Genomic DNA, 140,481 nt, shown 5'->3' on the forward strand with positions numbered 1-140,481 from the left:
TTTATAACTGATCATACGCAGATACGTTATACTCCTGCCAACCATTGTTGACTGGTTTTATGATAAAAATACTTCGTCATTTTGTGTTGGAGCAAGGAGCTCCTCTAGTGGGAAGACAAGGTACCCTCCCTTGAGAGTTTGACCAGCGTGTAGGTTCCGAGCTCATGCATGAGTGGAAAAAAAAGATGGAGACATGGGAAAGCCATGGGAAGCATGCACGGGCCACATCCTCCACATCACCTGTGATCTCGAGTCCTAGCGCTATCCTTAGGGCCCTAGCCCACCTGCAGTGGTTGTCAGGGCCCAGAGGTGATGAAGGCTTGTCCCCGAGCTATTGCTGCCCTCAGGTCGCCTTTGTTAGCTCAGGGCAATACTTGGGACCTTGTGCTAGCTCCCACTTTCGCCATGGTGGGTCCCGCTGTGCCCCGAGCATCCAATGAAGTGGGAACACTTGTTCTCGCTTTTCCGATAGTTTGATAACCCAACTGCTAATAACGAAATACCTAGTGTTTGAGACGGTCGTGTTTGTTGGATGAACATATCTTATTACTAATACCTCCGATCGTCGCTAGAATACGCCATGGGTGAACTTTCCAACATTATTTTTTGGCGAATTCGTCCTAGATTGATGATGGATTCCCTGTTCGTCATAGAAAACCTATCAAGTAAGCCCAGATTTATTATAGTGATATTGTCAAAATTTTCTTTTCCTAATAGGGCTGCCTATATACATTTTTTAAGGAAATTACACCTTTACCATAGTCAAAATTTTCCATCTGTCCGATCAAGATTTAGCGGTCCAGATCGATTAACCCATTCAACACACATACCAAACATTGACCTCCTATTCTTCTACCGCCAGCCACCACCACCATCCCCGCCTTCTGTTTCAAAGTGCATCGCCTTCAACGACATATATCAGTGTGCTCATTGGTGACCACCGTCTGCTATGGCTTTTTCCTAACCTTTGGCGTGGTGCTCCCACCCTGCTCTCCTCCTCCTGCTATATCCGCCACCACCACATGTCACCTCCTTACCACTGGGCTAAGAAGATTCTCCCACCATCACCACCGCCCACAACCCTCCTCCGTCCCCGTGGCTCCAACATCACCACCGTTGCTTCACCGCCTTCCCATCGTCCTAAATGTTTTTAATATTTACGAGAATATGAATGGTTAGGTTAATGCCTACGTAAGTGGGATATCATGTATGTAGAAAACTCTATTAATAGTTTGGTACGAGTACTATAGTACAGCACCGGTATGACGAGAGGGCACCACTAACTGAGATCGTGCATGGACTCTGGAGTCCATGGAATGGCCCGAATCTGTGGGTTGATCACTTGATCGGCCGGTCAATTCGTGAAACCGTCGTTTTCTCTATTTCTTTGGATGCCAGAAGAGTAAACTTCTAGAGCACCATTTTTACCAAGTAAAATGTCGATGACCAAATTTACAAGAAAAACAGCGGAAATTTGTGGCATTGACTGACATTTTGCATGACCTGCAGGTCGTCGTTTTGGTGTATGCATGTGATCACTACCTTCCCTTTCTTTCAATTAGAATATACGCATACTTAGAGTGGCTAACCAGCATATACAAACATGGCCAGCTACAGTCGGTACAGTTTTCCTCTCCCATCCCAAAATATAAGGCATATTGACTTTTAATTTCTTATATTATGATGTTTGTAGCAATAAAATCATAACATGGATCAATGATATTAATTATTTATCAAAAAACAATAATTTAAGTTAGATTAATTGTATGTTAATTATTACAAGAATGCGCGTCTTATAACTTGGGACAAATTAAGTGAGTTGTATGTTTTACATGTTACTTTCAATGGGAACATAACTCTATTTGCGGTGTTGGAATTACATGTGTATGACACTATTATCTGCTGAAGTCTAAATCCTGATGTCACACGTGTGAGTGTACCTCAGTAGGATTTACAATATTCAAGAATTTATCCTTAGCCAGTGCTAAAAACTACACTAATTGATTTGTTGTCGCTAGAAATATTTTCGTAATAATTTAGTGTAAGCCATGAAAAATAATGGTCAAAATGACATTGATAAGACTAATTGAAAAACAAAACATATATCAAGTAAAAAGGACTGGATATATAGATCCCATTAGTTTATGATGTTAACTTTGTAGCCATACTTTTGCTATATGTTGCTAAGGAGGTTTGATCAACTTAGCTTAATTTTGGTTTACTATCACATATTTGGCTTTAAAACCTTTATATATCTAGCATAATATTTTATCAAATTATGTTTAAGTCATAACAATATTTTTTTACTCATTCCATCCCTAAATATAAAACGCAATTACCACTGACGCAAAGACCAAGAAAGATTAATATCGCATTCTCGTTTGGACCAACCCAATAAATATAATGCATGCACCAAATGGAAATAGAGATATTGAGGGTGGATGCTTTTAAAATAATGAATTTAGGAAGGGAGTGCTAGTTAATTATTTGCATGCATGCAAGCCTTGTATTATGAGAAAACATAAAAAAAAAGTTGCACCTTATATTTCAGGATAGAGGAAGTAGCTACGGACTAAATTCATCACATAATATAGTTATTTATAGCACAGTGTATTGTCTCAAAATTAAGCTATTTTTTCACTTACCTCATTTCTCAACCAATCATAACATTCTCTATTTAATTTTTTCACCTATTTTCTCTTCTCAACCAATCACAATATTATTTCGATCATTTTCACTTACTTTCTTCATATTAGTGCCTAACTCAAAACTGCTTAGAGCCCCTTTGAATCGCAGGATTGAAAAAAACGTAGGAATAAGAAAAATGTAGGATTTTGATATGAAAAGTAAGTGTAGGATTACAAAACGTAGGAAAAACACGGGAATGACCGTTTGATTGAACCGCAGGAAAAACGCAGAAATTGGATGAGAGAGATAGACTCAGAGGAAAGTTACCAAGAGGTTGAAGCTCTTGCTAAATTTCCTCCAATATCTCTATAGGAATGCCCATTACATAGGAATTTCAAACAATTGGATATGATTCAATCCTTTGTTTCAAAGGGCTTCATAGGAATTTTTCTATAGGATTAAAATCCTCCAAAATTCCTATATTTTTCCTCCAATTCAAAGGGGCCCTATTAGATTTTGAGACGGAGGAAGTGCACAAATGTGGGCTTGTGGCATGCTGCACTTTGACATAAAAGTTTGACAAATGAGGTATCAACCAAACCGCCCCTTAATTTGCAACCAATCGCATTCAAAAATATATTGTCACTTCCCTTTGGCATTTAGCCATAAGGAGAACATGTTAGCACATAAAAAGTCGACGCTAATTTGTGTCCATGGAAATTACTGTGGTTGTGAGCATTCACTGATGAATAGGGACTGAGTTTGTTTACTCCCTCCGTCCAAAATCTAGGATTGGATGTATCCTAGGTTGAGTTTTCTCCTTTTTACGGAGGAAGTACGTATCTATGCAGAAGAAAATTAGTCATGAGTGTAAATGTGCACGTCCACACAATCTCCAAAAGGCGTGTGTGAACAAGATTAGTGACGAGTCATGAATTCTCGACGACTGTAGCTTGTCGTTAGAATTGTCGACGACTGTAACCGCTCCTAGAGTGACTGAAGAAATCCCCTTTCCCCTGGAAAAAAAGTATAAACAATTTATCTCTTGTTAAAAAAATTGTATATACTATGTCCCAAAATAAATGGATCTCATATATTAAACAAAAACTTTAGTACTTACTGAGGAAAAATATTAAAGTGTCCGAGAAAGTACTCCCTCCGTCCCACATCCCACAAATATCTCTTATATTTAGGGATAGAGAGAGTAGTGAAGTAAGAGGTATCTAAGAGATAAAACAATTTGGTTTGTGAACCGAGATTAGATAAATAGCTAGAAGTTAACTTATTTTGAAACATACTTTAAATCTAGAAATTAACTTATTTCAAAAGGGTAGGGTGGACATCCACACATGATCTCCCTATGAAACATTGGTCACAAATTTGCAGTAAAACTATACCAACGCCCAATAAAAATGTTATCCTAAAAGTAGTTTTCAAGACAAATACATGTATAAGGTTTTCTTGTATAAAATAATCGATCATATAACTACGGTATTATTATCGCATCTGCATGATAAATCTTATCTTCTCTTTTTTTTTTGTTTTTTTGTCTTATTTTAAGGTTTTCACCGCTAAAGCATGGATGTATTGTGTAGGGTATAAATTATTTTTAGTTGATTTATTTATTTTTGTGTGATAACTTATGAGGAGTGGATTCCATTAAAAACAAATTATGAGTAGTGGAGTAGATTAAGGCTCCCATCAGATGGCCTAATCAGTCAAAGAAAAAGTCAAAATTTAAATTTTTAAACTTAATTTTGAGATTGATTTTAAGATATTTTCAACGTAGTTTTCTTTTTCAGCATTGTCTTTCAAGTCACCAAGAATACATATATAAAAGTTTTATCTACAAATTTATTTTTATTACCTAATAAACTGTTTTGACTTATTAGGGAAAAACCAAACGATGGGGCCCTAAACAATCAGAAACACCAGAGCCTCAACCGTGCACGCGTACGCCGTCCGTCAGCATCGGTGACTGCCGACTCCCACGAAATTTCGCAGCTCAAATAAAATCCCCATTATTCCCTCTTCATCAGTCAAAAGTCATCGCCAGCGTAACGTACGTCTCTTTCTCTGACTAATCATCGATCTCTCGCCAGCGTTCTCTCTCTCTCTATCAGAATCTCTTCCAACTTCCGTGGACGTACGCCAAAACAAGAACCACACAAAAACAAGAACCCTAACTTTGTTAAACTCTACAAGTCAACAAACCAAACCTGCTTGATCCCAATAATGCACACTAATACACTATGATATATGCACGCGCAGATGCATCCGCGGCCGGATAAGCGCGCCACCGTTTCTCTCGTCTCCACGTGTTGAATCGGAAAGTCTCTAATTTAGCTACAAGAGTTAAGTCTAAAATAAAGTTGTATAGCTACCTAAAACCAGCTTCACCTCTATAGTTCAGAGTCTGGAATAAAGTTGTGGAGTTAGCTAAATCCAGCTCCACCTCTTATTTATAAAAGCGCAAGCTCCACCCAGTTCCGCTCTTATTTTATATGGAGCTGAAACTGTTTGGCTCCAGCTATGCCAAACAGACCTGTATGGACATGCAAAGCTTTTGCGTGTTTGATAAAAAAAAACAGCGAGCCAGCAGCCAATGGCGATGGTCCATGGCGCGGGCCGCGGCAACGACAGGGAAGCAGAAAAAAATGAGTGGTCGATTGATAATCCGGGGGAGAATTTCTGAGTTTTGACTAATCTGATGCCGAGCCACGCATGCGTTTAACTCATTGATTCCTTAATCTAGAATGTAGGTTGATTAATTGTTGGAACGGATGGACGAGTGATACAGCTGCTGCCGTCTAGACGAAGCTGCTTAGTGATTACTGGAAGCATGATCAGGGCGTTGCGTTGCGTGGTCAGGATGCAACAGAGATTATCAGCTCGTAGTTTAACCTAGTAGTATAAGTGCAATTATTTCAGTCAAGATCGAGATATATCCGGACTTGATTTTCAGCTGCAACGACTGGAAAGGATTTTTCGGCGGTAACCAGAAGGAATTTGTCTGCAGCAAGCCAGCAACTAGGTTGTAGTTTCAGGCTTTACAGATCACATAACTTGGCCTTGACATAACTTCGGAAATTCAGCCAAACACAAAGGAGTTTCAGCAAAATACAGCCAAGTACCACATAGCAGTAACTTCCTTCTCCAGACTACCAGACTAGACAGACAGGAAGGTACCTAGTAGAGTGCAGATACGAGTTTTTACTAAACACAATATGCTAAGTAAAACCCATCATCCCAGACTGTTTGGGGAGGGGTTTTTCGCACTTGCACAACCACTAGAGACATCTAACACCCGCAAAAGTTACAGACAGTTCTTGCAAAAGACCCAACACTTGAGTTGTAGAACATGAGCTTCTATTCAACAGGATCAAACTTAACCCCTTCAGCAGTAGAACATGAACCGCTTAACATTCTCATTGATTTCAGGAAGCGGCTTCGTCGATCGATCCGTTCGCGTCGTTACGGAGGAAGAAGAGCCCTGATCAGAATGCTCGTCCTCCATGTAGTAGCGTGCTCGGAAGGCTCCCAGATGCGCATAGTATGCTGGAGGAACTGTTCAGATAGGAGAGTAACAAAATTCAGTAAAAAAAAAAAAAGAGGACCACAGAAAGAAAGATTACTGGTAAGAAAATCAGCTCTGATAGCTGAATAAATGAAAAACCCGACAAGATAACGCATACCTATGGAGACTGCTCGGGTGCATCGGGCATAGCTGCAGGCAAGGGATCATCCAAGGAAAAAAGGGTTACACCATGCCAGGATGGTAAAGAGTGGGATGATGCATGCACTGTTCACCGTAAGGTAAAACGGCAGAGCAAACTTACGTGTAGCAAAGATTGTAGGTTAAGGTTTGCAGCGTATCAGCCTTGAACCCATTTTCATCTAAAAGAACATGATAATGTGTTGGACGGCTCGTCCCCTGTCTAAATACAAAAGAAGAAACTATTAACACTGGAGGTAAAATTATTTCAATTTCATTGCAAAGTGAAATTGTGATTTGTTCTACCAATCATTACCTTGATACCAGAATGGCTACAGAGGTAAAAGTCAAACTCACTCGGATGGCAGATCATTGTGTCAACAACAGTTCCTAAGAGAAAAAATGCACTTGATGATTTAATATTTCTTTTTTTAAAAAAACTTCATACTTAATACAATGTGAATATTAATATTGCATAACAAAGTTACTTACCAGGAAGGATATTTCCGCTTCTATCCATCATATCTCGACGATTTTCTGGAAATAGGCGGGTGTGATGCCTTTTCTGGACAACAACAAATGTAACTGGAGGAAGGTAGCCCTCCTGCAAACTAGCACATGCCTACGAATACAAGCAAAAACAACATTGTATTATCGGCAGCATGAGATGGAGAAACAACTATATAGGGACAAATAGGTAAGCGGAACAAAAAGGACTTTGCCTGAGATACCTTGCGAATTGCATCCATTTCATAAAGCAACACTTGGCTGAACTGTCCCTCGCTGACACCATCTCTGCATATTGAAGAAATCAGAATTAAGCACAGGCAAAAAAATGCTTTTTTTTAAAAATAAACTCTTCACGGACCGATAAAATATAATCCGGCTAGGTTTCTGTCCAGTTTCTTGGTAGAAAGACCTGAGCAACTCCCTGCAATATATACATGTTAATTCAGCGAAAAGAGAGAAATTCAGACATTTATTTCTCTAGAATAACAATTACCTAATCATTCCACCTCTAATAATTCCCTTCAATGGATCTTTCACTTCTGTGTAAAGATTAGATATGATTTCTTCCCTATGACTTTGTGTAGATACCAAGCATTTGTACTTTGTAACTTCTGGCCAATCCATGGATGCAACAACCTACAATCATTGAGAATAGAAACTTTCATTCAAGACCACACATACAAGGTGCTAAAAAGGATAATTTTTTTTCTAATAACAAGTCACACAAAAGTAGAAGTGTAGAATGGAAATGTTTGCACCCTAAAGGCCTAAACACAAGCCAGGCTTGTTGTAGAACTAACGCACAGTAACTACTTTAGTTTATCCATTCTTCGTTTAATATGCAAAAGTTAGCACAATGCTAAAAGTCCACTATCCACCAAAAAAAAGACTGAAACAGAAAAAAAAAACAAATATAAAAAATAATCATCATAATTCTGTAGGGCTAAATAAGTTCCAGAATCATCATAATTCTGTAGGCTCAAACAGAAAAAAAAATACTATAGGGCTAAATAAGTTCCAGAATCATCATAATTCTGTTAGACATTGATCTACCTTAATCAGAAAAATCAAACAACACAGGTTGAGCAAAATGTAAAACTGTGATATGGTGAGTTGGGGAGAGTACACAGACCGCTGCAATGGATGGAGAAGCACCCTCCCCAGGAGATGGATGTGTAACATCCGCTCCAAACACTATCGTAGGACGATCTGTCAGAATTGGTATTTTCTTGTGCAACGCATCTTCAAGTACTGTATTTCGCCCCCCGACCTAATTGCAAAATAAAAATGATATTAATGTCTTTTGAACTGCTTGTAGAGTGGTTAGTCATACCATACAATTAAACTTCATCCTACCTTAACATTCATTTTTAGGGCCAGATTTTCAAGATACTGTTTCCCACCTTTCTGAAGACTCTTGGGTGCACAGCATTGAGTTATCACACCAACCTCTGTTTCACAAATTCGTTTTATCCTTCCTACATATGTAATGAGTATCAGAAACTTAAATTCAAATTGAATCACCTGCATGAGAATGCATCAAGAGCTTACCATAAGAACCACTAATTTCAGGCAATATTACAATTAATAACTGAAGTTGCTGCCCTGTCAGGCCTTGCTGGTCAAGCTTTTCTGAAGATTGCCTATGGATATTTCTGATTGCACCCTCGATGTTGCGTTGCTGTCCTTGTATGATATCCACACATGGTCTCGTATTCATTTGCTACAAACAGAAATGGATAAAGTCAACCAGTGAATATTTTAGTGACAAAAGTATACTTACAAAAATAAATTTACGGATTTCTTTAAGGAGTAATTTACCATGCCAATATTATTGCACATGCCAACCAGGTCTTCACAAAACATCCTAATGTCATTTACATGCATCCGAGAAGCAAAAGATAGGCAGGTCCAATGGTTGATACATCCTCCATTTACCATCCTCTGAAAAATCTCAGGAAAAATGTCAAGACGGTTCGCCACAAAGAGAAGATATCAAACCATCAATACAAATAACCTGAAAAATGTGCTTTTCATTTCAATGTGTAATAGCTTTTACACATTTGCTTCATTTATAAACAATGTAGTCAAACATTATTATAGGCTTATAGCTACCACAAAAAATGAGTGTGCCCTAACAACATAAGCATCGCTCATTCACATGCAACTGTCAAAACAGCAGACGATATGACGGGGTGTTGAGAAATACAATAAGAAAAACCTTGTGTAATAATGGTATTTTCTGAGTTAAGTATGCAATAGTACATTGCAAATAAAATGGTGCAGACGGTGAGACAGAGCATACCTTGTTAATCATGTTCCATTGTCCAACGGAAGGATTACATACTTTTTCTCTTCCAGAGTCATGATATTTAAGCTAATTATAAGAGGAAAATTAAGGGGTTAACTGAACATACGAGACTGAAATGAAGCACACAATTTTAATAAAAAAATAAGTACATAATTAAATAAAACAATAAATAAAAGATGGTTATATACCCTAGGGGTAGGCAGTACACGGGCATCAACCACGGCAAGTTGGTTAGCGACTTTGATGCCAAATTCTTTTGCACAATCATCATTGCCATAAGAGTTCGTATTAACAATCTGAGAATACAAGTAAAATGTTTTTATCTTCAAATCAAACAAAAAAAATAAACATGAAAGAACATAAAACAAAACTATACGAGGAGACTACACCTACACCAAAGTAAACATGGAGCAAAATTCACCTCTATGATACTGCTCTCCCTTTGTGCGGGTCGTTCACATGTCATCCTTAGAATGTTTGTAACTTGATGCTCATTTAGCTTCTTCGAATACCGTTGTCCTTCAAGTATACTGCAGACCTGAAGAAAAAACATGCTAATAGATTTATATCTACTCTGTAGCAACTCTGTGAAGATGAACAACGAAAGGAAAAGGAAACCTCCATAGGCAAATATTTTGGTCTGCTATCACTGCCAGCTTGAAGGCATGGCCAATTAACATGTTTTAAGGAGTAATTGTACTGCTTCTTAAAGTATTGGACGACTGATATCCTGTTTCCATCTAGATCAAACCTGTCAAATAAGAAAATCAGAAAATTACTTGTAACATATTGTACTGCAATTACTGTCTTAATGGCATGGTGTGATTCAAGTTTATAAAATGTAATGCTGACAGAAAATCAGAAATGGGTCACAAAAGAAAAAAGGTACATCAATTCATTCATTGGAGCTGAGGGTATTCCAGTGATCTTGTAACGTATGGATTTCTCTTTCCAGTGAGTTGCCACAATTTGGACTCCTTTTAGGGCCTTTTTCAGCTATGATGCAGAAGAACAAAACAAAAGACAGCAATAACTAATTCAGGAAACATAGAATGAAAAAAATAGAGATGAGATGAAATATGACAATAAGATTCAAACTTTAATACGATCTTGATCAGACAAGCGCCTTGAAACATCTCGGATGTTCAAATACTGAACTGCAAAGTCCATCACTGGCTGGGCCTTGTAAAATGCTGTTGCAGAAATATCTAAAAGGAAAATTCACATCAATATCCAACACAGAACGTAACTGACTCTGTATTGTGAAATAAAATTAACCGACTCCTGTATCAATTGATGGATTGACCGTTCCATCAAATGTTGAGTATCTCGACACAAACATTTCTATACTACTAAAATACTTTGAGGTAAATCCATACCGATATTTAGCGACAGTCCCATCTGCGTGGGGCGCAGACTTTGGTAATACCCCCTCCAACACTCTGTACCACTACCAATCTCGCCACCATGCCCAAATGATTGGGAGAAAAATGACCTTGAGATAGATACATACCTGTCACAAGTAAAATTTACCTAGTTAAAAATATTCATGTCGATCAAGATTCTGGATTAACAGGACGCATGCACATATGGAATCATAAGGCATAGAAGTTGATGTAATGAACTAATTGTACTTCATATCATGGAAACATCAAATATCAAAGAATTACTTTGAGGTAGGGCATTCCCTAAGAGCAATGTCAAGAGCTTGAATAGTGTCCTGTGGCAACTCCCTCTGCCTTCCAACCAAAAACTGCTTAAGGCTGTACAGATCTGTTTTGGAGGCTTGCTTTATGGTCACCTTGTTTTCCTCCTCCCTAAAACACAATAACAAATATTTTATAAAGTCGTCATATTAATAAAAAAACAGTTATGAGAAAAGGAGAAGGCTTCAAGTGTTTAACCATACCGTTGGTTACCCCTCAAAGGATTAATGTGCTTGACAACAAAGTCTTTGGTTTTGAAAGGTAGTGGACCTGCAGTATATATGCTCTTTCTTCCATCATAGACAGGTAACCTACCATCCAAGAATTGTTTGTGCAACGCAACAAGTTTGTTGATTATTGATCTATTTCTCTCACGAGAAGTTGATTCTGGAGTGATCACCACCTGTACCAACAAAACATGTTGCACTTAATCTTAAGATCTTTATGATGGAAATAGTTAAACAAATTCACTTGAATGATACTAAATCCAACCACATCACGAGTGGCGAGGGAAAGAAATGAAGCTGAAAGGAGCATTCGCTGATGATTGATTAACCAAAGAATATATATCATCATTATGTATTTTTTTCTCACGGTGTTCCTAGTTTGGAAAGTCCATTGCACATCTATATATGGTTGATCATTTATTTTACACCATTTCAAAAGCATGGCTAAATGCATGCATGCCACTAGCAACTCAATGGTAACAAATATAGAAGTTCAAATTAAATCGTTAAGAGATAATGTTTAACTTTTAATAACATATTTAACTGGCCATGTACATCCATGTGGGATGTAGAGACCGGATTGATATCCATTATCTGAAAAACAACATATAGTGCTAAATTTGTGGAATTTACACTTTTCCTCTTTCAGCAAGAAGACCAAAGCAGTCATACAAATTTTTCATTAAACCGAGGGGTGTTTACATTGTAAATGAGCATTTTAAATAAATTTATCCAATTCAACAATTTCTCTAGTGAAATGTCATATTTGACATGAGAGTATTATTACTCAGGAAAGTGCTAGAATACATTTATTAATGGTCCTTAAAACATATCTTATTCAGCTATTAGAAATTTGAGATGTAAAATTAATGTGCTATATCTATTTTTAATACATTCCAGATTTTACACATATATTTTGATTTTTCTTTTTTGGGAAACTTTCAAACTTGACTTGAATTTCAGGACGAAGTTGATGTGACATGTAGACTCGTTATAATGTGCTATAGAAGCCTATACCGCTTCCACTTTACCAGTATATATAAACCCCTAATATCTTGGATGCATTTAAGGTTAGCAAGTTAAATGCATAGGTGTTTTCCCTTTCTTAAGAGGGGAAAGCACTTGAGTGGGGTTAGAGCAAGATCTTGTGCATTCCTGTTCAAATAACTTTGGTACTAGGGTGCAAATGTCGGTTGATTAGAACGAACTTCTTTTTAATTGGAAACTCAAATTTCTAGCCATTGGATTTAGATCCAATCTCTTTTTCTCTCTGCTCCCAATCCATAACTCTCCATGCTCCCCTTCCCCAAACCCATCTATAGTTAAACTCTCCATGCGCCACTTTCCCAAACGCTAGTTGCTAAACCTCTCCATTCCACGGCCGCAAAATTTTAAGGGACTATCTATAGATCTATTGACAGAAAATCCCACATCCCATCTTTCAAATTTTGGACCATTGGATGTGCTTTAAGATTCGTGCAAAGGCATTAACCCTAGCTCTCCTCCCGTTCCCCTCCCATCGCGCGTCCGCACCCCCCCCCCATCGCTACTCCTCCGCTCGATCCCCGCTGCAACCGCCCCACCACGTCGCCGCCCGCCTCACCGGCTGGCCGGAGGGCGTCAACGGCGCCGGCGAGACCCCCTCCCCCTCCCCCCAATGATGCATGCCCACCGCCCTCCTCCAGCCCCGCGGCTTCCGGCGCCGCCGCCGACGCCTCGCCACCCACTCCACCGCCCACCGCCGGGCTGCCGCCTCCCCCGGCCAACCCTCTAAGCTGGCGAACTCCTCTTCCCTCTCCCTCTCCCACCCCACCTCGGGACCCTAACCCGTAGGGTCCTCTATCGGAGTCTAGGGTGTCGCCGGCGCCGAAGAAGAAGAGAAGGTCGCCGGAGTTGGAGAAGAAGGCCTGGAGCACGAATCTCGAAGCTCATCCGGTAGCGCAAAATCTGCAAGATTTGGGGATACAATTTCTATCAGCAGGAGGTTAGCAATTCCGAAATTTTAACCCGGTGGGGCTGCCTCCTCGCCGTCACCCCCTCGCCGGAGAAGAATAGGCTCGCCGGAGCACGACGATCCTCCGAGAAAATCCCAACAGCGAGTACAAAAAATGAGTACTAGGAGAATGGAATTAGTTTTCGAGTACTAGTAGACTAGTGCTAGATTAGCGATCACAAATTCACAATAGATTACGAAACGAGCTAGCATGCAGAGAGAGATGAGATTGGATGAGAAAACGTACGTCGTAGTGGTAGATGTCCTTGTCCGCGACTTGCACCAGGAAATGGTTGGCGCGGACGCGGCACCGCCTCCCGATCGTGCCGACGTCCGGACGCGCCGGGAAGGTCATCGCCTTGCTCGACGACGGCGGCAGCGTCGCGGGCGGGGGCGCGGGCGCCGGTGCGGCGACCTGAGATGGCTCTCTCTTGACATTGTCCGTGCCCTGCGCCGCCGCCAACGACGAACCCTGGCCTGCTGGCGGCGCTCCACCCGACACAACCATCTTCCCCTTCATCTCGCCGCACAGAGCCCCCACCGCAACCGCCGGCGCAGGCGCCGGCACTCCGACGCCGCCGCGCCCGCCGCCTACGGGTCGACGCGCCGCCGCATCGGGCTGCACCTGCACGCCGCCTCGTCCGCCGCCGCCAGATGGCGGGGCCGGGGCGTGGAATGGCTGCTGCTGCTGCCGCACAGCCCCGGCGCCCACAGCGACGCCGCCACGGCCGCGCGGCGCGTCGTGACGGCCTCCGCGCTCACCCGCCCCTCGACCACCGCCTTGCCGCTCGCAGACGACGCCGAGATCGCCCCTACCCTGGCCACCCCTCCCGCCACCTCCACCTCCGCCTCCTTCCCGCCCGCCGCCGCGGCGGCCTCCGCCGCCGCCGCCGCGCGAAGACATGATGATTGAGGAGGAGTAAAGGCGAAGCGGAGACGAGGGAGACGTGGGGGGAGGGGTTAGCGGAGGAGGCGGCGTTTATATAGAAGAAGAAGAAGCGAATGGATCGTGTGGGATACAAAGCGTCTCTCGAATCTCGATGTACTCCAAACCAAACCAACCCCACGAGGCACGTGGATCGGGTGGTGTGGCCGTGTGGGTGGGGTGACAAGTGGAGTGGGGCCCTCACGTCAGCAGCGGGCGGGGCGCGGCGCGGCGCAGGGGAGGATGCGATTGCGAGCGCAGCAGCGATCTTAGCAAAGAGATCTCCTCCTCCTACTCTGTCGCTGCGTGTGACTTGGCGACGCGACGATCCGTGTCTTGCTCCTCCTGGGAACTTGCTGGGAATGCGGATGGTGACGGGCGATGGACGTGGGAGAGACCCGCATTCATCATGGTACATTGGTATACTCAGTAAGTTTAATAGTATAGCCCACTATTGACTCCAATTTATCTATAGCTAATCTAATAGCTCATTCATACAATAGTTACATACTACACTATTAATATCTGGTCCTACCTGTCATGTACACACTGCGTCTTGGAGTCCGTGCTACAGCTGGCTACAAATCTGTAGCCCGCTGCCCTTCTCTCTCCTTATTTATCTGCTTAAAATATGTTTGCAGCTAGCTTATAGCCTGCTATTGTACCTACTCTTAGGGTGTGTTCGCAGCGTGCACAGTTAAACACGAAAAACAAAGCGGTACATTAGCACGTGATTAATTAAGTATTTACTAATTTTTTTTAAAAAATAGATTAATTTGTTCTTTTTAAATAACTTTCGTATATAATTTTTTTTAAAAAAAACATAGGCTCTGTTCGTTTGTCCGGTTGTCCGGGTTGGGAATCTTTCAAATCCTGCACTCGAGTATACTACTAGTACACTCGATACCCTACAACTGTAACAGCGCTGGCAGGGGGAGAAGATTTTTGATATTGGATGGATATCCCTCGTTTTTTACTTACGGTATTAAAAAGGTCATTATTTTTTAAAAAAATTGTAATATACTTCATCATTTTTCAATATATAACACCGTTAACTTGTTAAGATACGTTGGACTATTCGTTTTATTAAAAAAAATTGTGTAATTATCATTTATTTTAGTGTGACTTGATTTATCATCAAATATTCTTTAAGCATGACTTAAACTTTTTTATATTTAAAAAAAATGAGTAAGACGAATGGTCAAATGTTTGTTAAAAGTTAACAACGTTATATATTAAAAACACAGAGGTAGTAGATCATTACAAGTTTATTATTAGCAATGCAAGTTTAAATTCGCGTATATCGCAATCAAATTTATTATTTTATTTCTTCTTATATAAGTTAGAATTTGAATACCCATGTTTATAGAGTGCCATATTACTTAATTATTATATTACTAATTTATTTTTTAAACAATAATCATTTTTAAGTAGCAGGTAAAAACACCCTTTCAAGAGATGAATAGACTTTCCTACATCATACCGCTACTATGGCATGCGGGCGGGCATGCCCATCTCTCGTATCTCATGCCGCGTTTTTAATTTCTAGAGACGAGAGATGGGGAATTAAATTTGAAAATATATTGTTCATCCAATTTTTTCTCAGAAATATTCGGATGCAAAAAATTTTATGAAAATATACTGTCGATCTCGCACAATCGTTGCGCGAGGGTATGACATTGTGGGCGGTATCGTATGGTGAAAGTACAAGACCATGTGGGACCACACGGTCTCACAGAATGGAAGAGCGAGATCGAAGGGTCTCGCGGAATCAAACAGCGACGCTGTCCAACGGCTCCATTTGATTAGTGATTAATTACTCGATTAACAATTAACTACTAATAATTAGTGATTAATTATCATGATTAATGATTAATTAATATCACTAATCATGATAATTAATCGCTAATTAAATCGACATGACATCGGTATCGCTGGTTGCTTCAGTGAGAATGAACGATCTCGCTCTTCAATTCCGTGCGGCGCGAGACTGCACAATTTCGCTCTTTCACCGTGCGATACCATCCGCGACATCATTTTCGCGCAACGGTCGTGCGAGACCAACAGTATATTTCTGCAAAAAATTTTGCATCCTGAATATTCCTGAGAAAAATTGAATTTTCAAATTTAATTCGAGAGATGGGCATGCCCGCCCGCATATGCAGGGTTTTCAATTTCGAATTTGGATTTTATGCCTAGAGTGACCGATATTATCGAAATTTCTGGCTGAAATTATTTGAAAATTTGAATGATTTTGAATCAAATTTGACCAAATTCACAAAAAATTGCAAAAAACCAAAAATTTCGGGCGAGATTTGAGCATGCCGGTGGGGAACGAAATTACCAAAATTTCGGAAATTTCAATCCCTTCATATAGGAAGATCGCAGCAGATCGATATACGCTGGTAACTGACCCCGCCCCACCGGCCAGCCGCCGCCGACCCGTGTGTGGATGGTTGCACCGATTAATTAGCCACGGCGATGGCACCTCGATTTCCCACGGCGTGGCAAAAACCTATGCGGCGGAGAGCTCAGTTACTCTGGTTGATGGTGCATGTGGCAAGAACCTACGCGGCGGAGAGCTTAGTTACTCTGGTCGATGGTGCTCTGACTTAGAGTGTGATCGGTTGAGCTGTGGCTTTTTGAAAAGTAGTTGTGGAATATGGGCTGTGGCTTTTGAAAAAGCTCATTTGGTTCAACAGCTGTGGCTTTTTGACATAACTAGTCCCAATGACAAGCGGGCCCCACATGTCATACACATGTTGAAAAAAAGAGAGGGAGAGATGGTGATGGCCGGCGGCGGGGAGGCAGCTCGGCGAGGAGGAGTGGCGGCTACGGTTCGGCAAGGAGGACACGCGGCGGGGAGGAGCGGCGGCGGTGGGGAGGCAGACGCGCGGCGGCGGCGGGGAGGCATATCGGCGAGGAGGAGCGGTTTGGCGAGTAGGAGGAGGCACAGTGGGGAGGAACGGCGGCGAGGAGGTGCGCCGCCGTCGGCCACCTCACCTCCTTTGTCTCCCGCCTCCACGGCCGACGGGCGAAGGGGCGCCGGCGCCGGGAGGAGGAGGAGCGGTAGCGGCGGTGGCTCCGTGAAGGAGCGGTGGCGGCGGCGGCTCGGCGAGGAGGAGGAGGAGCGGCGCGCGGTGGGAAGGGATGGGAGAAAAAAAAGAACGAACTGATATGCATCATAACCAATAGCAGGTGGGTAAATATTTGACCGAAAGCAACTGAAAGCAAGGGGTGGAGGTGCTTTCAGTTTGTACTGAGCAAAAGCAGCTTTTGGGTAGAAGCAGCTATGACTTTTGAGCCCTTTGGTTAGCTTTTGGCTTTTGCAACGCAGGGTCAAAAGCCCAACCAAAGATACCCTTAGTTCATGTGTTCGTTGAAATGTGTCTTAGAGGAGAGTTACATTTGTAGTACTCCTATTTCAAATGCTCAGGGGTGTTCATTTACGGTTTATCAAGGTGACGACGATTTTCGCTTCGATCTAAAGCCATTTCCAGTGGCAAAAGTTCCAAAGCTAACTTTAATTTGGCCTGTATTGTGTAATTAATACACACTCGTATCAAAATTAGATCATCTTTGTCTCCTTCCGTTTATCCCCAAATAACCATTACATTGGAGCTTGTGAAAGCGGAAAAGAAAAACATTGATTGGAAGTAAGTAAACTGAAAAACAATTTCAGTGAGAGATGAGATTTTTATAAGATAGAGGTATTCTAGTCTTTTCTTATTTTGAAAAAAAGTGAGTAGATCGCACAAACAATATATGTGAAGCCGGCATAACAACAGCAGCCGGTTAACTTCAGATTGTGTCCAACATGATTCCCATATTCTAGTACTATGAAGTACTACTACTTAGCTTAGCCCAGACTGTTGTGACTTTAACATATTCACAACACACAAGTCGATCTGCAAGACACCGAGTCTGATTTCACAACCACACAAAAGCACGGACAGACGCTTAACTTGGTTCTTGGCAAAAGATGATCCACCTAGCAAGCTAGCTTCTTCCTCCATTTCATATTATAAGATTTTCTAGCATTGTCTATATTCACATAAATATTAATGAATTTAGACATATATGTCTAGATTTTACATATGTTTAGATTTATTAACATCTATATGAATATAGACAATGGTAGAAAGTCTTATAACCTGAAACGAAGGGAGTAGTTACTTCAGCAGTAAAACATGAACTGCTTCACATTCTCCTTAATCTCTGGCAGCGGCTTCACCGGCACACCACGGTCGTTCCGCCGAGAACCGCCGGCTGCAGAAGCAGAAGACGATCCGTGGTCGGGGAGTGATCCCTCCTCCAGGTAGTGCCGCGCTCTGGAAGCCGCCAGGTGCGCATAGTACACCGGAGGAACTGCTCGATTTAATTTCACAGACAGATCAAGCAAACAATCAACCAACTATAGCAATTATCTGAAAAATAATGGAATGGGATCACGCAGAATACAGCTAACAGTGATGATCGATAAGATATGGAACTTCTTCTTCAGAGTTCAGGCTGTAGTGTACTAAAAGAAGTTATGAACTTATTAGGCTTACCTATGGAGACTGATCGCGTGCAGCGTGCATATCTGCAAGCCAGAAGTTCAGGATGTTAATTAGTACTCGCTCCGTATTTTAATATATGACGCCATTGACTTTTCGACCAACGATTAACCATTTGTTTTATTCAATTTTTTTATACAGATATGAAAATATTTATATCATGCTTAAAGAACATTTGATGATGAATCAAGTCACGATAAAATGAATGATAATTACATAAATTTTTTGAATAAGACGAATGATCAAACATTAGATAAAAAGTCAACAGTGTCATATATTAAAATATGGAGGTAGTACTCTACTACAGAATTTCATGGAGCTGATGAAAAAGGGGTTAGAAGTGGTAAAACAGTAACAAGGGTATAGTACTGTAGTAGCAGGAAAAACACGGAGAAATGCTTACGTGTAGCACAAATGGTAAGTCAATGTTTGCAATGCATCGGCGCTGAAATTGTTCTCGTCGAATAGAACATGGTAATGCGTGGGGTGGCATGTTCCCTGTTAGAAATGAAAAATTATTCCATTACAAGTTAGAAGAGGGCAGATCACAATGCAGGAACTAGACCAAGATGATGTTCTCAATCTCCTTAACACGTTTCTGTAGATTTTTTTTTTGCCGGGTCGGCCAAAGGTTAGCCGATCAATTTCATTAAGATTTGGGGGGGGAGGGGGAATACAGTAAAATGTTACAAAGACATTACAATATCGCGGTAGCCAGGGAAAGACCCAGCCAACCAAGAACGAGAAAAGAAAGCAGGGCTAAACCCCCCGTAGACAGTCATGGCGATTACTCGCGAAATTGGGAGAAAATTCCAGCCACCCTCCATGTTTCTGTAGATGTATTCCTGAGTTCCTAACCTATCCCACATATATGGACCTGGAATTTAGTTCAATTTCCAGGACCATCCCCAGGGATTGGCTGGGATTTGGGCCTTGCTAATTAAAGCCTAACTAAATAAGAAAATGACATGCTACTTCACTGAGTAACTGCTTACCTGAATGCCAGAATGGCTACAAAGGTAAAAGTCAAATTCACTGGGATGGCATATCTTAGTGTCAACAACAGTTCCTAAGAAAAAAAAAGTTATTACTATTTGAGATAATACAAAATTTTGCATCAGGCTAATTGCTGCCTGGAAAGTTAATTCTTACCAGGTAAGATGTTTCTGCTTCGATCCATCTGATCCCTCGCGTGATGATCTTCAGGAAAAAGACGGGTGTGATGCCTCTTTTGCACCACAACAAAGGTAACTGGAGGGAGGTAGCCCTCCTCTATGCTAGCACAAGCCTGCAGGCAGAAGCATACATAGACTAAGAAGATCACAAAACAACACAAATGCAAACTGCAAGCACACAAAACATAGAAACATGAGAGATAATGAGGCTGAAAAGGACCTTCCGAATTGCATCCATTTCACTAAGCAGAACTTGGCTAAACTGGCCTTCACTAACACCGTCTCTGCATGCCAAGAAAATTGAGTTCTCGTAGCAGATAAAAAAGGAGAATTAGAATAACATAGCACATATTATTTGCTTCACAAACCGATAAAATATTATCCTTCCAGGTTTGCAGCTGCCATTTGCTTTACGGAAAGACTCTATCAACTCTCTGAAACAACAAAGTTTTTTAATGAAAACATGCGCGAGCAAGGTTATTGCAGCAAAAGAATAATTAAATTAGGCACTGTCCATGCCAAAAGTACCTGATCATTCCACCATAAACAAGTCTGTTCTGTGAATCTTTCACCTCTGTGAAGAGATCAGCTATGATCTCTTCCCTATGGCTTTGCGAAGAAACCGAGCATTTGTATTTTGACACTTCTGGCCAATCCATCGATGCAACAACCTGCTGACAGTATTAACATAACTTGAAACATGAAGCATATTATGATAAGGAATCGTACGAGCAAGATAACTAGTAAGAGAGTACAGATTTCTCGTAAAGGAGTGAAATCACTCATTGCTAGTATCTGTGAATTTTAAAAGAGGACAATACTGAAAGCAAGATATAGTAGCTACACCAACACAAAGGAAGCATTCAATTTAAATCGAGATCTTTTACGGTGTTTGCATTCCAAAATAGGGAAAAATCCAATGCTCCTCAATGCCAGATACCATGTAAAAAGTATTTGAGTATTTGTTAGGTAAGTATCAAGGGTAAAATAATAAATTTGCTAGTAGAGAGAAAAAGTATAATTGTCTCTAAATTTAAATTGGTACCGTGTAGGTTCCAATTAAGTCGTTTGCCTATTAATGGCCTATAGGTTCTCGTTTGCGTGGTTTTCTCTAGATTTACATTGTGTTCTTCAATGTTCTTGTTTGCGTGCACGTGCTTTCTTCTAGATTTATATTTTGTTCCAAATAACACGTTTAACGTTTATTGGCACAAAAGTTCTGGTTTGTGCGGTTTTATCTTTTTATGTTTTGTTCTCCTCAACCATGTTGGCGCTTCTCCCTCTGTTTAATTCTGATGAACAGATGGGTTCATCAGAATTCCAAGTAACAAGCATCATAACAACGAGGGAAAATCCTAGAGCCAGAAATATCTGTACTCTTACGTGGGACGCGCCAGACTTTCGGTTGCCAAAGCATTGAGCAATAACAGATGTGTTTGAGGTCTGCAGGGCCGGTGTACTGTCCAATGAAGCAATGGGAGAATTTTTCCAACTCTGGGAGGAGGTCTACGATATGTCTCCACCCACTACTGGAAAAACCATCTTTCGTCGGTTACCCGTCGACCGATGAAATCAGATGGAAACTAACAGGCGATGGAAAGTTCTCGACTACATATCAGCCTATGACATGTTTCTTCATGGCAATGGAGAACTGTCCCTATGGGCTATGGCGAGTTGCTGTGGCGCTCCAGGGCCCCCTCGCGCATTCGTTTCCTCATGTGGGTAGCGCTGAAGGGCCGGTGTCTCACCGCCGACAACCTGGCTAAGCGGAACTGGCAGCATGACGTTCTCTGTCCGTTGTACCAGCGAGAGAACAAAGACTGTCACCTCATGTTTGTGACTTTGTGACTATACGACGGTTTGTGTGGCGAAAGATTAGGAGGTGGTGATGCCAACTTCGCAATTCCGGCGGATGATGATAACACTTTGGCTGACTGGTGGCTCGCGACAAGACGGCGTTTTTAGACGAGCTACAGGACGAATTTTGACAGTACCTTCGTGCTAATTTGGAAATAGCACAGTGCCAGAATTTTTCAGCATGTTTCCAAGACGCCAGAGCAACTAGCAGATGATATAAAGGAAGAAATTGTTGTTTGGAGGGTAGCCGGGATTTTCTCCCAAATTAGCGAGTGATCACGGTTACTGTGTATCGGGATCACTCGCCAATTTACGGTTAAAATTTTTTGCCCCTGCTCTTTTTCTTTCTCTCTCTTTTGTTCCTCGCAGGACCTGGGATCAATCCTAGACTGGCGCTATATCTTCACGTCGTTGTAACTATTTACTGTTTTTCTTCCAAATCTTAATGAAATTGGTCGGCCTGGTTGGCCCGACAAAAAAAATAAAATAAAATGCAGTCTTCTTGATTCAGAAGCAATTTAACTTGTGTTGAGACAGGTATTCTCTATGGGTGAACACATTATTGTTTTAAAACCAAGGATCAAATTGTGTCATGCTTTAATTTATTTAGAGGGCAACTCATAGTTGCATTCTGAATAACATATAAATACTACTGCCATGGGTACAGTAAAGAACTAGAGTATGAATGCTTGATTTAAGGTAAAGAATTAGGGACGATACCAATATTAAGAGACAATCCCATCTGCGAGGGGCGTAGACTCTGGTAATACCCTCTCCACCATTCAACGCCACAACCAATGTCCTTATGTCCAAATGCTTGTGAGGAAAACGATCTTGAGATGGATGTGTACCTGTCACAAGTTAATAATTAGCAAGAAACATGTGCTTATGTAGCATACCATTATATACGAATAACCAATATTATTAGACGGGAACATATCCTATACACACAAACTTTCCGTGCACACTCCGTGCACACAAATTAGCAAATACCACAGAAAATTCGAGAAAAAATTGGACACATATTTCTAATAGTATTACACCTACGTATGAAAATCTTATTTTTAAATTCATTATATTTTAATTAGCCGTAACAAAAAAAGACAAAATCCTGGCAGATTTTTACCCTTAAAACTGTCAGATTTTTCTTTTTCTTTTGTTACGGTTAAAATATAATGAATTTGAATATGAGAGTTTGTAGATAATACTGATACTATTAGGAGTAGATGTCTATTTTTTTTATAGAATTTTTGTGACATTTGCTAGTTGGTGTGCACGGAAAGCTTGTGTGCATAGGAATTAGACAACGTCAAATGATAGAAACTGGTAGGTAATGGCCAAGAAACCTGTGCTGCCACTCTATATTCTATAGAAGGGAAAATATGCAAGATGCATTACCTTGAACTGGGACATTCCCTAAGAGCGATATCAAGAGCCTGGATAGTGTCTTGCGGCAGCTCTCTCTGCCTACCAGCCAAGAATTGCTTAAGGCTGTGCATATATAAATTTGCAGCACCAGCACACTTTATGGTCACTTTGAACTCTTTCTCCCTGGAGAAAAAAAAAATCAATGCAATGCACAATGACAATAGCTAGGTACAAAAGGAACACATGGACAGGAAGACATTACCCCTGGTTTCCTCTCTCAGGGTCGTTTGCAATTTTGACAACGAACTCTCTGTCTGTAAAAGGCAATGCACCAGCCGTAAACATGCCTTTTCTTCCATCATAAGCAGGCGAACGCCGCCCATCCAAGTATTTTTTGTGTGATCTAAAAAGTTCATTGATTATATTCCTGTTCCTTTCTCGAGATCTCAATTCAGGGGCGATGGCAACCTGTACCAATAAATAAATAAACACGTAGCAACTGCACTTACAATGTGAAAATATATGTTGAAGTGATGCAGTGCACAGAGAGAACAAAAAAAACAAAAGCATGCATCCACCATGTATATAACCACATGGACAGGGGTTTCACATCTCAAGTGCTTCTGTGCTTGTATTTCACAAGGTTTAAGAAGACATTAACTATTCGGTAGAGCTTTGGAAAATTCTATGTGCCACATATTTCGTCCGTTTGAGTTTATTTTTTATGGTTGGTTCTTGTGAGTTCCTAAGTGTGAAAAAAAATATAAAAAAAATAAAAATAAAAAAGTTGCACATCTCTCTCCTCTGCACTAGAGAGGAGAGGAGAGGAAAAAATTCTACTTCCTCTGTTTCACAATGTAAGTCATTCTAGCATTTTCCACATTTATATTGATATTAATGAATCTAGATACACATTCATATTGATATATATATTTATCTAGATTCATTAATATCAATATGAATGTGGGAAATGCTAGAATGACTTACATTATGAAACAGAGGGAGTACATATCACATATTTCGTCCATTTGAGTTTATTTTTTCTATGGTTGGTTCCTGTGTGTTCCTAAGTGTGAAAAAAAAATCAAAAAAAAAGGAAAATAAAAAATTTCGGGGGGGGGGGGGGGGGGGGGCGCCAGCCACTCTGGTGCGCTCCTCTTGCCACCTCAGCATCGCCCCGCCACGTCGGCAGGAGGACAGTGTCAGAGAGGCTGGTGGGATAAGTTTTTTCAGTGGTCTATTTGCAAAATAAATTTTTCAAAAGGATCAAAATGTGAAAAATCCAGCATATGGATGTTGGGGAGGGATGAGTGATTATGTATACGAGGGAGGTGGGAGGTGGAAGGGGTTTGTGTTTTGAAGGATTGATCTAATAGTTGGAGATAATGGGTCAACCAATATAAGTTAGAACAGATAGCTAAGTATTTTTTATTTTTCTTATAATTTTTATATGGTTTTTTTCTAATTTATTAAAGTTCCATGTAGCGGCTTAGGAGTGTTCATAGGATGTCATATGGCAGTGATAAATATGGGGTAGTAAACAGGAAAATGATTCTCAACTCTCGTGGAAATGTCTCGTTGCTCTTTGCATATCATCTAAAAAAAGTTTTGAAAAATTTGGACCAGATGGATTAATATATGATATATCATGCCAAAGCCATGCAAATTCAAATTTGACACCTACTACAAATCACAGAAAAAGAACAAAATAAGATCTACAGTATCTACCAAGTGTAGTCAATTATTTTTTTTAACTTATAGAAGTTAAATTTAAGCTTGTATGGTCGTGGAATGATCTATTACTACATATTAATCTATGGGTGTGTTTAGTTCACGCTAAAATTGAAAGTTTGGTTGAAATTGAAATGATGTGACGGAAAAGTTAGAAGTTTGTGTAGGAAAGTTTTTATACGATGAAAAAGTTAAAAGTTTGAAGAAAAAGTTTGAAACTAAACTCGGCCTATCTTGAATTTTTTTTATAATCGTTTCGACGACATGAAAGAAATTGTATGTGACATGCAGAGTTTAAAATCCATTCTTGTACTAGAAGTCAACTTAATAAAAAAAGTTACTAAAATACAAAGCGAAACCGGGATGGAGTACATCGTAATGGTAGATCTCCTTGTCGGCAAGCTGCACGACGAAATGGTTGGCGCGGACGCGGCAGCTCGTCCCGACCGTCCCGAACCCCGGCCTCGCCTGGAGCACCACCGCCTTGCTCGACGTCGGCGGCAGCGCACCGACCGCCCGCGACGGCGGCTCGACCTCCCCCACCGCCGGCGCCGAAGCAGACGACGACGACGACGCCCCCTCGCGCGCCTCCATCCCGGCCGCCATCTCCGTCTCCACCTCGCCGCTGAGCACATCCGCCTCCGCCGGTTGCAGCGCCGGCACCGGCGCCGCGGCTCCGTCCCGGCCAGCCCCAGGGCCGGATCCCGTGCCCCGTGGAAGCGGGACGCGGGGCTCCACGGCGTCCAAAGCACCTCGACCGCGTTTGCGTCCGCGCTCGCCGCCACGGACACTGCTGGCGCCGCCGGGGCCACCGCGCCGGCCGCCTACCCCGCCGCCGCGGGAAGACATGGCCGGTAGACAAGCAAGCGGAGCTAGAAGCACGCAAACCCACGGAGGAAATTAATGGAAGCTGAAGGCCTGAAGCGAGACGAGGCGGAGTGGAAGAGCGACATATTAGGTCGATCCACTCACGGGCCCTCTCCCTCTCACTGACATGGAGGGCCCACGTGTCAGAGGCAGCGGAGGAGCGCATGGAGATGCGTGCAGGGGGAAGGGAGGGAGGCATATGGACGGTTGATTGCTCTCTCTCGCGGGCATCGACGCTGCGTCACGTACTCACATCACGCAGCGTCGGGTTTGTCTCATGTCTAGTCGTTACTCGTTAACTAGAAGGGGATGTGAGCTGTCGCCGCTCACGCAGAAAGGTACTCCCTCCATTTTAAAATATTTGACTCTGTTGACTTTTAGCACATATTTGACCGTTCGTCTTATTAAAAAAATTCGTGAAATATATAAAACTATGTGTTGTTGAGTTGTGATCTAAATTCATTTGCACTTAATAAAGGCCAAGCTACATTAAGAAGGTTCTTCAGCGTTTTAACATACATGATGCAAAGCCTATTAGCACTCCTATTGCACCTCATTTTAAATTATCAGCTTTACAATGTGCTAGTACTGATGAGGATGTAGAATATATGTCTAGAGTTCCATATTCTAGTGCTGTTGGTTCTTTGATGTATGCCATGGTTTGCTCCCGGCCAGATTTATCTCATGCTATGAGTTTGGTTAGTAGATACATGGCTAATCTTGGTAAAGAACACTGGAAAGCTGTTCAGTGGATTTTCAGGTACCTCAGAGACACAGCTGATGCTTGCTTGAAGTTTGACAGGACTGATAAGGGGCTTGTTGGATATGTGGATTCTGATTTTGCTGTAGATTTGGATAAGAGAAGGTCACTCACAGGTTATGTGTTTACCATTGGTAGTTGTGCTGTGAGTTGGAAGGCAACATTGCAGCCTGTTGTTGCCTAGTCTACCACTGAAGCAGAATACATGGCTATTGCTGAAGCATGTAAAGAATCAGTTTGGCTGAAAGGATTGTTTGCTGAGCTTTGTGGAGTTGATTCTTGCATTAACTTGTTTTGTGACAGTCAAAGTGCTATATGCCTCACCAAAGATCAGATGTTTCATGAGAGGACAAAGCACATTGATATCAAGTACCATTATGTTCGCGATGTAGTCGCGCAAGGTAAGCTAAAGGTATGCAAGATAAGTACTCATGATAATCCTGCTGATATGATGACAAAGCCTGTTCCTGTTGCTAAGTTTGAGCTTTGCTCAAGCTTAGTTGGTATAGTGGTTTAGCCCGAGAGGCTATTTGCGCCGAAAGTGTTTTTTGTCTTTGTTGTGTTCAGGGTGAAGGATTGATTCATGCTACAAGAAGGAATTTGTCTCAAGGTGGAGTTTGTTGAGTTGTGATCCAAATTCATTTGCACTTAATAAAGGCCAGCTTCTGTCATCATCCCTTTTAGGGTTCCACCATATATATACCTCTTGTAAGTCGCCGTGCGGCAATGTAACCTCACATCAGATATAGTGAAGATATTTTGCTGGCTGGCGTCCGTGGTTTTTTCTCTCCTGTTTTAGGAGGGTTTTCCACGTGAAATCTCGTGTCTTTTGTGATTGATCTATTGTTTTTTATCGTTTGTTCGCCTATCGTTTCCTAATATGTGTGTACATGAAAGTATATTTAACAATGAATCAAATGATATAAAAAGAATAAATAATTACTTAAATTTGTTGAATAAGACGAATGGTTAAACACGTACTAAAAAGTCAACGATGTTAAATATTTTGAAACGGAGGAAGTACAAAAGTTACTAAAGTCAAAACAGTAGTATTGCTTATTGGCTTTTTTGGGGGACATTTTAGCATGTACTGATAGTAAAACTATAACTAATTAACTTTAGCGGATGAGGTCAATGAAAAACACTAAGGCGTGGCCAATGAAATAACATGAACAACGAAAATGATACTCCCTCCCTCCATTTCCGTTGTTTGACTTTTTTCTAATTAAACTTTGTTTTCATCGTTTGACTTTTTTCCGTAGTTAAACTTTGTTAAGCTTGATCAGATGCATAAAAAAATTAACAATATTTAAAATATGAAACTAGTTTTATTAAATCTAACAGTTTAAAAATATAGGTCCCATCGTTTGGCTTATTTCCTTATAAGCCAAAACGGCTTATTAGGAAATAAAAATGAATTTGTAGGTGAAACTTTTATAAATGTGCTCTTGGTGACTTAAAAAAGCTACGTTGAAAATATCTCAAAATCAATCTCAAAATTAAGTTTAAAAATTTAAAATTTAGCTTTTTCTTTGGCTGATTATGCCATCCGATGGGAACCATATTTGTTTAAGCACATATTTTTCTATAAATTTAATTAAACTTAAATAAGTTTGGTTAGGGAAAAAAATTAAATGACTTTATAATACGATGAAGCGGAAGGAGTAGGAAAAACCATGCGCCTGAGAGCATAGTGGCTTTTCTATCGTAAGACTAACAACACCCCTAAGCTTTCAGACAATTCATAAAGTATTTACATAGTTGTATTATTGACCAAGTTGCGTGTTTAGTAGAAAATGGCTAATGTCAATATAGGGAACAGAGAACAAAACATAATAAAATGTAAGCAACTCTGTCACGCAAATTACACCATGAATAATGTGCAAAAAAATGTGTTCTAGCAAAGTAAAAAAGGACACGCTTAATCTGTCATACGTATACAATACCACGCGGCAAGATCGACTAAGACTGAAAGTCACTTAACTAAGGACCATAACAAATTTGGATTCTTCAGCACGCTGAACTCCTAATGTTTTCACCTGCTGCAAGTAGCTTCCCTGTGACGAACAGGCAAAGATAATTCATTTTCCAATATATATAATCATGGTAATATTGCCAATGCAATGCCAATATTATCATGACAATGGTCCTGAAAAAAAATACATGGATAATTTAGGTATATGGATTACGGAATCACCCATAGCCTCTTAGATTGTTGAACCAAATTTAAGACAATCACCAATTAATTAAAAAACTTCACAATAGCAGGGCATGCTTGCAACAGCAGATTTCTACAGGTGCATCAAACTATTGTGGTCCTATTAACACAGCTTGGCTCGGAAGCATACCATAGGTGCAAGAATGCAAGATGATATGTGGTCCAAACCACTGGCAAATGAGCAGAATGATGGTTGAAAAAAGAGAATGAATTCAAACCTGTGCCTTTCATCCCATCTCGACAAACTTGTCCTGCAACAGGAAATTTGTTGCGAGCTCTCTCTCAGCCTGCCATGTTTTATTGGCACATATTACATACATATAATTTTAGATACGTTAGGACTTAAAAAGGGCCAAAGATCTCCTGGGAAACAGCAGTAGAGATTACCGTGTTGTCCCCGATGCCTCCAGGGAGATTAATCTGTAAGAAACCTCATGATCATCATCGATCACATGATTCACATCAGTGCGCTGCGGCATTGGTAATGATAAACCCAGGTTGATCTCCCCCTCCCATCATGGACTGATCACACACTGTCAATAGGTGGATGCATCAGCTTAGAGCAAGTTTAATAGTATAGCCAATTGCTGGCTACAAAATTTCTATAGTCAACTTAATAGTCAATTCATACAACAGTTACCTATAAACATATATTACACAATTAATAATATCTGGTTTCACCTATCATACACAAATATAGTTGCAGCTGGCTACAAATCTTTAACCCGCTGCTCTTCTCTCTTCTTTTTTATTTTCTCGAATTGTGTTTATAGCTGGCTTATAGTCTGTTATTGTACTTGCTCTTATATCTGCATACCATATCATGCATGCGTGAATCCCGGAAAAATTGGTCTCTCGTGTCTTTGATTATTAGCATGGCCATCCTGCTGATAGTTGCATGCACAATAATGGCTAAACTGCAGCATGCAGATAATGCATTGCAAAATGACTTGCTTAATTAAAAGGCAAACTCTATGGCATCAAGGTAGGGGTAAACTGGGACCAGATGAACACATGCATCAGCAAATTAATTTAATCAGGAGAGTCATCTCATCTATTACACAGAAACAGTGGCGGAGGACAAAAAAAAATGGAGGTGTGGCCATGGACTAAGCATATGACGAAGTTGAACGGCAATAACAAATCTCGGTGCCTATTCACAAGCAGAAGAGTACGCATGCCAGTGGAGCATTAGCTGATTACTCAGACAACAATACGAGCAACAAGTTATCTTTTCTGAAAGAAAAATATACTCCCTCCGTTTCGAAATGTTTGACGCCGTTGACTTTTTAGTACATGTTTGACCGTTCGTCTTATTCAAAAAATTTAAGTAATTATTAATTTTTTCTATCATTTGATTTATTGTTAAATATATTTTTATGTAGGCATATAATTTTACATATTTCATAAAAGTTTTTGAATAAAACAAACGGTCAAACATATGCTAAAAAGTCAACGGTGTCAAACATTTCGAAACGGAGGGAGTATTTGTTTTGAAACAAGAACACACGCGTGTTTTCTCGATGTGAGAGAATAAAATCATCAACAAATTGGCCAGCAAATATAGGTTTACTTAAAAGCCGTCGGAACGCTGGAAGAGTAGGAGTGCCACATCATCGATTTTTGTGAAAAAACCCCAACACTTTTGGTTAATTATGCGCCAGTCCTCGCTTCTTTCCACTGTCCGATCTCACCGTAGGGTCGATCTGGCCGTCCACGTGTCCCGCTGTGCCGGCCCTTCCTTACCCGTGCGATCGTCGGATTATGGACGGACGGCCTAGATTTCGCCAACCGGTACAAACCCTAGCCGCCCGTCCTCTCCTCTCCCTACGCGCGCGCCGCAACCTCCTCCGCTCACTCTGCAACCTCGCCCGCCTCCTGCGCTCGCGTGCGCCGTCGCCCACCTCCTCAGCTCGCACCGCAACCTCGCCCGCCTCTTGCGCTCGTGTGCACCGTCGTCGCCGCAGCTCCCTCTCCTCTACTGTGCTACCGCCGCCGCTCCCTCCCAATAAGCCGCCGGATCTCCTAGTGAGGAGGCCGGGACCGCCGGATCTGGTGACCCCGGTCTCCTCGCCGGCGGATCCGTGTCAGAAGTGGAGATTTCAGAGATAACTGAAGAAAAGTTCAGAGATAACTGAAGAAAGTCTGAAGAATGGTGATACCGTTTGGCTGACGTCATTTAATGAGAATGAACGGTGGAGATGCGAAGATTCGTATTTACAGCGGGATTCGACGGTGGCGATTCGCTGTTCTCTTATTCACTGTCATGTAATTTTTGTTTAAGAGCTTATGCTCGTTTACTTTTACCTGAATGCTGAATCTAAGCTGTAATGAGGTTAAAACTGATGCTTTGGATCCGCTCGGGAGTATATAACCTAGCGAGACTAATGAGAAGGGCAACAAGAACCAAATTATTGTCTTAGTAGCTTAGAACCCTAGTTTTTTTCCGAGTCTTGCGGCGCCCAACAGATTGTGAGAGAGAGAGGGGAGAATTCCATTTTTTGGCTCTGAATTTTCTTGGGTTTGACAAGGGTATCAGAGTAAAGCCCGATTCTTGGCTCTCGAATTCACCAAGTGAAGGTTGGGAGGATCTCCGGATTTCTCACCGTAAAATCCCTAGAACTTGGGCGGATCGAACCGGAGGCGAGGAGAAGCGAGGAGAAGGTGTTTTGAGCGAGGGTTGGAGAACCACGCAGGTGTGTTCTCTGTAAAATCTCCGGAGCTCGGGATTCCTACTCAGGTTGGCGGTAGACCTAGACGGCGAGATCTTAAGGGGAGAGGGATCTGTGAATTCCTTGAGCCGATTTCGTCAGTCAATCGATGATGCCTGCACGAACCAGATCCCACAACAGTTTGGACAGCGCTGGGGAGTTTGATGTTCGTGCTGAAATCACACATATTAGGCATGAGATGGCGGATCCGAGAGTGATGCGGTCGGAAATGGGTGAAATTAAAGGACTTCTGAGCAGTATCTGTGCGAGTATGTCGAGTCAAGGACCTGGATTTAGGGGAACGGCTGGAGCTAGTACTAGTGGCATTGCAAGGGGGGCAGCAGGGTTGGCAGCTTCAGCAGCAGCAACGGTGAGCAATACTGCAACAGTGGCTGGAAGTTCTTCAGTACCACCGGGTTTCAGTCCCCGACCTAACACCACTGGAGTTCAGACCGGGGCTGGTGTGACGCCACTGACTTCGGGAGCTCAGGTAAATCCTGTTAATGCTGGAAGCATGACCTCAACTGTGACAATCCCATCCTTTCTGCCCAGAAACACACAGGGTGCCATGACTTCTGTAGGAAATGTGAACTTCCAAATTGAACGAAACACTGTGAACCCATCTTTTGGCCCAGTTTTCACCACTGCTACTAGAACTCATGTGTTACCAGAGGGAAGAAATTTCAATTTTCCTGAGAGAGAGTCACAAGAGGATGTGGGGATGAACCATTATGGGATTGACACTAATCAGCCTTGGAGATATCCAACTAGGCAACCAGGGGGTACTGCTGTAGGCACAGGAGCAGGGATGCCAAACCCGGGAGGAGGTATGTACTGGCAGGAACCACCTAGATATTTGCATGGTGTCATACCAAACCCTTATACTGAAATGTCATTGAGGAGTCAGAGGTTGGAATTGACATTGTTCAATGGGGAGGATGCTGTAGGGTGGTTGCAACAATGTGAAAAGTTTTTTGAGATGACTGGCACCCCTGTGGATCAGTGGGTTAATTTAGCATCTGGACACTTAGTGGGAAGAGCAGGGAAATGGTTTAGAAATTTGGCCATACCCTGGTACTGTCTAAATTGGCAGCAATTTTATCTAATGGTTTCAGATCGTTTTACTGAAGCTAATGCCGATGAAGCTGTGGAACTACTACAGAATGCAAAACAGACTGGTAGTGTAATGCAGTACATTGACAAATTCGAAGACTGTGTTTCTTTAGTGAAAAGGGATCATCCTTACTTGACGGAGTCTTACATTTTGAGTTGTTTTATTGGGGGATTGAGGGCTGACATTAAGCATGATGTATGTGGGCAAAAGCCCCAGAACTTGTTGGCAGGATATTGGTATGCTAAGGTGTATGAGAAGGCAAGTATTGCTAAGAGACTAAGCTACCAATCTGGATTTAATAGAAACAAACCTCAATTCCAGCCTGCCCAGTCTAGTGGTACCAGATTTGTCAACCAGAAAAACACAACTCAAAGGGTGGAGAAAGAAAAGAAAACTTGCTGGTATTGCAAGGAACCATGGAATTACCAACATAAATGTAAAGTTGGCAAGGTGGTACATATGATGGAGGAGGTTGAAGAAGAATAGGAACCCCAAGAAACTCATGAGGAGAATGGAGAGACTGGATACCAGACAGCTCCTGGTAGTCCAGCTAAGAAGGAAGAAGAGGAGGGACAGTTGATGCAAATATCTACACAAGCAGCACAGGGGATGTGTGGAAGTAATACTTTCTCTCTCATTGCCCATGTTAAAGGAAGGAGGGCTGTAGCATTGGTTGACAGTGGGAGTACAAATTCTTTCATGAACTATGATTTTGCTATAAAAAGTGGGTGTGAAATTTTGGAAGCTAGCAATAGAAGAATACTGGTAGCTGGTGGGGGTATGATCTCCTCTTCCACAAAAACTGAGCAGCTGTCATATACTGTACAGGGTCATCCATTTGAAAGAGTGTTCCAATTAATTCCCTTGAAAGGATTTGATGTGATTTTAGGGGCAGATTGGATTTATGACCATAGTCCAATCAGTCTGGACCTAAAACAGAGAGTTCTTTGGGTAACATGTAAGGGCCAGCAAGTTAAATTTGTATATCATACTCTTCCATAGGGGAAGATAATGATTAAGGCTGGAAAATTTGGGAAGATGCTTGATAAGGGGATAATGGGTTTCTTCATAGAAGTGTTGTCTAAAACAGAAGAGAAGAAGGAAGAAACCATTATACCAGAACAGATAGCAGTTTTGCTTCAAGAGTTTGCTGATGTATTTGCTGAACCTAAGGGTTTACCTCCAAAGAGGGATTGTGACCATGCAATACCACTGAAGGTGGGAGCAGAACCTCCAAGCTTGAGACCCTACAGAGTCCCACATCAACAGAAAAATGCTATCGAAGAAATTATTAAGGAATTGCTGGATTCTAAAGAAATTAGACCTAGTCTCAGTCCATATTCATCTCCAGCTGTCATGGTGAGGAAGAAGGATGGGAATTGGAGGATGTGTGTGGATTATCGGCAATTGAATGCCAAAACCGTCAAGAACAAGTTCCCTATGCCTATTATAGAAGATTGTTAGATGAATTGAATGGTGCCAAGGTGTTCACAAAGCTAGATCTACGGTCGGGTTACCATCAAATCAGAATGGTGGAAGGTGATATCCCTAAGACAGCATTCAAAACTCATATGGGGCATTTTGAATATTTGGTGATGCCATTCGGGTTGACAAACGCACCAGCTACATTTCAAGCTCTCATGAATCAAATTTTTGGCAAACTTTTGAGGAAGTGTATTTTGGTCTTCTTTGACGACATACTAATTTATAGCAGAGATCTGAGGGAACATGAACAGCACTTGTGCATAGTGCTAAACATACTGAGGTCACATAAATTGTTCGCCAAGCGAAGCAAATGCACTTTTGCTGTAGGAAGTATAGAATATCTGGGGCATATAGTGTCCGGAGAAGGTGTTGCAACTAAGCCTAGTAAAATTCAGGATGTGCTGGATTGGCCAGTACCCAAAAATGTCTCAAAATTAAGAGGATTCTTGGGATTAACTGGATACTATAGGAGATTTGTGAAGGGGTATGGAACCATATGCAGACCACTTCATGATCTGTTGAAGAAAAACAGCTACCAATGGGGTGTAGAACAGCAAAAAGCTTTTGACAATCTTAAAGAAGTTATGACTTCCTGTCCAGTTTTGGCTTTACCCAATTTCAATCAACCTTCTGTCCTAGAGACAGATGCATGTGGTATTGGAATTGGGGCTGTACTGATGCAAGAAGGGAGACCCATTGCTTATTTCAGCAAATCTCTGGGGAAGAAGGCAGCTAGCTCTTCAACATATGAAAAGGAGGTTATTGCTATCTTAGAAGCTTTGAAGAAATGGAGGCACTATTTGCTTGAAAATCAGGTGGTCATCAGAACTGATCAGCAAAGTTTGAAGTTCATGGCAACCCAGAGATTAACAGAAGGAATTCAGCACAAACTATTGCTGAAATTAATGGAGTTCGATTACAGTATTGAGTACAAGAAGGGAAAAGAAAACAAGGCAGCTGATGCATTGTCTAGGAGGGATACTGATGGAGACAAGTGCTTGGCAATCACTCTGGTATATCCAGCTTGGGTGGAGGATGTGAAGAACAGCTACATGGGGGATGAGAAATATGCAAAGTTAGTAACTGGAGAGGAACTGAATGAAGGAGCAGAGGGGTTCACTTTACAATCTGGGTTACTGAGGTATAAAAACAGAATTTATGTGGGACAATCAACTGATATCAGACAAAGGCTGCTTCAATCCTTTCACAATTCCACCTTTGGAGGGCATTCCGGAATGAAGGTGACATACCATAAACTTAAGAACATTTTATTGGCCTAAAATGAAGAAGGATGTGGATAGACAGGTGACTAAATGCCCAACCTGTCAAATAGCTAAACCTGAACATATTCATGTACCTGGATTGCTGGACCCTTTACAAATTCCTGAGATGGCATGGACACACATTTCAATGGATTTTATAGAAGGGTTGCCAAAATCTCATGGAAAAGATGTTATTCTGGTAGTAGTGGACAGGTTAACAAAGTATGCTCATTTTGTTGCCATGTCTCATCCTTTTGACACTCAAGATGTGATACAAGTTTTCATGGAAAATGTATACAGACTTCATAGCATGCCAGTGGCTATTGTGTCATACCGAGACAGGATTTTTACCAGCGAACTATTCCAGAATGTTTTTAAAGCAATGGGTACTGCATTGCGGGTTAGTACTTCCTATCATCCTCAGTCTGACGGCCAAACCGAGAGGGTAAATCAATGTGTAGAAGCTTATCTTCGCTGTATGGTGTTTCAGGAGCCTAAAGAATGGTACAAATGGTTGCCTACTGCAGAATGGTGGTATAATACTTCTTATCACACATCATTGCAAGTCACTCCATATGAGGCCATGTATGGAGTAACTCCACCACAGATTGGGGAAAGGGCGATACCTGGAAATGTTTCAGAAGAGGCAAGAGCAACTGTACAGCAGAGGGAGGATATGTTGGCAAGATTAAAAGAAAACTTGGCCAAAGCTCAAACCAGAATCAAAAAGTTTGCTGACAGACTCAGGAGTGAAAGACAATTCGAGTTAGGGGATATGGTCTACCTAAAGATGCAACCATATCGACAGAATGCTTTTGGGCTGAGAGGATCATTGAAACTCAGAGCAAAGTTTTATGGTCCCTTCAGAGTGTTGGAAAAGATTGGGAAGGTTGCTTATAAGTTGCAGTTGCCAGAAGAAGCTAACATACACCCTGTGTTTCACGTTAGTCAGCTGAAGAAACATGTGGGAAGGCAGGCAATCCCGCTACCAAATCTTCCACTGGTGGGTGCTGATGGTACTGTCAAGACTGAACCACTTGCAGTATTAGCAAGGAGAGTAATTCCAAGACAAAATGAACCAGTGGTTCAATGGTTAATTCACTGGGAGAATTTAACACCTGAAGATGCAACATTCATCCAGGCCACTTTTCCACACTTTAGACCTTGAGGACAAGGTCTGGCTCAAGGGGAAAGGATTGTCAGAAGTGGAGATTTCAGAGATAACTGAAGAAAAGTTCAGAGATAACTGAAGAAAGTCTGAAGAATGGTGATACCGTTTGGCTGACGTCATTTAATGAGAATGAACGGGGAGATGCGAAGATTCGTATTTACAGCGGGATTTGACGGTGGCGATTCGCTGTTCTCTTATTCACTGCCATGTAATTTTTGTTTAAGAGCTTATGCTCGTTTACTTTTACCTGAATGCTGAATCTAAGCTGTAATGAGGTTAAAACTGATGCTTTGGATCCGCTCGGGAGTATATAACCCAGCGAGACTAATGAGAAGGGCAACAAGAACCAAATTATTGTCTTAGTAGCTTAGAACCCTAGTTTTTTTCCGAGTCTTGCGGCGCCCAACAGATTGTGAGAGAGAGAGGGGAGAATTCCATTTTTTGGCTCTGAATTTTCTTGGGTTTGACAATCCGGCGCCCAGACGCCCACCTCCTCCGCTCGCAAGCGCCGTCGCCGCCGCAGCTCCCTTCTCCTCTACCGTGCTGCCACCGCCGCTCCCTCTCTGCGGTGTCAAATATGGCTCGGGGACCGTCTAATTCATCAATCTTGGCCCCCCTCCAGTTGAATCGGTCGCCTGGATGGAGTCAACAGGGCGCCGCCGCTGCCCTCTTCTCCTGTCCCTCTCCGCCTAGACGGAGTCAACAGGCCGCCGCCACTGCCATCTTCTCCTCTCCCTCTCCATGAGAGCCTCGCTCAGTGCCATGAGAAGGGAAGGGAGAGTGTCGGCTTGGCCAGGACCACGATGAAGACAGCTGCAGCTCCGCGACAATAGCTGCCTGGTCGTTCCTGTTCTCTTTTTTCCTTTTCGTTCTAGCTCAGTGCCATAGGGCCATGAGAAGGAAGTGGTTGGACCTTAGTTGTTGATGATTACAACCGTGATTTGCTTCTAATGTGTAAGCCTTGATTTAGTTACAGTGCCAGTCTTGATTTGCTTTTAATGTGTACGGCATTCTTCAGTTATAGTGTGTAGGTTGTTTGGAGAAATTTCCCTCTGCATGTACTTCAACACTGTCATGTGTGATCAAACTGTTTAGCTTGAAACAACACACGCTGCTACTCAAATTTCCCTATGCTGTGATTAATTGTTTCAGTTAGGAATTGCATATACAGCTTTGGAGGGCAAAACGATATTGTTGATAGGTTTATTTGTTCCCATTTGTGATGCAGGGCATATTTATGCGATTTGGGGCTTTCGTTCATTATATCAAGCTTAGGATACGTTTGACATGTATGTAATGATTCTCTTTGGTTGCCAAGGTAAAGTTCTTCTTGGGCTGATTCAGTTCATATTATGTACACAAGAAACATAATAGTGCAGATCCAACTCAAAGCCTTTTAGACCATACTATAAATGCCCTAAATGCCCTACTATTCTTTATTTATCAGTGCTTATAAGCTTCTCCAGATGCAGGTATCCCTCCCAGTGCATATGAAGTGGAACATATCTATGTAAGTTTTGTTTTGCCTCGATACGAATCAATTACTTTTTTTGAACATCATACGAAGTCATTGTAACCTATTTAGAACTGGAATTTTAACAAAGATTGTCCTATGCTGTAGCCATGGGACTTTTTTTTATTATACACCAGCTTGCACGAGGTGCATTAGTCTTTGTCGCCTAATTTGATTCCTCTTCTTAGCTAGAGGTATACTAAGAAATACTAGCTAGGTTCTCTCTGTACGAGCATTAATGCATTTTTGGGAAGTATGGTATCTCATCTGAGGTGTGTGAATTTAGGCAATAAAGAAAAACATATACTCATGTTGTAGTTTTTGTTTAGAATTGAAATAGTTATTGATAAGAGAAATATGCTTAACATGCTACATGCATAGTCATATTGCTAAAATGTGACATTTCATATTGAAGACTATATACTATTTAAGCAGCTACCTGTGTTCCAAAACTATCAAATATTTTATTTCAAATGGTCAGGTAGGCTTACAGTTATTGACAACCAGTTGGGGATAGTAGGATATTGGATGAGGTAGTTCTTATAGTGTAGGAACTACAATCCATTGACGTGTTTGGAACTTACTGACAATGATAGTGGACATACTGGTATTTGAATAATGTCCCATGTGTTTTATTGCTAATTTTTGTTTAAACAAATTGTTCATGATAGTTGGGAAGTACAGCTGGCCCAATGTGTTATGGGGAACAAAAGCAATTGTTAATTGTTGCTTTCTCATGAAAAGGATGTAATTAATTATCTGGAACCAATGTGGAATAGTTATTCTCCTTCAAGTTTTGTCTTAATATCCAACAGATGGATATAAAATTGAAACCACTTTCTATGCATGAAACACTTATTTTTCTTCTTTTTTAGGCCAGTTGATCTATGATGGGATTCTTTGACCAACGATGGAATGTTCGTTAGTGCCTTTTTTTCCAAGCTTATAAACCTGAAATGTGTCTGCATATTCTGGAAAAAGGATATTCAGATAATATCATTACTTTAAAATAATCTACATATTCTGAATTTAAATAGCAAGTGGACAATACAAACTTATAAATTATATGTTCCCTTTTATTCCTTGGCATGGAATGTGAATCAGCAACCACATGTTCCATCTGGTATGTTTTCCATCTATGATAATTTTTCTGCTGATTTGCTGCCCCCCCCCCCACCTTTTTACCCTATATTTGGATCATGCAGATAACTTTAAATAGCCATACCTCCATACCTCAGAGCAACTATATCATATCATGTTTCAAGTCTTTTGGCCACGATTAAGGTAAGTATATCATATCATGCTAAAAGTCTCTTGGCCATCACATCTAGGTAGTCTCCGTAAATTCGATTAATCATAGCAACTACAATTGTCAGATATACTAAATAAGTCTCTAAATGATGGATATAAAAAAAATATGCTTCAATAGGTGCACATGGGGTCTTTCTTTCTTTTTTTTTCCTTACAGTGATATTTCTGGAATTTGCTACTGACCCATCATCTTTCAAATTGAATCTCTGTTTTTACATATACTTCTATGAAGTTTGCATCATAGGTTGACTTGACATTATGATTTCATTAGTTATTTTTGCGCTTAGACAATCGAAATTGCAACATTTTGTTTCCACTTCATGCATGTAAAATCGAACTCTTGGACATAATGTTGGCCTATTGGACATAGCTCAGTAGTCACTGGCACTTTCCAAGTAAGCAGCAGTCATCTAAATTGCTGCACATACATTTGGTTATATACTGTTGTTTTTATTGCGCCGAAACACTAAAATATCCTTCACAATGCAGGTGCTATGTGAAAAGATCTCATTGTTTCGTGATGAAGATTTCTATATGAAAAATTTTCAGGTATGCGCCTTGCCTTCTAATGATTACCGACTCAACATTGATCTTTTTCTGTAATCTACATCACACTGGAAAGGCTTTTATACTATTGTGCATTGGTTGTACAAATTGTTCTCTGAACGAACTGATCAGAACAATTCACATTTGATCTTGAAAATATTAATAAAGTGTAAATGCAAGTATGCTCTTGGCGCAAACTTGACAACTGTAACCATTTTGGGCTGCTTTGAGTATGATGTTACCTTCAAATCCACACGCAGCGTAGCGCATGATTATTGCTAGTAATTAACAAAGATGCAGAGATCTCTCCACTGAGATGCTTCGATCAGCGCCGGGTTGCCATCAATGACAAGAAACCCATCCGGTATATGGATATGTTAGCACCGAGAATATACATGTTTAACTAGCTAGTTCAGGCACGTGTAGATCCATGCAGGGAAACTGCACAGAATTCAGACAAGCCGCGCATAGTGAAATTCAACATGAGGTAGGAAGAGGATCAGACGTTTTCAGGGGCAGCCATTATATCTCGGGTTGTAGCAGCGCCATTGCGTTTTCTTGCTGTTTCCGTGGATGCCATGGCAGGAGCCGGTCAAGAGCTGACCATCTACGTCCTGCCACCTGCGTCTGCACTGGCGCGCCACGGTGCTGTACGCCCGCGCCGCATGCTCGCCGTCACCCCTAGCTCTCTTGGTCGGCAGTGACTCTACTGCCTACGGGCCTGCGGCGGTGCAGCCGTGTGGTGCGCCATCGGGGGTGGGGGTACTCGCGTCGGGAGCGAGGTATGGCGCGCGCCAACCCTTGCCCAACCGAGTCCTCCGCCCCTGCACAGAAGGGCAGCTGCAAGAGATGAAAAAAGAAATGTAACAATGGTGTGCATGTGTTGGTATGGAAGAATTGGATGAATATCTGCCCAAAAAAAAGGGTGACCAAGTCAAAAAAGACATTCCAAAACACAAACACTGACTTCAGATAATAATAAAAAAGGGTGAAGAATAAAATAACCAATTCCCCCCCCCCCCCCCCTCCTAAAAAATAGCAAAATATCAAATATACGAGGTGTCCTTGTACAGGAAATTTATACTACGGAGTACATCTCCATACTGACATTTTTCAGGAAATAAATGATTTATTCTCATTTCACTGGTCCACAATGACATTTACAAAATGATATATCCTGATATCTATATACATCCATAAACCAAAATGGCATTACAAAATGATGTATATATTATATTTCCATTTTGACATTTGAAAAATGGTACTACATCCATTCACCTAGTGATGTTGTCCAAAATGACTACAAAATGATATATATCCTAGAATGTTTATTTATTTCAACAAAATACTACTACAATACTCCATCTGACTGATCTGCAAGCATACTATAAAATTAGTGGCCTTATTGCTTGTTTGTATACAATCTACACCTTAGACCTTCTCTGGTGCTTAACCTGTGGAAGCGGAAGTTTGTGCCCCTGCCAAGAAAGAACACATATCTGAATATAGGACTACGTAGAGCAGCAGTCTTCGAATTAGAACTGGCAACAATTAATTTGTCCAAGTAGTAGGAATGAAGAAACAAGAATTGCGAACAGAGGAGACGGCTAATCTAGATGATCAATAAAGAAGTGTTAAATTTTGTTTGCACTTAAAAACTAAGAGAACAATACAAGATAAATTAACCAAGATCATTCTGTCGTTCAGATGAGAAAAGGCTACATACATGTCCACTAAGCATGTGATTATTTTTTCAGGATTGTGAAGTCTTCGAATTAAGGATTGTGAAGTCTTCGAATTATGATGGCTATGCACAAGTGGACACAAAAATCACAAATCGGGACATGAACATAGACTCTTTAGCTAGAACATGGGAAAAAAAGGGTGCTAACAGCCTTAGAAGTCAGAAATGCAAAGTCTGTTTCAACTCATCTGGTGACAACAAAGCGATGCCACCTCTCTGTTCTTGAAAAGGCCAGAAGCCCAGAACTCAGAAGAAAAATAAGGATTAGAACCAAACAAAACACACTGTGGATGCTCAAGCCTGGAAAAAAAAAATTCAAAATGTTAGTGCATATGCAAGAACCAGGATTGGAACCGACAACAGTTACTTTGTTAATGAAGTGGGAACGAATAAACAAGTAGAGTGAACGGAGTGGACGTACGGCAGATGCAGATGCGAGGTACAGGATCGGCTGGGGATTGGACGGATGCAGGGAACAGAACACCTGCTTCCAATGGCGTTGCTCTGGCCAGGCCTCGTCCGACGAGGCACTACGCCGCCGGGCGGGGTTGCTTGCACGACCCGATCCCCTCACCAATCAAAGATAGTAAATCGGCGGAGCCAGAAATTTAAGCCTGTAGAATCAATTACTATAAGTGAGGCATTTCTCTAAATTATTTTGAATTTATACATGAAAATCGAGATTTATAGGATGGTTTTCAAAAAGCTGTGCTGACCCCACAGAAAAGGCCTGAATCCGCCGCCAAGTCAAGGCACCCCGAGTAGCCAGCAAGCAGAGAAGTGCAGAGCAATCAGAAGAAGCGGTAGGGCCAACGTACGCCGGCAAAGAGGGCAGCCAAGCTAGCACAGGAAAGTAGGAAACAACGCACACGAGCTGGACTTCGAGCTAGTCGCGGCCCGCCCCCGGCCCTTCCCCTCCGGCAACCAAGCCCCAGATGGGCGGCGCTCCGCCTTACCTTTTTCGCCGGGAGGGGGATAGCGGCGCCGCTCGCCGACGCGTCACCCGGCCTCGCGCGTGTGCATGTAGTGGTGCCACTGCCACGGCGTCGATCGGTGTCGAACCCTCCGTCATGGCAGCTTGCTATGTGTAGGGAGGCGGCGAGGCGCCGAGAGGCGTAGGCGACGGCGCGGGGCGCGTGCGTGGGGGCGGCGCCCATGCGAGAGTGCGAGGCGGCAGGGAGGGGGCCGGAGGGGCGGCCGGTGGGCTTGGTGAGGGGGATGGACGTTTTGCAAAAACAACCACGTATATTACATGTTTACGGCGCCACCCTTACGATCGGAATTTTGTCTTTTTCATTGTACTTCCCCATCTACTCTATTTCATCTTTGCTGGATAAGTAATTCTATTTATCACCTATTTAAACATGTTACTAGTTATTTCTCGTAAATAAACAATTTATTAATATTTATATTTCTCGATACCCATGTAGTCAATCTTGGGTTGAAGAATAGAAAGTCACGCATTAAATCCGAGAAAGTTATTAATAGAATAGGTTGTTAGATAGAAATATGCCTATCAAAATAAATTTTTCAGATGTGTTAATATGCTTATCAAAAGTAGATGGAGGGAGTATTTATTAAACAGAATTACTAACCTCATGCGGATAGAAATTGTATCCCCAAATCTTGCAGATTTTGGGCCACCGGATGAGTTTCGAGATTCGTACTCCAGGCCTTCTCCTCCTCGTCTTCTCCCGCGCCGGTGATACCCTAGACTTCGGTAGAGGACCCTACAGGTTAGGGTCCCGGGGTGGGGTAGGGGTGGGAGGGGGAGGGGGAGAGGGAAGGGGAGGAGTTCGCCAGCTTAGAGGGATGGCCGGGGGAGGCGGCAGCCCGGCGGTGGGCGGCGGATCGGGCGGGCGGCGAGGCGCCGACGGCAGTGCCGGGGCCACGGGGCTAGAGAAGGGCGGTGGGCCGGCGTCGGTGGCGGGGGCATCTCGCAGCCGACGGCTCGAGGAGGAAGGAGGGGGTAGGGGAGGGGGAAGGGGGAGGAGGCTGGCTAGGGTGGTCTCGCCGGTGCCGTTGACATCCTCCGGCCAACCGGCAAGGCGGGCGGCGGCGCGGTGGGACGGTGGCGGCGGGGGATCGGGCGGAGGAATAGCGATGGGAGGAGGGGTGCGGACGCGCGACGGGAGGGGAACGGGAGGAGGAGAGCTAGGGTTAATGCCTTTGCATGAATCTTAAAAGCACATTCAATGGTCCAAAATTTGAAAGACGGTGTCAGGGTTACGGGTAAGGTATACCCTCTACCCTTCGATATACGTCACGTATCGATATGGTATGTTCACGCGTATACGGACGCTTTCGGCATACGTTAAGGAAATTCATCACGGAGTTCACAGATGGAAGGAGTCCTACTCGGTCAGAACTGGGTCGTCATTATGTCGTGTTCAGTCCGGTCCCTCCGAGTCCTACTGGGAAATAGGTGACCTGCGATATAAAAGGGACCCCCGGGAGGACCTAAGGCATCGAATCTCAGAGCCAACATATCCACCACAGCCTACGAAGCCAGAGCTTATCGGAGCTAAGTCGCCGGGAGATCTAGTCGGATCAACTCGACTACGATCTTGTCGTTATCGTCGAGTTCCGCTATTCCCTTTGTAATCTGTGGTTTCCATCGTATAATCCCATATCAACTGGATTAGAGCTATTACCTACCAAGGAGCCTGAACCAGTATAATCTCTGTTTCCTGTTTGCTTGATGTCGTACTACGTAGATCCTCGTACCAGCGTGCCTCAATACCCTCTATATCTGGTCTACGGGTATCCCCCGTCGACAAACGGGATGTGAGATTTTCTATCAACAGATATATAGACAGTCCCTTTATTAAAGGAACGAGGGTTTGTTCGGAAAACACACCACGACACAATTGTCAGTACGAGGATTGTTTCACTACATTTTACAGAGGATCTTACCCAATTTTAGCAATACCAAAAATTTAGCAAGTTGGTAATATTATCAAAATTTTAGCATGATTTCTTATGTATATATCAAAATTTGGTAACAAACTAAACGTAGGCACATTCTTAGTAACTTTGCCAAAAAAAATGGTATGGTTGAAAATGACCTGCATGCAGGGTGCAGCTGAAAATTGCCCGTGGGGCAAAGCGAACACTATGGCCCGATTTAGATGGCAAAAATTTTTGTTTTTGATGTCACATCGGATATACGGACATACATTTGAAGTATTAAACGTTGTCTAATAACAAAACAAATTACAGATTCCGCCTGAAAACTGCGAGACGAATTTATAAAGCCTAATTAATCCATCATTAGAAAATGTTTACTGTAGCACCACATTGTCAAATCATGGTGCAATTAGGCTTAAAATATTTGTCTCGCAATTTACACGTAAACGGTGTAATTGTTTTTTTCCATATTTAATACTATATGCATGTATCCAAATATTCGATGTGATGGGTAAAAAAAGTTTTTGTTTTGGGAAAACATTGTCAAAACAGGGCACGTTATTTTGCATCCACCCACCTGGTATGCCACGCAAATGTACATTAGAGATGAAAACGGATAAAATACGATCGGAAACTAGCTCTATCATATTTGTTTTTATATTTTTTTTCTCGGAATCAAATTCGGAATCGGAAACCCAGATACGAAAACGGAATCGAATATTATCGAATATAGATATGGAGCGAATTCGAATCGAAACGAATACGGTAACAAATAATTATCGAAATATCAAGTCCCCTCAAAGTAAGCTTCTTAAATCGAGGAAGAGATGTAGTCATTAATTTTCAAAAACAAAACATCAACATTTTCAAATTTTATCTCTATTTGTAAGGGCAAGGGGGAGACAGAAAATGTTGTGTTTACTTTCATATTCGTTTTCATTTCTAACAAAAAAAATCCGAATTCATTTCCGTAGTCGAAAATTTTTAGATATATCCGACCGAAACTATCCGAATCCGAAAAAAGGTCCGGTCGGACAAAAACTATCCGAATCACTTTCAACCCTACTGTACAAGGAGGCAAAGGCATCCAAATATTACTCTTCATCCTAAAAATAAGTGCATCCATGGGTATCCGTGTTCAACGTTTGACCATCCATCTTATTAGAAAAATTTATAAAAAAATTAGTCACACATAAAGTACTATTTATATTTTATTATTTAATAACAATAAAAATATTGATCATAAAAGAATTTTAAATAAAACGAACAGTCAAACGTTAGATATAAACCATATAAGACTAAACTTATTTTGAGATTATTTTGGGACGGAGGTAGTGATATCAGTCTTGCGAGATAACAAATTAAATTAAAAAAAGGAAAACGGTGGGGAAGGAGTGTTATGATCTGATCATTAGCCATTACTATGCGAGGTGCAAAAGACGCAATGATGATACTCGTCTCACACTTTGGGTCTCAACTCAACTCTGGAGCACGCTGAGTGATTCCTCGATACCAAAGACCCAAACGCAACAGGAAATAAAAGCCCGGCAAAAAGGGGGCAAAAACGGAGTCGACGAGTGTCCAGCAATTCCAACCGTGAGACACACCAAGATAGTGATGCACGGGAACGAGAATGGGTTTTAGCGTGGTGAATCGTGTCCGGAGAGACGATGCATCCTCCAGTTTGGGCCCTGTGAAGTGGGCCCAAAGCTACCCGTAGATCGATTTGCGCTGAGAGCTTGGGAGCCATGGCAGCCCAGCCCAGCCCGATGTACCAGCAGCCCATCAAACGAATTCTGTTTTTTTCTTCCCTTGACAATTCTCCAACTAGGCGTTGTTGACTTTTTAACCACCATTCGTCTTATTAAAAAAATATATAATTATTATTTATTTTATTGTGACTTGATTTATCATCCAATATTCTTTAAGTATAATATAAATATTTTTATATTTGCACAAAAATTTTAAATAAAACGAATGGTCAAACGTTGATTAAAAAAGGCAACGGCGTCATACATTAGAATACGAAGGAAGTATTATAAAACTCCAATTATGCGTGTGTTAACTTGACAATACATCACCTGAACTCCTGAAGAATTGACCATGAATTCTATCAACCGTTTAACTTTTGCAACACCAAAAGGCAGGTAATTAAACGATCTATTGGGAGTATTACCAATATTATTATCAATAGAAACAAAATAAGCTACTGTATTGATTTATAAATTCTACTAATAATAAAATAACTAATCTCCTTGATTCTATTACCAATAGTTCGTGTAGTAAAAATTGATATGATTCATTGGATGATTACCAATTAAGACCATCATAAAATTTATCTCGCCGAAATAGTGGCCGTGTTTAGTTCACCCCCTAACTACCCAAAACTTCCAAATTTTCATCACATCACATCACATCCAAAACTTTCCTACACACATAAACTTTTAACTTTTTTTAAAACTTTTAACTTTTTTCAGGAACTAAACACAACCTAAGAATAATATACGGTAAGGATTTATATCACTATATCTGCAACAGGTCTGACTTGACTTGAAGATCCAAATGATGCAATTGTTGTCATGTTGTAGTCCAACAACTTTTGAACCGTGGAATTTTACTAACTCGTTATCATTTCCAAACTTCTGACTCTGTAGTACGGAGTATATATTAGGCCAATGGAAAAGACCGCACTTTTCTAAACCAAAAGTCATATTAGGCCACTGAAATCAAATGTAGTACTCCTCTGAAATCGCCTGCACAGCTACACTAGAATCTCTAAGCTCTCCAACAGCGTTTATTTTCAGTTTTGACCTGGAAACGACTCTGTGCCAGCATGTGTAACACGCTGCGGCAAAAATATTGAAATGTGTTTCAATTCAGTAACTCAAAATGAATAGTAATCCGAAATTTCTTTGTTCTTTAAGGGCCCTTTCGGAAGCAAGAATTTTAACACGAATTCAATTCACATATTTTCTTTTCAAAAAAAAAGCTTTGTTCCAAAGAATATATAAATTAATTGACGTTACTAAATAACCATAGGCAATTTTATACGGCATAAACTATCCAGTTTTTGGCAAGACAATATATTAGCTGTTTCACTCTCAAGGTGAAGGTCAGCTCCTTCATGGTAATATAAATAGGAGCTAGTTAGGTGACACCGTAAATCATGGACCACCCTAGAACTTGACACAATATAATTACTGATTAACATCATAAATATTTGTATATGAATTATCTTTTTTATTTGGCTCCTTATATCTGGATAAACCACATTTTGCTCTAAATTCTAGTGACGCCAGTGGTGATACATCATCTTATACATTGGATCAAAAGAAGATAAATAGCCAATATGCTCAATTTGGCGACAATTATATGTGGATAATTGTTTGTCTTCCTTTCCGTTTGACCTCGTAGAGCTTTGAGCTTAGCTTTTCATGTGCAAAAACTTCACTAAAAGAAACAGTTTGGTAGTGTGACGACTGACAAAACAGCAGATAGATCAGTTTGAGATCGACTGGCCTCATCACACCGATCTTACCTACCAGCTAAACTGCATGCATTCTTTTCACGCCATAGCCAAGAACCCAAGACAGCTACAGCACGCAGCAATGTCAAACGGTTGATTTGTGCCAAAATGTGGTTGAAATTTTGGAAGAAATCGAGAACTCGATATGTTTCCAAAGTGGATGGAATCTCGCCAAAATTTTGGCAGTGAACCGAATAGTAGTCAAGTCCAGTCAACACTATCGTGTAATTAGCAACCAAAATCCGGCAAACTTAGGCTTGGAACCACAGCAATCTATCAACTTCTTGCCACACTTTTCATCTGATCATTTTAGCACACGATTTATGCATTTATCCTCACTCTGATATGATCAGTTTCTTAATATCAGCTTTTCGCAAATTTAGAATAATTAGCACAAGCCAGGCCCAATGTTTGACTTGCTTACTGATACATATACTGCTGCTCATGAAAAAAAAAATCAAAAACCCATTTCGCCAAAAGTTTGTGTTATCATCAATTTTGAAAATTTTTCAACCCCAGATTACACGACGTATCAATCATTCGAGTCCAGGATTGTATTCATCAGTGTCTGACAACAACATTGCTGTTGACTTCTCCCTTCTTTAGTTTATCTCCTCTATGTTTCGATGAAATTTTCGTGAGGGTTCAACCAAGGAATTTGCTTTTTTGACTTTTGGATACGATGTTATCCGTAATATGACAAGTGAATTTTTTTTAGTGATGGAATCTAAAGAGATGATGCGATCACACAGGACAGCAACGCGTCAACCTCCTGCAAAATTGCTGCTGCTTATCACTCCGTTAAATATAAAAAACAAAGGGTTTCAACGGTTTGGTGAACTGTGGAAAAGGATGAACAAGTGGCTATCCATTTCTGTGTCTCGCCCAATTGGCATTGTATTATGATTCTATACACTTTTTGCCAAATCATGTCTAATCCTGTCGAGGCTGGGAGATCAATGTCTTGACAAAATTAATTACAATTCATTTCACATTCAACTTATACCATATGAAGCAAGAATATTTTTAGATTAATAATCCTTTTGCACTTTAGTTTTTCGTAAGAAAACAGTAGCTCAGTTTTTGAGCATGTACAGTAGTTTGCCATGACAACCTGCACAGCATCTTGTGTGCTAATAATCCTTTTTCACTTGCTACTTGCTATGGATAAATATGACTTATTGAAGTTCTTATGTTATTCAAAATATGTAAAACGTGTCCTTGTTTTGTTAAAAGGAGCATTTAACAGTGTTTGAGCATACTAATTATAAAATTAACACATGCACACGCACAACAACAACGACAATTTGGCCATCCTGGACCTTTCATGTGTTATATATTGTGATTTTGAAGGTTAAAGGCTGTGTTCGCTGCTGGGGAGTTTGGTCTACGTACAAAAAACGGAGCGGTCCATTAACAGATGATCAATTAAGTATTATCTATTTTTTTTAAAAAAGGATCAATATAATTTTTTAAGCAACTTTCGTTTAGAAACTTTTTGAAAAAAACGAACCGTTTAGCAGTTTGAAAGGCGTGCGCGTAAAAAAAGAGAGGGTGTGAGTTAGGAAAGGGGGATTCCGAACACACCCTAAGTAAGGTTAAAAAAACAACATAGTAAAAAGGCTGCGTTCATTTGTATGGGTTCCCAACTCCCCCTGTCGTTTTTCGGGTGCACACTTTTTAAACCGCTAAATGGTGTGTTTTTTGAAAAAAAAAATTCTATAGGAAAGTTGTTTAAAGAAACACATTAATCCATTTTTCAAGTTAATTTTAGCTAATACTTAATTAACATGTGCTAATGTGCTTCTCCGTTTCTATGTCGAAAGGGAAGGTTCCCAGCCAGCACTAATGAACACAGCCATAAGATATATCTTGAATCTAGCCAACAAATGATAGGTGCAAGAAATGGTAAGAAATCTATGTATGGAGAGAGGGGTCTTGGGGTTTGAATCCATATGCCGCGCGCATATTGCGCCTGAGTTGTGAAACTGAAAATTACATGCATTTTCGTAAGCGGTCTTAGGCTATGTTTGGCACACCCTTTTCCCAACCCCTCTCCCCCGTTTTTCACGCGCACGCTTTTCAAACTGCTAAACGGTGCGTTTTTTGCAAAAAGTTTCTATACGAAAAATGCTTAAAAAAATCAAATTAATCTATTTTTGAAAAAAAAGCTAATACTTAATTAATCATGCGCTAATTGATTGCTATGTTTTTTGTGCGTACTATTCCTGTTGGGAACCAGGAATGGCGAAACAGAGCCTTAATGTACTTGTTCGCATGTGAAATCCATTTTCATACTATTAAAGTGGTCTGCTTGTAAAAATCCAACCCTATCTGTTTTGTTAGAGGCGGCTAGGAAAACCGCCTCTACGAATCAATTTTGCCCGTCCATAATTTTTTTTGTTCGTGTGCTAAGTATGTTATCCCTTTTTATTTAAAAGTGGGGAAAAATCAGAAAACCTAATTCTTCCCTAAGTTTACTTTCATGATCTTTTTGAGATATTTCGTCCTTCATATTTGATTTAATCGGTAGTAGTTGGGCCTGGACCATCAGTTAATTTGATAAAACGCACAGATAATATAATTAATTGAGCACATAATCCTACCAATATTCAGAATCAGACACTCCGTTTCTAGGTCTGCGAACGTATACGGCATCAATAATTAGGGATGATCTATCGCGGCATCAACTAGGGAAGATCTATCGCGGCTGTATACTCCACAGCTGGTATCATCACATATACTGTACTACATTGAGGTGTCAACTGGTCGAGGAGTTAAATGGAATATTGATGACCATTATTATATATATGATAATTAGTATTCTTTATGAAGTACTGATCTGTTCTCCGTAGTCTCAAATATTTCGGGGTCCACCTTCTCTCCTTTTGTTATAAGTTAGTATAGAGTAAGAACTTAGGTGACACACCGCTACAAGTTTAAGAACCACCCATACACTATACTCTAAGTTATAACATCACCATTCTCACCTCCAATCGTCAGATATAAACGTCGTTAATTAGAGCTTGGTATGTCAAAGGTCTAACCAAACATCAAAGCTAAGAGATGCATATATATAGTATTAATGATGTAATGATATATTCGTATTTTTACATCATATTAATTTATTTGAGACTGGATTAAAAACAAGATATTTTATCTTACTATATAAAGTTGATGCCCACCGACTTCTAAACCTTGAATATGTAAATGTAACACATTATCACATACTAACAATTATTATCTAGAGTATTTTAAAAATCATGCAAACATTATATATCATTATAATTTTGTTGTGTCTTTTACAACTCAAGATGCCAGCAATATTAAATCATTATTTTCACATCATTTTCACATTATTTAAACATATACATCTATCAATCACATATCCAGCAGAAAAGCACGAGATATTAATTAGTTTAAGAGAAGAATAAGTACTTATTTATTTTATAGATGCAATAATTAAGCGCGAGTCAACTGCTGGGGGGCAGGGGAACTGGGGAAGGGGTCGGGTTGCCAGTATAATGGCAGTCCCCACGCTGCCCCTCCGGCCTCCGCCGCGCCGGTGCCCAACCTCCGCTAGCGTTGCACCTCCGCCCCACTGCCGAGGCCACTGTCGTCGTCGTCGGGGGCGCCGTCGTCGAGGTCGTCGTCGGGGGCGCCGTCGTCGAGGTCGTCAACCACCGCCTCCCACCTCGTCCGCCTCCTACCTCCCCGCGCCACCTCCCGCTGCTTCCCGGCCGCCTCCCCACGCCGCCTTCCGCCTCCTAGCGCCGCCTCCCGCCTCCCAGCGCCATCGCACCACCGCGCCATGCGTCGGCTGCCTCGACGGGAAGGAAGGGGAGAAGAAGAAAAGAGAAAGAAGGGGAGGAAGAGAGGAAGAAGAGGGGAGAGGAGCTGACATGTGGGTCCGATTTTATTTGGAGAGGTTTAATAGAGAGTCTGTTGGAGTGAGTATCTAGTTTGACTAGCTAAATCAGATGGAGAGTTGGCTATATGGGTGTTTGGAGAGTTTGATTTGGAGAGGCTGTTGGAGATGCTCTAACGGAGGTAAAGATTGGTTCAAGATTGATCATTGTGAAACTTTGGCATCAAAAGCTAACCCAAACTATCTATTTTGTTTGACTATTCTTGTTCCATATAATCTAAAAAATACCAGTAGAGGTTATCGCTAATTAATTTCTAATTGAGGTGATATATCTTTTATCCCAAACCTCTAACTATTCTCTATTTAGATTAGCCAGAATATATAAGCTGGCTTTTCCATAGTGCGAAAACTCATTAAGCATATCCATCAGTCTAATTCATATGCAAAATCTGTACCGTCATCTTCAAACTGATTCTTCAGTGATCGAATTGGTTTCAAAAAATGTGCACCATGAGCCTTTTGCTTAACCTGCACCAAAAGCGATGTGGTGAAAACTTTACACAGTTTAAGCAAATGATTGTCCTATCTATGCACACATAAATCATGAATGAACAACAATCCCAGTTCCTAAAATTAGGTAGGAATAAATTTCTTCAAGAGTAAATTTCACTTAACCCAAAGCATTGTGGTCTAGGTTGCACAAAATTAACCACGGGGCTTTTGACACGTGTCACTTAACCCCGAGTATTATCGCTATAAAGTTTTAGAAAACACACTATTGATCATTTTGACTTTGATCTGCTAAGCTTTTAAGTTCAACAATCACATTTTAAATTTATGAGTTTTTCATCCACCATATAAATGTTACAGTGTGCAAGTAACGTTTTTTAAAATTTTAATATAGGAGTATGTAAAAATGGTTAACAGTTTGTTTTTATGAAATTTTAGTACCATTATACTTAGGGTTATGTGTTAAATTTCGGTGATTTTGTGCAACTTAGACTGTAATATGTGAAGTTTTATTGATTTTACTATTTCTTCAAACATACTATAATATTTCCTCCATCTCATAATAAGTTCGTTTTTTACTCATCTCATTTGTCCTAAAATAAATTCATTTTTGAGTAATCATTGTATCGAAATTTTTGAAATAGAAAATACTCCCTCCGGTTCCATAATTCTTCACGTTTTAGACAAATGGCATGGTTTCTAAAATATATCTTTTGAATTTATTTTCTATTATAATAAATATAATATTTTATATATGTTGTTCTAGTTTCTTTAAACTAGATAGTTTTAAAGTTGTTAATAATTAAAATTATAAAAGTTTGACCTTAATTCTGTCCAAGACGTTAAGAATTGTGGAACCGGAGAAGTAATTATTTTCAAAGCTGCTAAAGTGTGTAATAATTGGGTTGGGATTTGTATAAAGTAGGGTTTTTTTTCTGTGCAGGATGGGTTAAAAATGAAAAAAAAGTTGGACAAAGGGAGAACATATCCGATCTTCACGAGGAGTTGAAAAGTTTAATCATGTGATAGTCATACGTGGCGTAAACAATATATGTTCATAATATTAAATGTTCGGATCCACTACAGGTTTAAAGCGTGTGCGGTGTGCATACATATATGCATGTGCAACCCACGCGCACGCATGTACCAAGTATTCTTAGCAGAACATATGACACATTTGATCCTCGATACGCAGTATTAATATAGTAGGATGCGTTTAGGATAAAGTTTGATTAAACTTTGACAGTCATTAACTTCTCCAATGCTTACTCTGAAAATCGATGTGTAACTTTTTAAAGTGTCATGTTCAAAAAAAAAACTTTTTAAAGTGTTGCCATTTTATTATTATGTTTTTGAAGAAAGGGCGGGCTATTGATAGAGTAGGCAGGGGCGGAGCTTGGTAGGAGAGAGGGGTGCCCAAAAATTTGGTTAAGAAATTTTTTTAAGTATATTTATTTTCATCATATATGCACCCCTCAATCTAAACTCAAACACTCATATCAGTTTAAATTTGGTCTAAAATAGAATAAATTAAGCGAGTAGCACCCCTCTCCATTTCATTCTGGCTCTAGGCTTGAGTAGAAGTTACAGACAAGAGCAATTTTACGGTCCCTAAGGTATCATGAGATACCACTTTTTCTATTATAATTTTATACCTCTTAGTACTTAGGTACTATAATGTACCAAATTTTTCGCTAAATTTTTTTTACCTCCCCAAGGACTATAAGATTGCTCTCCAGACAAACTAGGTATGTACGTGCATCGATACATGCATGGCATGGAGGCAAGGACCCGTGCCTGCAAAAGACTGCTAGTTAGGAATAATTAACTTTTCGCAACTCTTACAAGTGATGATAACAGATTTGCCACTGGACCCACATGCCATACACACATGAGGGTCCACATGTCATAGATAGCGAGTGGTAAATCTGTTATCATCACATTTTAAGAGTGGCACATAGTTAAATGCCCCGCTAAGTTATTCCTCCCAAATTAAGGGGAAAAAACCCGTAGATTAGTGGCCTCCGTTTTTTTTTCAGAATTGCAAGTAATTAACATGGTTTTTTTTCATTTATTTTAGTGAAGGCTTAAAAGATAAATATTTTTTTTCTTTGGGTACCCTCTCGGTGAGATGGCGACCTTGTGAAGTGACGAACTTGTGTTTGATTTTCGCAGTTGCATTTGTATCTAACGGCCGGCATTGTGGAAGTGAGGATGAGATTGATCAATGCAACCTACTCCTATCACTCGACACAAAGGATTAGGATGTATGGTGGATTTAGAACTACTGGAGCCGGCGCTATTGTGGAGCCTAGTGACAAAGATCTTTCGTATTCCGCAATTTTACAAGTTTTCCAGATTCAATAATAAAGCATTCCAACAAACAGAATCCATGCTCATCCATCCGGCCAGGAGCAATGACAAAGCCTCCGACACCGCTAAATCTAATCGGCTAATAGCGTTTCTCCATGAGTTAGGGCATTATTGGTTCCATGGGCTAAACATTAGCCCCCACCTTTTAGCTCTAAATTAGCCCCCAAGGATCCAAACAGATGGGCTAATTTTTGGCTAAAGTGAATTAGCCCCCCTCAAAACATTAGTCCCTCCAATGGGTGCTAATGGGGCTAATTTTATGTGGGGACCATCAAAAAGCAGCTCTCTCTCCCTCCTTCTCTCTCCTCTCTTTCTACTCTCTCTCTCCACCTTTTAGCCTTGAATTAGCTCATGAATCCAAATATACCACTCTAGGCTAATGTTTAGTCTACCAATTCATGACTAAACATTAGCTCTCAAAATTAGCCCTGGGCTAATCTTTCAAACAGAGCCTTAATGGCTAATGCCTAATAGTGGTACATGCTCTGATCACTTAGATCCCATTGGTTAACCTAATAAGTAAAAGCAAAAGCCAAAATTTAAACTTTTAAATGTGATTTCTAAGTTGGAGTAAAAAGGCAGAATCTGAACATTTAAACTTGATTTTTTAAGTTGATTTTAAGACATTTTAAACATAATTTTTTAGCAGTAGATTTTAAGTCACTATGAGTAAATATTTAAAAGGTTTACCAACCGATGAGGCTCTCGATATACAGCAGGTAGGTAAGGTTTCGCTGAAATGGCTAATCAGCTGAGTTTTTAACTCATTAACATATTCCCTTGCATTTTGTAGTTTGTGTTACTCGGATGATCTCGGATTTTCCCCTTTTGTCTCTAGCCGGATGGCCATTAGCTGACTTGACCAGAAATCGGCCATGTCATGATCACATAATTAAGTACTAATTAACCCACATACCAACCTATGGAATTCCCAGTGCAGCAAGACCGGTCGTTCAAGGCCTTCAAGCCCAGATCCAACCTCAAAAATCTCTCCTGCTTGACTTACCACTTCTCACTTCATTTCACGTAAATCCATCATCAAATTTTGCACTATATATATGCTTGATTTGTGCCACATTTGGCAAACAAAACCAACCAAAAGCAAAAGAAGATACTAGCTACGTGCATGCAACAACATGAAGGTTAAAGTCGAGAGCTCGAGGATTGTCAAGCCGTTGTACGACGCGGCGGCGCCGGCGCCGGAGTGGATGCCGCTGAGCGTGTTCGACACGGCGACGTACGACGAGAGCATCGCCATCATCTACGCGTTCCGGCCGCCGAACCCGCCCAGCGCGGCGATGGAGCTCGGCCTGGCGCGGACGCTGGCGGTGTACCGGGAGTGGGCGGGGCGGCTCGGCGTCGGGCCCGACGGGCGGCGGTCGGTGCTGCTCAGCGACGCCGGCGCGCGGCTCGTCGAGGCCGCCGTGGAAGCGCCGCTCGCCGCGGCGGCGCCGTTCGTCATCAGCAGGCGGCCGTCGCCGGAGGTGAAGCGACTGCACCCGAGCGTCGACGGCGCCCCCGCGGAGGAGGAGCTGCTGCGGGTGCAGGTGACGCGGTTCTCGTGCGGGTCCATGGTGCTCGGCGTCGCGGCGCACCACCGCGTCGCCGACGGGCAGGCCACGGCGGGCTTCCTGGTGGCGTGGGGGCTCGCCACGCGCCGCGGCGGGCGGCTGCCCGCCGTGGGCGTCCCCGTCCGCGACCGCGCCACCCGGTTCGTGCCGCGGGACCCGCCGCTCGTCGAGTTCCCGCACCGCGAGACGGAGTACAAGGCGCCGGCGCCGCCGGCCAAGATCAAGAGCGGCGCCGCCGGCGAGGACGACGACGACGACGAGCTCGGCGCGGCGCCGGCGCACGACAAGATCAAGATGCACAAGGTGCACTACACCAAGGACTTCGTGGCGCGGCTCAAGTCCCGTGCCTCGTCGGGGCTCCCGCCGTCGCGGCGCGGGCGTGGTTACACCACCTTCGAGAGCCTCGTCGCCCACCTCTGGCGCGCGGTGACCGCGGCGCGCGGCCTCGGCGCCGCCGCCACCACCACCAGGGTCCGCATCGCCGTCAACGGCCGCGGCCGCATGCGCCCGCCGGTCCCGCGCGACTACTTCGGCAACCTCGTGCTCTGGGCGTTCCCGCGCTGCGACGCCGGCGAGCTCGTCGCCCGCCCGGCGCACCACGCCGCGGAGCTCATCCACCGCGCCGTGGCCGGGATCGACGACGCCTACTTCCGCTCGTTCGTCGACTTCGCCTCCTCCGGCGCCGTCGAGGCGGAGGGCCTCGTCCCCAGCGCCGACGCCGGCGAGGTGGTGGTGTGCCCGGACATGGAGGTGGACAGCTGGCTGGGCATGAGCTTCTACGACCTCGACTTCGGCGGCGGCTGCCCCCTGTACTTCATGCCGTCCTACCTCGCCATGGAAGGCACCATCTTCCTCGTCCCCTCCTTCCTCGGCGACGGCAGCATCGACGTCTACGTGCCACTCTTCGAGAACCATCTAGAAGAGTTCAAGAAGATTTGCTACAACATCGCCTAGCTTTACTAGCTATACTAGTTACTAGCTATACTTGCCAGTGAAAAGTTAATCACAAAATAATACCGCTTAATATATAAAGGTATAATTAATAATGATAAGGCTAATAATACAGCCAACTGCTTACTGTATAGATCTTTATAGTTTATCTCTTAGCTTACTTAGATAGTGGTTAGCTCTTCACTATAATTATATGGTCCACATGTCAGTCTCACGGATTTTTTTAATTCATGTATCTAAACCGGTTCTAAACTTACAACTTATTTCTCTTCTCTCTCCTCTTGTCTCTCATCCACCTCTGTTTCTTATAGCTCTAGCTCTAAACATCAAACTTTATTAACAATGACAGCACAAGTATATAAGTATCTAAGAGATCCTACTAGCTAGCTACCCGTGTGTCACTTTGTGTAGTAGCTTAATTAATTAGCAAGAAATGATTCACCACGTACATATTACTGTTGTGCTTAATATTACTTAATTGTTGTTTGGTATTTTGCATGCATGCATACAAGAGTCACGAGAGTGAGAGTTGGACTGCTAGCTTGAATCAGCTTGAGTGAGTTTTTGGATTAGGTAGGTAGGGCCAATTCCATATGATTATACTAGGTTTTGTGTGATAAAGTAAGAAAAAAATATGTCGTACTCGATCACGCAGGGTCAACTTTTGTGTGTGTAGATAGAGACTACCAATTAACTATGCGCAATAAGAAAACTCAAGCTTGTCATTATATATAAACATGTACAAGAGATAATGTTAGGTAGCTATATACTCCATAATAACTGATTTATTAGAGAGGCGGCTACGTTACACCTAATTAATCCTGCTTCGTCATGTGCCACCGCCCTCTGTTTCTAAATTAACAACTTTAATTTGCATCGAAACGAAGACCATCTCGTGCTATTATAAAAATTAAAGATATTTTTGTCAGTATTTTGGTACGTCATTCGTATTTGAGTCGGTTTTAAGCTCGTTCGCATTTTGATATACAGATCCGTGTTTGAGTTGGATTTTAAACTTGTTTCCTTTTGAAAATATAAAAGGAATGAAAAAACTTGCATGCTAACTTGAGATGAAATACAGACTTCTAATTGCAGCTCATGATTTTCTGAAAAAAAAATATTCAAGCGAATTCCTACAGTATAAATTTTACCCTAACTAAACCATATAACAATAATAAAATCAAAATAACATTTACCCGTTACAACGCATGGGCATTTTTTCTAGTATCAAATAATTAGAAGGGGTGAGGTTTTGAACCTAGATCGTCTATCACATCACCTTGTAGAGCTAACCGGAAGACCCTGGACATTTCTCATTTGCATCCGAAACAAAGGATTGTAGGAACATCAATCATGTCAAGATCAGGTTGTCAATTTCGTTGTCTATTTCGGAACGAAATTTAGGAAATTTGGGTAGTTTCGCCCCTACCGGCAAGCAAATATGTCACCCGAAATTTTTGGTTTTTAATTTCCTTTTTCAAAGCTTATTAAAATTCAATCAAATTTTGTTGAATTTGCAAATAATTTCTAGCAAAAAAGTATAGAAATTTCTGAATTGTTCGGAAATTTCGGCGCATAGAGATTTCGACCCAATATAAAATTCATAACCATGATCTAGATTCGTACTTACTAGGTTGAGTCATGTTTATTTTTATGTTACTAAGTATGGAGGTAATAACTCCTAGTACTAGTTAAAGTTTCATCGCTTCTGTTTTCACCCAGATCCAAGCTTGCTCTTTTATCTTGCTATTAAAGTTGTTGGGGTGGTCACCACATGACGAAACACTCTTGTGATTCGTTCGCACACCATAATTTCCAGACGACGAGAATAATTAGAAACTTGAGAGGAGCTTCTTTAGGGCATGGGGAGTTGTAAGCAGGTGTTGCCACCAATCTTCCAGCACCGTGCAATCTTCTAGTCGTTCATGTGCAGGTCCAAAGCTAGTATTCGTTGCCCCCAGACTCTCAACGGGAGAGCTTGCATCCGGCCCGGTCAGTAGGTGGAGCATCGCCCCTTGTGTCACTCGGTAATAAATAAAAGGGGACATATTTGTTGGTTTGGCTATCCTCAAACGGTCAAACCTATCTGCCGGCCAAACTCCACACTACGGTGTGTTTAGTCTACGTCAAAATTAAAAGTTTGATTAAAATTAGAACGATGTGATTGAAAAGTTGAAAGTTTATGTGTGCAGGAAAGTTTTGATGTGATGGAAAAGTTGGAAGTTTGAAAAAAAAGTTTGGAACTAAACAGCCACATCTATGTTGTGTATTCAACTATATATATTAATCATGCAGATTGTATTTGGGACATGTACTCTTTTCATTCTTAAAAAAAAAAGGAGATGTGACCTCTTCTAGTATAACAAATCTGTACAATACTCTGTCTAAATTTATTGAAAGGGTTGCCTTTTTAGGAAGGAGAACGTATGTCGTTGCTGTCAGTGCAAGGTGATAACTAATGGTAACGTGTCTATTACCAGACAAACTTGTGGAGAAAAGAAGAGAAAAAAAACCCACACACATAAGAAAATGCCGGGAGGAAGCAACGAGGTAACTATAACGTTGGCCATATAGGATAGGATCGTAGATTAAAAAAAAAAATAGTGGTCAAAGAGACTCTCAATGGGACACCTATTACTGCCTGCTGCCTTTACCGCCGGCACGGCACGACACACACGCGGAGTATTACTCTATCGTCGTCCCGCATCGGTCGCGCCGGTACACCGTACACGTGCGTATGCGCGGCGGCGAGCCAAGCCTCGTACGTGGCCCCGCGAGTCCGCGACGCCCCATGCACACGCCGTCGTGGATTGGCCGCGACGCTTGTGCTCCCGTGCCGCCGCGGGCGGTATATGTTGCTGCCGGCCTCGTCCTGTTCAGGCCTGCGCGCGACGTGCGTTGATGGCGCGCTCTCTCTCTCCGGTTAGACTCACGATGAGTATTCACTCCAGCATTGGAGCGCATTTTGTGTCGGTACTCGGTAGAGATATCAAACCGATGACTCCTTCCGTTATAAAAAAACTAAATCTAAAAAATATGTGATATTTTCTAACACAATAAATTTTAAAATTTGGACAAAGGGCTGTACATATTCATTATATACATATTCATTATAGTAGGAGATGTCACATCCCTGTCTAGGTTATGTTTTTTTAGGAGGGAGTACACATCACGAAATTAAAACAATACAGCACATTAATCAGAAAACTCCAATCATCCCTTAAGGGGATTTTTTTTTTCATGTCGCTTAATAAGTCATTAAAAATTTTGAAAAAAATAGTAAGATAGATCAATATATGATATATTACTTCACAAACAAGCATGTTTAAATTTAACTTATACAATTAGAAACTAAAACAACAAATTTGACATTGAATAGAACGTATAATTCGCGGTTAAATTTATTATTTTTGTTTCGAATGGTATAAATCGAAGTCGAAAGATATATTATATATTGACCTATCTTAATAATTTTTAAAATTTTGTAATGACTTTTAAAATGCCATGCATGAAATCAGGGGATAGAAATCCATCTCCCACATAATCAAGGCAATATATAGGCTATAGCCACCTGATCTGCTCTTGTAAACAGCACGCACGTCAACGATATAAACTTGCCGCTACTACAACGTCATACTCGCGAGTTAGAGGTCAGAATGTCCCATAGGATGGCACGTCCTCGGTCCTCCTCTCAGGCATGGAGCCATCGCGGCGCAGCAGAATATGGCGGAAGGTCCACCCGATGACGGCGAGCGCCTCCTTCGCGCTGCCGATCTTGGCCCTCTCCCGCAGCTCGCCGGCGAACGGCCCGCCGCCCCACTCGCCGGTCCTCCGCCACCGCTTCAGCTCGTCCCACATGGCGTCCCAGTGCTCGATGTACGGCAGGTGCTCGGCGGCGACGCTAGCCGCCCCGCGGCGCCCGGCGCCCGTCGCCAGGACGGTGTCCATGACGGGGCGAAGCCGCTGCGTCTCGCAGATCACCACCGTCAGCGTCGACAGCGCCCGCTTGAGCTCCACGGCCTCGTCGTCGGCGGCGGCGGCGGCGGTGGCCGGGTCGTAGGCGGAGATCACCACGGTGGCCGGGTCTTCCTCCAAGGGGAGGTCCGGCAGGTTCTTGACGCCGCCGACGAGGTCGCCGTAGCTGCTGCCGAACGGGAGAGGGGTCGCCGCCGCGGAACAGGTGCTCGTTGCCTCGCAGGGCGTGCCAGTGGCCGCTCCGGTTGGCGAAGCCGGCGACGGAGAGGCCGTCCATCCTCACGGCCAAGGCACCCACGCCGCTCCCGTAGTCCCGCAGATCCACCATCATCATCTCGGCCCCCGGGGGACCCTCGATGTGCGGTTTGCCGACGGCGACCGCCGGGAGGTTGCCGGCGAGAGGGAGAAGAAGCAGGAGGGAGACGGAGAGCGCGGTGGCCATGGCGAGGAAGGCGCGCGTGCAAGCCGCAGCACAGTGGCTCGGGTTCGCAAGAGTGCGACGGCGGGTTTTATAGTGGCTTGGCAGGTGAGCGGCGCCGGAGCCCGGAGGCAAGCGCGCCGGGAATAACTAAACTTTTTATTAACGTGGTAATTAAAAATTTACCATTAGATCCACACACATATGAGGACCTATTAGAGTATAAATTGCACCTACGGTTCAATAACTTGGCAGGTGTGCGCGATATAGTGCAAAACTTGAGAATTGAACGTCCAAGTGCAACAACTGACAAGCAGATGTATTTTAGTACAAGAACTTGACAAGTTATTAGTATTTTGGTATATCAACTTAGTTATATATATGTTAGGTGATTAGGTGAGTTTTTTTTCACGATATCAATATGTCGTTACACAGCAATCCTACATATTTTACCTCATAATATTGAATTTAGTCTTTAAAAATTATGTTGCACATCCAATTTACATCCCGTTACCTTTAATAATGTTTATTTTCTTCACCTTCTTAAATCTTAACCGAAATATATATAATAATTTCTACATCCAGTTATATTGATTTTCAGTTATTAGTTGTTAGGATAAAAATATAAATATGCTTATACAAATCCACACTAGTAAATTATCAAAATAAGTACTTAAAAATTAAACATGTATAAAAAATACACCAAATAATTAAGTTGTCGTATAAATTTTTAACTTATTGTATCAAAATCGTATATACCTTGAAAGTTGTTGTATTTATATGATCACTTATAAACTTTGTACCTATCTGTCAAGTCGTTGCACTAGAACGCTCATTCTCATGTTCTTGCAGCAAATTGCACAAACCTACAAGTTATGTACTGTGGCTGCAATTTACTCTATTATAAAAGGCACTAGAACGCTCATTTATCATGTTCTTGCACCAAATTGCACACACCTATCAAGTTATGCACCGTGGGTGCAATTTACTCTATTATAAAAGGCACTACAACACTCATTTCTCATGTTCTTATACAAAATTGCACACACCTACCAAGTTATGTACTGTGGCTGCAATTTACTCTATTATAAAAGGCACTAGAACGCCCATTTCTCATGTTCTTGCACCAAGGGCATGTTTAGTTCGCGAAATGAAAATTTTTGGGTGTCACATCGGATGTTTGACCGAATGTCGGAAGGGGTTTTCGGACACAAATAAAAAAAACTAATTTCATAACTCGCATAGAAACCGAGACGAATCTTTTGAGCCTAATTAATCCGTCATTAGCACATGTGAATTACTGTAGCACTTATGGCTAATCATGGACTAATTAGGCTCAAAAGATTTCTTTTGTGATTTCCCCCTTAACTGTGTAATTAGTTTTTCTTTTAATCTATATTTAATGCTCCATGCATACATCAAAAGATTGATGTGATGTTTTTGGGAAAAACTTCTGGGGAACTAAATGGGGCCTAAATTGCACACATCTATCAAGTTATGCACCATGGGTGCAATTTACTCTATTATAAAAGGCTAGAACGCTCATTTCTCATGTTCTTATACTTAGATTGCACACATCTATTTATGTATTACGGGTGCAGTTTACTCTGTTATAAAACTGTAGCAAAAAGTTAAATATCCCGGTGCGCCGCGCGTGAGGCAGCTGCCGGTCTTTTCACCGCGCTGTCTCCTCTTCGTTTCTAGTAGTGATCTATAGATAACTGTACTTTATGTTCACCAAATTATTCGTCCTAATTTAGTAGAGGAGCTCCTGCTTCTTCTTCTTCTTCTTCTTCTTCTTCTTCTTCTTCTTTTTAAAAAAAGAAAAACTTGATTCTCGGATATAAATTGAGAAGGCAGTTCGTATTGAAAAATTTTGAGATAATTAATATGATGCAAATTAATTTGTACTCAATGGAAGCTGATCCATCGGTGAACACCAATGAGACAACCATGATATAATAATCATCAATGAAAGCGGCACGGCGAAATTGTTGGAATTAATGAATGAGCCTTAGCCCACTCAAAGATTAATTCTTTGGAAAATCACAAAAGCCCACCTCATGGGATGGCATGCATGTGGAGTTTAGTACCACCTTGCTTATTCTAGGAGAAGGGGACCTCCTTAAAAGGGAGGATGCCTTCCTAGCCATTTGAAGCATGTGTGGTGGAGAGAAGAGGGGAAACACACGCGCGCGCTCGCTCGCCTCGCCTCGCCGGGCCGGGCAGGCGGCGCGCGTGCACGACGTACGCGTCGAATGGTTCGAAAAATTGGCTTCTCACCCTTGCGCAGATGCAGCCTCCTTTTGCAGTTTTGTTTTGCTGCAAATTCGGATTCGTTTTTGTTTTGGAAACGTTCCGAAAAATCCGGTGCGTGCAAACGGCATGGAGTCCGGATAAGTTACGCGCGACTTATCCGGTTCGGTTACGCGCAGTAGAGATCGTGCGGGCGCCCTGATCAAGCGACCCTTCTCTATATAAATCGACCCGCCGTCTTCACGCAACACACGCGAAATCAATCTAGGGTTTGCCTCCTACTCTGTACTGCGCCGTCGCTCGTAGACTACTCCATCTCGCTCGCCGGCGTGCACCGGCGATCGGGAGAGCAGGTCTCCGGAACCTCTGTCTTCGACGTCCTGCACCGGGAGAAGACGGCAATAAGGTTTTTGGGAAGCGCTTCGCGCGACTGCTCCCTGTTCGTTCGCGACGGCTCGTCTTCCTCTTCGCTCGCGTGTTTCGTGCCTTCGTAGACGCCTGCGAAAAGTTTCGACCAAGCAGCCGGTCTTTCCGTCACCTCGGTACGTGTTCAATATGTTGCGCATATTTGATCTGTTCATGTTATACTGTGTAGTTTACATGTGTAGATCTAATGATGCGTTCATGGTAGTTTTCATCTGTAATGTCATGATTTATTTATGGAATAGATTAAATCATTATATGCCTATAATCTCAACAGAAATTGGCCAGAGGAAGCGAGGAAACCTAAGCTAGCTATAGCCCTTCATGTTCTCTCGAGGCCCGAGCTGTATGTGTGATTCTGCTGGTTCGTGTAGCCACTCGCATAGTCCCACTGACTTTTTTTTTTTTAGCAGAACGACGGTAGGAGAACTGCTGGAATTTAATTGAAAGGATGAAAAAACCAAAAGCATTTACAATCCCATTGAAGGGATAGGAGTTCAAGCAATCAAAAGAACCTCAAGGGGATCTAAAGGCCGTCTTTCGGAAATCTTGCTAAGAGCACCCACAATGGTTATCTATAGGCTCTCTACAAGAGATCCATGTCAGCATATTTTCCTACGTAGAAGATATTAAATGAAGAGGGAGAGTAAAACTATCTACTAACTTAGAGATAGTCTATAGAGAAAAACGAGGCAATGCATGAGAGAGATATAGATATCCATGTAGACATACTATTGAGATGGTTTAATATTAATCTAGTCTATTGCTGAGATGTACATGTTTTATAGATAGCACCTTACTTTACCATTGCGGGTGCTCTAAGTCTTGCTTTACAAAATGAGCTACTTCACTTGCGAAGCAAGGGGTGTTTTGAAAAATCCTTCTATTCCTTTCTAGCCAAACATTCAGCCAAGTAGTTAGTAAAGCACCCCTTATAGCTTACTTTTCACACAGTCCCACTATCACAACTCACAAGGAAAGCCGACACAAATTTGTGGTGATGTGAAAATAGGTGGACGTATTAAGTCCCCCCCCCCCCATTAAGGCTACATGTATATTATAGAGTGATCCTTATACTGATCCTTTATATGATCCCATTAGCCCTAAGGATCACTCATAAAAAATAAAAAAAATCACTATTATGTGCTGCAACTTAATTTAATTATCTCATCTTACTAAAAGGTGAACGATTTTGCTAGATATTTGTCATCAAATTTCTCCCCCTAATATTTGTCAGATGTAATTACAGTACAATCGTAGTGTAATTACACTGTAACTTGTATGTAATTACACCGTAACTATAATGTAACTTGTATATAACTTTCAAGAACTCTCGATAACATGTTATTTCAGTAAAATAGAGGTCGTGGGAACAAATCCTTTCACATATGTGTGTGCTGTGATTTTTTTCTTCCTCACCAGAACAAATCTTGTAATAGATCTAACGATTCAAAATTACATGAAACTTACATATAAGTTACACTGTAGTTACATGCAATTTACAGTGTAATTACATACAAGTTACAGTGTAATTACACTACGATTGTACTATAATTACATCTGTCAAATTTTTAGTAGAAAATTTGTCGACAAATGTATAGGTGCTCTCAAAGATAAAATGGTAAAAGATGGGCGCGGCTTAGCTTAACACACCCTCCTTGCATTGTGGAAGAGGTGTTATATATACCTCGGTGAAGCTAACCTGACTTAAGACCTATTCGAATATTATACGTCAAGCATGTCCTAAGGTTAACTTGTTCTCACGAGTTTAATACTTTAACGATACTCTCTCCATCCCAAAATATAAGGAATTATGAAGGAATGTGATACTTTAAATCTGGACAGGCACTTTATCTAGATTCGTAGTACTCTAAAGTGTCACATCCCTCTAAAATCTCTTATATTATGGGACAAAGAGAGTATATAGTTAATATCCCATCTCTGCTTGCTGCCTTAATCTGGACCGAGCATACTAGATCTAACGGCCACTGTATCCATCCTCTCCCTCCCATTTAATTTGTTCATTCTACATCTTTGGCAAGACCAAGTTTAATTAACTTCTTCCATTACAGCTTGTAAAATTAGAGCAACAATAGTAATTAAGCAAACTTGATCAACCAAAACACAGCAGAGACTTTATTAATTAGCATCTGAGCACACAGAGACACAGGTGCAGATCAACCTAATCACTCCAGATTATGGAAGTGCCGACAATGAACCGATCAGACCAGACCGTGCATATACAATCATGAAATCTTATATCATGAATAGCTTGCCGCCGCCGTCGTCGCCGTCGCCGCCGTCGTCCTCGCATCCGGCGGGCCGCGGGCACCGCGCCCTGTCCATCTTGCTCCGGGGACCGAGCTCACCCCACCGGCCGGTGCTGTTCCACTCCACCAGCATGGCCGATATCTCGCCCCAGTACGGCACGTACTTGGCCTCGTCGGAGCTCAGGTAGCTCTCCTCCTCCCACCGGCCGCCGACGGCGCGCGACACGGCCTTCAGCCGCATGGGCTCGGTGACCATCACCATGAACTTGGCCACGGCCATCTTGGCGTCGGCGGCCGGGGTGGTCGCCGGGTCGTAGCGGGACAGCACCCGCATGGCGCTCGCCGCCGACGCCCTCCCCAGCGGCACGGCGCGCAGGTTGGCCACGCCGCCGATGAGTTCGCGGTACGTGCCCCCGAACGGGAGCTCCGTGCACGGCGCCGCGCCGCCGGCGGGGATGATCACCGGGTGGTGGCAGCGCCCGCCGCGGAACGTGTGCCAGTGGCCCGTCCGGTTGGCGAAGCCGGCCACGTAGGCGTCGTCCTCCGCGACGAGGAGCTTCGCCTCGTCGCCGCCGCCGCTGGCGAACAGGCGGACCGTGATCTGCTTCGACGGCGGCTGGTCGTCGTCGAGCAGGTCCACGACGGCGTGGCCCATGAGATCCGGACCGGCCCCGTCGTCGGTGAGCGCGGCTTTGAGGGGCCTGTAGAGCTCGTGGTACCATGACTGCGTGGCGAGGTCGAACATGATCTCCACTTGCCTCGGCTCGACGACGACGACGCCATGCTCGCCGCCAGCGAGCAGCGCTGCTGCTGGCGAGAACAACGACGCCGCCACTAGTAGTGGCAGAAAGAGCGCCATTCTGGATGTGTACGTGCGGAGGAGGAGAAGGTTTTATAGGTTGTTGTAGCACTGGGTGGAGAAGAACGAATGTGATTGGTTCGTTGATCAGTCACGCACTTTTTGTTACGCACCCAACAGGCCAACACCTACCGGCAAGCACCGGTTAAAATTTTACTACATATTTTATGGACGTGACTACAGCTAGTGGTAGCCAGCTACCACTCTATCTATAAGAGATACTATTCACCTATACTTCAAACACAATTTTCTCTTAAACTACTCATCCAATTTACGATCCAATTACACTGTTGTGTTCGTAATAATTAAATCTTTACAACAAGATCTCACATGATTATATTTTGATGAAAAATCACAAATTACTTTTATGATATGTCTTAATTACTTTTAGATTTCACTAAGTTACTTCTTAGACATACAAAAGTAAATTCAGTAAAGCTTAAAAGTAATTTACATATATTATAGAGTTAACTTATAAAAAAAGAAAGTAACTTTAATTAATACATTTTTTCATTGAACAAAGTATCATATATATAATTATAATATATATAAGTTACTTTTAGATTTGATTAAAATACTTCCTATACATTCATAATGCTTTGAGGTGATTACTTTCATTATTATTTTTAGTTAATTCCATAATTTGTGCTGATTAATTTAATTTCTAGATAGAGTCATGTTTTTATCTCTACAACGGATTTACTTCAAATGACATGCCAAAGTTACATTCGTTTTGTTCTAAGTTACTTCTATAATATTTGTAAATTACTTTTAGCCTTTACTGAATTTACTTTTGTATGTTTAAGAAGTAACTTAGTAGAATCTAAAAGTAATTTAGACATGTTATAAAAGTAATTTGTGATTTTTCATCAAAATATAATCATGTGAGATCTTGTTGTAAAGATTTAATTGTTACGAACACAACGGTATAATCGGATTATAGATCGGATAAGTAATTTAAGAAAAAATTTCATAAGAAGAAAAAAATGCACAACCTAATAGCAAAAACTACTTGCATGCATGTCTGTAACGCTACTAGTACTTCTCACGTAATTGTCCGCGTCGCTCGTTAAGCCTAAATCGAGATGCCTCTCGAAATAGATTTTGCGATATTTTATCGACAGATTTTCTTAAAAAAAAGAATCAAATGTAAATATAGTATAACTATAATGTAATATAAACTTGCATGTAACAACAATATGTAACTGATATGTAACTTGTGAATAAAACTTCTATATATGTGTTCTTAACGATTTAAATCAAAGGTTGAAAAATAAACTTCGATAAAAAAAAAACCTCAAAATCAACTCTAAGTTTAAGATTGACAATTCAATTTTTGATTGATAATCACAAGTAATAATACCTTCGTTCTCTTTTCCTTTTCCCCTTAGTGTGGCCCTCTCCTCCATCACCACCGCACGCCCCCTTGATCCGGCCGCGATGAGGAGCCCCCACACCGTTGTCTTCCTCGTCTCATGAGAGCATCTCCAACAGTATAGCTATCTCACTCTCCAAGCTAAAATTTGGTAATTTTGAAAAAAAAACGAGCTCCAACAAACTAGCTATTCCACTCTCCAAGCTATTTGACTGGCTAAATGGGCTCCCTAGCTGGCCAAACTTGGCCAGCCAAAACTGGTTCGCCAACCTTGGGATTGTGGGACCCACGACCATACTTTTCTCTCCCCTCTCTCTCTCAGCATTCTCTCTGCCTCGGCTTCCTTGGCGCGCCACCGATGAGGAGGAGGACTGGAGTAGGAAGGCGCTGTCGTGGACGTCGTCCGATGAGAAGTAGTCGTCACCGGTGGAGGCGGAGGTGTCGTGGACGAGACACAGCGATGAGGCGGCGGAGGAGCAGGCAAGGCCGGCGAGGAGCAGAGGGCCACCCCTTGCGATGGTGGACAACGGCGACGACAACGACGAGGCCGCCATCCGTGCGTGCATCCTCTCCCATGCGAGCGGCGGCGGCAGGGCGGCGGATTGCAGCGAGGCGGCGCTGCAGCTGCCGGCCTCCGCTCGCCGGCCAGCCGCCATCCTCCGCTCGCCGCGACCGTTGGCGCCACTCACTCCTGCCTCCACCCCCTTCCCCGACGCCGACAAGCTGCCTTCAGGCGACCGAGCTGAGGGTGGTCTGACCAAGCCGAGGCCAGTCTGACCGGCCACTCAATTGCGGTCTGACCGGCCAGGCTAATGGGGCCCTCTAATAGGGCTACAACGGCTAGTTTTCTAGCCGTTGCAGAATAGCACTGTCTGACCGGCCACACACCTCCGGTCAGACCGGCAGTACACAGAGTTGGGGGATTTCGCCCCCAATGGCTAGTTTTGGTTGGTAGAAGTATAAATACTCCCCCTCCAGCAGCAAGGGGACTCTCTTGGCACCACTTCAATTGCATACACCCCTTTCATCTCTCACACACCCACTTGAGCTTTGTGTTCATCCATATAGTGTGTTTGAGGGTTGTTCTAGCCAAGAGTCAAGTGCAATTGCTTCCATTGTAGAGCTAGTGTGGCACTTGATCATCTACGAGTCGCGTCATCGCTTGTTACTCTTGGAGGTTACCGCCTCCTAGATGGCTTGTGGAGGAGTTGCCCGGTGACCTCTCCGAGAAGATTGTGGAGGAGGCCTGGTGCTAGTTTGTGAGTGGTTTGGATTTCACCACCTTCGGAGTGAAGGAAGAACTACCCTGAGTGATCGAGGCTTGGGTAGTCCTCTCCGTGGGCCGGCTTCCACCTTGCCCACCCCTTGACGAAGGGGGCGTGCGGTGGCTTCATGGTTGAGCGGTGGAGTTGGGCTCACCTCAACAGGGAGTAGGAAACCGGCAAGTTTCTGAACCTCGGTGAAAAATCTCTTGTCTCCTTGTCTCATTTGATTGTCACATTTACATTTGTGCAATTTATATTTCTAGAGACATACTTGAGATCATATCACCCTAGGATTGCAAAACATTGACATAGGAGTGTGATTTACTTTCCTAGATAATTAATTGAGCCACTATCACTCTAGATTTGCAAAACATAACTTAGTTACTTAGTTAGACTTAACCCTCACCGAGCCTAGCAACTTAGGTTAGTTTTGTTTAGGTGTCATTTAGTTTTTAAATCGCCTATTCACCCCCCTCTAGTCGACATCTCGATCCTACACCGCTGCCCCGCCGCCGCGCGCCATGCCCTACCACGCCGCCACACTCAGCCATCAAACCGCCGCGCACCACGCCGCTCGGCCCCAGCCTCCTTCCACCAGCGCCCTGGACTCCTCCTCCCCAGCGCGCCGCCCTGCGCTAACCCCCCACCACCATGCGCCGGCCACCCCCTCCCAATCTCAGGCGCACAAGAGCAGAGGAGAGGAGGAAGAACCAAGAAAGGGATAAAAGAGGAGTTTGGTGGGGAAGAGGGGAAGAAAGAGGAGGAAGAAGAAGGGAGAGGCTGACATATGGGTCCCGATGTCATAGAGTCAAAGTAGAGAGGGTAGATGGAGAGGTTGTTGGAGTGAACAACTAGTTTGGCTAGCCAAATCGGATAGAGAGTTGGCTATATGGGTATTTGGAGAGTTCGATTTGGAGAGGCTGTTGGAAATACTCTGATACATGCTATAATTTCTCCTAGTGACATTGTTTTTCTCACCTGGATATATCTGAATCCACATGCAAACATGTGGTGGCTAGTTCTAGTGTGCAATTTACATGTGGGCCCTGCCAGTGACACAACTGTAGACTGCATAAAGTCAGGGGATCTATTTCCCAACTGCACATAGGTGCTTAAGGGATTTTCCTGCCAGTTAAAGCTCTTTACTACTTTGTGTCCCATCCAAAGTTTCTGAGAGGAATGGGTGATTAAAGCAGTTTCCCGAGGAATGGGAACATGTCCGAGGGCCTGTTTAGATCCTCTGGTTAAATTTTTTACCCTGTTAGATCGAATGTTTGGACATATGTATGGAGTATTAAATATAAACGAAAAAAATAACTAATTACACATATTACGTGTAAATTGCGAGACGAATCTTTTAAGCCTAATCACGATCACGTCATGATTTGACAATGTGTTACTACAATAAACATTTGCTAATGACGAATTAATTAGGCTTAATAAATTCGTCTTGTAATTTACATGTGAAATCTGTAATTTGTTTTGTCATTAGTCTATGTTTAATACTTTAAATGTGTATCCGTATATCTGATGTGACACGTCCAAACTTTTCACCCCTGATCTAACACACAGCCTGAATGAATGTCTGTAATTCTGTATCGGCCATTGCTGTAGGTGGTGAGTTGATCACGGTTAGCTTGGTTCGGCATCCCGCTGCTGGAGATGTTCCATCCTTGACCGCCTGCAAGTCTGTCCCACTTTCAGCTGCGCAAAGTTAAAAAAACACGATCAGCACAGGCACAGCAGTATGAATTTCAGTTAGCCCCTGGCACAGCAAACACACCAAAAGATCATGTGTGTGTCACCACCTGCAAATCTTTGCAACCTTTTTCTCTCCCGGCACCGCCCTGCCCCCCACCGTCTCGCCGGAGCGTTGACGAGGACCTCTCTACTCTTCACCTCGCCGGTCAAGCGATTCCCGGCAGGGTTCAATTTTTCGATTTCGCTATTTCTATCAGGGTCACCGATATGGCCGAAAATCGGTAATTTTGGTCCAAAATAATTTGAATTTTTAAATTAAATTTGGTCAAGTTCAAACAATTTTCTGCCAAATTCAAAACACGAGAAACCGAAATCATTCGTACCGGGTGATCCGATAAACCAGAAATTTTCGCTCGCTCACGCCGATCGCGCGCGGCACCTGCTTACTAGTTACTACCCGTCCGCCTCGATCTTACCGTCGATAAAAATCGCCTCTCTTGCAATGCAGAGGCGGTTGCACCACGTACGACGCCGCGCCGCGCGCACTCGCCTCGCCGTCGCCGCCATGGCCGCGCTCTTCTTCGTCCTTCTGATCCCGCTCATCCTGCTCGCCGGCGGCGGGCAAGTCGCCGTGGAGTCGGCGGCGACGAGTAGGGGCAAGCTGATCATGGTCGACCTGCTGGAGTACGGGAGCGGCGCGGGGACGCTGGCCATGAGGGTCGACACCATCCACGCCGCCGGCTTCGCCAACCGGAGCGGCCACTGGCACGCGCTGCGGGGGAACGGGCACCTGTTCGACGCCCTCGGGCTCGCCGCGGCCCGCCTCCCGTTCGGGAACACCTACGCCGACCTCGTCGGCGGCGTCGCCAACCTGCGCGGCCTGCCCATCTCGATGCCCTTCACGAACCGCGCCGCCACGGTGCTCTCCGGCTACGACCCGGCCACCGCCGCCGCCGGCGGCGACGGCGAGGCGGCGCTGAAGCGGGCGCTGGCGACGCTCACGGTGGCGATCGGCGAGGCGCAGCGGCTCCGGCCGGTCATGGACACCCTCCTGTTCGGCGGGCTGGGGGCCCGCGTCGCCGACGAGCACCTGCCGTACATCGAGCACTGGGACGCCATGTGGGAGGAGCTGACGCGGTGGAGGAGGAGCGGCGGCGGCGCGTGGGGCGGGCCGTTCACCGGCGTGCTGAGGGAGCGCGCCAACATCGGCAGCGCGGAGGACGCGCTCGCCGTCATCGGGGTGGCGTTCCGGGATCACCTGCTGCGCGGCGCCACCATGCCCGACCTGAGCCCCCGTTCGATGGGATACTCTGATGGAGATCTCTAGTTAATTAACTCATCGTCACTCAGAAGAACAGGGGTTAACAACGTTGTGTTAGCGCGCGGCAAAAGTTACCGTCGTGATCATTTCTGGGCTACTTCCAACAGGAGATCGGCCTAGCTGGTGTCTTAATTAATTATATGTGATGTGCTGTTCCGTTTTCTGTGATATGTGTCATCCGTTTCATACTCCGTATCGATCATCATTATGTGTCTCCGGTAGGAATTTGCGCTCGATATATGGTGATCCAAAATTTATGAATCAATTCTTCGTGAATCACTCTGTACAACCAACTTGATCGATCGGAATGTACATACATGTAACATGTCCTAGACAGCATTGCATGCATTAATGAAAAAAAAAACCAACACCTTCACGCACATAATTTCTGGATAAAAAACCAGCACCTTCACGCACAAAATGGTTATGTACATGTGTTGTGTGCTTGTTGCACGAAGAAAATAAACTGCATTACTGGGCGAACCAAAGTTCAACTGGGCATATAACTCTATTTCTGTACATCTACTATTATAAAAATATAAACATACAGAGTTACTTGCAGCTGTGGAGAGAGAGCGATGATGGGGAGGTGACGAGGAGAAGGCACCTAGGGCGGCGGGGAGAGAGAACTCAGCCGTAGGAGGGGAAGAAAAAATGGCAGTGGCGCACCGGTGACGGAGCTTCACAACAGTGCTCGCGACCTCAACCACGCCGACCGTAGTGCTGGGCGACCCTAAGCTTCTCCATGCCACAACACATCGTGTTGCTTTCCTCTTCCCCATGGACGGTGACCACATCGTGTTGCTCCTCGTCTATTGGCCCATGGGCTGTGGGAGTAGTGGCGGGGAGCCTGAGGAGCGCTAGGATGGGGACTGCATTGCTCGAAGCGTCATCCATCGGTCAATGCTGCTCTAATGTGGAGCTACAGGAAAAGGCATAGGTCAACGACAGAGGGAGCTCGATGGGGTTCGCTGGCCGCTACCTTCCTTTCTCCGTGTCTGCCTCTATCTCTTCACTGAGAGCCATAGAGCTCCGACGCGGAGGTCAGTGATAGACTAGCGTGGTTGGGTTCGATGAGGTTCGCTAGGTAGGAGGAAGAAGGGAGAGAGAGAGAGAGGGGGGGGCCCACAGATTCTTCTGATTTTTTTGTGAAATTATCAATGACATGTGGGTCCCATTTAGTTTTTTTATTTTCTTTGCGAAGTGTGATTCCGCATTACTTAGGACGAAGACTACGTCAACATGTCACCTAAGTGCTACATCAGCGAAAAACGTTGTTCAACAGTACCGAGAGAGCAATTTTGTATTGGTTTTAATACTTGAACAAGCCGTCATAACCGTTCTTTCGAGGGATACTAATTAGACTCGACCTATGATTGGGGAGTCAAACTGGACTTCATCTTTATTACTCCACCGGAGGAAAAAGTACACCGAAGGTCCCTCAACTTATCATCGAGTTACAAAATCGTCCCCCAACCACAAAACCAGATATATAACATCCCTCAACTTAACAAAACCGTTGATTTTAGGTCCTTCGGTGGTTTTTACCCCAATTTTATCTGACGTGGCGGCTGAGTCAGCGTGGGACCCATATCTCAGGATGCCACCTCACCACCTCTCTCTTATTTCCCCTCTTCTCCCTTTCTCTCTCTCTCTCTTTTCTCCAGCCAGCGACGGGCGGCACTATGGGGAGGAGGCCGCGGGGGGAGGGGAGAGGAGGAGGTCCGGCAGCCGACGTTGCACCGGCGGAGGCAACGCCGCCGTCCGCATCCTCGTTGCCACCGCCGTGGTACAGCACCGCAAGACTCGTCCTGGAGGCTGTGCGCGAGCACATAGAGGCCGTAGAAGTCGGTGGTGCGCAGGCTGGTGACTTCTACGAAGAAGTACACCATGTTGGGGTTCTTGGGGTGGACGAGCACGAGCACTGGGGCCTTCTCCGACATCCTAGTCGCCTTGTAGCTCTCGCTGGCCCAGATGTCGGCGAAGCTCACGGCGTACTCAAGAGTCCACACCTTGGTCCCTGGATCAATCAGCGTGTGCATGAGACCTTGGTAGTAACACCATCGCTTGCAGAGCCCATGTCCACGCACCTGAACTTGCCGTCGCTCAGCTACACGCAGTGGCGGGAGGCGAGCGCTCTCTCGGCGCAGTAGCCACGGCCGTGGCAGTCTCCGTTGTGTTCTAGCGGGAGGTCAACCCTGGGGATTGGGACGTACTCCATGTGCAGCTCGTCAACGAACGGGTTGCAGAAGAGGATGCCCGCCGCAGTGTCCACCCAGTAGAGCTTGCCGGCGTGGGAAACGACGTCAAAGAATCTCCAGATCTAGCGGGGCAGGGGGTTGTTGGCGTGCTTCTTTTCCCACAGGCTGGTCTCGGACGAGAAGCATAGGAGGGTGGCCTCGTCGCCGCCAACGATGGACTAGAAGTCGATGGCCAGGTACTTTCCCCCACCTCCTGGCGCGACGATGATGCTCAGATAGTTGTTGAAGACGCGTCTCTCCAAGTCAGGGACGTAGGAGGCGGTGCGGGCGGCGATGTTGCATATGAAGTAGTGCTATGTCGGGATGGTGGTGACGCGGAATGTGTGCACCTTGCCGTCGACGTCGGTCTAGGACTACAGCTCGCCGAAGTCAGTAGGTTCTGTGGACGGCGGCGCAAGGTAGAGGACGAGCCCCACGGAGGGGTCGATCACGATGATGTAGGACTTCCACTTGGCAGAGGGGTTCACCGTCGCTCAAATGACGCTGTACGGCTACTTGGTGCGTTGCCATCGCCAGCCCACCGACTTCTACGGCCTCTACGTGCTCGCGCATAGCTTCCAGGATGAGTTCGGCGGCGCTGTGCCACGACGGTGGCAACGAGGATGCGGACGGCGGCGTTTCCTCCATCGGCGTGACGCTGGCCGCCGGACCTCCTCCTCTCCCCTCCCCCCCCCCCCCGGTGGCCTCTTCCCCACAGCACCGCCCGTCGCTGGCCTGAGAAGAGAGAGAGAGAAAGGGAGAAGAGGGGAAATAAGAGAAGTGATGAGGTGGCATCCTGACATGTGGGTCCCACGCTGACTCAGCCGCCACATCGGACAAAACCGGGGTGAAAACTACCAAAGGACCTAAAATAAACGGTTTTGTTAAGTTGAGGGATGTCATATATCTGGTTTTGTGGTTGGGGGACGATTTTGAAACTCGATGATAAGTTGAGGGACCTTCGGTGTACTTTTTCCCTCCACCGGACAAGGAAGGAATAAGTCCACTTAGACTCCCTTAAAAATGACCCAAATCTAATCCGTAACCCTCAACCGTAAAACCGGATAAGATGACTCCCCGAACTATTCAAACCAGTACAATTTAACTCCCTCAGTGGTTTTGGATAGTGGTTTTGCTGATGTGGCGATGTTGACTTGGTATGTGGTGTTGGTGTGGTGCTTAGGTGGCATTATAATTAAAAACTATGTGGGCCCCATTCGTCATTCAAAAAAAAATTGTGGGACCCACATGTCATCCCTATCTATCCTTCTTCCTCCTCCCTCCTCTCCTCTCTGTTTCTCTTTCCCCACTTCGGCGCGGGATCTGGGGCAGCGGCGGCGCCGTCGGCGGGGCGAGGGCCGGAGCGGTGCTAGAGCAACGCGCCACACTAGTCGGGGCCCATTTCCCGCACGCTACTGTGCCAATACGTACCTCGGCCGCTACCTAACCATCGCCATCTTTGAAGCTGTCCAAGCTACTGTTCATGTCTTCCTCTTACTCCTCTGTTCAACCAAGCTAATGTGTGCTCGATGATGGATGGATACTGATTATATATCTTGGCTCATGCTGCAGGGGGTGATGAACTGATGATACATTGATACTGACGATCTCGACGGCATGTTGGGGCTTCGGCCGCCGGCGTGCAGCGACTCAAGGGGCCGAGCGCGAATTGCATGGTGACGAACGGGACACAACTCAGGGTGCTCTACCTGACAGCGCTGGGCACGGGGGGGGGGGGGGGGGGGGGGGGGGGGCTCAAGTAAAGCATCTCCGGCTTCGGCTCCGACCAGTTCGATGAGTCCGACGACGACGAGAGCAAGAAAATGATGCGATTCTTCAACTGGTTCTACTTCTTCGTCAGCCTTGTCGCGCTGCTCACAATCACTGTGCTAGTGTACGTGCAGGACAATGTCGGCCGCCAGTGGGGGTACGACATCTGCGCCGTGGGCATCCTTGCCGGCCTCGTCGTGTTCCTCTCGGGGACCAGGAAGTACAGATTCAAGAAGCTGGTCTGGAGACCGCTCACCCAGGTGGCCGCCGTCACCGCCGCCGCATGGAGCAAGCGGTCGTTGCCGCGGCGTTGTCGTCCGACCCCAACATGCTCTACGACGTCGACGACGACGCCACCGTCAGCCAGGATGTCAAGGGCAAGCAGAGGCTGCCACACAGCAAGGAGTGCCGCCGCCGCCGCTCCGATCCTCGTCCTGCCGCCGGTGCCGGCGCCGGTGCAGCTGTCGCTCCAGATCCTGCGCCAAACTAGAGGAAGAGAAACAGATAGAGAAGGGAGAGAGGGAGGAGGAAGAAGGATAGATAGGGATAACATATGGTCCCACAAATTTTTTTTTGTGTGAATGACGGATGGGGCGCACAGAGTTTTTAATTCTAATGCCATCTAAGTGCCACGTCAATACCACTGACCAAGTCAACATCGCCACATCAGCGCCACGTTAGCAAAACCGCCATCCAAAACCACTGAGGGAGTTAAATTGCACTGGTTTGAATAGTTCAAGTAGTCATTCTAGGGTTTTACGGTTGAGGGTTACGGATTAGATTCGGGTCACTTTTAAGTGAGTCAAAGTGGACTTATTCTGACAAGGAAAGCTTGGTGACTGGGGTCGTAGAAAATTAGGCCCAAAGGCCCAGGGCAGGTGAGATGGGCCAAAGAAACCCTTGTAGCCCAAGAAAAATAGGCCCTCGTGGCCTCGCCACCTCGTGCGCGTCCACAGCCTGCGCGCACGGATCCCCGGCCGCGGCCGTCTTCTCCTCGCCTCCACTTACCACCACCACCAGGAAAGCGAGTCGCGCCCACCACCGCCAGCTACCACCTCGCCCGACTCCCCAAGCGCCGCGGCGAGTGACCAGCGGCATCGTCGTCGTCGGTAGCCGGCGGAGATCTCCCTCTCCGCGCGCGCGCAGGTAACTAGCTCGACGAGCCACCCACCCCCGCCTCCGCCTCCGCCTCGGGCCCAGATCCACCCAGCCCCCGAGCCGCTCGCCCTCGCCCTCGCCCTCCGGCCTTGGATGGTGGTGGTGGTGGTGGTGGGCGGAGCTGCTTGGATATGCGCTTCCTCTTCGTTTCGGCTCGACTTGTTTTTGGGTTGCGGTGGTGTGGTTTTTGCGGTGTTTGAAATGCGGGGGCGCTGTGGTTTGGCGAATTCGGTTTGGATGGATGGATCGGGTATGTATGATCTGGGAGCTGCGGGCCAATGCGATCTCAGTTCTGTCACTGGTGGATGTCGGATGTGATTTAGTAGGGAGGTTGAGTTGGCCGGTCTGAGAGGAGGCATGGATCATCTCAGTTTGTGCATTCTTGAATGAATCATCAGTTGGCCACTGCATGGCTGTCATTTCCATTTCCTTTTTAATAACGAGAGTTTGTGAATTTGTACAGGCAAAATGGACCGATTGTAGGATCAGATTCATGATTCACTAGCTATTTTCAACATAAACTGTTCAGCCCCAACCGATTTACGCACCCCAGCACTTTTTCATGTAGTTAACCCCTTTTGTTTTGCAGGAGAGCGATGCTGGCTGAAAGCGACTTGGGGTGCTTCCAACAGTGTTTCTGAACTCAGATTGCTGTCTCCCCTGCACACGATATGGACGAGTAATGATCGTTTCAGAATAGGTATTATAGATCAGTATATGCATGTTCAATTGTGAGCTAAGCTTTTTCTATATATCAACTTAACCAGAGAAAATGTTGTTGAGCTGCTGCAACGTTATCGCCGTGACCGTCATGTATTGCTCAACTACATGCTTTCTGGTAACCTGATCAAGAAAGTTGTAATGCCTCCTGGTGCGATCTCTTTGGATGATGTGGATATAGATCAAGTTAGTGTTGATTACGTCCTCAATTGTGCTAAGAAAGGTGAGGTGGTTTTAGATTTACCCAAGTATGCCACTCTGTATTTTTCATATGTATATTCTGAAAATTATTCGACCGTGTAGGTGAAGCACTTGACCTTGGAGATGCCATCCGGCTTTTTCATGACAGCCTTGACTACCCTTACGTGGTGAGCTGATCTATAGTAGCTGCTGCATTTATTTTGTTTCATTGAAAAGTTTGTCAGCCATTTTGCAATGTAGGAGCTATTTGAGTTGCCCATTTTAAAGCTCCAGGATAAAAGACCTAACCATTCCACTAAACTCCATGGATACAATTATGTTCATATATGGACATTTTAATATGTGTTTTCCTATTTTAATAGAGAATGTTTCATGTTTAGTTGATATGCTGTGCACATCATTTCAGAATCATTAAATTTCATTTCTTATGATTTTGAATGCCTTGACATTATACTTTTGTCAGAATAACAGTGGAACTGTGGAGGAATTCTTTTTACTTACAAAACCAGAGTACTCTGGACCAGCTCCAGCGAGAGAACCACCCCCTGTCCCTGCTATTGCACCATCACCTGTTGTGATACCGGCACCAATTGTGGATCCACCACCAGTTGCTGTGCACTCACCAGTCTCTACCACAAATTTATCAAAATCACAATCATTTGATTCTCCAACTGAGAAGGAGTTAACCATAGATGACATTGAAGATTTTGAGGATGAAGAAGATGAATTCGATAGCCGAAGGGCTTCTAGAAGACATCAAAGTGATGCCAATGATTTATCATTGCGGTTACCACTATTTGAAACAGGTAATAGTGATGACTGTTATGTCATTATGGTATTCAGATATCCAATAACAGATAGAAGTGAAATTTTCATGACTTATTTTCTTTAGAAGTCTTCATGCTGGTATGGCTACATACATTGGGTCAAGAAAGTTATTGACAACGGAAACTGTGCTGTTTTTCCAGGTATAACAGATGATGACCTCCGTGAAACAGCATATGAAATTCTTGTTGCTGCTGCTGGTGCTTCAGGGTAGGCTTATGCATTTCTTTGTGCTCATTTTTTTTTTCCAATTGGAAGATTGACAGTCTTCCAGGTATACCATATCATTTACCTTATTTCCATACCTACAGGGGACTTATAGTTCCACAGAAAGAAAAGAAGAAAGAGAAGAGAAACAAATTAATGAGGAAACTCGGACGTAGTAAGAGTGAGAGTACTCAATCCCAAACTCAGCGGCAACCAGGTTTGGTTGGTTTGCTTGAAACCATGCGAGCACAACTTGAGGTATATTGTATTAGCCTTCTGCTTCTGGTGACTGAATAATAAACGAATAAAAGAAGTTCACCTTTCTGTTCCCTGATGTTCATTAATGCTTCACACAACTTAAATTAGATTAGCAAGTTTGAGTGTTAGCAGCTTATAAGCTTCTTTTGTCGCTTGAAAGTCCATAAACTACAACTCTTTGAGTTTAAGGCCATCAGTCCCTTCATTATGTTTCTGTGCATCCAGGTTTTTTAAAGCATTTCAGCATGCTAATCTTACATACATTGACCTCCGTGTTCCCTGCTGTTTTTGGATAGATAACAGAATCCATGGATATTAGAACTAGACAAGGATTGCTCAATGCTATGGTAGGCAAAGTTGGAAAACGGATGGACAATCTCTTGATTCCATTGGAACTACTATGCTGTATCTCAAGAGCCGAGTTTTCAGACATGAAAGCATATCTTCGTTGGCAGAAGAGACAGGTTAGCCATCTTATTGTGCCTTAAATGATCTTGAATTCTACAGTATTTGGGGCCACCCTATCATGCCTTAACATTATATGTTTCATTTGTATCTTTGCTTAGCTAAACATGCTGGAGGAGGGCCTTATAAACCATCCTGTTGTTGGATTTGGAGAGTTAGGTCGAAAGGTCAATGAGCTACGAAACCTCTTCAGAAAGATTGAAGAATCTGAGGTTTTATTATTTAGAGATTACTCAGTGAATACTCTTATAGTTGACTTTTAGAACAATTGTGTAAAACTATCCAGTATACTGAGGCTCATCGTGGTGTTTTACTTGCTAGTCCTTGCAACCATCTGCTGCGGAGGTTCAACGCACTGAATGCCTAAGATCACTGAGAGAAGTTGCTACTTCTCTCTCTGAAAGACCTGCACGGGGTGATCTTACTGGTGAGGTTTGTCATTGGGCTGATGGCTACCATCTGAATGTGGCACTGTATGAGAAAATGCTTGGCAGTGTTTTTGATATCTTGGATGAGGGAAAGCTTACAGAGGCCAGTACTTAAAATCATCTTTTGTAATTTTCCTCTGTCTAGATACACTATCAGTTGCAGGTATTTCTCTTAACATTTTTGCTTCAATCTACCAGGAAGTGGAAGAAATCCTGGAGCTCCTAAAATCAACTTGGCGGATACTAGGCATTACAGAGACGATTCATGATACATGTTATGCATGGGTATTATTTAGACAGGTATAGCTCTAGCCAAGCAGTACTATTACTTGAGGTTACCCTTACTGGAATATTTTGTGGTTGCGTTATGGATTTATGATAGGCCCTAAGTACCTCTACATTCTGCAATAACCCTATGTGTTTCCATAACCACTGATTGAGGTCTACTCTGATATCTAATGTTCTTCTCTTAATAGCCCAAATAAGCCAAAAGCAAGTGACTTCCTCAAGCATAAACAGTTTTTTATGAAATGATTTCAAACCTTTTCTGTTCATAATGTCAGACATGGTCATCTGAAAAGGAGATCGGTGCAAAATCTTGGTTAGCCTTTACTATTTTGTGGAAATGGTGATGTGTAGTTCCAGTTAAGCATGTCATGAAGTAGGATGATCCATCACTAGTGTTCGTTGCCAGTGGATCATTTGTCTCTTGATACCATAGGTGCTCTTGCATAAAGACTGCTTCACTAACAATATGGCCCATATATACTTGTAAACCATATCCCATGGTGTGCAATTGACCTTTTTAGCTTATAAACTAAGTAACCTTCTCAATAGTATGGTATTTAATGGATGTTCTGCAATACAGTTTGTTTTTACAGGTGAGCAAGGACTCTTGAAAGTTGCGATTGAGCATTTGAGGAAGATACCTTTGAAGGAACAGCGTGGTCCACAGGAAAGATTACACTTGAAAAGTTTGCGTAGTTCTGTTGATGCTGAGGATAGCTTTCAAGACTTCACATTTTTCCAATCTTTCCTATCTCCCGTTCAGAAATGGGTGGACAAGAAATTGAATGATTATCACCTACACTTCTCGGAGGTTTGTTTTGCCAACTCCTGGTTTGCTCACGTGCTTCATAACATGCATGAGTTGTGGAAAGGATCTCCTTTACTCTTTCACAGTCATCTTTTTTATTCCATTGGGTTCGTACTTTATAAATAAAATATTTATCATTCAGTGTAGATCAATTATATCCCCTGGTATTGGCTTTTGCTTCTTTTTTTTTTTGTTAGTGTGCAACTCATATATGCATAAGGCAGTCAATCATTACAGCTGAGTACTATTTAGTCATTCATGCATATTGTCTTTTTTAGATCCTCGATTTCATATTGTACCAATACTTTCCGTGCCTCATGGTTTTGACTTTCACTGTTAAGCTTATCATTTTCTTCAATTGTTCTTCTTAGGTCATTTTTATGTGTATGACTTGGAGCTGTAATTTCCTTCTAATCAATTTCCTCTTTTCACGCTGCTGTTTCTGTTCAGACTTCAGCCGTTCAACATTTGGTGTTTACTGAAACCAAGTCCATAGATCACACTGAACCATTATATCTGGACTTTGTTTGCAACAAGGGATTATTTTCCCATATTAATATTTATTTTCATTTACAGGGCCCTAGCATGATGGCTGATATTGTAACAGTGGCAATGCTTATTAGGAGAATTCTTGGTGAAGAAAATAACAAGGTATTTATACTTCACTTCATTTTTCATCTATTACACCATTTTTAATCTAAAATTAGATCGTTTATTGCCGGCTCGTGCACTAGTGTAGCTAGATATTTCATGAGCAAAAGTCATTTCCGCTATATAATAATTCAGGGGTGGCTCTCACAAAAAAAAAAGGATATAATAAATTCTGTTCTAAATAGTAAATACAGGCCATCTGGAATGTAGAAAGCAATACTTCTACCATCTGCACATGTGGAAAATTCTGATGTCGCCCTTTATTTGTTTTGTACATCAGGGAATGGAGTCGCCTGATCGAGATCAGATTGACCGTTACATCACTTCTTCTGTCAAAAGTGCTTTCGTAAAGGTGACTTTCTTAGCGGCTTCTTTTGATAGCAGAGCTATACACTTTGCCTCCTACACTTTTCGCAATTGAGATGGATGTAAAATCGCTTACATAATCATGCCTGTATGTATGTGAAACCTTCAGCCTCAATCCGTTATTTTGTACATGTACTTCCATTTTGAAGTTCCAGTAATGTCGTATCTGACCATGTTCGCTCATAGGAAATCATCATACCATATTATTGTCAACGTTAGCAATTTTCTTTGTAGTTGGGGTGTTTGATTATTGAAATGTCTATTTCATGTATTAGAAATTATAACATGACCATAGTTTGATGAGAGATGTCCAAGCCTAAATATTGGTGGATGTTATGGTTTATGTGATTGAATTTCAGTTTTTTATATTTTCCAAATTACTTTTTGTCTATATCTTTTAGTAGCATTAAATAAACTGAATTCCGCTTTTTTACCACTACCTTCCTGAAAAGTCATTATGAAATGTCTTGAATGCAATATTACTATGCCACATTCATATAACAAAATCTCAGTACATGGCTGTCCTTTACATATCAAGAGATAGAAATTCCGGGATCTAAACCTTGTAACTATGCTCTGTCCAAACCAATATTTTTGTTTGTTTTGTTTACCGGATTGGACACTCACTGTGTGCACCTGAAGTGGACAGCATCATCCATGTCAAGATTCTGCAATTTGGAGTTGTCATAGACTTGTCTAGTTCCTTCCCCTTCTGAATTATATCTATAATATGGACTAAAGAAACATTTATTTCTTTTTTTATTCAGATGGCACACTCAGTAGAGGCTAAAGCAGACACATCACATGAACATGTTTTAGCATCTCTAGCTGAGGAGACAAAGAAGCTTCTGAAGAAAGATACAACTGTGTTTTCATCGGTTTTGTCAAAGTGGCACCCACAGTCTGCAGTTGTTTCTGCTTCACTTCTCCATAAACTTTATGGAAGCAAATTGGTAAGCTATGTCAGACACTCTTATCTGAAATGTCTGTATATCCACCACCATAGGATTCTTAATGCTTGCATGACATTTGTGCCAGAAACCGTTTCTTGAGCACGCGGAGCATCTTACGGAGGATGTGGTTTCTGTATTTCCGGCAGCCGATGCTTTGGAGCAGTACATAATGTCTGTGATGGCTTCTGTTGTGGGAGATGATGGTTTGGACAGCATATGCAGACAAAAGCTAGCTCCTTATCAGGTTTGCTTATTTAACTGTATCTTCTTCAAGTAGCAGCACTCACAACAGTGCAAAATGGTATCCAATCCATTTGCTTGATTGTTCACCTTGACATGGTGTGTTTATCAATTTATGTCAGTATTTGCCATTTTATCATCCAGCATACGATGCTCAGCAATGAACTGTTAGTTTATTTTGTGTTAAGAGTTCATATGTTGTTCATCCTAGTCCTTGTTTTATCCCAGATTGAAAGTAAATCTGGCACGTTGATATTACGCTGGGTAAATGGGCAGCTTGAGAGAATTGAAACTTGGGTTAAAAGAGCTGCTGAACAAGAGGTAACACTATTTGACTCAAGTTACTTTTTTACAAAGCTCTTACTGTCTCAGTATGTTTGATTTATCTATATCCAACATCCTCTTTCTTACCATGATATGAACGACCTAAAGTAATTTCTGGTCTATTCCACATGCTATACGAATGGCCTAAAGTTATTTATATCCATTTTATTACCTTTCAATCCCATGCTTTTCGGTTAGTGAAGTGAACCAGAATGTTTCGTGGTATATTGCGAAAGTGATCTATTTTTCATGATATATTTCAAACATAAATATCATGTTACATCTCTCAAAGCCTGCCATTGCTTCTTATACATTATTTGGATACAACATTATCTTATTCATTCTGTCATCTTTTTTATGCCAAACTTTTTTTTGCTCAACAGACTTGGGATCCTATATCCCCTCAACAACGCCATGGGGCTTCTATTGTCGAAGTCTACAGAATCATAGAAGAGGTGCTCCTTTTTGTCCCTCACTCCATTATCTCCTTGAATAAATTTTGCTTAATATTATCTTACGGGATAAAGTCTGTTTTTGTTTTCATGTAGAGATTTTTTTATGCCACAACATTTCAAAGATATTTGCATGCCTTAGGGCCTGTTTGGTTTGTTACCACCTTCAGCCTTACCAAATTTTGGTAAGGCAACAAAACAAACATATCCCAACAATTGCTACCATAACAAAATTCCATAATTCTGGAAGCTTACCACTCTTAAATTTATACCTTTATTTGGTAAGGTTTCAAACCAAATGTATCCACCAATGCTACCAAAATTTGGCATTACCAAAATGTGCTAAAATTTGGCATTACCAAATTTTTTTAGTGTTTGTTTGGGTTGCAACCCAAAGATGCCCTTAGTTTTCTTTAGATTTATTTTTTTGCTTGGTAGTTGAATATGTTATGGACTGATTTCCATCTGACTCTAAAGAGCAATCATTTGCCCCTTGCAAACTATTGCAGACTGCAGATCAATTTTTTGCATTCAAGGTCCCCATGAGAACTGGAGAACTAAATAGCCTCTGCCGTGGTTTTGACAAGGCATTTCAAGTTTACACACAACTTGTTACAGGACCGATAGGTTTGCATGGCACCCTTTTTCTGTGAAGTACTTTCTGTATATCTTTCGGTCATCATATTTTTGTTCCTTTCTTCCTTGTCTGAGTGATTTCAAAGGAAAATATTCTCTTTTACATGAGTATATGGCAAATAATCAATGCTGTAGATGGTGCATCGCTTCCAAGATCATAACTTAAAAGTTATTACTGTGGATGTGGACGCCAGAATAACTTTTCTGTAATTGTTGGTTTTGTTTGCTTGCAGTTGATAGAGAAGATTTAATTCCACCTGTCCCTGTTCTTACTCGATATAAAAAGGAGCTTGGAATCAAGGCTTTCGTAAAAAAGGAAATACATGAAGTTAGAACAGTTGACGAGAGGAAAGCAAGTGAAATAATACAACTTACTATGCCAAAGCTTTGTGTACGGCTTAACAGCCTATATGTGAGTCTTTACAACAGAGCACTGCTATATGGATTTGTTGCTTTGACTAGAATGACTTGTCAAGTTCCCGAGCAATTTCTGTGAGATATAAAACGATATATCTTCTTTATATGCCAATCTTAATAAAAAATTTAATTTAAAACTATGACATTTGGGGATCAGTGTATGTATCTCATTTAAATTATTTTCTAGGCTTCAAATGTGAGTTGATAATTATGCTGCTATAACCTATAGGTGAATATCTTCACCTTCCAGCCTGGCTTCCTTTGAATTTAGCTATTGCTAGTTTTTTTTTTCATGATCTACATCAGTGTCCTCATGGCATCTTTTGACTTTTCTCTTCCCTTTGAATTGTGTCCATTTTCATTAGTTTTGAACCAGAAGCACTTTTTTTTTTGTCAAACAGTATGGTATCAGCCAGCTAAGCAAGCTGGAGGACAGCATAAATGAGCGGTGGGCTAGGAGGAAAAGTGAGAGCATTAACATCAGTAAGTATGCTGTTATGCGTTTTCAAGAAAAAAAATGTATACTGTTATGATTTTCTTTAGAAAAAAAATATTTTAGTTGCCAATTTATCTGTTGAATATTCTGATAAGTTTGCAAATCAATCTATTTGATCTACCCCTTATAGATAACATCAGACTAAATCTGTTATATTGAAAATATCTGAACTTTGTCAGGACGATCAATGAGTGAAAAATCAAAGAGTGCTGTCTCGAGTCAGAAGAATCAATTTGATGGCAGCAGAAAAGAAATCAATGCTGCAATTGATCGGATATGTGAGTTTACAGGTAAGAAAATATACATGCCCCAGTGCTTTCTTGGAAGCTGACAGATATCTATTAACATGTTAACCTTTTCTTTCTTAGGGCTAAAGGTTATCTTCTGGGACCTACAGCAGCCATTTATTGATAATTTGTACAAAAACAATGTTTCTCAAGCTCGACTGGATGCTATTATGGAAGTACTTGATACGGTATGCTCATGAATTGTGCAACCTTTCAGGAACATTAAATTGGAGAAACAAAACCCTATGATCTGACAGCTAGCATGAAACCTACCATTTATCTATGTACTAATGCTGGTTAGCTACTTAGATGATCAACTTTTCACAGAACACATATTGTATTCTGTTATGAATATAGTTTATTTCCTCAAAAGATATGGATAAGTTAATTATCTGTGGCCAAAGTGCAAACCATTTGCTATATCACAAAAATCGATAATCAATCTTGAATCCTGTACCTCTGGTTATTAGTGTTTTTTTGATAAATATATATATTGTGATTTGGTTTGTAAGATTCGCTTGAACTATGGAGATATTTGATTCCACGCCTCAATATTTAGGTGCTTAATCAGCTTTGTAATGTCATTGTGGAGCAACTACGGGATCGTGTGGTTACAGGGCTTCTACAAGCATCTCTGGTAATCTTTCCGGATAATAAATTCTGTAGGATTGTTGTGACAGCTTGTGAACTATATGTTATCTTAAAGTTACCTTGCTTGGCAGGATGGCCTACTCCGTGTGATATTGGATGGAGGTCCTACGCGTGTCTTCTCTCCAAGTGATGCCACTCTTTTGGAAGAAGATCTTGAAATTCTGAAGGTATATCATTATCTGAAGTACAACCTGGCTGTTTTTTGCGTTATAAGGAACATAGTATTACCTGGATGTTGGTTGTTTTGTGCTTATTATGCCTCTGGAACATTTAATGTTGTCTTCTCTTTGCTGGCCAAACAAAAAACTGTTAGTCTTGATGTAAATTTTCACTTCGCATAGGAATTTTTTATATCTGGTGGAGATGGCCTACCTCGTGGAACTGTCGAGAATTTGGTCTCACGTGTTCGCCCTGTAATAGATCTGATCAAGCAAGAGGTAAGTTTGGATTTAATTTCTCATTTTGACACTGGGTAAACCGGTGAACAGAACCTAGGGTGTGGAACTCCAGATCGTGGAGGTAACATAATGACGTAGCTCCAATGGTTACATAGGTGTCTAGCAGTTGTTAGTGAACAGACATTAGCTTCATGTCAACAACGAACCTAATCATGTCCCATTCCTATTTTTGGTAAAAAAAAAACAGTAGAATCTTCACTGTTTGGATTATAGGCACCTGTATAACTTGTTCGTTTAGATGGAACTTCTCTGTTCCATTAGCTAGTTATCTCTAAGTCGTTGGCACAGAACACACATTAGCTTCATGTCAAACTCAAACGAACCTAATTATGTCCCATTTCTTATTTTGGTAAAAAAAAGTAGAATCTTCACTGTTTGGATTATAGGCACCTGTATAACTTGTTCGTTTAGATGGAACTTCTCTGTTCCATTAGCTAGTTATCCCAGGCTGAGTTTGGCACTCCATCTTCTCAACCCACCTCTCTCGTTTTCCGCACGCACGCTTTTCAAATTACTAAACGGTGCGTTTTTTTTCAAAAAATTTCTATACGAAAGTTGCTTTAAAAAGTCATATTGATCTATTTTTCAAAAAAAAAGTTAATACTTAATTAATCACGTGTTCTTCCCCCCCATTTTCCCAACCCACTTCTCTCGTTTTCCGCGCGCACGCTTTTTAAACTGTTAAACAATGTGATTTATGCAAAAACTTTCTATATAAAAGTTGTTTTAAAAAATCATATTAATCTATTTTTCAAAAAAAAAGTTAATACTTAATTGATCATGCAATAATATGAGCTTCGTTTTGCGTGCCGGGGAGGAGGGGTTCAACACAGCCTAAGTCGTTGGCACAGCAAACAAACCAATTCAGGATTTCAGGTAGCTGGTCCGCCCAGATCTGGTTACAACCCAAGCTGCATGTAATCGTGCCACATTGTTCCATGCCCTTTGCCCTAGAGCAGAAATCAGTCCCAAAATCACACTACCTCCGTTTTTTAATATATAATATCGTTGATTTTTTTTATACATACGTTTGTCCATTTGTCTTATAAGTCACGCTTAAAAGAACCTTGTACGATAAATAAGGCATAACAAAATGAATGATAACTACATAAAGTTTTTGAATAAAATGAATAGTCAACGTATCTTAAAAGGTTAATCTTAGAATGTCAATGGCGTTATCTCTGTCTCCTATTATAAAAATTAAAGATGTTTCCGTTGATACTTTGGTACATCATTTGTATTTGAGTCGGTTTTTAAGTTTGTTCACTTTTGGGAATACATAATAAGGAGTCGTATAAGAAATCCTTAAAAAACTCGCATGTTAATTTGGAACAAGAGTCGGACTCCTAATTGCTACAAAATTCTTGCCAGGCCTAATAAGAGTTCCAAATTAGATATCAATATTATCAAAATAAAAATCCCATATACTTTTTAGACAAAAAGATCTAACAATAATATGATTAAAATAACCTTCACCCGTGGCAATGCACGTACAATTTTTCTAGTATATTAAAAAATGAAGGGAGTAAAATTTAGCCGTAGGAAACTCTTATTTCCCAAAAAAGACTAGTGCGTGCCAAGTCATAATCATCATCTGTAACGGTTTGCTTCTGCATGTTTTTACCAGACACGTGTGCTCATCGATGACCTACGAGAAGTTACTCAGGGCGCTAAAAGTAAGTTTGGAACCGATTCCAAAACCCTGCTTAGGGTCCTTTGCCACAGAAATGATTCGGAGGCTTCGCACTATGTGAAGAAGCAATTCAAGATTCCCAGCTCAGCTCCTGCCACCTGATTTGCAAAACCAACTGGATTTTTCGGATACTGTACAGCCAATGGAATGCGTCTTGGCCTTGCGACCTGGAAATCGTGTCCAGTATCCGCTCCCCTGCTTGTAAGGTCATGTAACATTTGTGTATTATTAACAGTAGGAGCTAGGATGCCCACTGATTGCGGTACAGCATTTATACACTAGTTCTGGTACATTTGGCCTGATTAATTGGCTGTTTTAGGCTTTAGACCATGGAAGGTTTAGATTATCCTTTTTTTTTTTGTTTCATTCGGTCCTTTGGTGGTATGTGATTATGTGAAATCATGATCAGAAATGTCGGGAACAGAACGAATGTTTGACAAATCTCTAGCTTATTTTTGTGATGTTTCTGTTTTTAAGTCGATGAAGTGATTTACTTCGCAGCCGTTTGCTAATTGTTCCGCACTCAAATCAGCTATTCAAGGTTTTGCCCAGCTTGACCCGTAGTAAAGTATCAGCCGTGGTAATGGAGTTATGTCAGCCGTACGATCTAGTACTATGAACCGTATTGAGTTGGAACAGTTCATGCGGCTGTAAAGCCTTCTTGAGCCGTCGTAAGCAATCTTAACCTCTTAAATATTGCCCGTTTATCTTCCGTTTGATCTTCTAATGGATATTAGTTGATAATTACTGGCCTACTAGATCAATCTTGAGGTCTCACTGTTTCACAGGGGAAGTTTTAAAAAGTACTAGTTATTTGAGTAGCAGAAAAGTCTTCACGGATAAAAATGGTTTTATTCGAGTGAAGCTCTCGGTCTCACACAGAAATTAAAAGCCGTTTCACAAATCTCAACATAATAATTCTGTTAATTTATCGTTGGGGTAGTTTATTAAGCAGTATAGGGTTAGATACGATTTACTCGCTCCAGATTAGCACACGCACGCACGTAGGGGGAAAAGAAAAGGCAAAACAAGGCAAGACGATATGCATGACGCTGTAGGTGGAAAGTTGGATCCAGTACGTGTTATTTCGTTGTATTGGAGCACTATGCATAGGAAGATAAGTTTCGCACTAGTACATTTTGGTTAGCCCATTGAATGCGCACATGCCTGTAATAGTTGTAACTTGTTGCAGTAGTTACTGTAGTAGTTCCAGCAGGCAGCCAGCCAGCAATAACTTAGGGTGTGTTTAGTTCACATTAAAATTAGAAGTTTTGTTAAAATTAAAACGGTGTGACGAAAGTTTGGTTAAAATTGAAACGATGTGATAGAAAAATTGAAAGTTTATGTGTAGGAAAGTTTTGATGTGATAAAAAATTTTGAAGTTTTAAAAAAAGTTTGGAACTAAACTCGGCCTTGACCGCATGTCTCAATTTAAATAACAGAGGCCAACAAATTGAAACCCACGCACTTCACTTCGCTCACCACATCACCACCTCACTCCACTAACCAAAGAGAGAACGCAGCTAGTAGCATTATTAGCATCATGACCGCGATGGCGGCGGCGGCGGCGGTGTTGGTGTCGTTGCTGCTGGTGGCGGCGGCTGCGGGGCAGCAGGCGGCGCTGGTGCCGGGGGTGATGATATTCGGGGACTCGGTGGTGGACGCCGGGAACAACAACCGGCTGGCGACGCTGGTGCGCGCCGACTTCCCGCCCTACGGCCGCGACTTCCCGGAGACGCACGGGGCACCCACGGGGCGGTTCTGCAACGGGAAGCTGGCCACCGACTACACCGTCGACAACCTGGGGCTCACCTCCTACCCGCCGCCCTACCTCGGCCAGCTCGCCCAGTCCGACAACCGCTCCCTCCTCCACGGCGCCAACTTCGCCTCCGGCGCCTCCGGCTACCTCGACACCACCGCCTCCCTCTACGTACGGTTTGTTTATCTGCTTCACGTTTTTTTCTTTTTTCTTTTTTTTAAAAAAAATGCATTTTCGTCTTCAATATATTTCTTATTAAGTTAGTTGTTCAGTCTAAGTAACTCACTCGTCCCATTTTAATCGCAACCATAAGTTTTCGCGTCCAACTTTATCGTCCGTCTTATTTAATTTTTTTTATAATTATTATTTTTGTTGTTATGAGATGATAAAACATGAATAGTACTTTACTCGTGACTTATGTTTTTATTTTTTTATTTTTTTTTAAATAAGACGGACGGTTAAAGTTGACGCGGAAAAATATGGCTACACTTAAAATGGGACGGAGGGAGTAATATTTTCTGCAGAAACAATGTGCTCAATGATATGTTTCAAATTGTTATATTCTTTTCTAATTAAGATACAAAATTTACCTCGGTTTTCACTAGTATGTTTTTCAAATCGCAAAAGGTATATTTCGTATGAAAATTTTGTATTACAAAATTATTTTAAATCAGATAAATTTGTTTTTTAAGTTTAAAATAATTAAAACTTAATTAGTTACATGTTGATGTTTTTTGGTGCCCGCATTTAATCTTTATCTCCAGCCAGTTCAAACGGGACCAATTAAGCCATAATACTAGCTTGTAAACCAAAATCACTATATGATAATCGATGATCAGAGATGTGGTGTGTTTTGTGGCGTATGCAGGGGGCGATATCGCTGAGCCGGCAGCTGGGGTACTTCAAGGAGTACAAGACGAAGGTGGAGGCGGTGGCCGGCGGGAAGAAGGCGGCGGCGCTGACGTCGGAGTCCATCTACGTGGTCAGCGCCGGCACCAGCGACTTCGTGCAGAACTACTACGTCAACCCGATGCTGGCCGCCACCTACACCCCCGACCAGTTCTCCGACGTCCTCATGCAGCCCTTCACCACCTTCATCGAGGTAATCAAATCCATATATTATTGTAATTGATTAGTACCACTAAGCACTGATTGATTAAGCACAGCATGCAAAGCACTTGACATTTGGTTCTCCAATCTATCACTTGATTAAATGATGCAACCATGCATGCAAATGCTTACATGCATCAAGTCATTGTACTCCGTTTGTTCCACAATGGTCCATGCCATTGCCATGACACAATGGGCAAGGGCTATACTAAATGAATCTAAATTTAAGGTAGCAAAAAAAAACCCAGCTAAATTAACAATCAGTTTCTTTTCTTTTTTTCCATTTTTTGAAGAAAGGCACAGTCAATTTATCTTTTACTGCACCAAATTACAGTTAGACTTTTCATGAAACCGCATGCTAATCCCAGGATAACTGAAATAGCCAAACGTTTTGTAAAATGTGCATGGAGCAATATTTGTAGTGTCAGATTGTTCATCCCATTGGCCATTAGCAACAAGTTTAGAACTCGTAAGTAGCTAGTATTCCTGTTTACGAGTAGAATTTTCATGGTAATTACTTCTCCTGTTTAGAAAAAAAAATTACTTCACTCTAAAGAAGTCTTCTATAGGAGTAACGGCATGGGACAGTCCCTGCTCGTAGTGCACAGTGACATATCGATCGATCTTGAGCGGACAGACAGGCAATTGAATAGCCTTTGCAGAGGAGGTTAGAGGAGTAAATGGATCGATCAAAAGGTCACAGGTTCTATGGGTAGGACCGGTAGCTATCAATGGCCTGCATCTCAATTCTTCAACCTCCCATGGTTTTCTTTCCTTCCAAAACATGCACGTTCCTGCCATTCTCCACAGTACATACGTTGTTGTAGCTAGCATCAGTTAATGCACGCAGATGCACATTTAATTTTCTAATTTACATGGAGTACTACTGTTGCTGGTGTCACATGTAGGGAGATCATCCAATGCGAATGCTTGCTTGCCAGCAATCGCTACATTAGTACATTAAAATTGCTAATCTGGTCATTGGCACAAAGGCAAACTAATTAAGGGGGTCAGAGGCCTGTTGATTAGCCCTTGTTGAAGAGACATTTTTACTATAGTCCTATCCCAAATTGACCCCGGTTTTGGGAGAGAAAGCTAAACGAGATTACTACAAAAGTTGCAATTATATAGCTACAACTAGAGGCTTTCCCCCTATAATACAATGCTCTAGCTAGTGACATTCCGGACTGATCTGATCTGCCCCTGCCAATGTAACATTTTCAGCACCATGGAAATTGTGACCCATTTCCATGCTAGAGTTTCCAAGCTAGTAAATCCACAATTCCCTCACACCAATCCCCTCTAGTAAATGCACCATGGAAATTGACCCATTTCCATGCTAGAGTTCCAAGCTAGGCCGTGTTGTCCATATGCATGTATAGTGAGTGGTTTCACTGAAAAGGAAAGAAAGAAAGATTGGACAGTGGCAGTGGCAGAAAACCTATTGCTGCTGCCTGCCATTTCACAGATCTGTCTTGACCATGTGGATGTGGGTGGATGAAAGATTCAAGACAAGCATGAATCTCTCTCTTTATTACTGCACCGGCCGGTGTTGTCGATCTTGCTTGCCACCGATTTCACTGCTCAATACACAATGCCACAGCTAGCAGCTACTGTTGGGTGTAATGGCATACTTAACGCAGTCGATCCACCAAGCTCACATACGCAGGACATTTTTTTTTACTTCTTTGAATTTACTGAAAGAGCCAGTACACCAAGTACACTCTGTTTTTTTTTATTTGACACTGTTGACTAGTATAATTTTAATTTTGGTCAATAATATTTTTTTTCTGAATTACGATGTTTTGATAAATACAAGTAGTAGTATATCCAGTTCTTTAGCATGCAAATTGCCAAATTACATAGATAATGATATGTTTTCAAATGTTCGTATTTTTTTTTAAAAAAGAAGATGAGCAGTCAAAGTTTGTACTTGCATAGTACGTACTATCTGTTGTCAAACAAACAAAGATGAACGGGGGGAGTAAATAGGTACAAAATCACAAACATTTTCCCGCGTTTCATATTATTTGAGGTAGAAATGCATTCATGTGTACCGTGCAGTGAAAATGGCCTCGTCGTGGTACCGAATCAATTCAACGATTTTGATCTTGGGTTTTTTTTTTTGGGGAACGCGTGGTGTGTGTGCAGGGGCTGTACGGACAGGGGGCGAGGCGGATCGGCGTGACGTCGCTGCCGCCGATGGGGTGCCTCCCGGCGTCGGTGACGCTGTTCGGCGGCGGAAGCGGCGGCGGGTGCGTGGAGCGGCTGAACAACGACTCGCGGACGTTCAACGCGAAGCTGGAGGCGGCCTCCGACAGCATCAGGAAGCAGCACTCGGACCTCAAGCTCGTCGTCTTCGACATCTACAACCCGCTCCTCGACCTCGTCACCAACCCCACTGCCGCCGGTACGTACACATAATTACGTCTATTTAGATGTAAGTGACTAACCCGTGAAGCATACTTATATATCAAAACAAACTACAAACCCGTTTGTTTCGATATATCTATGAATGGGTTCGCAGGCTAGCTATTTACAGCCCCTAATCACGCCTCCTCTTTGGCAGCAATGCACGAATTCTCTCTCTTTTTTTTTGTTTTGAAGAAGATGTTGTGAGAGTGAGAAATTGAACTGATAATTAATTATGTGATGATGGGTACTACTCCAATTAACTAGGTTTCTTCGAGTCTCGGAGAGCGTGCTGCGGGACGGGGACGATCGAGACGTCGGTGCTGTGCAACCAGGGTGCGGTGGGGACGTGCGCCAACGCGACGGGGTACGTGTTCTGGGACGGATTCCACCCCACGGACGCCGCCAACAAGGTGCTCGCCGACGCCCTCCTCCTCCAGGGCCTCCAGCTCATCTCCTGATCCATCCATCCATCCATCCGTTTCCTGAGAATGACGGACGCATGCACAGCCAACAGCGCTACTAGCTTCTTGCTCTCGCTTCTGCTTCTCAACTACTCTACTCTACTCCTGTGAACTTAATTAGTTAAGTTGCTCTTTGTTTCTCCTGCTAGCGATCGATCGAGTAGCCGCCGTACGTGCTGCATGCTGCTGTTTCGGTTGCCCTGCTTGTTTAGTTTTGTTTTTCTCTCTATCGTGCAGTCATGTGCACGGGCTTGGGCTTAGTTGTTTTGCTGTAGTATGAATGAACTGCTTGCTTGGTGTAATATGTCATGTACATGCGCTTGGATTGTACTATCCCGCTAGCAATGGGTGTTTTGCAGCTGTGTGCTTTGGCACTTTGTGATCCATATGTGGCGTGTTTTACCATGGATACGCGATGAGAAATCCATAATCACATAGATGGTTGAGCCTCATAAAAAGCGCAATCACGTGTACGTACGTAGGTCGTGACAGTTCAATCACGAACACTACGATTTGAGAGACGATAAGTGAAAACATATATGTGCTTAACTCCACAACCACGCTAACTAATGAGATTATTGCTCTACCTATTCTATACCTATATATACTAATTAGACATTCTAATCTAATAAAATTCATGCGTTAATCTAAAAGTAAGAGTAAATTTTATAAAACCCTGTGGTTTAAGGTTAAAGTTCCAGAAAAAACACAGGCGTTATAACATATGGCACAACCTCGGTATTATGATATACATTGAGCACAAATTTACTTATAATTCTAAAATAAAATGTGCATATAAAATTGTTAACTATAAAATTCTTGAATAAGGTTGACAGTTTAACTCTTCGCTACTTTAAAGAAGAATGTTGGTAGTATGTTAACATTAATAAAGGTGAGGTTTTGTAAAACATATATACCATCAAACCTGTGTTTATGTGTTACACGTCATAATACATGTGGTTTTGTGTAACTTGTGTAACTTTGACCATATAAAACAGGGGATTTCAGAAAGTTACTCAAAAAATAGTAAGTAATAAATCTATTAATCCCTTTAGGTGGGACCAAATTACAACAGCTTGAATTGCTGATTGGATGCTCCAAGGAGGAGAAAATTGGAAAATCTGGCTATCCATGGACCAGATTATAATGGCTCAGATTAAAACAAGAGACCATGTTAGAAACAACTCTGTAATTATTAACTTTGAATTTCTTAATACATTGCAATTTTAAGACAAGTACGACTCGATGCTTACTAATTCCGAATTTTGAAATCCCGACTCCTGAAAAAAATTATAACTAACACTCCAAACGAACTTTCTATTTACTAATTAAGAAAAAAACTACGATTTAAACCTAATCTCAGAATTATTATATCAAGAAAACTTTAAAGCTAGTGCAAAAGGCATCACTGTGTCATGACTCATGATACTATACATAATTTTATAATTACTGATTTTGATTTTAGGAACTATTAATAAAATCAAATTGTTTGGTTCCTGAGAACTTAAACCAAAATTTACATACAACTTTCAATAGAGTTTCGATGACAAGTTTGATATTAAATCAATGCGAATATGCAGGTTATCATCGGAATAGGCAGATAAATTTACAGCGATGCACATACCAATTACAAGTGCATTATCTAGGCTATGGCACTCAATTCACGTGCCAAACCCAATTTTTTAATCTATCCACATAAAATCTTCATACCTCTACGAGAGTTCAAACCCAGTATTTGAGCTAATCGCGTATAGCAGTTTGCTCCTCAGCGTACTTGACCGTTTGTATGTTGGAAGCTGGAAAGTAATAAAATGAACAGAACAGGTCAAATAAAATGCAGCAATTTGGCATCGATGCCTATAAGAAATTAGGAACATGCGATGAGAAACATGTAATAAAAATTATCATATTAGCAGGGTGCATAGATAAAAGCAATATAGTTTTTACCTTGAGTGTGTTATAGCACGTGGAAGCAGATGGAAGACGATCCACGTCCTGGCCTCCAATTGTAGCCCAAAGTGTAACATCACATGGAACCTAGACAAAAACGATAGAACATAAAAAATTGAACAATGAGCAGTACAAAACAATCAATGTACACACAGGACTATAAAAACCAAACCTTATGAATTGTGAAAGAAGGCTGCAAATACTTGAATCCAAGTAATGGAGCTCGGGAACAGCTTGTCACAAACTTCAGTAGCATGCAACGTTCTGTTGGCTTAAATCCTTTGATAACCTGCACATTCCAAAAACCATATTTTTATTATGATCATTCCACTTCAGCCTTCACCAAAATTTCTTTTGTTTATTGTCAATCAGTAAAAATAGCTTCATCTTTGATAATAAGCTAATACGAGTAGCTTCCATCCTTTGTCTTGGAGGCACCTTTTCAAGGGAGATCTCTTCTTTTTAGATTAAATGAAAGATTGGATCTTGTCGTTGTAATTTTTTGTACCTTCTGATTTTATCAATAAAAATTTAACTGTAGGGGCCCTCCCATGCTGTTTCTTGTTTAAAAAAAAACAAAAATAGTTGTATTTAGCTAAAGACCAGTTGATTTTGTGCATCACATGCCAACAGACACTAAAGAGCAAGACCATATGGCCACAAAAAGTAAACAGAGAAAAATATCATATTCAACAAATGTACGAGCAAGTGCATACGCCACAAGCAAATAGCCTGGAGATACTGTTTTACAAAAGGAAAAAAAAAGTGACAGTTTTAAGCCCCCGGCAGCCCAGGATAGTAGTAAAAATGATTGCAAAGACCACAGACTAAATTAGTTTCTCCATCTAGAACAATACCAACTGTTCTCTTTTTTTGGAAGTAAACAATACCAATTGTCAACATGTGTCTGGGCATCTGGCAACCAACTTCCTCCAACCAGAGGCGAGATTGCAACGCAGCAGTAAAATACTGACTTCAGTCCTCACCACACAGTAGAATATAATAGATGAACTAAGCAATTTCCAAATCTGACATGTGTTTGCATCGATCTTGGCAGTCAAGCTGATGATAAGTAAAAAAAAAAACTTCCCTTATTATAAACCTACAAGTAAAACAACAAATAGCATGGGGGTAGATATGTCTACTCCAAATTGTTGGTTGATTTTATCAGCTATTTGCCGGTTAGTTAATTGGGAAATCCATTTCATAACAAAGAGGTAGAGTTAGTTTTGTGATGGGTAAAATTAATTCTTAACGCAAAGGAAAGGGACTTTGAGTTCTCTGCCAAAACCCTAAAACCCTAATTTGCCTGATCGGCTTGAGCGCTGGAAGGGATTCGGCGATCTCGGGAATTTCCATTGACGCAAGAAAAAGAAGGAAAGTCAAAGGAAGAAAAGAATTAGAAAGGGAAGGAAGAACAGAGAGTAACTTCAACCCAGATGGCTTCTCAAGCAGGTCAGTAGATCAAAATATTCCGCATTAAGCAGAGGTGACCGTGTATAGGCTAAACATTGAGATTATGTAATTTTTAGACTCCAACACAAACGAAAATCCAACTGATATCCACATATTAGTTTGTATGTTCTACCTATACATAACTTTGCACTTGATGTTTCTGATAGCATTAGGAGAAAAAAAAATGAATTCAGATGAATATATACCTCCCAGAAGAGTTTAACAGATCGACTTGACTCGGTATAACCACCAGTATACTTGGTGTTGTTCCGAAGATCATCGACATCAAAATCCTGTAATCCGCCTGAAAGCAGCTGTATGTGGCAATCATAGTCATACATTAGCAGTATTTCCAAAAGTGCAGACTATCATAGTTTTATTTCTGAAACAGTATAGCAAATACAAACTAATAGCCGATAGCACATAGCAGGAAATAGCAGGAACTGCATGTCAGTCATACAGTACATTTTGGGTTATACCTGATATAATTGGGTTTTTGGCTGTGTGAAAATTAGTCTGTTTTCATTACATGTGTGAATGGAAGGACATGCACCTGTTCCGTTTGGAATTCTGTTGCTTAGACCAAGTTCAATTTCAAAATATAATATGATCATGTGGACTTCACAATATTTGAGTCTTCAAGTTCTATGTTTACGAGTTCTATGTTTTATGGTTCCAACTTAAATATTTTAAATTCCTTTTTAGCATCACTTGTAAAGGAAAAGTTTGTTTCAGTATTCATGTTACCTGATTAAATTCGTTAGCATTAAACAAGCTCAGCCAAGATGGTGAAATGAGATCACCGAGTCCTCTGTAAAATGCATTTGCAAAAGGCAGTATCTGCAAGAGATTATGGTATTATCAAAAAGGCTGCTTATTGATAAAGAACAACAGTTTTTAGAACATACAAGAAAGCAAACCAAGTAACAAACCTGACGATTGAGCTTGTAGTCTGCTATAGCATGAACATAGTGCAATTTATTTTCATTTGTAACTGAGATGTTTTTACCACCAGGCCTCAGTTCATGGACAATTCTTCTACCACCCAACTCTTCAGTCAGAGTAAAATCCAAACATAGGTCCTCAACGTCCCCTTCATAGTGCTGTTTCAAGGAAAGGCCAGTTTGAAAACATAAGGATGAAAACATCAGAAAGGCACTAGATTGTTTGTGTAAAAAAGATGACACAAAAATAGCATCCCCATAACATTTGTCGCACCCAGAAATTCATGATGCAGAATTCCAGACTATATGTGTATTAAATCCCCGTCCAGGACCAGCTGGGGTACAAAAGAGACAGTTGGTATACAATGCACGTCTTACATATCACAAACCAATGGGGTCCACCAGCGTGTATCCCTAAGTACACGAAGGTAGATCCCATTGAGAGGAGGAGACTTGTCATGTCAACTTGTTGCTGCCTGGAGAGTCTGCATAAGCATAACTTTCCTCCATGGAGTTTGAGGCTGGAGGGAGGTGCACAGTGAACCTTGTCTCTTGTGTTCCCTGGGTCCCTGGCTAGTCCTGGATGGGGATTTAATACACATATTGTCTGGAATTCTGTATTGTGAATTACCGGTCGTGACAACATCATACACAAAAGCAGTGAAAATTAAATATCATATATGGTCTCTATATTAGAAGTGATATACTTGGTAAACATCAGTCAACAGAAAACCACAAAAACTTAATTGAGGTTTAGATCCATGTTTTATATTGAGTCAGCCGAAACTAATGACATGTCTTGAACATAAAGAATGGATGATGTTTCGAGATTGAAAAAACAGGCAATGCAGCAATGGCCATAGCTCAATTGATATTCATCAACGTACTAAGAGCATGTAAATTGCTACTTTCAGTAGCATAATAATTCAAATGTTTTTTTTGGGTCTAGAACAAGATTACAGCAGAATCTTTTTCTTAAAGAAAAAAACAGTACCTTGAGTTGCATTAGACTTCTGTAAAGCTCAGAATCAAGAGTTGATAGTTCATCCAAAAAACTATAGCGCCCAAGAAGTTTCTGCACAAATACAGGTGAAAAACAATAGTCCAATAGAATTCCTTCATAGAGCGCTTTGCCAACAACTCGGCCAAGAAATTCAATCATATCGATGCCATTATCCAAAAGTTTAGCTGAATTGCTTGGAATTAAGCTGCTATCAGATGCTGATGCTTGTGAAAAAAGCCCATATCTGTTGTGAGGGGACAGAAAACAAGTCAGTGAAAACATATATAAACATTCTGAAGTGGAAAACTAAAATATTGAAGGGCTAAAATTTCCACAGTAGGCATACTTTGGACTGAAGGCAGCTTTAGACAGATCCGTCAAAAACTCCTTTGATAGACCACCATAGTCCAAACCAGCTTCAGGAAGGCCACACTCACTGACAAACGACACATGAATGCAAGACTTCAATTTTGATCCAAGACAGTTCAACTGTCTATATCCATCTTCAACAATGTGACCTCGACGAATAACTATCTCAATAGATCCTGGACCTGGCCCAGATACTTCTCCAGTAACTCTTCGGGATGCTTTGTCCAACTCAATAAATTCTCTAAACATCTGCACTCTGAGTAAAAGCCATTAAATCTGTTAAGAGCAAATAGCACTTCTGTAACAGAGAAAAGTGCTAAAATATTAATGGAGTTCCCTGTTTTGTACACATATGGGCCTCACTAATAGGGTGGTTCACTTGAATAGCATGATTTGACACAAGAATCAATCCTTATGGATTGACTCTTTGAAAATATTTAATAAATTAGGTGTTGTGCATTAAAGTACTACTGCTAAGCTAGAACAGCATTGCATCGAGTGCTTAACTGTAATATTAGTAAATAAAGCCTCTAGATAAGTTCTGATGATGGAACATGTCCTGCTAAGGGCTAACATTTGAGCTAATATTTAAGAAATCCCAGACGAAAATGTTAGAAACAGTTATGCAAGTGAAAATGTTCAGATAGCGTGATGAAATTGAGATGAGCTTTTTGGTCAAATGAAGCATCGCTAGTGGAAAATAAATGGGCTAATCAACTCTCCTCAACCAACAAATGTAGCAAGACTAAAAATGATAATTAAAAAAATCTAAACTTTTTGATCAAATGAAGCATCGCCTCTTGGCAATCTGAACTTTCCAAAAATAATAATTAAAAAAATATTTTACACGGTATGAAACACGAGATTTACATGGCAACTGGCAAGAGAGAACTGATGCTGCAGGAATTAGGTTATGCAAGTATTGCTGTTAGATCTACAAATGGTGTATGGAAGTAGCCACTAGGGGCAATAATCGAATATCTAAATGATACAGTAATGACTTATTGAGTTTAGAATGTTTAGATTTTTTTTCAAGAGCTAAACAAAGTTGGATACCTTTCCTCAAATGGATATACATGTGGTATTGTAGTAAGTACAGAGCTCCGGATAGGAATTCCAGAAAACTGATTTCCTGGCAATGTAGCAAATGCTGCCTCATGGGCTCTGGCAGCCGCTGCGATTGGAATTCGGCCATTCCTAGCAGGTGCCAGCCACAGAGAAATAGGACAAAACTTGTGTCTGCTGTCCCTTTCATACAGTAGATTAAGACATCTCACAGTCACATCTATAAGTGGTTTGCTGCTGCTTCCACCATTCTGAATGAAAGTACTGTATACGAACGTATTGAGTGAAGATGCAATCTTTCGCTGCTGCTCTAGGGTAAAAGGAACCTGCGGATTCAGAGAAGTTTAAACACATAACCAAGATGTGCAGAAAAGGAGGTGGGGTGAAGTAGGTTGTGGTTGTGAGCCAATCTTTACCTGCTTCTCGTAAAACTCAATATCATCTAGCACAAGCAATAGGTGTCCATACGTAGCACAAAACAGATACAACATTTGCATTAAATCCTTTCCAATACACTCAGATCCTTGTCTCATGGCTTCAATATCCCATAAAATTAATGCTTCACCATTCTGCTCAGAATTTAAAGGATTGTCAACCAAATTTGTATCCTCTGCGTCATTTGATTTTCCTGTAATCTTCTGGAACACATTCGACCACTTGTTTGATGTATCCTTGAAATTTCTTCTTTGCCTCATGGAGGATACATGCTCACCTGAACTACTTGTAGCTGATTCTCTTTCATGTTTTGGTCCTTGTAATTTGTGGACTGCTTGTCCAAAGATATATATTTCTAATGCCCCCCATAAATCAACAAGAAATCCAGGGGTGAATGAGAGCATGTTGAGAATAGGTAATGAACCAATAGATGGACTCAGTAAAGAGAAAATTCGGAGCATGTGATAGTAAAAGCATACAATGTCCAGCAATTTTAGGCTACGCGAATGGGTCTGTGTATCTGGGTCATGATTATTTTGCCTCTTGCACACAGCATCCTCCTTTGCCAACACCAAAAGTTTCCTGAGGTGCCACTGCTGGTAAATTGGCTTCAGAAGATCCATAAACAGTGTTCTGCTGCAGCTGTCACTGGTATCATTTTCCTTGATGAAAGATGTATCAACACTATCACCAAAACTAAGAAGCATTTCCTTGATCTCCTCAAAAAATTTCAGTAAGCTTTGGGAAACACAGTTAATTGCATCAACATATAGGCAACAATCTAGCCCTTGAACAAAGCACCCTGAATTGGATAAATCATCATGCTCTGTAGCTAAAGTTACAAGATTTCCAAGAGCCCATCCACAGTAGGGAATGGTACCAGAACCACCACTAGAAACCCCTGACTTCTCCAATTTAGTTATTTCCTCAAATATTTTGTCCTTGGAGATCTGCTACCACCTGCCATGCCTTGATCAGTTTCGCACTCACAATATGTCAATATTTAAAAAAATAGCATGGCACCTAAAATTATTAAATCAAATTGTTGGCCCCTATTAAGCATGTTGGTGTTCACTCAAAATCCAAAAATACCATGGAATCAACTTGTTTTATATTCCTCTAAAAAGAACTTGTTTTATATCTGCCAAAAGGATATATTTAGTCTGTAGAAGTTCTAGGCCTTACAACAAGATATAATATATCATTCATGATGTAGCACAAATTCATTTACCACTGAACCAGCGACCCAAAAAAAGTTTCAAACAAAAATGGGGGCTAGAATCAATCTCCTATGATGGTACATCAATAAACCTAATAAATACCTGCTATTAACAAATTAATTATTATTTGAAAATCAGTAGATCAACTATAGTGTGCAATTATCATGTTAGCAGCAAAAGAACTGTTGAACCTATGACTTCTAGGAGAGTCAAGGCTTCCACGGCAGCTAAATGCTATACTATACAAAATGCAATAGAGTGACTTGTCCATATCAAAATCTTGAAACTCTTACCAGTAAAATATCTAGGGATGGTTGTAGTATAGAGATGTGCTTTATAGCAGGCAACAACAGAGGTGGCAAGCGTTTGCAAAGATCCGGAATTGTGAGTATAAGTGTAAAGTATTCCTTTGAAGCACCATTTAGATCAGCACCCCTCCCTGCTCTCATAGAATGGAAAGGTCGTAGCGCAATGGTGACTGCACTAGCAGTAATCAGGAACTGATCATCTGTTGAGATTGAAGAAATTTTCTTCTCCAAGGCATGAGAACCAAGATTTACTATATATCTCCTAAGACAACTATATGTACCACTCTGGCTTGCACCAATAAATTCAATCAAGCTCTCCACAGATGCATCAGCAGCTCTAGTATCCTCACTTGTAATTTTTTTCCATGTTTTGCAATCAGTTAAAGACACAGCCAACCTCATAGCAGTGTCAGTAATCTGAACCATGTTTCCATCCTTACAGCAAGAATGGTTACACCTGGCAAGAATGAATGAGCACAGTGAAATCAACTTTTTTGCCTGATAAAGCCAAATAGACCTTTCTTCTGGCGTGCCCACAGCAAAGGAACATAAATTTTTGCTTGCATCTACAGAGGAAAGATACATGTCAGTTGAAAAGGAAGGTGCAATGGTTAAATCAAAGCATGACCTGCCACAACTGACATGGGATGAAGGAATTAAAAGAGACTTGAAGGCTTGGAATGTATCGAAAGATTTGGCATTGGATAAGAGTTTGTGGAAAGTAGCTATCCATGTGCCAGAACTATGGCCTAGAAAATCACTTTTTGTGGTTTAAGTAGTTTTTTTTTTCCTTTTTTCTTGTGGTTCATGTGGTTTGACTTGGATTTCCTGTCTAGCCTACCCCAAATTGCTTGGGACTAAAGGCTGTTCTTATTGTTACTGTAATGGTTAAAGGAAAGCTAGCTCTCCAAGATAGTTCATGCTTTTTGTGTTTAACCTCATCTACCAAATGATAATTGAAGGACAGTTATGGACCTATGCATTCTAAACTAGTTATGTGGTAATATTTGTATTATCTTTAAACATGGAGGCCAGCTGGTTGGGAGCTTCTCTCTGTAGCTTAGCATGCATCTGTCCATTATTAAACAAGGTTACATATCGTAGACCCACTTCATACTTCTTGTCTATCAAAGCATAGCATGCACTTTACATTCAAATTCAAAGAACTTCTTTTTTCTTGAAACAGTAATATCTAGAGGCTACATTCCACCCCACCCCCCCCCCCCCCCAAAAAAAAAAAAAAAAAAAATCTCACCGAGAAGAGACTACCCATTTGTGCCAGCTCAGTGGATCAAGAGCCTCAAGAAAAAAGTTATTGTAATATTCCTTCCATATTGCACTGCTCAACCAAACAGTACTAATATATATATATATATATCAAAACAAATACTACCTCCATCCCTAAATATAGGGAATTTTGGTTGGATATGATGTATCCTAGTACTAAATATATGATATATATTAAAGTCTCTGTCCAGATTTGTAGTACTAGGATACATCACATCCAACCAAAATCCCTTATATTTAGGGACGGAGGGAGTATCTGCTTATCTCACGTCGACTGCAATTTCTTTTCTGTTAAGTACATAATTCCATTCTAGAACTAACAATTAGGTCATCGCCATACAAGGATTGAATAATATAAAGGATTATAATCCTTACAGCAAAAGGAAGTATTACATAAATAAATTTTTATAGGAGTTAACCACAACTAGTGGAATGGGTAAAGTAAAACATTTTTTTTCAAACTACACAGGAGAGCTGCGTGTCATTTCATTAAGGAGGAGAAAATAAAGTACAAAAAGGTCAAGATGGAAGTCGGTAAAGTCAAACTTTGATTATGAAAAAGGAATACCCATTGAGTTTATGCTATTCAAGATGATTTTGAAGCATGCCGAAATCGAGTTTAGAGTCTTGTCCTGTTGTCCCTTGTACCAGCTTGATGGTTGAGTAACGAAGAAAAGAAATGGTCTAAGCATCATGCTTGATATCCATTGTTTTGTCAGATTAATGTCAGGCTGGTTTATTAATGCTTCCCACTCTTCATGGAGCTGTTCTGAAACAATTCTTATGACTGAGTATCTTCTCCAAACACGCTGGCATAACAAAGCAAAAAACAAAAGCATCAATTGTATAAGTGTACAAGTGCAACAGTAGAGTAGTTTGAAAGAAGTACAGCAGAAATCTAGATCATATACAAGAGCACTGAGAGGGCCTTTATGTCTACTTTGGATGTATATTTCCCATGATAAAAATAACTATTTCTGCATCAAGCTTAATGGTCAGAAGAACGACCCACACACAGGAAAAAGAAACATAGTGGATTAGCATGATCCTAAAAAAATTCTACTGTCTGAGGTTGTGTCTATAAAGAGAAAGGAGATAACAATCGACTAACTGATCTCCAAACACGTTAATAATCAAGACATATTTTAAGTACTCCAGCAGCTTGCAAGGGCATCAAGTTTCTTGTCAGAGAACTCCCGGTGCTGTTTGCACTGAGGGAAAATCACATATAAACCTAATTTTAAATGTTGAACCTGCAATAAATTAATCCATTTGATTTGACCATCTGCACATCTATTGTGTGTTAAGGCTACCTACAAAGACAGGATTATCACAAACTCCTCACAAGTTTGCATCAAATTGAAAGTCTTACCCTAATGTAGCAAATTCGTGCAAACACAAAATCGTTAAATATATTACATATCAAGCCACTAATCAACTTATCAACCTGTCTAGTACTCTAGTAGCCATCCATGATTTCTCCACCTCACAGACAACTGTAGCACCAAAACCATCCTGCCAATCTAACCACATCGAGCAACAAGAGGATCATGAAGACTTCTATCCTACTTTTATGTTTTAACCATCCATCATTTTTGTGTTTCTCATACCCACATATGAACAACAGCCACATGCCTAATGACTCTGTGGACTTCTTTTTGAAATGGCCACATAAGGTGGTTCGCAGACTTGGTTAGCTGCTGATATTATTTATGCAAAAACTAATTATAAGCTTCTCAGTATCTTTGCAGGACTTTGTTAATGAAATATCTAGAAAGGCACTGAGCAATTATGGGTTTCTCAATATTCTCTACCTGTCAGACCTCTCACCCATGCTTAAACCAACTCTCAAAATTTAGCACCAGCAACACTTCCATTCAGATTGATATGCGCATCCTAAATTCGTAATCATTGTGGACCAATAATTACATCAACCTCCCAAAAAAAATCTTCATATGACCTCGCACTTAATTCAAACAAATCAAATCCATCTCCACACAATCTCCAGAAAAGCATTGCTTCTAACACACCAACAAGGCACAGCACGATCTAATCGAAGTTCGCAAAAGAATAAAACGTAAAAGTAAAAGTATATCTCATGAGGAACGACGAGATTCCCAGATAAGATCGGGAGGCTGGTAGGTAGGCCGCGGAGAGGAGAGGAGTGGAGAGGTACCTGGATGGAGAGCGCCGCGGCGGCGGCGCGGCGGAGGTGGCTGCGGAGCTGGCGCTCCTCGGAGACCTTCTGCAGCAGCGCGTCGCGGGTGATCTCCCTCGCGCTCGATCCCCTCAGGGACACCTACAGCAACCAGAAAAAAACAAAAAAAAAATCAGCCACGGTAGAGCGATGCGGAGGGAGAGGAATCTACCATGGCGTGGAGAAGAGGGGGAACCTGGCGGTGGCTGGCGGGCGGCACCGACATGGCCGGCGGGGAGGCGACGGAGATGGGCGCGGCCGCCGCGCGTGGGGGGTCGTCGTCGTCACTCGCTGAACTGGCGGCCACCCGGGTTTAGGTGAAGATGGTTCGTTTTGTTGGTTTTGAGATTTGTAACCACGCTTATATTAGGTCGGTGAAGACGCGAATATTTGGACGAATAATCCCCAAAGTCAGCGTAACTGGATGATGGGGTTTGGATAGGTGTGTGTATGTCTACGTCAGCGTAACAGTATTCCGGTAGACTTGCTTAGTAGTATTTCAGTGAGAGTGGTTACTTTTCAGTTTCTTGTTACTGCTCTATTTCGAGTTTACTTTGGGTATTTTCAATGGTGTTTTGACTTTTTTTAGCTAAATTTTCTAAGTCTAATTAAATGTATAAAAAATATAGCAATATTTTCAACCAAACAAATATATTATCAAAATATATTTGTTTGGTTAAATTTAATGAAACTTATACGTTGTTGTAAATACTACTAATTTTTTTCTATAAACTTGGTTAAAGGTAAAAAAGTCTTTAAAAAATCAAAGCGACTTAGGCTGTATTTGAGGGTGAGGGGATTGAGAAGATTAGGAAGATACGCAAAACGAGGTGAGCCATTAGCGTATGATTAATTGAGTATTAACTATTTTAAATTTCAAAATAGACTAATATGAATTTTTAAAGCAACTTTCATATAAAATTTTTTTTGCAAAAAATACACCGTTTAGTAGTTTGGAAAGCGTGCGCGCGGAAAACGAGTGACAATCTCCCCAATCTCTTTTGAAAGAACGCAGCCTTATAATACAAAAGTTTTATATAATATGAGATAGAGAGAGTACTAAAATTGATTGTTCTGTTTTTTTAAGTGATCGATTGTTCTGTTAAGATCATATGTACCATTACAATATTTGTCCGTGTAACGTGTTTAGCTTCAGAAAGAAAACGTCGTTGGATACAAACGAAATAGGAGGATGCACCCTGGACGTTTGGGTCGGGGGGTTGCTCTACACACAGCAGCCAACCAGCCAGCCATCATCATAATTCATCAACCGTAGCACGAGCTCCCTGTGAGTGGATGCTTTTTCTTTCCCCAGGGATTTCGTAACCCAGCAGGCACCGTCGCATCATCACAGGGGCTCCTTCCCTTTTGCGATGGCATCATCCCATATTCCCATCTTGACAGCGAAATGCCAATTTTAGAGAGGCATACACAAAGCAAAACGGAAAACGAAAGACAGAGACGACACATTAATACAAACTGTACAAGGATCAGTTGGTACAACTTTACAGGCGTAGTAGTTAGGAAGGGACACTAAGCACCATCAGACAACTCCCCTTCAGAAGCAGCTCCAAAGCCGGAAGTACATGACAGTCTGCTTGATGTGCTATCTTAGATGTCATGAGAATGAGGGGTTTACACAACAGGCACCAATCAGGCTCTTTATGTTAATTACAATTACATTTACATGTGCTGGCAAGCAAGAATTGTACACTTGAGGAGAATCAGTATACTTTGGTCAGGAAAAAGACCTTCTATTGTGATGTTTAGCTGTAGAGCCTGTAGGCAAAGAATCCAGAATCTTTTGGTTTCAATCATGACAGGTTAAACATAAACTTATTGTGACTGCGCCTTTGGCGCTCCTATCTCGGCTTCATTTGCCGGAGTGCTGTCGCCCATGCTGGAAAGGATATGATCCACTGTCAATCAAATCATCTGCCTGAACAAAATTTGGAACGGGAAATGTGGCACTTACACTTCGCCATGGCTTGCGGTAATGTTTTCAGGGTTTGGTACCACCAATTCCTTGTTGTCGATTCCACTCGGAGAGACAGCTGCATTGCTCTGCGGGTATGGAAATATTGACAGTTCAGGAATGATTTCATTTTCAAACTCTTGATAATAATTATTAAAAAAATGAACCTGCTCAGTTGCAACCACAGAAGATTCAACTTTTGCCTTGGGGCAATTTCTCAGGGTACCCTGCAGATACCAATTAGGCAATTACCAGACACAAGGACTAGTGCCAGCAAAGGCAAATTGCAAACATCAGAATAAGAAGTCACATAGTGATGTTTGAGATATGTTCCTTGCACAGAGAATCAGCAACATTTTCATCCCACTTCTATGCAGCAACAATAACATGAAACAAGCGGCTTAATTAACAACAATGGTAGGCTCTCTTTACTTTTATTTTTTTCGTATACCCCCTAATTTCCAAAATGACCATACCCGCAATTCTGACATATAGCTATTGAAGTCAACGGCGTACCTAGAAAGCCAACGAAAAATAAAAGAAAAGGTACAATATGACAGATATAACCATGTGTCCATGTCTTCATAATATGGTTCAAAAACCATGACTCTTTTTACCCTAGTTGGTACTGCATATACACCATTGCTGCAAGTGCATTATCAACCGCATAAGATAGCAAAACAGGGCCACTGCCTTAACATGCCCTGTACTGTAACGCCATAACAAGAGGCATGCATGCCATGAAGAATGTTTTTGCCAGTTGAACCAAGCAATGTAATTATGCAATCCACCTCCACGAAAATATTACTGTATTCTAATGCTATCAATTTATGAAATGGGATAGGTGTCCTCAAAACAAAGATGAAGAGAAGCCCATTAGTTATCAGAAAGAAAGATAAACAATAAACTAGCTCATTAATACATGCAACAATACCTTGTTAGCCCACATCAGTCCGCAGGCGTTGCACAGAGTCCTTGGACCAGCTGGACCACGGCGCATTGCCGGTGTCATTTTTTCACTAGTGCCACAATTCTGACACCTGCAACAAGTATTTTACAGAAAGAAGATAAGTCTTCTACTAAACAATAATTAGACAGAACGAGTATATAGACTATCAAAAGATAAGAAATACTTTGATTCTCGAGATAGAAAATCTTGGCCTGAACCCTGGGAAGCAAGTTCACAGCCTGGAGATAGGGACTCTCCCTCCATATTTGCTCTTCCGGCAAATTGACCCTTCCTACGTTGCATCCTGAGAGTAAGTAGAAGCAACATCAATTTTTTCAAGCCAAGTAATGTTTATCTAGTCATACAATTTAGTTGCTAGTTGATTCCATAGCTTGATGTGCAGAATTTTATGCGCCTGGGTCTGCAAACAATGTAATCCACGGGATCTATCATCCCATCCTTTACCTCCTACCTATGCCTAATCTATCTCCAGCCTAGCTTCTATCCATTGATGCTGTGCCTAGCATGTATGCGAACTATTTGTACCATCACTGCTGGCCAGGGCCCCAATCATTCTTGTCTGTCAGTATTCAACAAACACAAAATTCACAAAGGAGATGGAGCTGGAAAGATTGAGGTGACAACAATGGTGATGGCTAAAACAATCGGACACAGAAAGTAATAGGTAGCAGCATAAATCATTAGATTTTTTTTACCACAAAAAAGACTCATAACATCCATCCATTGCTCATTGATACAATGGATATGGTACATCTTGCTCTTAGTTAAAGCTACACAGAAGTACAGCTCCAGACCTCCAGTCTTAAGTCAGTTAATTTGTTACATTTTTATTCTAATGGAGCCATGCAATTAATTGTTGGAACATATTGAGCAACTAGCATCCAGGGACAACAAAAAATTGAGCTTGCATTTTTTTCTTGCAAATTATATTGGTAGATGTTCATGGTATGATCATGGAACCAATCAAGCAGTAGACACATTGATTGCTAATCAAATTGAGAACCCCTAATGAAAATGTTCATGTGCTCCCCATGGACACTAAAGCAGTTCCATCAACTAGAAGAATGAAAAAGAATGATGATTGATCTAAACAAATTTAGAAGACTGTAGCAAATCCACATGGTTCATCTATGCCTTCTTCTGTGGTAGAATTTGCAAAAGATCGGTGAATACTCAATCAGACTAGATACAAACCTGAGTGCCACTTCTTTGCGTACGGCGTAACGTATTTTTTTATCGAAATTTCTTTCCTTCCGCTTTTCACGGAACCTAATGAGTGAAGCAACCCTTTTGGCAGGAATGTCTGTTCTCTGAAGTAAATCATCATAACCCTGCAGATAATTCTAACATGAACTATAAACGAAGAAAACAATACAGATTGCCAAGCGACTATGGAACTATTTATTTCCACATACTCTGTTCTCACGTTGATTTGGTAAAACCATGTTAGCTAAACCTGGTGGCATTTCACTGCTTCCTAACAATAACAGAACAGCTTGAACCTGGAAAAAAAAACTTCATCTTATGAAAAGACAGGACCATAAAAGGGAACAAAAGAAATACCTATACCTAAATGAATATTCAGAAAACTCAACTCTGGAATAAATTTAACTTGGGATTATAGCAAGCAGTTATACAAGCCGTCATATTGTTTACATGAATCAGGATTCCAGCCAAGAACAAAAACAACAGAAAACTCGGGTCACAAACTGCACAACTGAAAAGTTCCAAGGACTAACTTGTAAGAAATAGCAAGTCATCACCATGTGTTACTAGTAATCTACGTGAGTGATAAGAACTGACATACTCCCTCCGTCCCATAATATAGCAATCAAGTAATACGATAGATACCACCTAGTACTATGAATTTGGATAGACATCTTGTCCAGATTTGTAATATAGGTGGTGTCTAATCGTAGTATCAAGTTGCTATATTTTGGGATGGAGAGAGAATCATATTAACCGTTACTAAAACTATGAGCCAGAGGATAATAGTGGCTACTTGTTGTATTGCAACTGCGAGCTTACACTAATTCAGAGGCTGGACCGCTCTGCGCTAAGTTACTAACAGTCTAAGATAGGTATACCCAATATTCAAGTCTACATGAACATGACGGTATACTTCAAACCAAATCAACCATATTATCCAAATAGAATAAATTAGTACATTTCTAGTGTTGCGTTTTTTGGTGTAACAGTATCCAACAATCAACATTGTAAACTAGCTGAAGTGACAGTAGCAAAGGAGATTCAAGTTAAAAAAAAAACAGAGGGACATTTCGTGGGAGTAGCAGTACTAATCCAGAATTCCTGAACTGTAAGAATCCTACCCACAGAATGACTCGAAACAAACAAGAAACCACAATATACCAATCATATATCCGATTGCGGCGCACGAACACTAACACGTCAAATTCCTCATCGTATCCCACGAAATTTTTGAGCTAAACATTTCCAGGACGATTGCGGAAGGAAAGCGACACGAGGTGATGAGCGGAGTAAAGAGACCGACCTTCTCAGGCGTCAGGGATTCGAACACGTAGACCTCGCCCTGGAACAGCAGCGTCAGCTGGTTCGGGCTCCCCGGCAACAACGCCGAGACCGGCTCCGGGGCCGCCGGATCCTCGGCCGGCGGCAGCTCCTCTTCATCGCCCTCCTCGTCGTCATCCTCCTCCTCGTCCTCTTCTGTGCTGTCATCCCCGTCGTCGTCGTCGTTGTCGCCGCCGCCTGCTGCTGCGTCGGCGGGTGCGTCGCGCATCACGGCGTCGGCGTCCTGGGCGGCGGCGGCGGCGGCCGCCGCGTCGGGCATGGCCGGCGGTGGCGAGGTGGGGCCGTGGGGGGAGGGGGACTCAACTCGACTCAACTGAAACCCTAGATGTGGAAATGGAAGGCGGTGATGCGGCGCTGCGGCTGTGCACTTGGTACTGGGTGTGGCCGAGCTCGGGGAACGTGCTGTGTGGTGATGCGGAGGGACAGGCAGCACCGCAGCAGCTGAGGTCCCTTCACTTGTTTTTTTTTTTTTTAAAGTAAAGTCCATCACCGGTCTCTAAACTTATACCGCTGTGTAATCCCGGTCCCTAAACTCGCAAATCGATTGTTCAGATCCTCAAACTTGTTCGACTGTGTTATCCCGGTCCCTAAACTTGCAGATCACTCGTTTAGATCCTCCAACTTGTTCAGTTGTGTCACCCCGGTCCCTAAATTTGGATTTGAATATCATCTAGGTCAAATAGGACGGGCTAAAGACTTTATATTTAAATATAACTCATAACTTTTTCATGTAAACTCTAATGAAAACAAACTTTATATCAAACTTGTAGCCCTCGACGCGATCTACAACTTTGTAGTTGAATTTTTTTTATTTTAAGTCATTTTTTGTCCCAAAATGTAATTTTAAAATTAAAATTTCAAAATCTATAAACATGCAACAATATTTTGGGACCCTAAACAGTTTTAATTCAAAAACTTTTCAACTACAAAGTTGTAGTCGTGTCAAGGGCTACAATTTTGATATAAAGTTTGTCTTCATTAGAGTTTACATGAAAAAGTTATGAATTATTTTTTATATAAAGTTTTTAGACCGTCCTGTTTAGGGACCGAGGTGACACAACCGAACAAGTTGGAGGACCTAAATGAGTGATCTGCAAGTTTAGGGACCAGGATGACGCAGTCGAATAAGTTTGAGAACCTGAACGATCGATTTGTGAGTTTAGGGACCGGGATGACACAGCGGTAAAGTTTAGGGACCGGTGATGGACTTTACTCTTTTTTTTTCTCTCTCTTTTTTTTTTTTTTTTTTTTTTTTTGCTCTTGCCTCTGCTCTCATTGAGGAAAGAAAAACGGGGTCACCTCTTTTTTCAGTTAAAACCATCGAAATATTGTAATTTGGATTAGAACCTTTTTTTTTAGGTGTGGTTTTGTAGCATGTGTTTTTTCCATTGTAAACTGGAGTGCTTTGTAAAGGCAATTGAATATATGCTTATAAGTTATAACTTTACGGCTTTACGCTATGGTGAAATCTATGGATTCATCTTAGGTTGTGTTTGGCTGAGTTAGTGGTGCAAAAATCAAAATGGATTATTAACATATAATTAGTTAAATATTAACTATTTTAAATATTTTATTATTTAGATTTTTTAAATAAATTTCTATATTAAATTGGTTTATCCAAAATGTATCGTCTAGCAGTTTGAGAATCATGTTATGTTTATAACAAAAGAGAAAGTAACCGAGTCCTTTGAAAATCATGTTTATAATAAAAGAGAAAGTAACCGAGTCCATAAGCTAATAAAACTCACCCAACGTACATACTAGACATTGGTATGTTTGTATTTGGAGAGGCTAAGCAGGAAATAGGTGAGATTCACACAATGCTCACACAAAATCTCTCATAATCCTTAAAAGAAAAGGTATTTTTCAAAGATGGCACACGACAATACTGAACAATTCACGCATGTGTATATATACTAGCAGATTCCTACGGGATCCGGATCCTCTGCAGTTTGAATTGCTAATACAAAGTTGCTACTCAATTGCCTTTACAAAGCACTTGAGCAGTCACAATAAAAACTAATAGTTTAAATCAGTCATGTATTGTAGCATCAGGATTTTATCTTATAGCTAGTACTATCACATTCATCCTGTGGATGTTAATCATAGGTCTAGAATTGTGCTAGATGGTGCAGGTTTTTCCTGCTGTAATTTCTATAGCACCTCTGCATTTTGTATTCTAATACTGAGGACCCCAATCCACATCCTACGCCATCATTCATTAATGGGAGTGTCTATTTCATTTTTGAGAAAATCCAAAAAATACCATTGACATGCGCACAATTTCAAGAAATGTCATCGACAAGAACGAGTTTTATGAAATACCATCGTACAAGCAACTTTGTCCCAAAAACACCATCACTGTTAAGGTTCCATTAACAACCCTCCGTCATACAATCTGGAATAGGAATTTGAACTATTCAAAGAGTTGGAGATTGTAAGAGTAATTATACTTGCTAGAAGCTCCCTAAAGCGAGACAAGGTTCGTGAAGATGCATATACGTTTTACAGTGCTTTGCAAATTATCAAATTTAGTATCAAATATTCCCAAATTTTCATACCCAACTTAAAGTAACCTTTCCAGTTCAACCTACATAGCCCATACCATCACGGAGTTGCATGAACTCATTTTGCATCAATAGAATCGTGGTGGTGTGTTACCACACGAAACAACAAGAAGCAATTTGGTAACGGTCGCAACAAAATAGGTTTGCCAGCATCTCGTTAAGCCATGAGCACACGTTGATCAGAAACCTCTAGCACCGTATCATTTTTATGCGCGTTCGTTACATCGCTAGCACCAATAATGTAACCACATCAATGTAAATTGGCAGAACTATGTGAGTAGTGATCTACTTTAGCAACTGATGATCTATGCATCACTGTGATCCTCTACAGCAAAACTCCTAGTTGGTTTTAACAGACTTCCGGATGATCTCGTGCTATACAGCAAAACTCCTAGTAATTTTTCACGTACGTGGTTGCCCTCTACGTCAAAACCTCCGTATTCCAAACTCACAGGTCAGCAATACCCATTGCACGCCGGCAGAAAGTCAGCAGCTCTTTAGCATTTTCAATGGTGTTTTCGGTCAGTGAAGCATCTTCTTTGCCCAAGGAGGACTTGTCCGCAATCCATCTCTCCGTGATACTGCAGATCGCCTTGAGCTGTTTTTAAAAAAATGTAGCATAGGAAAAGCAATGATATATTAAGTTTAGATGCATTTATCATGGGAATGAAAACTAAGATCTATGTATCTCCATGAAGGGCATGATGGTATCAGGATTGAATTTTCTTATAAAGGATACAGATGTGCGTAGCCCATTCTTCAAAGAAACACCCTCAACTGAGGAATCAGCTTCTGTTTGAATCCCATGTCTTTCAATGTCATCTTTCATGAGGGTGAACTTAGCCAAGAAGATAGACACAAACTGCTTGAGTTTTGAAGAGTTCGTGATGGTTTCTCCTTCTTCTACTTGTTGCAGTAAACGTGTCAAGATACACCAAAATGCATTTCGAGCTTCATTATCATCAGAGATCAATGGAAGAATGTCAAATAGGCCCTCCAGTAAGGGTAAATCTGAAACAATGAATATAACACCACACTGTGACACTGTATCTAAATAGTCATGTTTTCAACTCGCAAACAATGGCTAAGAATTATGAGATATTGCTCAGCAAAATGTGGCATACCATGGGACAGAATAGGTGTGAGATGTTCTCCATCAGACAAAACATTTGCTATTATGATTACCACAGAAGCACAATAGCCCTCAACCTGAAGCATAGTTTGTGAATATATAACATGATCAGCATGCTCATCTGGAACATAATTACATCTAATCTGCATAAATTTTCAGGTGCTAAAATCCAGGTAAGAACTGAGGCTATTGAGGACTCACAAGTAATAGCACTTATCAACCTAACTACGATCCCGAAATATATTCAATAAGAAAAAAAATATTCTTGAAATATATATTTCATGCTTTTAATCCAGAATGGCATACCTTAAAATTTGTATCAATTAGTACAGCAGACTAAAACTATTTAGTAAGCAGGGTCAACTGCACACGACGTTAAATGGGACATGCAATCAAATAAATGAACTGTTAGTAGCATCATGCTCACCTCAAATTTATCTGGTAACTTGACTATATTACTTAGTGCTTTAATCAATTGGTCATTTGATGACATTACTTTTGAACAGTTGTCTATGGCGGACAGTTCTTCAATAAGGCGAAGGATTGAATCAAGAGAATCTGACCTGAAATGTGTTAAAAAAAAAGTCAAGGTACTAAAATTCCATTCCTGTGCTAGACTATTCACTCAAAGTTTGAAAACCCAAAAAAAAGTGATTAGAAGGAAATATGACTATTCCATAATTCCTGGTTAATGCAAACAGACTAAGCAGAAGGAACATGAAAACTGTAAAATACAAAGACTAAATTATCGGTGAACATCAAGTGCCCGCATTTCAGATGGCATTTATGGACCTATCCATGCATTAGATTTATAGCAAGAGGATATGTTGTATGCTTTATGAACTGTAAATAGAGTATAGTTCACTAGATTTGACAGTCATCTGTTCTTATTTCTTAGATAATTTTACATGAACTGTACACTTTTGCAATTTTGAAGTTAGTTCAGACTTCAATTCACAGAAATCATACCTGTCTAGATTGTTCCCATCCATTGATTTTTCAAGCTCATTTAATAGCAAACCAATAGCACAGTCAACTAAACCCACTTTTATCAAGGGCTCGATAAGAATGGTAATGACATCTTGATCATCAACAAGAGCTGATAGAAACTCCAGTATCTGCACCCAATAATTTACAAAGGAAATAGTCACAAATTTTGAACATGTACAGGATTCAAAAGATAATGCCATAAGTCAGTTGGCCAGATGATTTCAGCCGTACCACAATTTCACCATATAACTATATTAAATATCTAAATCAAATATATTAAGTTATACTAAATCAAATATCTAAGTGCACAGCTTTTTGGATGAATTCCAAAATAGTTCATAGGCCATAAATGGTCAAAACTAGTTTGCAATTATATCTTCAGTGTCTGCAGACTCATGGCCTCATGGGAAACATGAGAAACAACTGCAGGTAAGATCAAAGTTGCCAATAATGATGAAATAAATAAGAACTCCTAACAGAAGGGCAATCAAGAAGTTGTTTGGATGTCCTGGACACATTACAATGGATTAAGAGGTCTGGTCATTACATTGATAGTGGCCATACATGTAACAATCAACAGAAATGATTTACATAACGCCCTTCTAACACTGAATCATAATAAGATCAACTGAAAAAGAACAAATTATGCAAACACATCTAACTAACTATCATTTGTAAAAGAATAAAAGTAGCAATTATTACATAGAATGTCAAATAGATAAATCATCCTAAAATGTTCAACATCAAGCTAAGGTCAATACAAGTTATCAACCTATTAGGATCTAGTTGACTGGATAGACAAGTACTTCACCTTCTGAAGTAAGGTAGCATGCACTGTGTTTCCAATTATCCACATAATACGTGAAAGAATCTCATCAGGTAAAAGAGCTTCAGCCCATGACATAGATGCGTTGCTCTGAAAAATGGTGCTCAATAACCTGTATACAAATAGACTGTGTGACTATGACTGCACAACTAGTAAACTTCAGAACAGAACTCGGGTTGTCATGATAGTCTATATACAAAAATAGAAAAGGAAAAAAAAAGTAGAAAGATAACATGAATGTGTATGAGGAAAAGGAGATGCATAATAAGGAATCATAATAAGGAGTACTTACAAGTGCTAAAAGAAGTTACATTTTACTTTTTTTTTCTTAAGAACAGCTGTATATTCAAGCATTTTAATCCACAATCCACTAAATAGTGATGCTGTATATGTGTAATGTATGACTATCTGTCTGCATGTAACATATGTTGTAAGCATAAATTATAGTAAGATGCCTGATTCATTTCCACATGATAAATGCTTAATTTCAGGTGATAAAAGAACTTGTATTGCTAAAAACATGTTGTTACAGGTTCAATAATTTACAATTTGCTAAAGGAGTCAAAGGAACAATAGCGTGCTTATTGTTTTTAATCTTGTCAGAGCAAACAAGAAAGTGCTATGTAGATAGTCTTAATTAGCACAAGCCGTGCATCATAGGTAAATATGTAGTGGAAACCACCCCGTAAAAGTTTCCAAAAAATTTCAAGAAAAATGTTACATATAGTAAAGATGATATTAGAAAACCACACACAATTTTAATATCAAACTTCGTTGGTGAGATTTTTTTAAAAAACTTTTGGAAACTTTTATGTGGTGGTTTCCAGGTTTCCACTACATAATTACCCGCACATTCACCATATTCCATGAATACCAACCTGAATGTTTCAGTAAGGCAACCAGGGTCATCAAGAAATAACTGATCCACGACAGTAGCAATTAATCCATTATGAGAAGTGATTGCACTGGCCAGAGATTTATGACAAGCTAAGTTTCCTATGATCCCAATACAGATTTCCTGTGGAGAACAAAATTCAGAGAAGCAAGACTTATTAAAATATTTGCTAGCAAAAACGTGGAGGCAGTAGTAGAAGGATATTCCACTTCACCTTTGCTCGAAGAAATTGTCTCACATGAAGGTTTGCCAAAAGTACTTCAAGTACAAGGTTGTTAACCTACAAGAATTAAAGATCCGCACAGTTAGCGCTTCCCGCAAGCAGTCAATGCACTTAAAGACTTACAATACAACAGTACAAAAATTCGATGATGGTGCAAGCAGTAGTTTCAGTGAATCTTAGAACTCAATTGATGATTCACCTTCTATTGCAGTAGCACAATCTTTTACAAATAGTACATGCCCGCAGATCATGAAAAGCTTTCTTGTAAATAATATATTTTAATAGATAAGAATCGACTCCTAGTAGAAGATACTAATCTTCCTGTTCAAATGTTGATTGATGCTGGCATGCTATTGGGATAGAGGCATGCCGAAAATTTCACAATCATAATCAATAATTATGCAGAATATCTCATCGTAGAACTTAAATTCAATGCACAGTTATCAACTATGACATGATATCAACTATCAAGTATAGAGATAAGTACCATAAGTTCTGCCTGAGGTTCAATAACTGAAAGGTCCCACAGTTTGCAACCTTCATTGTCCCACAGATCTTTGTCATGAGGCTGTTTTGGTTCCCCAACATCAGAACTAGCATCCTTTTCTTCTGTTCGTCCCTGCTTCACACTGTTTACATGGTACCAGAGGTTAGCAGCTAATAACAAAATCAGCATGAAAATCTAGCACACGGCTTTCACTTTTAGAGAACTCTAACTGAAAATAAAATCTCTGGAAGTAAATTGCACCTTAACTCTTTATCCACATCTGGTCCCTGAGGTACCAGCTTCCTTATGAGAGAGATGGTGAAGCTGGGATCAACTGTTGACTTATCATCAGGTAACTGCATATAATTACAAGCAGGAGAGAAAACATCAATAAAGCAATGGAACACCGATTGAAAATATCCAGAAGTCATTTCTAATAAGTCAACTGTCAGCTAAAGCAGAAGCTCGCAACACACAGAAATCTCACTAAAAATTATCTAGAACCATGCGGAATTGTGGATTAAACCTTCACATTCGCATGGAACACTTGATTACGAGAATTTTGAGCATGCAAAGATGATATATAAGTTTTCAACTGTAAATGGTACATACGCTCCGTGAAAGCACTTGAATGACATTGGGGACACTTAGATGACAGTAATGCCCACGAGTTAAAGGACAGTAAGGAAGCACACCAAGTGCTTGACGAAATGCCCACGAGTTAAATGACAGTAACGAAGCACCACCCGCCACCAGGTGCTTGACGAAATGCCCACGAGGGCGAGAGTGTGAAAGCAATGCAGCGCAAAATGGGTTGGAGAGACGGGTAAGAGAGACAAAGGGGATGAACTGCAAGAACTGAGGGGACAAACGCACGTACCTCCGATTCCGACGAGGGTGCGAAGGGGAGATGCGTCGGGGCCTCCTCCTCGTCGTCGTCGTCATCCTCTTCCTGCTCTTCACATGGTGATGACGCGTTGCCGCCCTCCTGCTCCGCCTCGCCGCCTTCATGTGGGTAGTCAGTGGTGGCGGCGGCGGCGGCGGCGGCGGCGGCGGTGGGCGAGGCGATGAGCCGTGGCGCTGGCGCTGGCGCTTCGTCGTCGTTCCTCGCCTCGCCGCATTCCCCGAGCGCGCCTTCTCCCGAGGAGGAGCCAGGGGCCAGCGGAGTGCGGGAGCCGGTCGAGGCGACGCCCTCGTCCTCCTTCCCCGCTTCGCCGCCCGCCGGCAGCGCGCCACCTCCCGGCGAGCCGTCGGGCGCCACCGGAGCGTGGTCGGAGGCAGCTGCCGCGGGCGAGGGCACGGCTCCGCCCTCCTTCCCCGCCTCGCCGCCCACCGCGGCGGCTTTTCCTCCCGGGGAGGAGGTGGAGGAGGAGCCGGGCGCCATCGGAGGTGGTTTGGTGGTGGGCGAGGCGAAGGCGAGTGTGCCGGCGACGGCGTCGGCGACGCGGGTTTGGGGTTTCTTTCCTGCCTCGTGAGCTGACGCCGGTGCGGTCCGTTCAACTCCACTCGCAAGCAATAAATGCTCGGGCTTGTAACCGGGCCGGGCCTTCTGATAGATCACACTGGGTCTAATTAGGCCCATACAAATGTAACAGTTAATTATGTATGTACTACATCTACATATTACAAAACGGTATACCGTTCTAACGTAACAGTTAATGCTAAAATGATAGTAGCATGATATCGTAAGATACCAGATCTAGTATCGGACATGTGTATCATGTCGGTACAATTTTTGACATCAACATGGTACCTATAGTATCGTGTATGGTATATATGAGCAATAGTGGAGCTAGAAATTTTGTGAAGCCTGGACAAGTCTAACTACAACGGTAAAACCATTATCCAATTGTCTATTGTTTATATGCTCATTTTACTACCAAATTAGCATTCTAATAAAATCACACCTCAATATCTCGCTTAGTTGTTTTTTTAAACAAGCAGAAAACCTAGACAATGATATCCCGTTGAAACGGGATACCTTTCTATGAGACGGTACCTGATACTTGATGCATGCTGTGGTACCAACTATATGGTACCCGATACCTATGATATACCTATAATACCTAGAACCTGATACCTGTAATACTCGTGTAAGAGAATAGTTAGTATGTCTATCCCGTTATAATGGGATCCTATTTTGTAGCTGCCCTCTTAAACAAGACGATTGGTCTACTTGTATGCTACGATATACACTTGTGTTTATTGTCTTCGAAAGGTATAGCATCATGTAGTGGTCCTCGCCTAATTAGGCCCAGGTACACGGCCCATCTGCGATCAGTGTAGTTGAACTGTTTGTTGAGAGTTGAGACCCGAGAGAGCACCGGAGAGAGAGGGCGCCGCAATGGAGGGTTCCGGTGCTCAACCTGTCGGCGGCGCGGCGGCGGCGGCGGCGGCGCCGAAGCGGAACAACATGGACTACACCCTCGCGGCGCTGAAGCTCTTCGGTTGCCAGCTGGCCGGCGCCACCGAGGCCCCTCCCTCGGAGTCGGACGGCACCTCGCAGGCCCAGATGCTCTACGGCATCCGCTTCCAGCGCGTCTGGCTCCAGGTCGCCTCCCCACCATTCCCTATTCCCCCCATCTCCTAGCTCCATCTCTCCCTGACGACTTGTGGCGGCAGGCAGGGCGTGGTGGTGCTGGCGGACTACCGCGACGGCGCCGGGCACATTCTTGTGGATGACGGCTCCTGCGTCGCCGAGATCACGCTCACACCGAAGGAGGCCGAGGGGCAGCCATGGCGAGAAGGTTTGTTTCTTTGCTCGTGGCGTCCCCTTTTTTTTTTGTTGGAAAATCGTCAAAATGCACATATAGTTGTGCAGTTGTGGATTAATCATATTAGTTGTATCATGTGATTCATGGCGGGACGGATTGAGATTTCCATCAACTCTGGAACCATACACTATCCTAATAATCACTAGTTCGCCATTAGGGTGGCTATCAAAACCTAACTTATTGTCAGGGCATGTTTGTCCTTAGATGGTAACATGTGTTATTTACGAGAATGCTATTGGTTTACAAGCATATTGTTCAAAATAGTTTTGCGCTTCATGCTTGATTTCTCATCTGCCATGTGGTGCTATGGTACCATCCAATTGGCATGCCGAATTTGCTGGCAAAGTGGAGTGGAGTGCTACTTAATCTTTTGCGCAGCTTTTAGCCTTTTACTCTGTTTATGCTGTAGACCTATAGCCATTTTGGTACTTTTCCTGGATCCTGATTCATTTGCTCTAGTTGATGCCCTATTTTATTCTGTAGGCATGTATGTGATGGTTCTTGGGTCATATAGTGGAAAGGAATCTCTTCCTCGGGCCAATCGGCCAGTGATTAAGGTTACTTCCCTCATTCTTTGTGTGTCCCTACCTTCTCGGTTTTCACATGCATATTTCTTTCTATACAGTATATTTATTTTGTTTTTTCTGTCCATATAGTTATTTCAAAGTTTGAACATCGCCAACATTTGCAGTTTAAACCTTGCTTGGTCAAATGATTTAAAAGAAAGGAAAAGAGAACTAGACTCCTAGATTTAGCTTGTAAAATAAATACTAATCCATCCTAGTGATCTCACTTTCTGGAGCCTTCAATCTCTAGATTCTATAGCGTTAGGAGTAAGAACGAGTTGAAGAGCAAGATCCGTGTCTAATCACACGAGCATATTGATAATTAGTGCCAAATTAGAGTTAATTAACCTAAATTTGGTGATACTGATGAGAAGAAGACCCTTGATTCATCCGGGATCATATTACTTCAACTTCGTATTACTATTACAGAAACAAAGTGGTTACATATTGTATCATTGTGCTTGTTATCTGTCCATATCAGATTGTAGAAGCCATTTATATATCAAAATCTTATTTGAAGTGTAATTTTTCCATTATCTATTACTCTGTCAGATCTCTATAAGCAAATGCAATTATCATATCTCTTTCGATTGTTAGTTTGCTCAACTTCGCGTATCCAACAGTTCTATTTTGTTCCCAACACCCTGTGTTCAATTTGTAGGCAATTGCCATCTTCATGATGTATTCATTATAATTGAAGAGACAATTTAATAGGTAAAGGAGTCTTAATGCAAATCTTTGGTTCATGCCTTTCTGGTTGCTGTTTGTGTTCAAGTGATAACCGTAGCTGAAAAGCTTGAAACCATGAATACATGATTTCTTTTAGAAAGCTCCATTCGGTTTAGTTAGTGATATGAAACATAATCTGACATTCTGAACACATTTGTTGAAAGAACAAGGGATTACTAATACTACTATGTACTGCATTTGGAGCTTTATTGGTTGATTACATTCGAGATAATTTTTCTGAATTTTGGCCAACATTAGTCTGCAAAAGTGGGTGTTAGATCTGGAGATTTGAAGAACTTTCTACTCAGCTGTCAATTTTACATAACATTATTCTTGAGCCAACCTAAATTTGAGGGAAATGACCATAGTAGAAACAACTAGTAACTTTGACATTGACCAATCAGCATGGTGGTAACAACAGTTGCAGGGTTGCAGCAGAGTGACGGGTTACTGACAAGTTGCAATCTGTAATCCCCTTGCAATGGTCATCTTTGCTGAACCATGTACTTCCTGATTATGTGACAGGCTTGCAATAGCTACTGAAATCATGTGGAAGGCTTGTTCTTGCATGTATTAAGTATCAACCACGCTCTCTTCTATTTTGGTGACATGAAAAGACAAGGATAAGATGGTGGCTCATTTTTGTTGTTCATACTTTTAATCTAGTACACTTTTGCTTGGGTTAGATTTAGGCATTGGCAAAACATATCTAGGCAGATTACTGTAGTTGTCACTTTCAATGAAGTTCTCAAAAAAGAACTAGAAACTAAGTTCTGTTGTTGGGCTTCAGCCTTAAGACGTACAAGCACTTAAACATTACCCACTGCATTAGTTTTCCTGAGGACTCTTATCAGCATCTTGCTTTTAACGACTTTGAACTTGATTGTTGCAGGTGCATAAGCTAGTCGATCTTTCCGCGCAGCCCGACCGTGAATCAATGTGGTACATGGAAGTAGTTGAGGCCTTCAACTTCTTTTACTTGCAGTTCTCGGCTGCTAGCCCACTGATGAAGCGCTAGTGTCCCTGACCTCTTGTTCTCTCCAGTGTTCAGATGCTTCGTTTGGCTGTAGGCCTGTAGGCTGTAGCCCTTCCTAACACTTGTCCAGTGCCTATTTTTCACGGGTAGTTTTTGTTAGGGCTAATATGTACTCCTTCGAGCATCTCACATTGTGGTCGTTCATGTCGTGGATGGGTTTATTTGGGAGACGTAAACTTTTATCCCAAAGAAACTTGTCCAGAGTAATACTAACCTTTCATGTTGGTAAAAGAGAATGAATTCTCAGATGCACTCAGAAATCCTTTTTGTGCCATTGATAACATGAAAGAAATCTGCAAACTTTTTTATGGCGTATACCTGAATAGTAAGTAGGGTTCGCTTTAGCATTTGTCTCACCTGGTTGCTTTGTAGCCAACAAAATTGGCATTGCCAAATTATTTGGCTTACTTGAATATCAAAATACTACCTCCGGCCAGTTCTATTCATGGTTTTAGAGAAAAGTCCTGGCTTATTTTCTTTGTAATTTCAGTTCAAAGGGATTTTCCAGTAATTACCGCTCATTGAGTTGAACTACTCGGCATCGGGAGCATTTTCATTTTCTTTGTAATTTGGATATTTGGTTGTCCTAAATGTCAATTAATTATATCCAGAGGGAGTATAACTTCTTAAAGTTGGTAAGCAGACCAGACAAATCATAGCTATTTTTCGCCGAAAATTTGAGGAGGTGACTAGGGATCGGTCGTCCGATCCAAATCTCCAAAAATCGGGCGTTGACGTCAGTGCTACCCATATGTGTAAAACCACTTTAAACTAATTTTTTTCTCTTCTAAAATTTTTTTTCTCTTAAATTATTTATCCAAATCATGATCCGATTGCACCATTAAATTCGTTGCAATTAAATATTCAAAACAAGACCACACATGGATATATTTCGACGAAATTTTTTTAGCTTATTATTGACTTTTTTTAAAATGTTGCACAATGTTCCACCAGTTATATCGGAATTGTTTCACTAGGTAGAATGGAAATATTTCAATCGTTAAAATCGGGTGTTGTTTCACCTTATATAAAAACAATGTTTCAGCAAATAACGAAAAAAATGTTTCAATTCACTGCAACATTAGAACCGTACATAGTGAAACATTATAAGTACACTAAGTGAAACATTTTTTTGGTGGAAAAAAAAAACGAATTCCGAGGGTTTCCAAAATATGTGGATGATTTGTTGCAATGGAGTATTTCAATTCACTGCAACATTAGATTTATAGATAGTGAAACATTATGAGTGTAGTAGATGAAACATTTTCGGTGGAACAACAAATAAACCAAATTCTCCTAAACAGAGGGTTTTCAAAATATGTGGGTAATTTGTTGTAATAGAGTTGTGTGTGTGGACACGTGGTGGACCAGGGGAGAGCGCGCGTGCATGGGGTGGGGGGGGGTGCCCGATTTCTGCTCCCCCGCCCGATCACCCGATGGCAATCATTCTTGAAAATTTTAGCAAAAACCAATTTTTGTCCTTCCCAAAAAAATCCGGCAAGGCTGAAAATAGCATGAACCAAACAAACAAGCCGAGACGGGACGGGGCTAAATATAGCGACCCTCCGCCGTCGCTATACGACGTCGACGCTACGGAGTACTCAATAACTCAAACGACGGTATAGTAGTAGCCAGATCATATCTAATCCATGCCGGTGGACACTGCCAGTGGGACCCACATGGGTCCTCTGATCTCCAGTACCTTCATATTCCGGGCTGGAGAAGACGACGAAACAGAGGAACAGCTGGCAGCCCACCCCACCATGAATAGAACAGGGCCCCACCAGCCAGAAGTAACGGACAAACGTCATCCCACCGGAGCATCCGCCCCCGTCCGATCCGCGATCGGACGGCCCAGATCGCCCCCGCCCGCGCGAGCCCGCTCAGCCACCAGCTCATCTACTGGATAGCATTTTCCCTTGCCGCTTCTTCCTTCTCGCCTCGCCGTCGTCGCCTTCAACTTCGAGGCGAGAAGCGCGAGATCCCAAAAAAAAAATAGAAAAAATAGAAAAAAAAAACAAGCGAGGAACAGGAGAAGCGCCGCGGCAGCTAGCTGCCACGTGGACCTCGCCGCCGGCGTCGCCGCCGCCGCCGCGCGTGGATGCCCCCGCGGAGCCCGCGCCCATGGCGTCCGTTTCGTCGTCCCCGTCGTACTCGTCGCAGGCCGCCGTCCTCCTCCTCCTCCACCAGCCGCCGCACCAGCACGGGCACGGCGGCGCGTGCCTCCGGTACCGCGGCTCGCAGTCGCAGGGGAGGGGGAATGCCGTAGCTACGTCGCTGGGGCTCTCCGCGGCGGGGCGGGGCGGAGCGGGGGGCCTCCTCCTGCTGCCGCCGCTGCCCGCGCTGCGGGCGGCGGAGGGGAAGGATGGGCGGGCCGTGACCAAGGATGAGGAGGAGGAGGCGGCGGCGGCGGCGGCGGTGGAGGAGGAGGGGGAGGTGGAGGTGAGGAGGGAGGAGGACAAGCCAGGGGACGATGGGTCAAGGGAGGCCGCAGCGAGGGGATCGGGGTCGGGGCGATTCTCCGCCGACTACATCTCGCTCGGCATCAGGGAGCCCGTCTACGAGGTAACCGATCGGCGATCGAACGCCTTGTAATGGTTAATGGTAAATTGGAGACAGCAAGGGACTCATTCTTATGATCATATAAGTCAAAATTTAAATTTTAGAACTTAATTTTGAATTTGATTTTTTTTCATTGTAGATTATTCGCCGCATTTGTTTTTTTAGTCACTAAGGACACGTATATAAAAGCTTTACTCACAAATGATTTTTTATTTGCTAATAAGCGATTCGGATAAGGTTGCAAGGTCGTGCATCAGCTAACTTCTGTTCCTAGTCAGAATTATGGATTGCAATAGTTCATGTTCTCAAGGTCTTAAGTCCACTCAACAAGCCAAATGGAAATATTGCAATATGATCATTGTGAGTGTCCAAACGTAAATAAACAATACATTATATCCCGTTAATCCAAATGTGTAACTTTGGATGGAGGGCTACCAGTAGGCTTCATGCATAATAAATCTTTCTCTAGGTTCAGATTTTGCTCTCTCTTTTTTTCAAGTCATGGGGAGTTATGTCCCTCGTTGAGATCATTTTCTTTGCAAACTCAAATGGCCGTGTGCATCCTAGATGCAGAGGCTGGGGATGTAATCATCTCCCTTATCTAAAATAAATCTGCAATTGTCATGCTAATTTGATACATGTTTCTGTAAGGGTAGGTTTGCTTTGGAATGAAATGCCTGTTACATATTCTGGGACTTCTGCAAATTGCAAGATGCAAATTAACTTTCCCGGATATCAAATTTTACTCAGGTGATAGAAGTAAAATCTAATGGGAGGATGTCTACCAAAAAAATAAGCCGGAGGCAGCTATTGAAATCAAGTGGTAGGTAGAAAGAATATGTTTCTCAAGGACTGTAAAAACATGATTATGTAGTCTGTACCAAACTCTCATATAGTGCTTGATAATTTACTGGTAACAGTTTTAGAATTTGAAAATGCTGCCATTTCTTGTGGTTTTGTTCATTCTTGTGAATGTCAAGCTCATTGACAGTATTTATGTTGATCACCGACCTTTTCTTATAGGCCTCCGCCTACGAGATACCAGAAGCGTTGACCCATCGCTATGGCTAATGAATTCAATGCCATCCTTGCTGGTAATAAGATACTTTCAATAATTAATCATGTAGACTTTACTCTGTATATGTTTCCCATCTTTTCCTACAATTTTCAGTTACACAAACAATGGAATGAGTGATGCTAATAATTGTGCATGTACAAGAGTCTGAAGATAGTACAATTGCTCTGTTACAAGTATCTCAGGTTGCCTGTCAAAATTACCTATGTTATTATAGTCAATCACAGAGTCAGAGTTCAATTTTTTTTATTCAAAGATAGAAGTAAAGAAAAAGGTTTTAATTCTGCAATATTTTCCAGCTCACATTTCGTTTAGCTGTCTTTTTCAGTAACCTGCATTGTGATTGTAATCTTGACAACCACTGTTCATTACTATGAACTGATAACATACATAGAATATTTGTGTATAGCTTTTCATGTAAACTTCCATATCAATATATTTGAACTCTATGTTTGCATGGTTACTAGATTCTAGATTTATGTAGAAGTTAATTTTTTGCCTTATCAACCTGCTTCACAGTTCAACATATTGCTTCTATGTACCATTTCATATAGGTCCGTGAACAAGCCATATTAGTCAATCTTGGTTCCTTGCGAGCAATTGCTATGCATGAACGCGTTCTTATATTCAATTACAACAGGTCAGTTTGTACACTAGTCATTTTAATATAAATTGTATTTTACTTGGTGAACATCACTATTGTTATGAAACTTATCAATTATTTTATCTGACTTGAGTAGCCCAGGAGGAAAGGCCTTCTTAGATTCATTACTGCCACGGTTAAATCCAAGAAATATCAATGGTGGACCAGCAATGCCATTTCAACTTGAGGTATCAGGCATATGGATATTCTTATATTAATCCATATTTGTGGTCTGGAACAGTCTTAATATGATGATATTTTCCTTGTCAATTGTTTCATTTATATTTGCCTCCATGGAAGGTTTACTTTGTTTTCAACTCACATAGGAATAAGATTGTCATCCATGAGTTTTCCTAGTTTCTCTTAACGGTCGAATGGAATCTTGAACAAGAATAGGATTATCATCTTTGATTTTAAAAGTTCTTTTTGATTGTACAATATCTTTTTTGGTCTCATTAGTTATTATATTAAATCATTTAACATATATTGCTGACAAAAAACATTTTTATCGCCATCATGCATTTGCCAACATGTCATGCTATGCTTGCATTTTCACCCGATTATTGAGAGTACCATCCTCCTGCCAAATACTGGGCCAAGATGATCTGGTTATTTATTGCCTTCTCTTATATTCAGGTTGTCGAAGCTGCCCTGCTTTCTAGAATACAAAGGTTGGAGCGAAGGCTAATGCGTATCGAGCCTCGTGTGAGTGCCAGAAAAGTCCCTGCTAGCTCTACATCTTGTACAAGATTGTATATCCTGATGTTGTTAGTTCTACTTTCTGGTGCATATTCAATTTATGGAGCAATCTGATATATTGTCAATAGGTGACTTAAGACACTTACGAATTCCTGTTCCTGTCCTCTATTTTCTTGATTTCAACCTTGAAAACTTCATTCAAAGCACATATATACAGAACTGAACTAATAATAATGCATGTTATTTCCATATCCTGCACCCTAACTCTTTCCTTTGGCATTTAGAAGTCCCTGACTGCAGATTTGCACGCCTTCCTCTATATTTTTATACATCTTTACCAAATGGACTAATTGAAGCATCTGATCTTCACACAAGTCAACTGCACAAATCATAAGCTACTGTCAATACCTAGCTTTTTGCTGAGCACTTACTAAGTTTAACACTAGGGAGTAAGGATCTTCTTGAAGTCCCTTGTAAATCACAGACAAGACATAGACCAGTACCATGTGTCCGTGCCACATGATCACTGCAGAATTCCTTCTTTTTTAAAAAAAATGGGAAACAGTCGGAAAGAGCCCTACCAAGCTGACCCTGCATTTTCATGTGGTATTTTAGGTGTTGTCGTATTCTTGTGTTTGTGTTTCAGTCATGTATGGATCAAGAACATGCCAGTGTTCAAATTGACTCTATTTATAATGGAAAAAATAATAATTGGGGTATCTGGGCTTATATCTCAGGTGGGTGCTTTGCTTGAAGTTCTACCAAATCGGTTGACAGCTGATGTGTTGGAGCAGCTTCGTCTAAGCAAACAAGCATTGGTATTAAAGCTGCACTTTAGAATCATTTCCTGGACTTGTTTGTCAAGTTTAATTTTGTCTCTATTCATGTCAAGGTTGAGCTGGGTTCACGAGCAGGTGATCTCAAACAAATGCTTATTGATCTCCTAGATGATCCTCATGAAATCCGTCGAATATGCATAATGGGAAGAAATTGCACGCTCGACAAATTAAGTGATAACATGGAGTGCTCCGTTCCTTTAGAGAAGCAGATTGCTGAAGGTATGGATTGAGAGCATCATTGGACTTTTTATATTTTGGAGACATATTACTGCCTTCATGGATTTTTTTGTTTCCAAGCATGGCATGTGCGGAATTCACAAGGAGTGTTGCAATCACTTATTTGTCAGTAGTTAACTGTTTGATTCTGTTTTACTTGTTTCATCTGTATTTTTTTTGTTTTAACAGAAGAAGAGGAAGAAATCGAAATGTTGTTGGAAAATTATCTTCAAAGGTATTCATCTGCAATACAATCTTTTCAGATGTCTTGTTTCTTTCTTGCAGACCTTCATTGTGTATTCTTACTGTCAGATGTGAATCAATCCATGGTCAAGCAGAGAGACTTCTTGATTCTGCAAGAGAAATGGAAGATTCAATTGCGGTCAACTTAAGGTCTGTCTACTCTCACAGACCACATGATCTCACAAAGTTTAGCTTCATCAATGCATGTGTTCTTATAATTTATAACAATGCTCACTTTTGTGATTTTTTTGCTCTTGAATATAATTGGACAGTAAAAATATATGTGTAAATGTATGAATTTTAATAAAAAGTATATTTTGAATTTAATAAACGATCTAAGGTGACAACCGAACATAAATTACTAGTTCAACCAGACAATCAACCATTGTTTTCTACTCTTCTCTCTACATTTATATTCCAAATCATGTGCATGGTCCATAATTTGTTTAACACCCTGAAGTCACTCCAACTTGGACTAAAATGGTCTTTGATTTGCAAGCCCTGCATCTAAACAGACATCGCATTTTATTTGCTGCCTCTAAACTGTTTTTAGCAGCTACTATTTCTTTGTGAACCCTTCATCCAAGCGACTGAGTCCAACTGTACTTATCATAAAGCTAGGCTGCGTGCATCTAGAAGATCATGTAGCATGGTAGCTTTTCAGCAAAAAGAAAGAGAAACACGTTCTCCAATATGGAAATAGAATTTATATCCATCAGATAACTGTAAAATGATCTTTCACATATTTGCAGTACAACCAAACTACAATTAACATCACTACAAATGGACATTTCAGATTCTTAAATTTTATAGCTATATTGTGGCGACTAGCGAGAAAATACCAATTAAGAGCAAACAATACACTCCAAGTCTCCAACATAGATGAAATTAAGAAAGCAAATGCAAGAATTACTTGGAAATGGAGGACGCACCAATTATGTACTGGATACGTACATAGTACTAGTCTCAAAATTTTGCAAATGTTCTTTTGTGGGTTGGGGCCTTGGGGGCATGACTTCATTATCCTCCATCCTTTACTCTCTGTGGTGTGCGGGTGTCCACAGGCCATGGCGGTGTGTACTTTGCAACATAAAATGCCAGCATTATGTTTCAGGTTTCAATTATCAAAGCATAACCAGATAAAAGAAAGGGGGACTGCTTGAGTGCTTCAAATTGCATTCCCATAATTTTATTTTTTTAGAACTGATTTACGATGAAATTATGAGAGTGGGTCTTGGTATAAGGTGGTGTGTTCCTGCACCTCTGTTTGTGTAGCATACAATCACAATAAACTATTTGAGAATTGTGGGATCTTGTTCTTTTTGGCGGATGTGAAATTTATGTGAACTAGCTCAACATCACAAACATTTCATAAATTATGGGTTTTCTTAATTCTTACCACATTGGGCATCCTTACAGCTCCCGGAGACTTGAAGTAAGCAGAGTTGAGTTGCTTCTTCAGGTTGGAACATTCTGCGTCGCCATAGGAGCATTAATTGCAGGTACAAAAATCTGTCAGCGCTTTTGTATCTAGTGATTTTCAAATTTCAGTTCCTATCTATCACTCTTTATTCTTGAAGTAATGCTATAATTGAACCGTTGTATTTGTTTCCTGTAGGAATATTTGGCATGAACCTTAAATCGTACCTCGAGACAAACGCGGTATAGCATTGCACTCTTGAGTTCAATTCTGCTTTCTGCCACGTACTGGCACTACTTGATATAGCATGAGTTGATGACGAGTTTATTTTGGAGCAGTGGGCATTTTGGGCGACAACTGGTGGAATAGTAGTTGGAGCAGTGGCTGGATTTTTCATCATGTACTCATACCTAAAGACTAGAAAGATATTGTAAAACTCTGTAGCATTCGGTACTCCTAGGAATGTAAATAATTCGGTTTTGATCTCATTTTGAAAGCTATTGATGGAGGCACGTACAGATTAATATGAGATTGCTTTGATGCTCCCACGAATGCTGTCGTGGGCGTCGGTTCTGAACTTTGGACCAAGCGTTCGCTGCACGCCTGATGAAGCTAGCAGCCTAGCACCAAGACCATAGTATTTCGCATCTCTTACATAAAGCCGTGGCGGTTTTCATGACTGCACTGGGTGAGAGTGCTGAACAGTGTAACTCTAGATTGATCAATGTTACTGATTATCTTTGAAAATATTTGCCTGGATCCAACTTTGTCCTGCGTTGACATGCGCATGGATTTCCCCTTGTGCTTTCACTTTTCATACAGGCTGCCTGTGTCAGTTCCACGTGTAATTAAGATTTGGCTCATCGTGATTGAACCTTCCTCCGTCATAAAATAAGTTAATTTTTAGAGTTGAAACTTTGTCTCAAGATAAGTTTATTTCTACTTTCTTACCTAGGTTCTCCACAAATCACCCCTTTTTAATGTACTAGTTTTCTATTAATAAGGGGTTTTGGTCTTTTTTCCTCACACACACTAAAGTTTCCCGGGATATCAGTGATTCACTAATTTCGGGACTGAATAAGGATATAAGAAGGTGCCTGTGATGTTAGAAATGCAGTGTATTTCCACTATGAAGTTTTGCAAGTGACATCCCTATTGAGTGTTATCGGAGAAGTGGGAACAGGGGTTCCCCTCGGGGCGTTGTGGCTCATACTAAGACCTACAAGATCTACATCTTCAAAGTGTCAAGAAGAATATGAGACTCAAAAGATGTATAGTTTCAAGGTATCAATAAGAATATACAGACCTATGAGATCTACATCTTCAAGGTGTAGAAGTGAGCATAGATAGACATAGGGACAATTGGAACGAAGACTTTTGCCTATCTAATCCACTTGTTAGTCTATAGGTGTGATTGTCACATCTGGGCAACTAGCTTGGAAGGACAGCGACAAGGCTAAACATATCAAGTTTAGTGGAGTGGGCGCCACTCCTACATGCATGCATTGGCATTGAGGACCCCCCCCCCTCATGTATAAAAGGAGGATCCATGCCACCGATAAAAGGGCTCGTACACTCATCTAATCTAGGTTAGCCAAACATTGGGTGAGAAAGGATCTTCTCCTCCTCACTTAGGTTGCGTTCGGTAGAACATTTTCCCAACTACTTCTCCTCGTTTTCCGCGCGCACGTTTTTCAAACTGCTAAACGGTGCGTTTTTTATAAAAAGTTTCTATAGGAAAGTTGCTTAAAAAATCATATTAATCTATTTTTGAAAAAAAATTAGCAAATACTTAATTAATCACGTGCTAATCGCTGCTCTGTTTTCCGTGCCGGGGAGTGAGGGTTCCCAACCCTCACTCCTGAACACAGCCGAACTTTTCACATCTTACTTATAATTATTTTCATCATCCATGTCCACTATACAAGAGTAGGGTATTACGTATATGTGCGGTTCGAACATGTATACTCGCTTTGTGTCCATTCCCTTTGCAAAATCAGGACCCAAGCTCAAAACTTGCTCCCCCAGCCAAACTCACATAGAGGGAGTGCCTAGCTTCCCCGCTAGAGGAGTTCCGTACTCCGACAAGTGTATTGGTAGGTGGGTACATGTGGTGGTGTGTGCATTTCCATGTAATTGAAAATAACCTACCATTTATGTAGAGAGAGCACCAGTGGGGTGATGGTAGAGCCATAGGTGCATGATTCTATCCATCATTCTTTAAATTCTGGTGTTCACAAATATTATACACATATAAGTTGGTTTTCAACAGGAGGATTTTAGTAAGGTAAGGTGTGTGTGATAATCGAGAGAAAAAAAACACCTGCCACATACATAATTAGGTGTGAAGAAAAGAAATAACTCAACAGATTTACCCGAGGTTGCAATGAGAAAAAGGAAACAATGTCTCTGATTCTTAGAGGTATAGCGAATGCATCTTGTGATCTAACTTCGTCTATGATAATGTGACATATGAAATTTCAGGTGTAAAACACCATCTTTACGGGTAAATTTTACATGTTCAATAAATAATAGACATTACTTAAAGTTTGTAGAGACATCTTAGTAAAATAATAACACATCTTTTACGTATCAGGTTTAAAACATTATCATTATGGATAAAACCTACATGTTCCATAAAATAGTAGACAACACTTAAAATTTGTACTAACATCTTCTTAATACAACAATGGGCACATCTTTTACAAATTACAAAAAGTATTAATAACAAATCGTATAAGTCCACTCTTAGCAGAAAGTTTCATTTCACGGTTACCAATATTGTTATGTCGTCAAAAGAGTTTTGAATCGATAAATGAAATAAAACCTTCAGTGTACAATTTCATTTTGTGGCTTTTTAGGTTAGTCATAACATTTAATAATAATGCATGGGATTGAATGCAGTTGGATGAAATGAAATACTCGAGCTCCTCAATGCCAGTTTCAAATAGTTTTATAGTCTTAGAAACAGTGTACATCCAGTTCCATATATATGAAACTCTTTTAATCTCTCTTCATAATGATATTGCCATGTCATCAAATTTGTTTGAATGGCATCCCATTTATTGAGAAAAAACTCTATAAAACTACCACTAGAAATTTTTTTTTACATTAACTACCATTGAAATTGGCCTAAGAGCAATTTTAATAGAAGAGTAAGCCGTCAGCTCTAAAACCTATCAAACACATAGAGTGCTGCTCCACCAAACAGATATCATGTACAACAAAAGTTTACAAGCTTGCCATCACGCAATTACCAAAGTCTTTTTTTTAATGTTATGCCTATAACTGTTATTTTTTTCTTCACACTTTGCTAATTTTGTGGACTCCATAATTATATGGGACAGTAGGGAACAACCCGTTGTTACTATTATCGCCTCGACGTGGAAGTGTAGTGGGCAACTATTGATCACGGATTCACACTCTCTCCCCCTTATTTCTCTGCCAAGTGCCAACTCAGCATATTAGTCCGCATGCATGTAGTATGATCGATTAAAACGATCTGCTGTACCTGCTAAACTTGTGACATTCAAACCGATCGCAAAATATTTTGATCTCGCAAATATTGATGTACGTACACTAGTAAAACAACTACAAATCCAACTGTAGTCTGTAGTTATCCCGGTAGATGTCCCCGTCCCGTGTGCGACCAATTCGCCGTTCGTTGGGAGGCGCGCGCGCCGCTCGCCTTCGCTAACGCCGCGCGTCACGTAGACACGTACTACTAGCCGAAGGGAGCCGCGGAACGAAGGGGAAGTCAGTGAGGGCGAAGCACACGTGGCGCTCTCCATCTCTAACCGCCGCCAATGGCGTCGTCCCCGCGGCCGGCGGCGACGGCGGCGGCGCACCGCCGGGGGCTGATCCAGCGCCCGCCCTCCGCGCAGGCCTACCTCTCCGCCGCGGCGGCGCTCCTCGTCCTCGCCGCCGTCGCCTTCTCCCGCGCCGGCCACCGCTTCCCGCACCCGCCCGCCACCCGCCGCTGCCGCCCCGACGCCGAGGGCTCCTGGTCCGCCGGCGTCTTCCTCGGCGACTCCCCGTTCTCCCTCGAGCCCATCGAACACGTAACTGCTCCCTAGAACACGCGAGAGCTCCTGCTTATTAGGTTTCGGTGTGCGATGCGTGGGGGGGGGGGGGGGGGGGGGGTGCCGATCGAACGACGCCAGATGACTTGGCTGATCTCCGTGCCTTGCAGTGGGTGATCTCGAAGGCCGACGGCGCGGCGTGGCCGGTGGCGAACCCGGTGGTGACGTGCGCCGAAGTGGAGGACGCCGGGTTCCCCAGCAGCTTCGTCGCCAAGCCCTTCCTCTTCCTCCAGGTTCTTCGAACCAGCTTTTCACTGTGTTCACATCTCAATTTTGAAGTATCCCTTCGCATTGGCAATCTCGGCAGGAATGTCACGATTCGATTACTTCAGTGGGCATTAAATCATTCAAATCTCTAACTCACCTGTCTGGAGTATTTGATATCTGAGGATGTAAATTTATTGGTTTTCATGTCACTTTTATGTGTATTTACTGCGTCCTCGCTCACGATCATGGTGGTCTGTATCCAGCCCTGATGGATGTGCAACTGAATTGTTTTCAGGGGGATGCCATCTACATGTTTTTTGAGACAAAGAATCCCATTACGTCGCAAGGCGACATTGCTGCTGCTGTGAGCGAGGACGCCGGAGTGACATGGCAGCAGCTGGGAGTAGTGTTACATGAGGAATGGCATCTTTCGTACCCATATGTGTTTACCTACAAAAACAAGGTGAAATATTTCACTCACAGGTTGGAGAAAACTGCTATTGCAATCATTCTCACATAGTCACATATGCTTTTACTTGACTAACTGCACAGGTCTATATGATGCCTGAAAGCAGCAAGAATGGAGATATTCGTTTGTATCGTGCATTAGATTTTCCGCTCAAGTGGGAATTGGAAAAGGTCCTTTTGGAGAAGCCGTTGGTAGATTCGGTTATCATAAATTTCCAGGGTTCCTATTGGCTCCTTGGAACAGATTTAAGTTCTTATGGTGCAAAACGAAATAGAGAGATCAGTATTTGGTACAGTAATTCTCCACTTAGTCCTTGGATTCCACACAAGCAGAATCTGATTCATAACACAGGTAAAATGTTAAGCACTAGAAATGGGGGCAGGCCATTCATTTACAATGGCAATCTTTATCGTGTTGATAAAGGCCAAGGGGGTGGATCTGGCCATGGTATCCAAGTGTTCAAAGTTGAAATCCTGAAGTCAAATGAATACAAAGAAGTTGAAGTCCCATTTGTGATCAACAAGCAACTCAAGGGCCGGAATGCATGGAATGGGGCACGCTCACATCACCTTGATGTCCAGCAGCTTCCATCAGGTAAACTTTGGATTGGTGTAATGGATGGTGACAGAGTACCTTCAGGTGACTCAGTTCACCGTCTGACCATAGGTTACATGATTTATGGAGTTGTTCTTATACTAGTTCTTGTCACTGGTGGGCTTATTGGTACAATTAACTGTTCCTTACCACTCAGATGGTCTCTCCCGCATACTGAGAAAAGGAGTGGGCTCTTCAATGTAGAGCAGAGGTTCTTTCTATACCATAAGCTAAGCTCTCTGATCTCCAATTTGAACAAACTGGGATCTCTTATTTGTGGAAGGATTAACTACAGAACCTGTAAAGGGCGAGTTTATGTAGTTGTAGTAATGTTAATTTTAGTGGTTCTAACTTGTGTTGGAACTCACTACATCTATGGGGGCAACGGTGCAGAAGAACCGTATCCAATCAAGGGCAAGTACTCACAGTTCACATTGTTGACTATGACCTACGATGCCCGGCTTTGGAATCTGAAGATGTTTGTGGAGCATTATTCCAAATGTGCATCGGTGAGGGATATTGTAGTGGTCTGGAACAAAGGGCAGCCCCCAGCTCAAGGTGAATTGAAGTCAGTCGTTCCTGTTAGGATCAGAGTTGAGGATAGGAACTCTCTGAACAACAGATTCAACATAGACAGTGAAATTAAGACAAAAGCTGTTATGGAGCTTGATGATGATATTATGATGACATGCGATGACTTAGAGCGTGGGTTCAAGGTGTGGAGGGAGCACCCTGACAGGATCATTGGGTACTATCCACGCCTTTCTGAAGGCAGCCCACTGGAATACCGCAATGAGAGGTATGCTCGGCAACAAGGAGGTTATAACATGGTACTCACAGGCGCAGCATTTATGGACCATGGTTTGGCCTTCAAGAAATATTGGAGCAAGGAAGCTGAGGTAGGAAGACAGATTGTAGACAGTTTCTTCAATTGTGAGGATATCCTTCTAAATTTCTTGTTTGCAAATGCAAGCTTGACAAGCACAGTGGAGTATGTAAAGCCAGCTTGGGCAATTGATATGTCCAAGTTCTCAGGAGTTGCCATCAGCCGAAACACACAAGCACACTATCATGTTAGGAGCAAATGCCTGGCTAAATTTTCAGAAATATATGGAAATTTAACTGCTAAGAGGTTCTTTAACAGCCGAGGTGATGGCTGGGATGTATAGTGACACATATTAGTGGATAGCTTTATTCCTGAGACTCAAATAGACTGATTAGCCAAGTATATAAGGTGGGGAAGCAGGGGGAGGACTAGTGCAGGAGGAATTATGTAATTAAGTTATTCAGCAATGTATCCTGTTGTGGTTCTACTCCCTCCGTTCCATAATATAAGGGATTTTGAGTTTTTGCTTGAACTGTTTGACCACTCGTCTTATTCAAAAAAATTTGGAATTATTATTTATTTTTTTGTGACTTACTTTACTATCCAAAGTACTTTAAGCACAACTTTTAGTTTTTTATATTTGCACAAATTTTTGAATAAGACTATCCAAAGTACTTTAAGCACAACTTTTCGTTTTTTATATTTGCACAAATTTTTGAATAAGACGAGTGGTCAAACAATACAAACAAAAACTCAAAATCCCTTATATTATGGGACGGAGGGAGTATTAGTTTAGCGTGCCCCTGCTGTAGGTTTTCCATAGATGGTTTTTGGTGTTCCTGCGCTTCCACTTATATTTCATAATTTTAATTCCTTTTGAATTCTAGTTGCCTCACATGTGCAATCTGTAATTATTGCAACTGTGCATGCAATTGCA

At 41.8% G+C, this 140,481-nt stretch overlaps 13 protein-coding genes, 1 long non-coding RNA gene and 1 pseudogene across 17 annotated transcripts in view; 7 read left to right on the plus strand and 8 right to left on the minus strand.

Moving 5' to 3' along the window:
• Positions 1–5,634: 5,634 nt before the first annotated feature.
• LOC127765273 (protein argonaute 12) lies at positions 5,635–13,807 on the minus strand. 2 transcript variants are annotated; one of them, XM_052290139.1, is made up of 22 exons: positions 13,338–13,807; positions 11,074–11,273; positions 10,835–10,981; positions 10,544–10,677; positions 10,263–10,372; positions 10,054–10,160; positions 9,783–9,915; positions 9,586–9,702; positions 9,353–9,460; positions 9,159–9,230; positions 8,675–8,797; positions 8,405–8,576; positions 8,210–8,331; positions 7,986–8,123; positions 7,347–7,489; positions 7,212–7,274; positions 7,075–7,138; positions 6,836–6,965; positions 6,660–6,733; positions 6,468–6,562; positions 6,324–6,355; positions 5,635–6,195 (listed from the first exon to the last, which is right to left on the minus strand). In XM_052290139.1, exons 1-22 carry the CDS (start codon positions 13,608–13,610, stop codon positions 6,026–6,028), a joined length of 2,727 nt encoding a protein of 908 aa, XP_052146099.1. In that variant the 5' UTR covers positions 13,611–13,807; the 3' UTR covers positions 5,635–6,025. The 2 variants fall into 2 exon arrangements, 1 of the variants encoding a protein (XP_052146099.1); XR_008016102.1 differs by having other exon boundaries at positions 6,080–6,195; positions 6,468–6,566.
• Positions 13,808–18,192: 4,385 nt separating this feature from the next.
• On the minus strand, positions 18,193–25,525 carry LOC127766373 (protein argonaute 11-like). The gene is made up of 12 exons (XM_052291431.1): positions 25,078–25,525; positions 23,237–23,442; positions 23,005–23,157; positions 22,322–22,457; positions 20,278–20,420; positions 20,118–20,183; positions 19,970–20,033; positions 19,727–19,862; positions 19,570–19,643; positions 18,978–19,072; positions 18,569–18,600; positions 18,193–18,383 (listed from the first exon to the last, which is right to left on the minus strand). The coding sequence occupies exons 1-12, from the start codon at positions 25,309–25,311 to the stop codon at positions 18,193–18,195; spliced, it is 1,530 nt and encodes a 509-aa protein (XP_052147391.1). The 5' UTR covers positions 25,312–25,525.
• Positions 25,526–39,963: 14,438 nt separating this feature from the next.
• Positions 39,964–42,608, minus strand: LOC127767842 (uncharacterized). 2 transcript variants are annotated; one of them, XR_008016524.1, is made up of 4 exons: positions 42,124–42,608; positions 41,829–42,021; positions 41,094–41,707; positions 39,964–40,503 (listed from the first exon to the last, which is right to left on the minus strand). It is a non-coding gene; the product is annotated as an uncharacterized LOC127767842 (long non-coding RNA). The 2 variants fall into 2 exon arrangements; XR_008016523.1 differs by lacking the exon at positions 39,964–40,503 and having other exon boundaries at positions 40,692–41,707.
• A 13,122-nt stretch (positions 42,609–55,730) lies between these two features.
• On the plus strand, positions 55,731–57,124 carry LOC127765074 (putrescine hydroxycinnamoyltransferase-like). The gene has a single exon (XM_052289877.1). The coding sequence runs from the start codon at positions 55,731–55,733 to the stop codon at positions 57,117–57,119; it is 1,389 nt and encodes a 462-aa protein (XP_052145837.1). The 3' UTR covers positions 57,120–57,124.
• A 3,537-nt stretch (positions 57,125–60,661) lies between these two features.
• Positions 60,662–61,544, minus strand: LOC127768875 (60 kDa jasmonate-induced protein-like; annotated as a pseudogene).
• Positions 61,545–66,301: 4,757 nt separating this feature from the next.
• Positions 66,302–67,317, minus strand: LOC127768656 (60 kDa jasmonate-induced protein-like). The gene has a single exon (XM_052294276.1). The coding sequence runs from the start codon at positions 67,315–67,317 to the stop codon at positions 66,445–66,447; it is 873 nt and encodes a 290-aa protein (XP_052150236.1). The 3' UTR covers positions 66,302–66,444.
• A 4,832-nt stretch (positions 67,318–72,149) lies between these two features.
• LOC127768506 (60 kDa jasmonate-induced protein-like) lies at positions 72,150–73,142 on the plus strand. The gene has a single exon (XM_052294099.1). It carries the CDS (start codon positions 72,161–72,163, stop codon positions 72,983–72,985), a length of 825 nt encoding a protein of 274 aa, XP_052150059.1. The 5' UTR covers positions 72,150–72,160; the 3' UTR covers positions 72,986–73,142.
• Positions 73,143–77,968: 4,826 nt separating this feature from the next.
• On the plus strand, positions 77,969–90,471 carry LOC127766784 (protein unc-13 homolog). Its single transcript, XM_052291930.1, has 27 exons — positions 77,969–78,135; positions 78,737–78,826; positions 78,915–79,090; positions 79,171–79,235; positions 79,532–79,874; positions 80,037–80,103; positions 80,205–80,358; positions 80,655–80,822; positions 80,925–81,035; positions 81,145–81,358; positions 81,454–81,551; positions 82,120–82,350; positions 82,924–82,998; positions 83,279–83,350; positions 84,132–84,317; positions 84,403–84,561; positions 84,786–84,878; positions 85,265–85,336; positions 85,843–85,960; positions 86,203–86,381; positions 86,788–86,869; positions 87,062–87,172; positions 87,251–87,357; positions 87,729–87,806; positions 87,892–87,987; positions 88,162–88,257; positions 89,906–90,471. Exons 2-27 carry the CDS (start codon positions 78,819–78,821, stop codon positions 90,071–90,073), a joined length of 3,327 nt encoding a protein of 1,108 aa, XP_052147890.1. The 5' UTR covers positions 77,969–78,135; positions 78,737–78,818; the 3' UTR covers positions 90,074–90,471.
• A 973-nt stretch (positions 90,472–91,444) lies between these two features.
• On the plus strand, positions 91,445–96,110 carry LOC127765655 (GDSL esterase/lipase At5g03820). Its single transcript, XM_052290594.1, has 4 exons — positions 91,445–91,901; positions 92,599–92,832; positions 94,992–95,250; positions 95,520–96,110. Exons 1-4 carry the CDS (start codon positions 91,515–91,517, stop codon positions 95,711–95,713), a joined length of 1,074 nt encoding a protein of 357 aa, XP_052146554.1. The 5' UTR covers positions 91,445–91,514; the 3' UTR covers positions 95,714–96,110.
• A 1,081-nt stretch (positions 96,111–97,191) lies between these two features.
• Positions 97,192–108,287, minus strand: LOC127765654 (E3 ubiquitin-protein ligase UPL7). Its single transcript, XM_052290593.1, has 14 exons — positions 108,146–108,287; positions 107,929–108,051; positions 106,321–106,561; positions 104,451–105,031; positions 102,919–103,887; positions 102,494–102,828; positions 101,415–101,693; positions 101,060–101,312; positions 100,054–100,224; positions 99,869–99,961; positions 99,328–99,435; positions 97,839–97,955; positions 97,664–97,753; positions 97,192–97,512 (listed from the first exon to the last, which is right to left on the minus strand). Exons 1-14 carry the CDS (start codon positions 108,173–108,175, stop codon positions 97,429–97,431), a joined length of 3,474 nt encoding a protein of 1,157 aa, XP_052146553.1. The 5' UTR covers positions 108,176–108,287; the 3' UTR covers positions 97,192–97,428.
• Positions 108,288–109,393: 1,106 nt separating this feature from the next.
• On the minus strand, positions 109,394–113,798 carry LOC127767316 (GATA transcription factor 18). The gene is made up of 8 exons (XM_052292604.1): positions 113,407–113,798; positions 112,310–112,396; positions 112,089–112,225; positions 111,058–111,177; positions 110,859–110,964; positions 110,092–110,151; positions 109,925–110,013; positions 109,394–109,849 (listed from the first exon to the last, which is right to left on the minus strand). Exons 1-8 carry the CDS (start codon positions 113,701–113,703, stop codon positions 109,786–109,788), a joined length of 960 nt encoding a protein of 319 aa, XP_052148564.1. The 5' UTR covers positions 113,704–113,798; the 3' UTR covers positions 109,394–109,785.
• A 2,370-nt stretch (positions 113,799–116,168) lies between these two features.
• Positions 116,169–122,040, minus strand: LOC127767314 (uncharacterized). The gene is made up of 11 exons (XM_052292603.1): positions 121,445–122,040; positions 120,826–120,920; positions 120,565–120,706; positions 120,069–120,134; positions 119,838–119,977; positions 118,945–119,071; positions 118,113–118,261; positions 117,571–117,706; positions 117,136–117,220; positions 116,751–117,022; positions 116,169–116,609 (listed from the first exon to the last, which is right to left on the minus strand). The coding sequence occupies exons 1-11, from the start codon at positions 121,946–121,948 to the stop codon at positions 116,460–116,462; spliced, it is 1,866 nt and encodes a 621-aa protein (XP_052148563.1). The 5' UTR covers positions 121,949–122,040; the 3' UTR covers positions 116,169–116,459.
• Positions 122,041–122,863: 823 nt separating this feature from the next.
• On the plus strand, positions 122,864–125,921 carry LOC127765605 (uncharacterized). 2 transcript variants are annotated; one of them, XM_052290544.1, is made up of 5 exons: positions 122,864–123,115; positions 123,191–123,311; positions 123,822–123,895; positions 124,566–124,618; positions 125,526–125,664. In XM_052290544.1, exons 1-4 carry the CDS (start codon positions 122,909–122,911, stop codon positions 124,596–124,598), a joined length of 435 nt encoding a protein of 144 aa, XP_052146504.1. In that variant the 5' UTR covers positions 122,864–122,908; the 3' UTR covers positions 124,599–124,618; positions 125,526–125,664. The 2 variants fall into 2 exon arrangements, with proteins under 2 accessions (XP_052146504.1, XP_052146503.1); XM_052290543.1 differs by lacking the exon at positions 124,566–124,618 and having other exon boundaries at positions 125,526–125,921.
• A 1,683-nt stretch (positions 125,922–127,604) lies between these two features.
• On the plus strand, positions 127,605–134,113 carry LOC127768204 (magnesium transporter MRS2-A, chloroplastic). The gene is made up of 13 exons (XM_052293739.1): positions 127,605–128,234; positions 128,982–129,054; positions 129,255–129,325; positions 129,861–129,946; positions 130,047–130,137; positions 130,586–130,654; positions 131,386–131,466; positions 131,541–131,706; positions 131,893–131,938; positions 132,016–132,096; positions 133,366–133,448; positions 133,565–133,608; positions 133,705–134,113. Exons 1-13 carry the CDS (start codon positions 127,794–127,796, stop codon positions 133,798–133,800), a joined length of 1,428 nt encoding a protein of 475 aa, XP_052149699.1. The 5' UTR covers positions 127,605–127,793; the 3' UTR covers positions 133,801–134,113.
• A 2,919-nt stretch (positions 134,114–137,032) lies between these two features.
• LOC127768680 (glucosamine inositolphosphorylceramide transferase 1-like) overlaps positions 137,033–140,481 on the plus strand; it is a 3,547-nt gene continuing 98 nt past the window's right edge. The window contains exons 1-4 of the mRNA XM_052294308.1: positions 137,033–137,427; positions 137,559–137,681; positions 137,951–138,118; positions 138,208–140,481. The exon at positions 138,208–140,481 is cut by the window's right edge and continues 98 nt beyond it. Coding sequence (XP_052150268.1) covers positions 137,173–137,427; positions 137,559–137,681; positions 137,951–138,118; positions 138,208–139,887 — 2,226 coding nt within the window. The 5' untranslated portion in view covers positions 137,033–137,172 and the 3' untranslated portion in view covers positions 139,888–140,481. The remainder of the gene's footprint in view (positions 137,428–137,558; positions 137,682–137,950; positions 138,119–138,207) is intronic.

Source organism: Oryza glaberrima, chromosome 3 (assembly GCF_000147395.1).
Source record: "Oryza glaberrima chromosome 3, OglaRS2, whole genome shotgun sequence".
NCBI lineage: Eukaryota > Viridiplantae > Streptophyta > Magnoliopsida > Poales > Poaceae > Oryza > Oryza glaberrima.

Excerpts from the sequence above, each read along its gene's own strand:
- LOC127765074 (XM_052289877.1), top strand. The coding sequence starts at position 55,731 with ATGAAGGTTAAAGTCGAGAGCTCGAGGATTGTCAAGCCGTTGTACGAC.
- LOC127768656 (XM_052294276.1), bottom strand. The coding sequence starts at position 67,317 with ATGGCGCTCTTTCTGCCACTACTAGTGGCGGCGTCGTTGTTCTCGCCA.
- LOC127765605 (XM_052290543.1), top strand. The coding sequence starts at position 122,909 with ATGGAGGGTTCCGGTGCTCAACCTGTCGGCGGCGCGGCGGCGGCGGCG. Across the intron at positions 123,116-123,190 it reads TCCAGCGCGTCTGGCTCCAG|GGCGTGGTGGTGCTGGCGGA; the intron begins GTCGCCTCCCCA and ends GGCGGCAGGCAG. Across the intron at positions 123,896-125,525 it reads CCAATCGGCCAGTGATTAAG|GTGCATAAGCTAGTCGATCT; the intron begins GTTACTTCCCTC and ends TGATTGTTGCAG.
- LOC127767316 (XM_052292604.1), bottom strand. The coding sequence starts at position 113,703 with ATGCCCGACGCGGCGGCCGCCGCCGCCGCCGCCCAGGACGCCGACGCC. Across the intron at positions 110,152-110,858 it reads GACTGATGTGGGCTAACAAG|GGTACCCTGAGAAATTGCCC; the intron begins GTATTGTTGCAT and ends TGGTATCTGCAG. Across the intron at positions 109,850-109,924 it reads ACCGCAAGCCATGGCGAAGT|CATGGGCGACAGCACTCCGG; the intron begins GTAAGTGCCACA and ends TATCCTTTCCAG.
- LOC127766373 (XM_052291431.1), bottom strand. The coding sequence starts at position 25,311 with ATGGCGGCCGGGATGGAGGCGCGCGAGGGGGCGTCGTCGTCGTCGTCT. Across the intron at positions 20,184-20,277 it reads GTTTATGGTGGAATGATCAG|AGAGTTGATAGAGTCTTTCC; the intron begins GTACTTTTGGCA and ends TTGTTGTTTCAG. Across the intron at positions 18,601-18,977 it reads ACTTACCATTTGTGCTACAC|ATATGCACGCTGCACGCGAT; the intron begins GTAAGCATTTCT and ends TCTGGCTTGCAG.
- LOC127768506 (XM_052294099.1), top strand. The coding sequence starts at position 72,161 with ATGCAGAGGCGGTTGCACCACGTACGACGCCGCGCCGCGCGCACTCGC.
- LOC127765655 (XM_052290594.1), top strand. The coding sequence starts at position 91,515 with ATGACCGCGATGGCGGCGGCGGCGGCGGTGTTGGTGTCGTTGCTGCTG. Across the intron at positions 91,902-92,598 it reads ACACCACCGCCTCCCTCTAC|GGGGCGATATCGCTGAGCCG; the intron begins GTACGGTTTGTT and ends TGGCGTATGCAG. Across the intron at positions 92,833-94,991 it reads CCTTCACCACCTTCATCGAG|GGGCTGTACGGACAGGGGGC; the intron begins GTAATCAAATCC and ends GTGTGTGTGCAG.
- LOC127765273 (XM_052290139.1), bottom strand. The coding sequence starts at position 13,610 with ATGAAGGGGAAGATGGTTGTGTCGGGTGGAGCGCCGCCAGCAGGCCAG. Across the intron at positions 11,274-13,337 it reads AGGACATCTACCACTACGAC|GTGGTGATCACTCCAGAATC; the intron begins GTACGTTTTCTC and ends TTGTTGGTACAG. Across the intron at positions 9,703-9,782 it reads CAAAATATTTGCCTATGGAG|GTCTGCAGTATACTTGAAGG; the intron begins GTTTCCTTTTCC and ends TTTTTTCTTCAG.
- LOC127766784 (XM_052291930.1), top strand. Across the intron at positions 81,036-81,144 it reads GAAAGATTGAAGAATCTGAG|TCCTTGCAACCATCTGCTGC; the intron begins GTTTTATTATTT and ends TTTACTTGCTAG. Across the intron at positions 81,552-82,119 it reads CATGGGTATTATTTAGACAG|TTTGTTTTTACAGGTGAGCA; the intron begins GTATAGCTCTAG and ends TCTGCAATACAG.
- LOC127767314 (XM_052292603.1), bottom strand. The coding sequence starts at position 121,948 with ATGGCGCCCGGCTCCTCCTCCACCTCCTCCCCGGGAGGAAAAGCCGCC. Across the intron at positions 120,135-120,564 it reads AACCTCAGGCAGAACTTATG|GTTAACAACCTTGTACTTGA; the intron begins GTACTTATCTCT and ends TAATTCTTGTAG. Across the intron at positions 117,023-117,135 it reads CACACCTATTCTGTCCCATG|ATTTACCCTTACTGGAGGGC; the intron begins GTATGCCACATT and ends TCATTGTTTCAG.
- LOC127765654 (XM_052290593.1), bottom strand. The coding sequence starts at position 108,175 with ATGTCGGTGCCGCCCGCCAGCCACCGCCAG. Across the intron at positions 105,032-106,320 it reads GAATAGCATAAACTCAATGG|ATGCAAGCAAAAATTTATGT; the intron begins GTATTCCTTTTT and ends TTTCCTCTGTAG. Across the intron at positions 101,694-102,493 it reads GTATATCCATTTGAGGAAAG|AGTGCAGATGTTTAGAGAAT; the intron begins GTATCCAACTTT and ends GCTTTTACTCAG.
- LOC127768204 (XM_052293739.1), top strand. The coding sequence starts at position 127,794 with ATGGCGTCCGTTTCGTCGTCCCCGTCGTACTCGTCGCAGGCCGCCGTC. Across the intron at positions 131,467-131,540 it reads GTCTAAGCAAACAAGCATTG|GTTGAGCTGGGTTCACGAGC; the intron begins GTATTAAAGCTG and ends ATTCATGTCAAG. Across the intron at positions 131,707-131,892 it reads AGAGAAGCAGATTGCTGAAG|AAGAAGAGGAAGAAATCGAA; the intron begins GTATGGATTGAG and ends TTGTTTTAACAG.